Source organism: Mastigoproctus giganteus, chromosome 8 (genome assembly GCF_048544385.1).
Source record: "Mastigoproctus giganteus isolate SK-2022 chromosome 8, ASM4854438v1, whole genome shotgun sequence".
Lineage (NCBI taxonomy): Eukaryota > Metazoa > Arthropoda > Arachnida > Uropygi > Thelyphonidae > Mastigoproctus > Mastigoproctus giganteus.
The window spans coordinates 144,475,622-144,619,800 of record NC_143582.1 but is presented as its reverse complement, the minus strand read 5'-3'; the positions used below and the strand labels follow the sequence as shown (position 1 = coordinate 144,619,800).

The window sequence follows — 144,179 nt, the reverse complement described above, 5'->3', positions numbered from 1 at the left end:
CGGATAAATTTTGGACACAAAGATTAAAAGATAGGATAAAGTCCCCTAAGACCAAGCCTCTAGGGTCAATAATTCTGCTATGCCAAAAACTGGATTTTGCATTCATATCAGCCGCAATAATTAAGTTATTAGATGAAAATTTTGAACATATACTGTGAAGGTGATGAATCGACAGATGGAATTCCTCAGAAGGTGGACAATACAGCGATGCTAGATAGAAGGCAGTTGAACAACATAACAACGCGCACACACTGCACAAATATAACATTACACGCATTTCTGGCCGTTTTACAGTTTTTGTATTATCACAAAGTACCATTCCGGAGTCGCCGTACATACATGTCTATCGTAGTTCGCTAGACGCACATCAACGATCATACCTCGTTTGAAACTGGTGAGATCCGTTTCCTTCCTATCGCCGTTGATAGCGAACAGGACGCTGATAGCAAAGAGAGCTCTATACTGGTACCCTCAAGCATATTTACTCATCTCTGGTATACACTGCTCTACTATTAATATCCGGACGCCCCTTCGTTGGTTGCTGGTCACATTCTACTCAAGCACGACGTGTCAGCCACAACTATAAATATGCTCGCAGGAGTTCGAGAAGACAATAGTGCGATTATGAGTCCAAGATTCCGCGATTGACAGAGCTAACAGACTTCCAGCGTGCAATGATAATAGAGTGTCATATAGAGATCAATTGTTCAGTCTGGACGTGACATTTCAAAGACACCAAAGATCGAAGATTAGCGACAGATCTGCAAATGGAAGCATTGGTTGTTTTGGATAAAATTATTAATGCTCTGGTCTAACTGGACGTCCTGGACAACAATAAGAGTCCTATGGTGTGACAACACTTCGGGAAAGGCCTATATCAGCAGGACAGTGTTCATATCATACTGGTTTTCAGGACATGAGTGTCGAAAAGTTGGACTGGTTAACTCCAGAGCCCTGACCTCAATTGTGTAGAGAACCTCTGAGATGAATTGGATTGTCGGGTCGGTGTGAGGAGACTGCCGGAAAAACAGTTGAACTGGTTGCAGCTTTGAAGGCTCGATGGCAGAAAATACCGGAGGATATTTACAGGTGCTGGTGGAAATTAAAGGCTATCATGAAGCCAAAAGTTTCAGCGAACCTTATTAGTCTTCATATAAATAAAGATTATTTTTAGATATGCCAGTGTCTGGATTTTAATGGTAGGGCAGTTTATGTCACACACTGCATGATTTTGCTCATTTTTCTACATTGCATAAATACACTTTACCACTGAGGTCCTCATATATCATAATAAAATATCCAGGCAGTGTATTATAAAAAAAGGAACGACGCTTCAAAACAAAATGAAATTGATGTGGACATTGCCAAATCCAAATACACGCTGAACTTTCTATTCCCATGGTATTTCCACTTAGTCTTCTAATCAGTGATTCGAGATATCTTTTACGCGCGTTATGTCAATATTGCCGCTTCTGGTATTTCGAATCGGCTGCATTTAGGACATTGACACAAGGAACTGTCCTACGACCGAAAGAAAAAAGAAACGTAGCTGTGTGGCCAGGAAATTGTATTATAATCTTTATCACCATTAGCGAACATAAAGTGGAGGTAGTGAGGTGTTATGGCTGGCTATGGTCTAAATACCAGAACTGGAGAGAGAGAACTGAAAGAGTGAGACAATACACAGGAAGGAGAGACGAATGGCCTGTCGCTTACAAATGTGCCGATGAATGTACTGTGAAGGTGACAGCAGAGATTAATCGACTCAAAGTAAAAGATAAGGAACTTGCATTAACAGAAAGATATATAGGAGAGCCCGCAGGATTCCTCTCGCCTTTTTTTCTTTCTCCCATATACGGGAAAATTTTCAGAATATAGGAGTTAGGCCTTCCTTAGTTACCGTGGAAATTATCTTCGGCTTGAATTAATAGTTGACTCTTTTTGTGTAGGTGGATAATTACGCGGAAGATAATTATGTACAAAAGTTTAGTTGCATTAAAGCTCGTTGCGAAGATGGCGCTGTTTTTTGAACTGAAAAATGACTTTCATCCCGAAAGCGTGCTGCCATCATTGTTCATTGTAACAGACAATCGTGGCGGGCTGGAAGGGAATGTGATAAAGGACATATGGCATCGTCCGCGGGCGATGTGTCATAAGGGCACATTACTTGGCCCAGTTAGCGCGCGTGTGCGCGTACAGATGCCAGCATCTGTACGCGTGGAGTGATTTGGTCGGTCTCGTGAGGATGAAAGAAACACGAAGTCTTTAAAAAGACGTACGATCTTAAGACCTCCTCTGGACAAAGAATGTGAGAAACAGTGGAAACAAAAAAAAAGGGGGGCCTTAATTTCAAAGACCGCACGAGCTGCACAGTGGCACTTACCAACGACAGTTATGCGAAGAGACGAATGGAAGAGATTTACCCCGTCTTCCAAGGTTACAAGCAGGACCGGAATAATAAATATCACCAATAGTTACTTCGATGAAAAGTATTTTTTGGAGGAAAAATATACAAAAAGATGGCGTTTTAGACGTCTCCTCCCAAAAACTTTCTTAATTGCTTTATTTTTCAACTCTCATTTAGACGGAGCTGAAGAAAAAAACTACAGAATGTTATCCCAAATTCCATTGCTTCATTTTTTTCCCTTGAGTTACGAGTTACGAGAAAATATTCGCTAAAGACAGTTCTAATTATTCCTGGTGAGTGCATCTTGAAGATCGGTGTCATAAAAATAAAATAGATTAGGTAATGCACTAAATGTGCTTGAAGGGTTTAATGAATATTAGTCCCATGTGTGTGATATCAACTTTGTAGACTGGGTTTTCTGTCAGGAAGGGCTTTACTTTTTTTGCACACAGCGGGGGAAAAGGAATATCGATCCTCTACATTTAAGAACACTGAAATAATCTCCCCCTTTCAACTGTTTTTTGAGAAGACCAAACTAATAAAGTTTCTGTGGACAGTTAATGAATTACTGCTCTATTTAATTAGTACGAAAAAAATAAAATAAAATAAATGGACGGGCTTTAATGTAATGAGAAGGGTCCATACTGCCTGTAGATACACAACCACAATTGTTATTTGTCTGGAAAGAGAGACGTCATCAGTAAAGTAATATTAGAATATTTATTTTAGTATTCTTATATTATAAAAATAAATATTATAATTTAGAAACTGGTCAGCAAAAATATTAAATTAATTGGAACGAATACAGAATTTCTTGAACTCTTAAAGTGTTTAAGAAAGTGTATTGTCTTTATGTAAGGACAGTGATCTGTGAAAAGACAAAGATCCATGATCGCCTTTTTACACACAGTATTTAATCGGGCGAGGGACGGTTATTTATCTCCAAACTTCCGAAACTTGGATTTTCATCCCGAAGAACCGACTATAGAAATAACTTGAAATAAGAAGAAATCTGGCATGTGCATAGAGAAATTAATAAAGTTTCTGAAGGTGACAGTATAGTCTGTAATTGTCGACTTTTGTGAGCAACTGAATCTTTTACCTCTATTGATGAATCGACCACGAAACACAAGCATCTGTCAGTTCAATATCGCGATCAATCTAATTTCATCCAGAGCTTTCTTGATTTGAACTTCTTTCAAGAATTTGGTAAATCAGAATTGTTCTCTCTATGTGTACGGTAATAGAACTTCGTGTGTTAGTTGGTGATGGCTTCGCTTGCCAAATACAGATATCTCTGTTTGAATCAGGTGGATAACGAAAGCCACATGTTGAGGCGTGTTTCAAGTCCGGCTTAGTTTACTGGTTTTAGGTATTTTGCTAATTCTATAAAACCACTGAAGCTGCTAGACAAATCTGTCTTAAAACACACACGCAAATTACAAAAACAGTACTCTGGAACCTGATTGCTTTCAGTTTCTTTGGATCTTTAAGAACTATCTAATCCTCCCTATAGCGTTAAATACAACATTTTTATGTAATCTTCCAAATTGACAATATCTTGTTTTCTTGAGTCCATAATCGTAAGTATGATTATAGATTTATAATCATACTTACGATTATATTTATGATTCTGGACTCAATGTATTTCAACTGCTGTTGGTCTTTTTAGCCTGAAACTACGTGCTCGAGAAATGAGCTGTGATAGTATTTTACAACGCGCCAATGAACGTGACGTCATTGTTGACGTCATCAGACCACGATCCTATTGGATATCATAATTCTAACGATGCTTTAGAGACAGAATAATTTAACGTGAAAAAGTAATTTTTTCCGAATTTAATAAAACTTCAAGTGCAACGTGCTTAATAATATCATTTAATGAGCTGAATGGTAAACCAATACCAATCGAAATTGGAAAACTTAAATGCAGTTCAGGATATTTAAGTGAAAAAAAAAAACGAGTGCAACCCAACAGAGTATATAACTGAATTTTTCATTTTCAGTTCATCTCCTAAAGAAATTAATGCTTATAAACAGTGCCTTTGGGATTGCTTTTGTTAGCAATTATTTGCAAGGTTTTTTTTAACACAATCTAGTTTCGTAAATAACTGTCCATCGCTTCTGTTTGCCAGTAATGAAGCGACTGGTGTTGTTGCCATGCCGGGTTTTTAATATCCACGCTAAGCGACACTCATTATTCATAAGTTGCTTTAATTATTTAGCAATTACCGTAATTACCGTGATACATTTGGAGTCTTTTAATGGAAGAGAAGAAGCAATCATTGCCTTAATGAAATTCATTAAATTAAAAAGTGCTATCAAATCACAGTTCGAGATATTTCTAGAGGCTTCACTCTTTGTTTTTTGGGCGACACAAGGACCATTCTGATATTTTTGTTCGTCGACGTTGAAAGAATGACAGAATTGAGGGACCGAAGGATGCGTTAACCAAGATTATAATCAAAATCTTCTTTGAATAATGCGTCTCCGTCTTAAAGTCTGAATGCGTATTTTGCATCTACATTCACACATGAGGAGCTATTCAGGGAGGGGAATGCCAGAGGTATATTAAACACTGGCAGTAAGCTAGATAACTGAGAGTAAAGTGGAGGAGAAATTGTTGAAGCTCAACATAAGAAAGGCACCTGGGGTGGATAGGATCTATCCAGTTATATTAAAGAAGGCGGCAAAGGAAGTAAGCAAACCCTTAGCCATAATTATGAGAGCTTCCTTGGACTCAGGGGAGGTACCCATAGACTGGAGATGTGCAAATGTGACCCCAATTCACAAAGGAGGACCAAAAGGTGACACAAGTAACTACAGACCAGTTAGTTTAACTTCTGTTCCAGGAAAATTAATGGAGGCACTGGTTAAAGAAGCACTGCAGGATCATCTAGACAAGACTGCAGTAATAATTCAGACACAGCATGGGTTTCTTAAGGGAAAGTCTTGTCTGACAAATTTGATTGGAGAGTATGATGTGGTTTCAAAGGAACTGGATGCCAAAAATAATTTTGATATCATATATTTGGATTTCAGCAAAGCTTTTGACACTGATGGGCATAGAAGACTACTGTACAAATTGGAACAATGTGGTATTAAGGATAAGATGCTACAATGGATAAAAGGGTGGTTGAGTGGGAGAAGACAGAGTGGTAATCTATGGACGCTGCTCTTCATGGACTAATGTTATTACCGGATTCCCTCAGGGTTCGGTGTTGGGCCCAAAGTTGTTTTGCATATTTATCAATGATATTGATGAAGGTATATCAATCTTAATGTCGAAGTTTGCAGATGATACGAAGTTTGGCAGGGTTGTTAATGACAGTAATGGCAGCGTGCTACTGCAACAGAATCAAGAAAATTTAGGCAGATGGACTGAGAAGTGGCAACTTCTCATTGCAAATGCAAAGTACTGCATATGGGTAGAAGTAACCCCAGAGAAACATACCAGCTATGTGGTAGTACACTTTTGGTGGTAGAAAATGAAAAAGATCTGGGAGTAATTGTGCAGTCAGATATGAAGTTTTCTGAGCAGTGAAGACAGTCTACCAAAGCAGGTCATGGGGTATTGTCATTGACATACAGGAATTTTGCTAGCAGGGAAAAGGAGGTGATTGTCCCTCTGTATAAGGCAATGGTCAGGCCGCGTCTTGAGTACTGCGTACAGGTCTAGAGGCCTCATTTTAGGAATGATGTAGAGTTGCTTGAGCGAGTACAGAAAAGGGCAACAAGATTGGTGAGGGGAACGAATGGGTTCTCTTACCAAGAAAGGCTTAAGTTCTGTAAATTGCAGCGCCTGGAGAGTAGGCGCCTGCGAGGTGATCTGATTGATGTGTTTAAGGCCTTGAATGAGTTGAGTATGCTGAATTCTGATGGGATTCTTCCCCTTGCTCAGATTATGAACCTGAGGGGACATAAATTGAAATTGAGGAAAGATAGTTGTAGAATAGATGTGCGGAAATTTGCCTTTAGTCAGACGGTAGTTAATTGCTGGAACAAACTTTCATCTGTCTTTGTGGAAGTTGATAGCTTAAATAAATTCAAGGAGGAACTGGACAAACTTTTAGAGGGTATGGTTGTATGAAGTTGTTTTTTTTTTTTTTTTTTTTTTTTGGCTGATGCTACATTAGCTCATGCGCTTGCTTTCTTGCATCACATGCCTCTATTACTATTAGTCAAGTTTTGTTGTGCAAGGAATCAGAACGAAGTGCAGACAAGTACACATAACTGCAAAGTTATGCAGATGCAGCTTTTAAAATAATTGTATTAAAAAAGAGTAGTACATATGAACGTTTAATAAATATTCTAATCATTTTAATTATTGTATAACCACAAAAAAAAATAATAACGTCTTCTTTCTCAGAGATCTTCGCGCAGTTTTATTTCAATGATATCTTTGTAGGAGAATAATGTTATCGATGTCTTGGTGAAAAGCCCGAGCTACAAAAATACGTACGGTCCCTAAGAGATGTTCTTTAAAATACACGATGTGTAGACAGTAAATTCGAAGGGATAATTCTACGTGGTATTTCGTTTTTGGAGAATGGAGCTTTGTCTTTTTTTTTTATAGTGGCTTCCTGCATTTTTTGGCAAAGCTCCAAACTGTTTTCTGAAAACATGAAAAGAAATCTTCAATACAGTCGGCGAGGGAATATGGCCTGGAATATTACACGTAACAAATATTTGTATGAAAGACATTTTAATTTCCGAAAAAATGTCTAGAAATGGCCAGGAGATAAATGCGTACTGTATACAGTATGACGGTTGTCCACCACCGGCTTTATGAGAATTCGAAAAATTTGGGAGTTTTATTAACTAGGACAAAACTGTTTGGAGGCAAAAATTTATCGATCTCAGAGCTTATTTAGAAAATAGTGAAAGAAAAATGCAGAAAATGATGTATTAAAAGTTTGGAATTCCATTCCCGAAACTTTTGTCTGTTTAAAAAATCTGGCAACAACGTTATTAACAATTTTCTGATCAACATATTCTTGAGAGTAGTTGTTGTCAGTGATGAACTTTGTTAAGTCCAGTCATAGGAGTAGTCTTAAGGATGAAATTAGTGCTACATGCGTAGCTGTAAAAGTTACAAAGTATAAGCCCGATGTAAAGTATCTGTCGTCAATGGAGCAACAACAGAAGTCTCACTGTTTTATATTTATAATATAAGAGGTTTAACATTTTTATATTGTATTTGTTCTGTAAGCTAAGAGTTATATTTTGGTTATGAAGGATTTTATTTTAATACCTTTGTTAAAGCATCTTTGAAATAACGTCGTTTATTGTCAAGTAAAATGTGTGAGAAAAATAATAATACAGTAGAATGTCGATTATCCGAACTAATTGGGACCAGGGTTGGTTCGGATAAGGACAAGGTCCTCATAGCGTTCACATCGGTGCACAAGATGATCCCATGTCTCCATCTGCCGGAAAATACATAGTGGGCTATCAACCAAGGCAAAGACTGCCAATTTGGAGTTGTATGGGCCATGTCCTGTGATTAGAAAGGTCATATTCACTCCTGGATTAAACCAGGGAGGGGGCCGGGAGTAAACCGTCAATATCTGGTAGGAATTCCCTTCTCCTTTCGTCAAATGCACCTATCTGTTCTGCCATGCTTGCTGCAGGTGTTGGATTAAGTTGGCTTTCTCCATCTTCTGATTGTTTGTGGGATCTACGGTGTATCCAGAAAAGGTGATAGGGGCTCCCTTTGCAAGGTGGTATAGCATGGCTGTCTTGATTACTTCTGAGTCCAGCGGGAGGGCTCCCTCGAGAACTTGCAGAGGGTGTGTACTGACCGAACGGCAAGCTCGGTTGATTATAAGGAGTACACTTCTTTGGATAGTATCCAGGGCTCTTCTGTTTAGAGCAGTTATGGATTTGTGGTGCCATATAGGTGAGGCATACACTGGGTGATCACTGAATTATGACCACCTACCTAATACTTCGTAGGTCCTCCTTTTGCCCTCAAACGTTGGCTTTCTGGCATTGATTCAACATCTTGTTGAATAAATGCCAGTCCATCCGACGTGGCATTGATTCAACAAGATGTTGGAAGCGTTCGGGAGGTATGGCCAACCAAGCTGTGTGTAATGCGGCTAGCAATGCAGGCATGGAGGTGATTGGTGTATCCAGACGGCTGATATGCCTTTCCATAGTGTCCCACAAGTGCTCTATTGGATTGGATTGATATCGGCGGAGTTCAGAGGCCAATCGATACGCTGGAAGTTAGAACTGTGTTCCTCAAACAGTTCCAGCACAACAAGTGCCCGATGGCTCGGCGCATTGTCATCTTGGAAGGCACCGTCGCCATTCGGGAAAAGGTGTAACATAGCGGGATGTACACAGTCAGCAAGCAGTTGACGATAGCGGAGACCACTGATACGTTGTTCCACGTGCACCAGGGGTACAAGTTCCTGGCATTGAAACATGCCCCACACCATACAATCGCCTGCACTTTTGATACCATGCATGATGGATGAAGAGCCTCATGTTGTTGACGCCAAATCCGTACACGACCATCCACGGTGTGGAGTAAATAACGTGACTCATCCGACCAGCACACCTTCTTCCAGTCTTTTTTCCACTCTTTCATCAAGTCCGTGGCCTTGGATGCTTAGTGAGTCTCTTGCACCTTCAAATAATTCTGTTTTTAGAGTGGCTGAGTTAGTCAGTGAGAATTTTTGTGTGTTGAAGTGAATGCCTACACTACCACCAGTCGTCCATTCCCTGGAGACAAAATGCTTGAGACGCAAGCAAGCGGGTTGAGAGAATGTGACGTCTTCTTCATTAGGGGACAGCCATGTCTCTGTGATACATATGACGTCATACATCCTTCACAGGAGAAGAATTTCCATTGTCTGAAGTTTATTTGTCAGGATTCTAGTGATTTGATAGAAAATCGTGCACATTAAAGAAGTTTGGCTTATGTCTTTGTTGGAGCTCTGATGGCCTTCACCAATCGTCAATGATTCGTTCTGAAGGTAGTCCTCACCTCAATCTTCACATGGGTTAGTGTCGGTTATCATGTCGCTAGCAAGCTTCTGTGAGACTGTTTGGACCTTGAAAAGGTCCTATCCAATATAACCTGAATGTTCCTCTCCAAACTTAGACTTGATGGCCGGTCTGAGTCAGTTTTTCTTCTCATTATAACGTTGAACATCCGTTCAGGTTACTGCATCCTGGTAGAGGGACACTTTGAAGTGTCTCACAAGTGCCCCTGCAGGCAAGATGATACGAGGCTGAGTAGTTTGTAGTTAGATTCTGCTGTAATTATTTTGAATGATGTATAGATGGTTGTTTCGTGGTGAGCCTGGTAACTTCTGTGTCTACACATGTGTATACCTATGTCTGTATTCAAATAAGACCACAACCGTTGTCTCTGGAGAAAGCCTGGAGACGAAAATTAATCTTTTATATGAAGAGATTTTCAGCGGAATTGCATGAATTTTCGTTGAGTTGGCGGTTCCCACTGTGGGCCTCATGTTGTGGTTTGACTTTTCTGGTGTGGTTCCTTGTTTTTTTTTTTTTTTTTTATTGTGCATTTCTGCTTCCCTTTGAAAGGCGTCATCTTAGGAAATTTAGATGTCTTGATTTGGTTGTTTCTTCGATGTAGCGGCCAGATGGATAATTTCGGGGTGAACGGCTGTGGTTCGGAAATTTCGGGATGCGATTTGGTTGATAGAGAGCCTCCGGTGCCTCAAATTGTAGGCTTTGCATGTCGGGAATTGGTTGCTCCTCTTCCTTCGGTGCGTGCAGCCCGATCCGTAGGCTAAGCATTCTTCCGAGGTGTCCGGATGGTTGAATGACTAGATTTAAGGACATCTGCAAATGTAGCACGTAGGCTTAATTCTAAGTCTTGGACGGAATAATTTTGTTCTTGAAACGGGAGAGAATGGGTGGTGCTGCCCTCCTGTGATTGATGTGAGGAGGAGGAGGTTAGTAGTTCAGACGATGGTTCTCCAGGGAGGAAAAATCGATCATTGCTTCAAAACTCGTGTTCGCTCCCAACGTTTGTTCCTTGAATGGCTCGATATTGATCCTGAGTGTGCCTGTGGGGGGGGGGGTGCAGTTCATTTTTCCTGATTGGGGGATGACATTCATCAGTTGTCTTTCTCTGTGATCGAGAATGATGTTTTTCCATTGGTAGAACACCATTCGTTTTTGTCTGTTGAAAAGGGCTGTTGGAGACAAGTGGATTGGGCCTGATGTCGATCGAAGCCGAATTGCTTCTTCTGGGATTTGTGGGGGATGGAACGTGACTAGATTACTTTTACACTCAGGACCAATTAATACGATATTGGTCTTTTTATAAATTTTAATAAGGTCCTGCGCGTTGAGAAGGTTGGAAAGCTCTCTAGAATCCTCGGACTTATTCAGTTCGATCTTATTGTAGATGTCTAGAAGAATAAGCTTGATGTCCTTGTTACATCGATGCAGACAGATGACATTATCATGCAGTTCTGCGAAGTTCGCTTTCATCATACTGAAGCCGAATTCCATTTTCCAAATGGCGTTCGATGAGGTCTCCTGGATGTTCCTTAACTCGTTTTCAATGAAGTTGACTCTTGGCATCACAGTTTCGGAGTGGTATTTAAACACGGTTATAACACCGCAAAAGAAATAAATCGATCTACTAATACTTACTTTTATTTTTATTATTCTGTTGTCGATTTGCGATTTTCTGGATAAAAAACCCTAGTTTGGGAGAAATAACATGAATCCTTATCTAGGACTGACTGGTCGCCTACCGTGTAAAAGCTTATAAATGCCCCTCCTGTCTATACGCAACTTGAACCAAGGTGCATTACTTTATGAGCAACCCATTGAAACGGAAATCTGAAAATATAATTTTTAGAACTTTTGCTTGGAAGATTTCTTTTGCATTGGACTGGAACGATTTATTCCAGCTAATTGTAGTATTTACGTGTTATTACTATCTTATTCAAAAGATCGGAAACGTTTTCTTATCTTCTTTTCTAATGTAATACATTTTTTAATGAGGAAAAAAAGTTCTATTTATTAATAATGAGCGTTAATATGATCTGATAAGCCATGTTTTATCTTAAGAGATGTAGTACATTATTAAATAATATTAAAGCGATTTCTTTCTTTTTTTCTATCCATTTCTTATCGAAGAAACCATCATAAGTACCGCCAACATTGTGAAGTCCGTTATAACGAACATCCCATTTTTGCTCCGCATGCAAAATTTCCTTCCGACACAAAGGAAGTTTGGTGCGTTGCTCGGCAACCATCATAATGAGTACCACCCGAATTGTAACATCAGCAACTTGGAAATGGAGTTCATTAATTCTCTCCTCATGCCTTTGGAAATCCTTTCATTTCTGCCTACTTCATTTAAAGCCGATTTCGGTTGTACAATGAAGGCTGAAATGCAGGAAAACATAATGTGGCCATATAAATCGCTTTTGTCTGTGAATGAATGCTGAAGGCATAAGAAAGCCACGTTTATTAGCCAACGTTTTCGAGTAGCTGGAGGCCGTTATTTGGAACATGGGGTTAGAATTCCTGATTATCAGTCGTGATAGTCCGGACAGCGAATCATATCAGCCCTCATCGAGACCTTGAACAGAGCTTAACTTTCGTTCCTCCACATTCATAATACAAAACAACCAAAGAAAATTAATATTTTATGAAAAAGCACAGACATTTCTGATAGAAATTATTGACTTCTGAGCTAAAATGGTGCTTGGTGAGACGAAGTCATGAGTCATTCGAATTAATGTCCTGGTTTGTTTTTTTTCATACCTTGACCAAGTTAATCGGTCTCGGGCGGACATGGTATGGTCTTTCCATGGCGAAAAATCAACCAATTAATCAATCTTCCCTTGCAGTGACCCTGGAGGAAATCAATTAATCCACGATGGTATTACCCTACACCAATATCGATTAAAATAACCCTTTTAGTAGTTTACTTGAAACATTTTCTCATAATCGGAAAAGAGAAACTGAAATGGTACTTTAAAAGAAAAACGTGAGATGTGGATGATCCCTAGTTTTGTCTGGACAATTTTTTGTAATTTAGATCTTCTATCTTTGAAGATTTATCTTTCCTTTTGATTTTGACGCGATGCTTTTGCGAAATAGACAGTTATTTGAGTTATTACGTTACAGCCGCCTGTTTCTGCAAGTTTCATTAATCTAGAGAATGCACAATAGTCTGTCGATATTGAGATCGATGTAAAGGGCGAAAAATGCGGCGAGAAAAACCTTTACTATATTTAGGTACGGTACGTCATGTTCTCCATCTTCAGCCTTAGCCCGTGGAGTGTGAAGGCTATTCCCAGAGCATTAAAGAGTTAGCCGAAATGATCACTAAGAATATAGATGTCCCAGGTCTAAACAACATCATTTGAAGTCCACAGAAGGAACTGTGGAGACAAGTAGACCCGTCCCTGTCCCTGCAAAGTTCATTAACGAATATAGTGTCTGAACAGAATATTGAGATTGTTTCCTGATCAAGACAATCCATATATTTAATACTTTAAATATCCATCCAGAGAAATACTGGTTGAACAAAAGAAAAAAGTCGATGCCTTTTGCCATACCCTTGATATGGAGGGAGGTAAAAGACGACGGCTGTTGACAATAGGGTTTAATGGTGCAAGGGCTGCAGCGCCATATTGTTCATTATCTTAGTGGTAGGAACTGACATAACGAGTTAGTTAAAAGCGATCATATAAGTGAATTCGTTTGAAGTAACTATGGAATTCTGTCAAGTTGACTGTTTCCTAAGAGGTAATGCAACGTTAACGGTTTAGATTATGTCGACAAAGATTTGAAGATTGCAGTCCTGTCAGCTTGGTAATGAGGACAATCTATAATGATGTATTTTACGGTTAACAAGGCGTGGCAGTGAAGTCGCTGTGGTAGTTCTTCCCCCGCTGGCAGGAAGAGATGTGTCCGATGGGTGTGGCCAGTTCGTGTTCTAGCAAGAACGACTTCTTCATATCGATTTTTCCGAAATTTTGAATTCCATAGTTGTTGTTCATGTTTAAGTTGTAACAGTTTATTGTTCGTCTGAGATTGCCGTAGATTCTTCTTGGATAACAGGTTTATAATATCCATACGGGTCCTGTGTTGTTCATAATACTGGCTGACGAGTGTTTAGCGACTTCATCTGTTTTCATTTCCAGGAATTTTAGTATGCTCTTTAGAATCCAACAGAAATTCATTGACTGGGAAGTTGCATCGTGCTGAATCAACCAAGATTAGATTTCGTAACAGAATGGGAAGATGGAGATGTTTTTTTTTTAGTAGCTGTCACTACATTTAGGGAGTCTGTATAAATTATGATCTGTGGAGTATTCTGTTTCCGATCCGTTAGTATACTTCTGTAAAGTGTAGTGTGTTAGTTGTCTGACGGCACCCGAGGTTCTCCCATCTCTGCGTTGTGTACTTTGTGTGACACAGAACTCTGTGGAGGCCAGAGATTTAAAAAAGTGCGTGGGGAGTGGTTTGTTGTGTAGTGTAATGTGCTGTTGTTTCTCTGACCATTTAGCTGTTGGGTCACCGTGGCCCACACTTTTCCACGAGGAGGCAGGTCAGGCATCCAGATTATTTAATTAGTCTGGCAGGCCCCACCACCTAATTACCGAGGATTTCAGTGGCAAGGCGAGAAAGCGTTGTTGAATTCAGGCGTTGATTAAAATTTAGTGGCATGTTAGGGACGTACTCAGTCAGTTTAGTTATATTGGGGGGGGGGGGAGATTGAAGACTGAAGGGAAAGGTAGAAGGATGGGGACGATAGATGAACTCTGTAAATTAAAGGTAACACTTTAATCGCTTTGAATAATCCCAGTAAAGGCACAAGTATCGCTCAGTCACAAATCACTTGGTACCGGGACCCAAGTGGTGTTGTTTGTTTGTTTGTTTGTTTCGGGATTTATTGGGCGCATCGGCAACTATGACCATAGTGCGCCACCCAAGTGGTGATTGTTACTTTTGTAATGAGAAGTAACTGGATTCTCAGTGAAGAATAAGCAAAAGATTGTTAATCCGAGTCTGGATTCAGCGATGAGACAATATCCTCACGATGACAGTATGCTAATTCCGGTACCTCTACAGTATGGACTAAATTCTTTAGAAATCTAAATGGAATATAATAAAGGCGCGATTGTCGGAGACCTGAAAACTTCAATTGATCATGAGTGCATGCCCAACGAAAACTGCTTACCCAAGATGATTTGAATGACCTCATTAGAGATGCAACCCGCACCAAAAGTAAAGCCCAACATCACACCAGGAGACTCAAGCAGAAATACTTCGTTCAAAAGAAGGCCAAAGCGATTCACTAATGAATGATTTCTCTAACAAACGTCTCTGAATTTTGGAGACGTTAGTTCGAGGGAACGGTTCGCTCCACGGTCTTCACAGTGAAGTTTGAAATTTTAAATTTTCTTGCATAATAGGAACATGAAGCCATCCATCCCATTCCCCATTCTGTTCATTTAAAAGAGACATACTATAAACATGACAACACTACTGGAAACAATTCGGTATGTCCCATTGGTATGTCAATGGGCATGCAAGGAGGATTCACAAAATATTGTTCTTTCCTATACTCGTCAGATAGCCATTCTACCGCAGACCATTACGTTAGTCGCGACTGGCTTCAAGGAAGGCACATACGAGCCCGGAAAGAGTAATGTGCAGAAGTTTCATTAGTGGATGCAGTGAAGATTTTGTTTTCACCTCTCCACATTAAACTTGGCCTAACGAAGAGCTCTGTGAAGGCAATGGATGAGATGAAGTAGAGAGGATTTCATTACTAAGGTGAGAAAGCTCCAAAGATCAGCGCTGCGAAAGTGGAACAGAGAATGTTTGTGCCACCTGTAATCAGAGAGATTCTGCAGGATGAAAACTTTGAAAATGCTCCAATGCAATAAACGTAAATGCATGGCAGGCTTTCAAATGACTTTGGGAAAACTTTTTGAGTAATCATAGGTCTCCAAAATACAAAATACAGTTCAGAAACTGCTCGATGCATATAAAGAAATGAGATGTCGTATATTACTGAAATTACTGCTTCCATTCGCATTTAGGCTTTTCTCGGAAACCTTGGCACCACCAGGACAACGAGCATCGGGAACAATTACACGAAGACATTGAGTCCATGGAACATCGCTACCAAGGTTTCTGGAACGAAGGTTTGTTGGCAGACTGCTGCTGGATGTTGCAACATTCAGGAAAAGTGTAATGAAGGAAATCATCTGCGCAACATTTTTAAATTGTGCATGTCTTTCGCAATAGTGTACCGTATTATTTTAACTGTGTATAAAATGCAAACTGAAGAAGTAATAAAAATGCTAGTGTTCAGAAAATGCTGATTAAAAATTACATAAAATTGTAATTGTCGGTTATGTTTTGTAATGAAATCGTTTTAATAACTTGTACTGATATTATCAGAAGTTGTATTACGAAAACTACACGTGCTTTCACAAAACCAAGAATATATTCGAAATCAGAGCACAAAGTTGTTCTAGAAAAGATGTGTTTACATCTTTGATGAAAAAGAAAAGTTCCTTCTACTAAACTAAAACTTCTGTTCTTCAATAAACATGAGATGGTACTAAACTGTTGACCTGAATGAGGCTCTGCCCGACCATATGGAGCAGCAAGAGGACACTACTCTCGCAAAAATGATGATGCTTCGAAATTTATGTAACCAAGGGAACACGAAAATTTCATTATTTTTCTTTTTTTAAAAAAATATTTAAGAATTAAATTTTATGTCAAATTTTCTCACGCTGTAGTACACGTTTATAAATATTAACACAATATTCATATACAAATATATTAATATACAATATTCATAAATTTCCGATAAATGTGCTAAAGCTGTTTAAGATAAGAAAACACATACAGTATCGAAATTGTCTTGTATCCAAATCTCGAGGTTCATTTTCTGCCTACACCAAAGCTCGCAACAATTGTAAATCAGTTATCAATCAGTTCAAACTAGATTTCGAACCGGCCAAGAGTCGAAAATTTGCTTCTTGTCCAAATGGTAGTCGAGCATTCTGGTCTCTTACAAGAGATATTGGCCGCAACTTTTGCCCATCTCTATCCCCACATCTATCAAAACCAAATGGTTCTATTGCCACTTCAGTCAAAGATAAAGGTGGCCTGCTTTTCTTCTAACTTGTGTATTTATGATCTTGGTAAAGTACCTCCCATCATTTCCGGTACACTCCATTCAATGCCTCCTGTGGTCTTACGTCAAAAGGATGCCAGAAGGATTTCGAACAATCTTGATGCTAAGAATGCTCTGGGTCCTGATGACATTCCTCCACTTGTCCTTGAAACCTGTGCTCCTGAACTTACTACTGTTCTGTGTCACCTTTTTTCGCTTTCTTATTCCAAAGGTGTTTTCCCTTCTGTTTGGAAATTTGCTCATATCCAGCCAGTTCCTGAAAAGGTTGACGAATCTCTCCCGTCCAATTATCTCACATTGTACCTACTTCTACTCTTTCTAAAGTAATGGAGAAATCAACTGCCAACTCTTAAACTATCTAGAAACCTTCCATCTGATCAATTATCGCAGTATGGATTCCGTGAATATCGATACGCTGATGTTTTTACTATGTTATCTGATGTTTTTATGTTATCCCTCTACGGACAAATTCAATGGAAAAGTTGATCATGATATTTCAAAGCCTTTTGTTCGTGTTTGGCGTAAAGGTCTTCTAAATAAGCTTCTGTCTTATTTTCCAACTGTGTTTTGTAATTGGGTATCCAGTTTTCTCTCTGGCCGCTCGCTACGGGTGATGGTAAACGGCTCTCTATTTCTATATATAATGCAGTTGCTCCCCAAGGTTCAATTCTTTCTCCCATTAATCGAAAATCCTGTCCAAAGTTTTGTTGATGATAGCACCACCTTGCATATCATCTTCCAGTTTGAGAAACCTTATCCTACACAAACAGCTTCAACTTCCCGAATATCCATTATCAATTCCTTAAATGCTGATCTCTAGGTAATTCTCCAATGGGACAAAGGTGACGTAGTTGATTTCAATCCTTCTAAAACTCAGTCTTGTCTTATATCTCGCAAAAAGGATTCTTCTGCTCCTATGCTTATCTTCAATGACACTCATATTTCTAAACAAGATCACATATCCCTGTTGGGGATTACCATGACTTCTAATCTGTCTGGGAATAAGCGCATCACAAATATTGCTTCTTCTGCATCTAAAAAATTGGTTTTCTCTTTCGTTCTCTGGATTATTTTGCTTGCTACCATGGAATATTGTTCCCACACCTGGGGCAGTGTCTCCAAAACCCCTCTCAGGCTTCTAGAATCCATTCAGAAGAGGGCAGTTAGGTTAATTAATGACTCCTCTCTAACAGAGTCTCTCCACTCGCTGTCTCATAGACGTACTGTTTCTGCTACATGCCTCTTCTACAGATACTTCCATGGGCACTCTTCTTTTGAATTGGCTTCTATAATTCCCGCTCTCTCTTCTGAACCAGTCCGAACACGTGCTGCAACCAGTCAGCGTCCTTTTACCGTCCAACTACAAACTCACAGAACAAACTTTTCTTCCTTCCTCATTTATCACTTCAACTTCAGTATTCTGGAATTGCCTCCCTCCCTTTGTATTTCCAGAAAATTCAAGTCAAACGTCAATACGTATCTTTTCTTTTAAATTTCCTTTCTTCTTTACTGAGATTTACGCGACCTTCTGGGTTCAGTGTGGTCGCTTAAAAGTTTTCGAATGTTTACATCATTATTTCTGAGAACATTCCCTGAGGACATCAAAATAAATTGTTTTGCTTTTGCGTGATTTCTTAAAATAATCAGTGACAGAAACAGTTTTTCTTTGAAACACTTGCAAGCATTCGTGATGAAAAGGAAAAAGAAAAAAAAAAAAATCTCCATTCCAACATTATTTTTTAAAAATATGTCCATTCGAATGAGTACCGATAATTCACGAAGAAATATAACCATTTTGACAAAACGGTGTAACCATTGGGAGCCTCTTACCTTCTGTGAAGAATAAGAGTCTTAAAAAACTATAAATTCCAAAAAATTATTGCAGTTCTGTTTAACTAATTACATGTTGTCAGATTATAACAGTCTTCGCTTTTATTTACTGAGGAAACTATTTGTATTTGAGCAGAGGCACAAACAGCGAAATAAATTTAGAAATGAAATCATTTAAGCCTAATAACGATAATTTTTTATATTTTATATTATAAATGTAGGCATCCATACATTCAAAACAAGAAAAAGAGTAAATAATATAAGGAAAAATAGTGGCAACACAATGGTTCTAGGAAAGAACCATTTCCTGTGATTATTTCCTAGAAACATGAAGGACCATGGAACAGAAATAGATCTTGCAGAGCCTCGTTACAATCTTCATATCAGACGGCCGAGTTCTGGTGTAGCGAATGCCTTGAGAATATCATCCATCACACTGCCCACAGCGAGTTTGGAGTTATGGTGTGAGCCACTTCTCGTGGTTCGGATTCGGGCCGTTGGTTGTATTGCTGAAAGACATTGCTACCGAGTTGTACCCTGACATCTGGAATAATTCCACTGTAGTTCTATGGAAATGGATTCCCCATGTTCCAGAACGATAATGCTCCATCCCGTACAAGGAGAAGGGTACAAAACATGATTCTTCTTCTTTTTCGTCTAGGGAATGAAATAGAATGTCTAATCATGGCATGGACAACCTATTTTTCTTCCACAAACGAAGTGGCAATTGGACACAAACTCCTGTTCAGTATTACAAAGTTAAGTATTTCATAACGGATCAATACATTCTTGCTGTGGCAAAAGGTTGTCTTAAACCTTATCAATTATTTTAATTTCAATTGAAGTATACACTGTATTGCGTACATACTTATGTACATGAATTCAATTTTTTTTTTTTATTGAAGTATGAGAAATATATACACGATGCCTTTCTGGAAGAAATCCATGAGTAAAAGTTAAAAATTAAAGATTTCTGCATCGCTAATAAAATGCGAACTAGGCTTACTGTCTCTGTAAAGAAGCATGAGTTTCAAATATCGAAAGAAAGTTGAACAGGATTTAGTTTAAAGCATCTAATGAGGATTGATGGAAGTAAAAAGACGGGCAAGACAGTGGAATGTGCTCGCTAAGTGAGCAAAATATCAGAAGTGACACAACACCCTAGTAATGGTAGCTTTGAAAGACCCCGCTTGGAGGTTTAAATTCAATGGTGAAATAAATCTTCATTCGTCTGCTAGAGTAATGGCATTACGTACAAACAGCAAGGAAAACACATAACTTTAATCGATTTTGATTACAAGAAGAAGCCACAGTAGGATACCTTACCCAGGAACTAAGAAAAGCTTAGGGAATAAAATCAAAATAAAATAACAGAAGTGAATGTTGTGCTATGGAAAACTGTTTGTTGCCGGTACAGAGAAAATATTTGTCCAGTGCCTAGAACCGTAGCACAACAACAAATTCTTATTGGCAATAACCTATTCTCAATAAAACAGGACATTGTACTACTATTGTACAATGTCCTGTCTTTAGCAGCTAGGCTCCTCACCATCGTTGAAACACTAGTTTTTTTGGCATGAATTCGAAGTTTCCGTTATCTCAATGTACAGAGGGAAAGGCCTTTAAAAAAGAAAAAAAAAAAAAAAGAGTTCCATGAAATGTCTGTAGTGTTATAGGCGCATTGGCGATAAAGGCCATTTTGCGCTGTATATATTTTCTGTTTGCTGGACGAAAACCCAAGTTTCCAGGAAGAAAAACCATGATACCCTCGGCTATGATCGACTAACTCAGACATATTGTGAAAAAGGCCCATAAAAATTCCCCACCTCACTGACAGGATTCAAACTGTGGTCTTTTCCACCCGGTGTGGGGAGGACGGCGTTTCTACCAACTGCGAAACCCACGAGTCCCATCAAACGCATTGCCTGTTAATTTTTTAAGTTGAGATGGGACTCTGTCATCTTGCCCACGCGAATATTAACTGAGACTGTAAGCTACAGCCCAATTTCTGAACATTTCAGAACTTACATATACCTCAAGATAAGCGTATCGAACATGACGTGACATGTTTCGCGTTCTCCCATCTCAAGGGAGATTTATACATTTCCGGAAACTTTCTGAATGTATTCGTTATACGTACGAAAATGTAGTAAATCCTACATGATAATCGGAGTTTTGAAAATGAAACCCCCCAACACTTCTCCTTCCACTTCAACTTCAGAATTAATCCAACAAAGTGTAAGGTATTACACCTGGGAAACAGTAATCCCAAAATAACTTATTCACTTGGTGGAGTTCAACTAAACCCAGTACTGGAGGAAAGGGACTTGGGTGTTACGATACGGTCAGACATGAAATTCTCTGAGCATTGTAAACAGGTTGCAAGGAAGGCTCATTGTGTCCTATCGATGATCTATCGAACTTTTGCAAGTAGAGATAGGGACGTGATAATCCCATTATATAAGGCTTATGTTAGACCACACTTGGAATACTGTGTTCAAGTATGGAGACCGCACCTAAAGAAAGACATCGAGCTTCTTGAAAGGGTGCAAAGAAGGGTAACTCGCCTGGTGAGATCGGCAAAAGGGCGTCCTTATGAAGAAAGACTTCGAATATGTGGGTTGCAGAGTTTGGAAACTAGACACCTTAGAGGAGATTTGATTGAGGTGTTTAAGGCTGTGAGAGGCATCAGTAAAATGAATGAGGACGAAATTTTCAAGATTATAAATGATGCTAGAACTAGGGGACATAAATTCAAGTTACGCGGGGAAATGTTTAGATTGGACTGCAGGAAGTTTTATTTTAGCCAGAGAGTTATAAATTACTGGAATAAGTTGCCTTCATGGGTGGTAGAGGCCGACAGTTTGGGGAAATTCAAAGGTCATCTGGATAGTACTTTTGGGTAAGGGAAGCGCATATGATGATAGGATTAATTTCCTTTTTATTTAATTTTTAATTTCATTTTATTATTTTTATTTATTTATTAATTATTATTATTTATTTATTTATTTAATTTTTGTTTTTATCATTGTTTTGTTCGGATTTTTTTTTTTTTTTTTGGCTGGTGCAGCATAAGCCATAGGCTTTCTTGCACCATACGGCCGTTACTAATACTAATACTAACTTCAGAAAGTAACGACTTTGATGTAACCTCGTTTGAATTCTTTACTTATCTGGACAGGTTGACGTTTAAGTCGACTACTATATCTTCAGTAAGATCATGAAATATTCACGAAGCCGTGCTGACATGGACGCTACCACGAAGGCAGCCTAATTCCCACCAATCATCTAGACCTCTCCTTGGCTTTAATGTACTGGTCTAAATAACACTTCGACATCTTAGCAGATATCGCTTCACCATGATCCTCCAATATTCACGTTTTTTTTATATCAAGGCCTATAGAATCTCTTTTTGAAATGCTAAATAGAAGGTCCGATTAATCTTGAGTTGCCGAAAAAGTGTCAGGCCGTAGTTCATTTGCGTTCGTGTTTGGAGAGTGTATTGTGAAAAGTTTTCTTGCCACATTTATCATTTTCGGACATTGTGACCATCTGGCGCCGAGCTGCTACTGACAATCCTAAACGTATCCTTTGACTGACACCCATCTCATATATATGCTAATAAAGAATCCGTCATAAGTGAAGTTAGCGGGAAACCTTTTCACATCATACTTCTAGTCCAGTTACCAAACAGTTCTCATATTAACGCAGGCTGCACATTAAACAGCTCAATGATTCACTTTATGAACGAAAGACGTCACCTGGAATTAGTTTAATATCTATAGTTAATGAACCTATTTACACTTCTTTTTGTCCTTGAGATTAATAAATCGGCTTCATTTATAAATCTCTTAAGATTCACGCGGCTGCGCAGAGGGATTTTATAAAGTGACATTGTTCAGTATAACTTTAACCTTTTTAAAACTGTGTAAAAAAAATTGCAGACAATTCGCCTATATTTCATTAGAGTCTGATCAATTGTTGAATTTTAATATGCTGAAGCAGCTTGCAAAATTAAAATTTCCCTTTAAATAATTATTTAAATATTATACTTAAGTAGCGTTAGGTGGCGTTATTAGTCATATTAATAAAGATAATGCGATTCAAAAAATCTGAAATCACTTCTTTACAGAATTAAAATGTTATATATCATTCTTTTGGATGTACTCGAGTAAATTTAGCAATCCACTGATGGAAATAAATTCAGCGAGCTTATGATTTCCGCCTCAGTTTCTTTAAGCGAAGAGTGCTTCCTGTTTAAAGGAATGAGGAAGTGTCAGTAAAAGTAGAATGATATTTAAATAAGAAATGTTGGCACAAACTTCAAGAAACTTGTTCTTTTTCTCTATGATAAAGCGTATGGTAATAAGATGCTTGCCGGAAATGTTAATGTAGATATGTGATGAAAGAACGAGGCCGACGCTTCCTTTGGAAGGCCAATGCGACGACCATGACCTTGCTCTGAATATAATTAAATCCTTTGGAGGAAGAGACGCTGTCCCTTATATTATTACATACGTTGACTGTCCTAGAGAAACCTTTCCTAGTTTTTTTATTTTTATATTGGAAATAGCGGACAGATGTCCACATAATCGAAACTTTCTAGAAAGATCTACAATGTCTGGAAGATATTGCATGCCATACTTTGGCATTGTGTAAATGTTGATGGTACAGTCGATGGGTTTCATCAGACCAATACTGAAAACTTTGTTTATTCACAAAACCCGAAAGATGAACATGTACACCATCAGTCGTAGACAGATCGTGGATGAAGTTTTCATTCTCGTCCAGAAGAGTCAAAAGTTGACGTGCAATCCCTGGATTTTGTATGAATCCGAATTTCAATCTTTATGCAAAACTTTAAGGTCAACTTCTGGCGTTCGCGCACTTCTTTTTTCACTCGAAGGATTCCTTCTTAATGCAAACCCTGTTTCTTCAAAGTTCTTAATACATATAATGGACCGTAAAAATCCATTATAGTGGAGGGGGCTGGATTCTTACGGTATGTTGAAATGGAGGAAGAAGCGTTGAGCAGCCACAACACTATAGTGATTTTTATAATACGTTTTAATCATGAATGTTCTTGCGCACAAGTTTACTGCATAAGGACGTTCAATTCAAGGGTTCAGTAACTGCGCGTAGCACAGTGGCTATAATAAACCCCCACCCAAAACACGCGGAAAGTGCCTAAGTTCGAATTCTGTTAATGAATCAAGGAAGATTTATGGTATTTTTTTCACGATGTGGCCAACATACTCGGGAAAGAGTAGCAAGACAGAAAAATAGGCAAACATTCCTAAGAACCCATGCAACTGGCCCAGACTTGATGTGAGCTACCGCTTGGATAACCCTTGTTTGCTCCATATTTACTGAATGCTGAAGTTTTCCTTGAGTGAAAATTTCAAATGCAGACTGCATTGGTTCAAAAGGTGTTGTAGTTTAATTGGAGGATTATAATTGTAAAAGAAATCACAGCTCGAACTAAAAAAAATCCTGTTTGAATGCAGACTGAGTGGTATCCATATTGCTTCAAGATGGCTGATCGAAATGAAAATATTCCTGTCAGATTATGCTTATACTCCCTCCATCACTTGCGTTATAAACTTAGCTTGAATCGTACGGTGAATACAAAAGTTATTATAGGTACACAAAGACAGATGGATAGACATGCACACACAAACAGACCCCACTTTGGCATCTCTAAGACAGTGATCATCGTCTGTTAGAGAAGCACGCATTTAAATAAAAACGACATACCTCTCATTAGGATTGTTTGTTTATTTTTGTTGTAGGGTCTTAGGCACATAAGAAACTTGGGCCACATTGCGTTGTACATTATATATCTGTAAACTGCGTGTTTTCGGTGGTCTGTTTGCTGGAATAATAAGTTGCCTGAGAAAAACCAAGCTACCCTCGCCTGAGACCGATTAACTCAGGCACGTTGTGAAAAAGACCAATAAAAATTCCTTACATCATCTATGGGATTCAAACTGAGATCTTTTCCATCCGCTTGAGGTGGGGCGATTGTACTAACCGTGCTAACATCTCTGTCATTAGGAACGTGCTCGTTATTTGAGTGCAACATTGAAGCAATTCGTGATGATGGGAAAATGGGAGCGTTGGGCGTTGTAGTCGACAGCGCAAGCTGTAGCCATCTTTATGGATAAGTGCCATATAACCTCTTTAGCTTGTTAAAAAATTGCCAATTCTTAACGATAAACTAACGACTTCAAAGAGCACGGGTCCAAGAGAATTTAAAGCACTTCAACAAGCAAAACAGAAATTAAGTCCGATTGGAAAGGCTGATTAGATCTTTGTTTTTCTATTGCATTCATGACTGGATTTAATTAAGTGTAATTAAGCTAAGTACATAACACCAATTAACTGCAAACCGCGCTGAAAGAGGAGTTTAATTGTAATTATCAGTATTAGAGTCTTGCTGCCCAGATTTTCTGCAGATCCAGTTATGTTGGTGCAGGACAATATTAACTCGTATGAAGTAGAAATTTGCTGTTATACGTTATTATTCTTGATGAATTCCGGAGTATTTATCGTTATTTTTATGAAGTTGATTGTGGACCATGGAAAAGAGAGAAAATATATTGTCGTGCACATTTTAAGAAAGCTTTTAAGTCCGAAAAAGACTTTTGCGCATGAGGTACATGATGACATGTATTGTATGTGTTAATCATATTCATGTCAAAGCAACTGAGGCTACGCGGTGTCAACCCTCGTCTGAGACTAACTCAACCAGGTTGTGAAAAAAGGCCATAAAATTTCTTACCATTATTGATTGGTTTTGAATCCAGGCTTTTTCCACCCTGTGTGTGGAGGATGTTGATTATATCTACCTTGTTCCCCTCTTGGGTCACGTGAAATATACGATGATTGGTTTGGTTTTGGTTTTTATGGTTCATGGGCAACTAAGGCCATGATGCACCAAAATATACGATGACCACATCAATACAGCTGTAATAAAGCGTTGCCAAACTGCATCTAGCCAATACACCAACTGTTTTAATCTGAATACGGTCGGATCCTTGGAATAAAGTCGTGCTAGTGATTCGACTGATGATTCGACATCAAACTTACCTAAATGTAATACTTCTGGACAATGTCGCTATGATGCATCATAAATAGTATTGTTCTAGTGTTGTGTATACTACACATTCCTGGCTTAGCAAGAATAAAGATAATTTAATTTTTCATTTAAATATTTCTGCAATTTTCGTTCCTCTTTCCGCCTGACAAGTTTTGAAAGTATTAAGATTCGAAAGCCGTTTTGGAAGGATTCATCGCTGATATTTTCAATAGTAAAGAGTCCATTCTTGAGATTTTTTCCGCCATTGAAAGGAATCGTGACTAATCTAGCAATAAAATCTTTATTAAAATGCCATAAAAGGTTATCAAACAAAGTAAATGGCTTATCCACACAGAAATGTACTGAGTCAACAATATAGTGGCAATGTGACATCTTCAAAGATTATTGTGCTAAAAACAATCCAGTGATTTTGCAAAAGATGGTGCTACTACCACCAAAACAGTGGTAATGCATAAAGTGCACGTTTATCTTGTGCGAGGTATCAAAATCCCTCGCGGTTATCACAGTGGATAGGACCTCAGTTCGAATCCAGTCAGTGACTCCGGGAATTTCATGGGCCTTTCACAACGTGATTGAGTTAATTGATCTCAGGCGAGGGTAGTAGTTTTTCTCCTACAAACTCGGGTTTTTTGTCCAGAAAACAGGCAAATCGACCAAGGACACACGCCATTTTGCAGACATATGTATACGCCTGATGCGCCTAAAATCCAACAGCCATAACTTATAAAAAAAGTAATTTGTTTCCTGTCATGCTTGGGACAACCCTAAGTTAAGTAGTATCGATTCCAATTCGCAGTTAACAGCGAAGGTGAAATAGTCACTTCCAGTGTCTTTCCACATTCCGTACAAACTCTTGTATCCAGAAAATTTAAAACTTATCAGATTTCTCTGAAGTGTGACCAAGTCCAACAACAATAAGAAAACAAGTACTAACGGCATGTCTCAGCGCCTCGTGGAACTGACATTTTCCGGTAGCTGGAAGATTAAATTCGAGAGAAAATGTTTCTGCGGTACACGAGGTTTCAGTATCTCTGTCAATGTCATTGACAGAACTCTACTAAGGAAAAAAATCTAGCACCACACATAAGATTAATGGTTTAAAACAGCGCAGTCCATCCTTCTTGTTGGCACTCTTTTAGCGCGCGGAGACGGATTATAATTTGAAATACCTTTAAGTCTTCTTCAAAGACCTTACACGAAAATGAAAAAGAGTTATTACACGGAAGCCGTTCAGTTGCTTGTTATTCTTCTTTACTTCGCCTTTTGGTTACTTGAAAATTTGATTACTCGCGCAAAATGGGATCGCTTTTAGAGTTTTAATTCATGTTTCGTTTGTTTTATGAACGCTGTCATTATTCCCTTCATAACAGCGCTTGAAAATAAATCCGTACGTCATAAAATGGGTGACAGAAATGCATAAAAGAACATCTGGTTGGAGCGAGCAATGCGGATCTTGTTTTAATAAAATAATCGTCGTATTGAGCAAGTTTTTTTTCTATAATCGAAGCTTAAGAGAACCTGTCAGAAAAAATCACTGAGGCCTTCAGCTGAGTGGTTAACAGATTCAGCAGAGTTGAGCGCTGAAGATCAGAGTGGAAAAACTTATTTTTCGCCAACATTTCGATATCGATTTTATGGCGTCACTAGCCCGAGATGGAAGTGACAAACAGTCTGCTTGGGGATCGAATCTGCCTTCTGCAGCGGAGGATTTATGGTCGTCTGACCTATTGTGCGACCAAAGCTAATGGAAAATGTGTGTTCTTGTAGAAATCCAAATAATTACACGTTGGATTACTACGGCGATTATCGGTCCGATGACGAGAACGGGGTTCATAGTGCAGCTGAGATCTAAGAGAACCGCAGAGAGCTAGTAAAAGCTTAAATCTACTTTACGGTGTATGCATAGCACGAAATAATAAATAGAAGAAAGCCGGTGTGAAGTTTATTTGAAATACAACACACTTATATCGTTCTAGGACAATACAATGTATATCTATGTATGTATGTATATATATTAGGAAGGTATCTAGCAAAATGCTTTAGCTAAAATATCCATGGTTTGTCAAATGTCTTTTCTTGTTGTGCCATTTGCAAGACAAGATTCGCATGTAAGTCCTTCTAAAATTCGCATTACAAAGTGCATAACACAAAGGGTTTACTGTACTATTGATGTAACACAGATAATACGCAAAGTTCCACAGGCCTTGTGGGATGCAGTCGTCATCCAAGCATCTGTAGAGGGTTTTGAATAACACAAGCACATTATACGGAGTCCACGTAATGATGAAAGCCAATAGAATCGCACTGAGTGTCTTTGCGGCTTTCTTCTCCTGCTTCCTTTCTTGCTGCTTTCGTTTCTTTTTGGGAGCTCTGTGTTTGACGATTTGTTTATGCACCAGCTTTGCATTTAGGGGTAGACGAATTGGTTCCAAAGCTGCATCGGCAATGTTCCTTAACGATCCTTTATGAGGGAGATTAAGGTCCGTTGGTCGAGAGGTCGCCAGCGCTCCCATGCTGGACGAACTCCTTATTTGCTGCATGCTTGTTTCGATTTCCGATCCGTCTTCTTCCACGATCATCTTAATAGACGCTTGAGACTCCCCTTCACCATCAGGCGAAACTTGAGTAGGAAGTCTTATCATAATGGTATAAATGGAGTCACTTGACTTGGATTTGACAGCTGGAGCGCAGGACGTTGAAGGGACTTCGTCCGTCTTCATCTGTCCATTTCGGTCTACCACAGCTACACTTAGGTCCGAGCGTCGTTTGATGGTGGCTGTTAGCGTCTGGAGATGTGCCAGCTGTTCGGGTCGAAAGATCATAGACGTTGTCCTGGAGGACTGTATCGGTGTTTCTACCGAAGCTGGAGTTATCGCTCCGGGAGAACCGTGGCTCGTGCTGTCGTCCTCTGGACCGTCCACATCTTTGTCGATCTTGCACCATGCAAAGAGGATGTCTTTTACTTGTTGGGGCCGCGTTTTTTGTTCCCGTGATATGTATTTAGAGGTTTCCACGCACAAAGACGTCGGAACATAGGTGGTTTCCGTGGTCTCATCGTTTACACACGAAATAATACGCGGGAACTTATTTTCATCGAGCTCGGGAACCGGATCATCGCTGGAAGTCGACTTTCGGCTTCCGTTTCTCTTTCCGGCTTGCAGATGCGTGAGATCCTTTTTTCGCTTCTCCGTCTCTCGCCAGATCCGCCAGTACAGGATGCACATTACAGTCACAGGAACGTAGAACGCTGCAATAGCCGTCCCGAAGGTAACGTAGGAGTTGGTCTCCAGAAACTGGATGTAACACTCCTCCTCGGGGACCTCTCGTTTCCCTTCGATGTACGGCCACGAGTAGATCCATGGAGGCCACAGCACCAACGATATGAGCCAGGCACTCGCGATCATAACCGCCGCCCTCCTTGTAGTTCGTCTTGCTCGATAGGTCAAAGGTCGAGTTACGGAAAAGTATCTGTCGAAACTGATGATCAGAAGATTTAGCACGGATGCGTTGCTGTTGAGATAATCGATCGCCAACCAAGTGTCACAGATGAGGGGCCCTAAAGGCCATTCAGCGTACAGCGTGTACATGGTGAAAAGAGGCATCGAGATGAGGCCGATGGAGAAGTCAGCAATGGCTAAGCTCAGCAAGAAATAGTTGCTGATGGTCTGAAGTTGTTTGTCTAACTTGAACGAGATCATCACCATTATGTTTCCCACAACTGTCATGATACTTAATATACCTGCTACTATGGCGATCAGAATCACTTCGGGGGTTGAATACGGCCGTTCCTTCTCCTTCTGCACTCCGACGGTGTCGTTTATTGTGAAGGTTGTTCCGTTTACGATGTGGAAAGAGACAGTCAGTTGAGGAACGAACGATTTTTCTTGATCGACCACCAGTGGAGTGTGTGGCTCCCAAGTTGGCGATACATTTGTCGGCATGAGGGTGGGTCCCCACTGTGGAGTAGGCAAACTCCACCTCGACAACACTGCGATGTGTTCCATAAGTCCAGTGTTAGCGAAACTACATCTTGATGCGGGCTTGTCTCTTTCTTCTGGATGATTTAGAGCGGCGAATCCCTCGAAAGAACATGCGTCATCCTTTTCTCATTTCCTAAAAGAAAGAAAGAAAGAAATCCTATCAGTATTTTGCTTTGCCTATTCTGCAATAACATGTGCCATTGCTGAGAAATTTATGTAGTTCTTTTTTTCATAAAAAAAAAGCATTAGATCTAGAAAATATTGCTAAAACACATTAAATAATAATAAGAATAATATATTAATCAAATACTGTTCTATAATAATACTTAACAGGTTTGTATGGCCGCTCTAAATTAAGTATACAATGGCAATCAGAAATTCGTGGCTTTAAGCAGTCATTTGCTTACTAAAGATTGTGGAAGGTCATTTTTTTTAGCAAACTATTTGGATCCATTCCCTTGAATAGAAGTGTAGAAGGTTTACAATTTATTTACAGGTGATATAATAATATTATTGTTCTTGCCAGCCCTCGTGGGTAGCACAGTTGGTAGAATCGCCGTCCTCCCCAAATTGGGTAGAAAAGACCTGAGTTAGAATAACGTTGATGGGAATTTTTATGGGCCTAATCACATCGTGGCTCAGTTAGTCGGTCTCAGCTGAGGGTAGTATGGTTTTTCCTCCCGGAAACTCGGGTTTCTCGTCTAGTAAACAGAAAATTGGAACAACAACGTTCTTGTTGTTGTTCCAATTATGAAATTTGAAGTATTCTAACACAATGAACAAGTCCTCATATATGCATATATCAGTCTAACAGCCTAATAAAAGAGTGACCACAAAGTCCTATAGCATATATTCTATTCGTCTCTATTCGAACAACTTGGTATGTTGCTTCCAATGTTGTCCTCAAGTTCTCTTTGACATATTCCTCCAAAGGAAAGTTTATATCTTTAAATGAAGTGTAAAGTGTTAAGTATATTGATGTCAAACGGTACCAGGGGTTTCCCCCATCTCCGCGTGGCTTTCATTGTGGGTGTAACAGTTCACTGGAAAGGCCAGAGATTTAAAAGCGTATGGATTTTGTAAAAGTATAGTGTTATGTAGTATCGTTGTTCTTCTGGCCAGTTAGCCGCTGGACCCCTGCTGGGGCCCAACGTTGCCCACACCTGGCCTCGTGGAGGCAGACTAGGTACCCAGTAATTTGAAATTTTTACTCTTGCAGGCCCTGCCACCTAATTTCCTGAGATTTCAGTGGCTAGGGCCTATGGAAAAAAAAAAAAAAATACCGGTTTGAATTTTGATGCTAATTTCCATTGTGTGGGGGGTGCGCTGGTGTACAGAGTGGGGGAAGACTGAACGCTGGGGGGAAAGTCAGAATAATGGGGACGAAAGAGAAGGTCCCCATCTCCTCCCCTCCCTACACCGGGGTAGGGAGAAAAGTGGGCCAGGTCAGGTGCTTAGTCCAGATCGTCAGACGCTGGTTCTGCAGTCACAATCGTGATCAGAGTCCAGTATTTAGTTGTCAAGTGTTTGAGGTCCAGTTCGTAATTGTAAAGTCCGGTGTTTGAGTCTCATAGGGTTCGTCGCAAGTATGGCTGTGTCTCATGGGGTGGTTAGGCCCCTGTCCAGCGTCCGTTTCAGTGTGAGGCAAGTTTTATCTCAGGATGGATTACTGGCATTTCCGGTGTTACTCCCTCGTTGTCTCTTGGGATAAGCCCCATCCAATGAGTATCTCAATTTCACGAGGTCAGAGTCATTGGTTGGTATTCTCTCTTTGGTGGCTGGTTCCATCCAGTAGCCATGTCATTGTGACAGTCATGATTATTTGTTTGTCTTGGGGGTGAGGTCCCACCAAGTTCAATTGGCCTAGCTGGCATTCAGTCTGTTGGCTCCATATATATGGCGTTTAATGTTCTGCGTCGCGTGAATAGTTCTGATGCAAATTTGGTCAGGGCTCCGTACTCTTCGGGCGTGTCAAAAATATGGGCTTTCATGTTTTTAGGGAAGTAGGTAGTCGCTGTTATTATTCTGCAGCGAAGATCTTCATAGTTGGCACACTCATACATGATGTGGTCCCACGATTCGATTTCCTCGCAGACGCAGAGTGGGTTATCCGTGATTCCGAAGTAATTTACTTTTGCGTTGAACGCTCCATGGCCTGTTAGCAAATGAGTTGTGTAGAGACCTGGCTGGAACCAGGTTGGCGGTTTGGGATATTCTTGGTGACGATATCTTTTGTTGATGCGTTCCATCGGGCTTGCCAAGCTTGCTGTAGATGACCTAGAAGTCTGGCTTTCTCTGTCTTCTGGTTCGCAGTGGGGTTTACAGTGAAATCCAAGAAGGTGCGAGGCAGTCCTTTGCTGATGAGGTATTTATGAACATAACAGAAAGACATGGATTACAAGTAAGATATTTTAAAATTATATTAAACAGTTTGATGAGAGAATGGATCTAAGAATAATATAAGTAATGAAATTACCAGGTCAGAATTGTTAAAATCAAATTTATTGGAACAATTTTTGGGATGAGCTAGCTCTTCTTGTTGAGAAGCCAAAACAAACTATTTAAAGAGGTTTCTATAGGTGTGGATTTTCGTTTTTACTCAAACTTGCAAGTCTGGACACTGTTCAAGTTCTTTAATGTCTGCTGGCCTATTTTCAATGGAATGTATTTTCTAAAGAACGCCGGAAGAGTTTCGGAAATGAGGACTTCTATTCAGTCTCCAAGAATCTACTCTTTTAGGGTGAACCTGAAAACAGTTCACTTGCAATTAAAAATTTCATCTGACGTCAAATGAATGATATTCGGCACACTGAAACTCCCACATCTGAAAATCTGGCAAAAAAAACAAGAAATGTTAATATTTCCTGCAACGAGAAAGGACCATTAACATCTCATTCAAGAAACTTTGTTCTGGGCTGTCAAATACCAAGCAATGATTCTCAAGAGTCGGGTGGACTGGAAAAAGTATAAACAGATCTTTTTACGACCCAAAGGACTCCCAGATAGGATTATATCCATCAGCAAAATACCCTTCTCAAATTCTAAAGAGAAAGTCGCGGGTTTCCAGCTGAAAAGGAGTACATAAAGCAATATAAAACTTGTTCTTTAACCTATGATCTCTTACAAATGGTATTAATTAAAAGATAAAAGATGATTTCCGTGCTGATGAAAAACAAATCAAGAATTGAAGTGGATATCGAGAAGTATTAAGTATTTAAAATATTTTGATGACCTTTTTACCAGCTCGCTCTCATTCCAAAAAGACTTTTGCCTTCAGATTCTCAAGATAAATAAAGAAAAACAATATTAACCATTAGAATAATGTACATTAGTAGAATCATTAACTACTTAATAATTCTAATGTACATTGTTCTATCTGTATAACAACTCGATAACGAAATTTTTGAATCAACCGCCATTATTTGAATGCCACTCATTGAAGACAAGATCCCCGGTCCAGTTTTGTATTAAAATTCCAGAAATATCTTCTCAAACACAGTATTAGCTCTAACCGAGACTTAACTCAGAGGGACAAGTCGCAAGTAATTATGTCTCCTCGTACGGTTCGCTGCACTTTATGCACGTTTTCTGAGGGCGCATTTCGGCCGACAGTTCAACTAATCGATAGAAAGGATGAGTGGCACTGAACAGTCACTAATATTAATTTCCAAGTAGTTCCTTTCAAAAACGCGTTCATCCACGTGAACGACAAATGTTCACTGATTTCGCAGATCTTATTCTTGATGGTTACCGACCTGCGAAACTTCAGCTCAATGAAGGAATGAGGAGAGGGAGGGTGGATGAGATTCTATTCTTAACTGCACGCAGTAATTCGAGGGCTGCAGACAAACAGACGGAAAGATGTCCCCTAAAGAATTCCCCGAACAGTAGTGTAGATGATATTAAAGCTTTTATTAAGTTTAGATTATAAATCCTTTTGTCAGTATTCTGGATTTCGAATTTTTTGTAGAGGAGGAGTTACATTTCAATGATTCTTTTATGAATGATGGCTTGGCGTCTCTCGCATATATCGCCAGATCGATAAAGTCCATATTTCATGTGTCACTGATCCCCCTATGCCTGCACTAAGAATGGGTAAGAAAACAAAATTTAATAAAATATTCCAGATTTCTCAAGTGTAATTGAGTTCTGTCATCCTCATGACACTTATAAAATATGAAAGTAATTTTATAAATGGCTGCAGACACGTCAGTTGTGTTCAATGAAGACTTCAAATAACTTCCAGGTGGTAGACACAGATGCTTCTGTACATAAGAATTCTTAAGAAATGGCTACTTAAGAGAAGATAAGAAAGGACAGGAAAAACTCTCCCAAATTCTGATGATTATTCTTCGCTGGTCCCAGTTATCACGCAACCATCTAAGCCACTGATTTTACTACTAAGGCAGAAGATACGAAATTGGATTTTGTACGGTTCCCGTACTTTTATCACACAGAAGGTGATAATAAACTTAAAACAAAACTAATATTCCTCATTGAGCCCATCCTCGTAAAAAAGGCACGTAAATGTCAGCAGATTAAGTAGTAAATATAGCAAATTGTTTCATCCCATTCTCTAGGTAACATGATAAACTGAAGATACTTATTATTGTCATTGGAAGCAAATGGCTTCGTGATCTCATTAAGAGGTAACCCTAGTGATTGCCAACGTTACTGGCAACCATTTGCTGGAAGGGACAAATAAAAATAATGGGCTAGGGTCATTAGTCGCTGTTGTAAACCTGGAGATTTATTTTATAGCGTTAGATAACGATGTATTTTTCGAAACGGACTGAGTGGATAGCGGCTTACTAATTGAGCCCGTCTAAAAATAAGATTTCTCTCCGGGTACTCGGGTTTTTCTTAATTCTCTAAACTTAAAGAATATTTTCCAGGGTGCATTTGTTTAAACTGCAGAAGGTATTAGATGTTTCTTTTAGAGATTTTAGGGCACAAAGGAAGCTAAACACCATTTTATTTCCAAAAGCGAGATGCAAACCGTTATTGTGTGATGAAACGCTATATCAGGACCATAATAAGGAAAAATCAAGTCGATTTGCTGTATTGATTTTTCCCCTACCTCTTTGTTTGTACGAACTGTTCTTTTCTTTTGTCTTAAACAAAAAGGCTCTTCGCTTTTGTACCTCTTATATCCGTGATATCAATAAGGCTTTAGTTTCACTGTCTTTGCTCTTTATTATAACTGTATCCTCGCTATCATCTTGCCCTTGTTTATTTCTATACACTAAATATAGTAGGACCCCGATTATCCGAGTCTCTCTTAACCGAGTCAGCCGGCTAAAATCACCAAAAGAAAAAGGTATCGTGCGAATTGTACCAGTTAATAATGCTGGCTAAGTGGGTCAATGACTCATGTCGCCCTCAATCAGTTCTTGAACAGGAAAATATTTATAACTGGAACGCTTTATTTAGCATCCACAAAAAACAAGGTTTAATATTTTTTTTTGATTCAAGTTTTACGTACCACATGTAAACATTATACAGCATTCCTCATCTAACTTTATGAATATTAGTAGTGGCATTATAATTCAACTAACCATAATTTGTCCATCGCTCTAATAATTTGTCTAATCCTTCCATAAATTTATTCAAACTACCCACTTCCACAACAGCAGATGGAAGTTTGTTCCGACAAACTTCCATCTGCTGGTGCACAGTTGGTATAATTCCCCATACCGGGTGGGAAAGACCTGAGTTCGAATCCTGTTAATGACGCGAGGAATTTTTATATTACTTTTTAACAACGAGGGCGAGTTATTCGGTCTCAGGAGGGCAGCGTGGTTTTATCTCTTGGAAATTGTGTTTTTCATGCAGAAAAATCGACCACATATAAGTCGCTGATGTTGTGCCTAAAACCCAACAACAACCACTTATGTGTGTGTTGTAAATAACATATACGACATAAATGTTGATGGGTCAAGAGATAGTTCCAAGGAAAAATATTTAATATATTTTTCTTAGTAATGCCATTGGCATGCTACTGCAATATTCCCTCCCAGGGAACTTCATAGAGCTCACTAATTCGACGAATACTTCTGAGTTTGACACCCTTAAAACTAATATTTAAAATTTTATTAAATGCGTAGAAAAGAATAAACTTAAAATTTTATTAAATTAATGAATTTGTTTTCGTACCATGTGCGTTCGTACTATGCGATACAAAGAAGTGGGCAGATATATAAGGATGAAAAAAATTGGTATATTAGGGTTTCCCGAGAACAACTCAATCTTCAGTTGTTGGAAGAAAAAAACTTTTCTGTCCTTGCCTGAAAAAAAAAAAAAAAAAACGGCTCATAAAATTTCCTCAACTCATTGATGAGATTCTAATCCTGGTCTTTTCCCCCTTCTCATTCAAAAGACAGTTCAGAAAGCCATTTCCAGATCAACGAGGTTCTTGACCACCAAAACCATACCTTGGTGGTCACAGAAACTCACACTACTAAGACGTAAAATTTATCGAGCTTGAAAAATGTTTCAAAAATCACGAAGAAACAACAATATCTTACCATTAAAATGCTCAAGATTTCACAAAGAATTTAAAAATACTAAGAAACTATACGAAAAATCAATTTTTAAAGAATAAGTTGGAATCCTGGCAAAATTTAGTAAAAACTGCTGGTAATGAGGATTCATGGGGTTTGATTTAAATCCACGAGATATCCTTAATACACGAATAACAAATACCTTAAAGTGGAAGAGTACGGTCAATAAAATATTAGATAGACTCTTCCTGCAGGATTATCCAACTCTTGACTCCCCTGTGCAGGCTGAAATCAGAAATTTAAATGAATCATATTTTGCCCTCACTTGAACGTTGCCTTTCTCATCGGAAGAATTAAAATCTACATTTTGTTCAAGGAAAAAGGACAAATGATCTGGACTAGATATACTTCAATGTACTTTTCGTTTCTATGAACTACAACCAAATCACATGCTCTTCTTCTTTAATAAATGCTTAGAATTTAGTACCTCTCCTGTTATCTGGAAGTTGGCTTTGCTAATAATTTTACCAAGACCAGGAAAATCTCGGCACAACCCAAAACCTTACAGGCCAATTGCCTTGCTTTCAGACTTAGGCAAACTACTTGAAGTTTAATCAGTTTCAGAATTAATTCGCTGCTTGAGGAGGCCAATTTAATTTCATCCCTTCAATACGGCTTTACACAAAGCCGGGACTGTGAAGATGCATTGTTTCACATGAAACTACATGCTCAGAGTTGAAACTACATTTAAATACACTCTAATCTTAGTCCTAAATGATTGGACTCAATGATGAGCTGACAAATATAAATAAGCTTATGGTGATGACTTTACCTGCTAACCTTCATGCTATTTAGCTATTTATAAAGGCCTCTGCTGTTATGTTAGGAAATATTGCTGTCGATCCACTTGTTGATCCAAAGAAAGAAAAAAGAGAAATGATGCAATCTTCGCACCAACTGTTGGATATCCTATCCAGGTGGCCCTTGTCTACAAAGGTATTGTTACTAAGTCGTTTATGCCTGACATTTCATTTACCTGTTCTAATATTGTACAGAAATGGTTCTTCCCCAGTCTCTTCAGATCATACTTAATAACTGGACACGGATCGTTGCAAAGGCCCTACAGTTTAATCTCACCTCCAAAGATTCTTGCTTATGCAGTGGTATAGAGGACTGGCAACACGCAATTTATTCTTGCCCAATTTACCAAGAATTTCGGCAAGAAATCTCAACTACATCTCATCATTTTGCTCCTGGAAATGTACAGGATTTAATTGCAAATAAAGAAACTTTTCAGTCTTTAACAGACGGCGCCAGCTAACCAGCTTCCACACTATCAGAATATCTGCCTTATAACTCAATTGTATTCTCTTTTGATATAGTTTCCTACCTCGAACAAAACTTATTGATTAACGTCGTTACCACCGTTGACTATATATTGTTTTTCCTTTCTTCGTGTGATTTTGGCATCAACCCGATTGAGTCTTCTTTTTGCCATGTGTCGTCCTGGCCAAGTCTACATGAATTTTATTATACAACAACGGCTACCAAGCAGTTAAAGAGAAGAATGAAGCGTATAGTTATGATGTCTTGGTAGGGCGACCATATTCCGGTGTGGCCGAACATTCCGCAAGTTTCTCCATCAAGACAATGCCAGGCTCCACACAGCTAATATTGTGCGGTCAGCAATCACTTCCATAGGTGCTAAGGGTCTGCCATATCCCCCTTAATAAACGGACTTAGCCCCGCGTGATTTTTTCCTGTTTCCACGTCTGAAGAAACCTCTGAAAGGCAAGCGTTTCGCTTCGACACAACGATGCTCGCAGAGCCACAACAGAAGAACTTGGCACTCTTTCGAAAAATGGCTTGCAAGAAGCATTTAATGCGTGGCGAAAGTGTGTACAGTTCATGGGAGAGTATTTCGAGAAGAAGAAATCCACAGAACAGCAAGGAAGCCTCAGGCCAAAAAAAAAAAAAAGAAAAGTAAAATAATAATAAAATAAAAAAACAAAATAGACAACCTACGCGTTTTCCTCCTCCCCTCCAGCTGACTTTTGAATTTCCTCACAGTGTCAGCCTCAACCTGAACCGTGAAAATTTCGTCCTCTTTCATTTTATTTATTCCTCTCAGAGCCTTAAACACCTCAATCAAATCTCCTCTAACGTGCCTAGTTTCCAAGCCCTGCAACCCACCCACGTATTCGTAGTCTTTCCTCATATGGACGCCCTTTTGTCGATTTCTCCTGCCGAATTACCCGTCTTTGGACCCGTTCAAGAAGAACAATGTCTTTCGTTAGGCGCAGTCTCCATACTTGAACACAGTATTCCAAGTACGGTCTAATAATAGCCTTGTATAATGGGATTATGATGTCCTTATCTCTACTAGCAAGTGTTCAATAAACCATCGATAGACTCCATGGGTCTTCGTCCATCAAACAGAAAATCAACCTCAGAGCACGCGAAATTTGAAGACAATATACATGGATCAACATGGCCTTAGTTGCTAATGATCATACAATTTTACTACAACAACTACTTATTCAGAGTAACAGGAAGACTACAGTCAGTTAAATAACAACCGAGTACAGAAGTTGGTTGTAACGAAAGAGGAATTTCAGGACGCACAGCTTATCGTACCTTGTCACGGATGGGGTATTTCAGCTAACGAATTAACCAGTTCCACCCGGGTCAGAAATAAACAAGAAGACATGATTACAGCAGGATGTTCAGGAACACCAATACTGAACAGTGGCCGATTGGAAAAATATTTCCTTTTCTGACGAATTCTTGTTCCTGTTATTTCACGATGACGGCAGGACAGAATATGTTGAAAACAACATGGCTCCAGGGACCAATCTGGTCGGATGTCAGCAATGCAGGCTGGTGATGGCAGCGTACTGTTATAGGGACTGTTTTCGTGGTGCACACTTGTGTCCCTGATGCCAGTGCAGTAATATTTTGATATCATAGGTTATCTGGAAATTGTTTCTAACCAGGTGCGTACCTTTGTCGTCGCAGTGTATCCAATTAGCGAACAGAATAATGAGCCATCACACAACCGTAATTGTGGAGAACTGGTTCCAGGAACGTGAGAGTGAATTCAGCCTACTATTGCGGCCTTTCGAGTCATAGATCTTAACCCAACTGAGCACTTTAAGAATACTAATGAGGTTGAACGAGCTCTTCAGGGTTGAGGTCCACGATCATCCAATTTGCAACAGTTGTGGAAGCAATTGCATAAGTAATAAATGTTATACATTTAGACTGAAAGGCTAAGTTCAGAGAACCCATAACTACAGTGTTCCATGAAGCTAAAATGAATTGATAAGAAGAAATATCTAAATTTACTTTTCACTTCTATTAATCACAGAAAAATAAAAATAATTCAATTCATTTAAATCGATTTAAATTCATTTAACTTAAATTGAATTTTACCTATCAATTAATTCACCTAACTGATAGGTGAAACTTATTTCACCTATCAATTACATTTAAAAAACGTCGTGACTTAACTTTTGGACACCTGTATACTTTAAGAATACTAATTATTTTGTTTTGATAAACACAACACAGCAGCATCTCGTAAACTAAAGATGTTTAATTAGGTGGATGCGATTAAGATTTAACCGACTATTCCAAAAGCTGCAGGGTGGAACTGTCTGAAGCAAGTTCAGTACGCAATGCCCCATTTTTCCACCTTCCACTTGCGCAACTATAAAATTGGGTGTGTAGGCGATGACATTACTCGTATTACACCGCGTAACACGTGTTTGAACTATGGTATCTAACATCGCAGGAGGAGGAGGAGGAGGACACCAAAAAAAAAGATGAATCAGTTACCATGGTGAATCATTTAGGGCAGTTCTTTTCGAATTCCCTCAAGGGCGAAAGGTTACTTCCTTATTCTCTATGGTCTTCGTCAAAGTAGCAGTGTCGTGGGTGGCAGGACAGCTTCCCATCAATCGGGCGGTCTGTTATCGAGTAATATACATGCTCTTAAAGGCATTTGATGCGTCTTAGTCATGCTCTTAAAGGCATTTGATGCGTCTTAGTCATGCGCTAAGTCGTGTCCAGTGGTCGACAGGAATACTCGTTGAAGCGAGTTGAAACAAGAAAGAACTTTGTTTATCCTCCTGTAATGGCTAAACTTTAGTTGTCTCGCGAAAATATGGTACCGAGAAATCTACGGAATAACGAACAACAGGCCATCAACGCGTGACACATGCCCGTCCCTCTCTCTCGTAGATACCTTACCCTATTAAAGTAACGATACAAAGAACCGCAGTAAACAACCTTGAAGTCTTGTTAGCCACGTTGCCAAGGAGACAAGACATAGGACTGTGTTCGAATATATCGAAACACCTGAAAATGTGTTAAAAATTGGTTGGTGAGATGTTAGAAATAATGCAAACAGACCTTGTTGTATTACAGCGCGCAACTCAGTTTGTGCCACGGTGATCTCAATTATTCTCCCAGATAAGCTCGCAACGTGTTATGTGTCGCTATGGGCTGCCAAATGTTCAGCAGATTGCATTGGGAATTTAACCTCAGAGAACAGCAACCCAATACTGCTATCGCATGTAAAAGAGCAACAGTAGAAGCATATCGGACTGTAATAATAGTGTGCGCCCTCGTTATATATCGGCAGTATTGCTGTCACTGAAGCTGGTCGCATCTGCGTACGGTCATTTGTAATAACACCCAGTTAGGAGAGATCCGAAGATAAACCAGCATTCAATCAGAAAGTGAGCAATAAGTAGACACGCTGAAATGCGGAAGTAGAGCACTCACTCACTCATTCATAAATCAATTGTGAAATCTCTCGAGGTGGAATGTATGCACAAGCCAGAAATGGGGAAGGGAATTTGTCTCCGAAATCTGTTTGGCCCAATGCGCTCTCGTATGATCTCTAATATATCAACCTACATTAGATCGAGTACACCGAAATTAATAATAATTGCTGAAATATATACGAACTGTTTTCAGTCTGAGAAATTGCAAGCCCACGTTGTTTGGACAGCCCCTAGCTGCATTGCATCATCGTCAATCTGCATAAATACAAATCAATATTTATTTCCATCGCTTCAGAATAGCCACAGGAGTCTGGATAACGCTTAAAGTTATTGAAACAAACTACTGTATACGTATTTATTGATAATTTATTTTAATAATAGACTATAATGGTACTTTATCATACTTGGGCAACGTGTATGAACTTTGGCAGACTGATCTCGCTAATCTTGCTACCGGTTTGGAAGGGTCTGGATTCGATCCCATACGTTAACGCAGGAACTGGAAACCTCCTCGTGTGAAACTGAGTTAGAGAGAGTGGTGACTCAGGAGTCCAGTAGAACAGCAAAATCCTCAAAAAAATTGTTTTAAACCCCCGCACGTGTGTGGATTATTGAATCTTTGTTATTAATATGAAAGCAGGTATTTCGAAAAATTTAAAGTACCAGAGGGTGTCTTTGTGCTACTAAACAGTAACCCTTAAGGATTATTCCCATTCCTTAAGCTCCGGCGTCTTTGTTGTTCTTTTTCTGTTTCGCATTGATCTCCATAACTTTAGTTCCCATCCTCTATTGACACTTATGTTATTTTGAAGCGGATTATTCCTATCTTAAGAAAACTTCTTTTCAAAAGAACTCGCGAGCTTAGCCCATACTCTGTTTTCTTGTAGGAGCGAGCTCGGCAAAATTAGCTTTTTTGTAGCGACTTGTAGAGAGATCCCCGTGGCTTAATGGGTAATCTCCTTTGCGGTAACTCCCATTTACTTTGGCTATCAACACAGATTTACTTTGTTGAACTTTAGAATTCTGCATTGTAGCTTTAATCCTTTCAAATAAAAAACAACGAATGGCGACTCGATCAAATTCCCTGGAGGGGAGGGAGATTTGGTAACGGGGCAATATGTAAACATGTAAACCTCATTTTTAAGGATAATAAGTCAGAAACTTATGAAATAACAGCCATCTAGTGGGAATAATAGTTTAAAAATCAAGTTTATATTTTATAGAGACAGAGTGAGGGAGCCTACAGCTGACCATGATCTCCCTATCAATACTTTATTGATTTGTCCAGAAGAGATGTTTGCTGATAATGCTCTCCCTACTGGTGACGATCAACCAGCTTGGGTTCGAACCCGAGAAGCTTTGCACAAATAAGACAAATAACAAAAACAAACCCTGGCTGAAACATTTAAATTTAGAACTAAATATGCAGTTTGTGATCGATTAAGGAATCAGATCTAGATAATAATCGATTTTAGTTTTGATTCTTTAATTGGCTATTTTATTAATCAGAATTGGAATCGATTGAATTTGATTTGCTCAAATGACTCGATTTTCCTAATTTTTAACGGTTACAAACACCAAAAATATTCAAGCCTTGTTACACAAAAATCGAAAGTTATTGATCCATTTCTGACATTAGTATTATTTTTAAGAATAATTTTATCTTTCTTTCTTTTTTACCTTTCTGCACATTCACACCCAAACCCGCCGTTATTTTTAAATGTAAACTTCGGGTAGCAGCGATCCAACTGAAACGACCTGAGGCCAAACACACAGGTAGAAATCAATGTCTTGCTGATTCGCATTCTCTTTCGATCTATTCACACGCATCGCGATGACAGAGTAGGAGAAAATTACTCCAAGGAGAGGAGAAGAGAAGAAGAAGAGGAAACTTACAGTGCACAGATGTCTTGGCTATAGTTTTTGTTTGCGATAAATTTATAGAAGCCAGAATCTAATGATTGAACATCAAGAAGGAACTGATAGAGAAGGAATGGATCCGAAGGTTGCAGACGTTGGAAATCTGAACGCAGCTGGGGGAAGAGTTTCGGAAAGTCCTGGCAGATTGATTCACCGATATCAAATATTCCATAAAAAATGGAACCGATATCTGACGGGCAGCCGTCTATACAGTGAAACCTAGTGCTTATTCCATTTATTGCTGGGAGGGGGGAGTGATATTTGCAGATCATTGAAGGAAGAAGCCAAATATCCTGTCTGTTACCTGCTTACTGACGTTTTAAACGATCCTTCGTTTCACACAGCAGTAATCAGTAAAACATTAGCGATAAACCTCATGTCTTCCATCAGCTTTTTACTAAATATTTCATTGATCACGCTATTGTTCAATCCCACTGAAGAGTTGAGACTTTCAGAATCTTAAGACCATACTTTATGGATCGTTTCTCGATGGTCCTCGTCTTTTTCAGCACTCCTGTCTCGTTTTATGTGCCATTCCAAGCGAAAACAGTTTTAATGGAAGGCCCACCACTAACAGACGGAAAAGGAGCATTAAAAGTTTAGTCTTCACACAACCCCTATCCAATTCTCCTTATTTGATTGAGTTTGCTTTGATAGGGTTTTAAAGAGGTCATGTTTCATCTTTCGGGATCTGAGATGCCAGTTTGACAGAGTTTAGTGCATTGAATTCTGTCAAACCGATTGTCACAGTCTGTCAGTTCTGTCAAATCCAGGCCACAGAAGCTTTAAACTATGCAGGGATTACTGTTGATAAGAGAGCACAATTTAATAGGATCATGTAGAATCGAACAAGCAAGTGCGTCTAGTCACTCCAGTTTTTGGTTATGCTTGTCGTGTGAGGAATTTCATCATAAATACATCAAGTTTTAAAAGGTTTTATTTGAGACAGAAATAAAAATTAAATTAGAAGTAAATAAAAAGAAGTAAAAATATATTGTAAAAATAAGCTGTCATTTAAATAATCAGATTTAGAATAAATTGATATTTAAAATTAATAAAACAGTTATTTTATAAATAAATAATACCTAGAAATTTAACCATATCTTATGTAGGTTGAATGCATATATTATTAATACTAGCCACATAGTGCAAGGAAGCCTGAGGCTTATGCTGCACCAGCCAAATAAACTTTCTGCGTTACCCTGTGAGAGAGATAGAGAGAAGTAGAAGGGAATCACTAAGAAAGAGAAGAATGATGACATCCAGCTCAGGACCCTGGGTGTGCCAAGTCCATACTCACCGGATGTGAGCTCCTGGGGGCATAACTGGATGGAGAACCTTTTCCAGCCTGAGTGCAAAAAATTGCACTGAAACAATAATATAACCATTTTTGCGTGCCATGGGCTAAATCGTCGGGGGGTGATGGGAATAAAATTCTCATACTCGACTCAATTTTTACCATTCAGAAATTTTAAAAAGTCCAACTAAATAGAACAAGTTGAACTCTTTTTCAAATAAATAAAATAACGAATCTCTTAAACATTTCTTAATTAATTTCCCAATTACAGGCTATATGTGTTTAAATTCAAATCTCAACGCGAATTCTATCTGTTATCTACAAAATCCTCAATCCTCCATTTTAAACTCTACTCGAGGTGAATGGATTTTCATGAAATTTATATTTGGGACTTTTAGAAATATTTGTCAAGCCATTCCAATTTTCATAAAAATTGGATAAATAGAAATCCGGCAATTAATATTTATTTTTCCATACAAACTATGGGGGGGGAAGCAAATTCATAAATTAAATGTAGTTTTAATGCAGTATAGTTAACCTCGGGCACGCTTCACGTGTGTTGTTATGCAAGACTCGTGAACGTGGTGTCGAACAAGATACATAGGTGTAAAGAGAATACTTAAAACTAGATGGGAAAGAGCAATAAATATTGTACAGTTAATTAAACTAAATGTCTAAGTTTAGAGAACGTAAAACTATAGAGCTTTATTAAGTGTTCTATAATCTTAGTAATTAATTGATAAGAAATAACTACGTTTACTCTTCACTTCAGTTAATCACATAAAAGGAAAAATAATTCTTTAATTTAATCAAAAATCGAACTCGCCTGAAATGTAACGCAGTGTACACATTGCTTAATTTGTTTAACAGAATCCCAGCTATCAGTTTTATTAACCACCACTCACCTCACTGACCCAGTCATTCACTCTACGATTTCCCTTCCATTCTAAATATGGTAGCTTACATGCCAGCTCTATGTTGTTAGAGAGTTCCCAGCTTTCTTTCCAGCCAATACCAAAACTCACAACAGTCACAAACAAGTCTTAAATTACAGTACACAGTTGAGTTAAAAAAGTCCAGTTGTGAAAAACTTACCCCTTATCCAGTTGGCACTTTCTTATCCCTAACTGAAACCACTAGCAATTTTCTATCCTTAACTCCCACCTCTTTTTCGTCCTAGTGTTTCTACTGAAAATTTGCAATATGACAACACCGATTCCATCCCACGTTTTAATAACGAAACACGCCAGAAACTTAAACCACACTATTACTCACTAATCATAAATATACAGGCGAACATATTTCAAATTCAACGTTGGTTTAAGCTATGTTAGGAAGCATTTACACGTGTATTCACACAAGGAAAACCCTGGATGTATGAAATACAAGTTTTCAAAAATAAATAAATAATAAAATGCTGACACAGCAGAAACTGTTTACACATACTGTATTTATTATTCATAGGTAGTAAATCATGCTTATTAGTTGCTGCCAGCGTAGTTTATAACCACTTCGCTGGTAGGATGACTTTTTTTTCGGCATAGAGCAGAGTTTTAATATTATAAACACAATATCTCCTCTGTCTAGAACTTTAGATAGAACGAGATTAAAAGAATTTTGAATAATCTCGGTACCAGCATGTCTTCTGGTCCCCACGACTCTACAGTTGACCTCTTAAAACTGTGCTGTAGACTTAATCTTTCTTTGTATAGTGCTTTTGATACTGTATAATTCAATCGTTCTGCTGATAGTCTTCCTCTTGAAAAAGAATTCGCCTGCATCTAGGTGGCGCGTCTTTTCAATGGAGGAAGACCAATCTTGGTCATGCAATAATCATCCTATAGCGCTTGTTATAATGCTTCCAAAGTGATGGAGAAACTCATTATGAAGCAATTCTTGCATTGCATTCCATTTTACACCTGTTTAATGATTACCAGTATGATTTCCATTAATCTCAAACATCAGTAGGAATCTTTCGGATTGTATTATCCATCTGTGAATATATTTCGTGTAGTAATTTCGAGTAACTCAAGCAGTTTCCTTGAACAATTTATCTAAATTCGCATAAGTCTTCTAAGCAAGGTAGAAGACCTTTCTGGATTCCAACCCAGACCTTTAGTCTGTAATCAAGTCAAGAGAGAGATGGTTAGGCAAGCGAAGGCAGATTACGAGAAATCTTTGGCGAAGGATGCTAAGAGAACAGCAAGAACTTCTTTAGTTATTTAATTTTAGAAGGAAAGGGATGAATCAGATTGGCTCATTTGATATCGATGGTTCTACTGTTGATGATCCTGCTCAGATAGCTAATAATCTGAATGCGTATTTTGCATCTACATTCACACATGAGGAGTTATTAAGGGAGGAGAATGCCATAAGTTTATCAAATTGCATCATCATCATCATCAGCCATTTTCAATCCACTGGAGGATGAAGGCCTCTCCAGCAACTTTCCAGTTCCTTCTGTTTTGAGCACTGGCCAACCATTTACTACCCACAAACTCATGAATTTCATCTATCCATCTCCGCCTTTGTCTTCCAGGTTTTCTTCTAGCTCCTCTTGGATACCATTCTGTCATTTTCTTAGTCCATCTGTCATCATGCCTTCGAGCTATGTGTCCTGCCCAAGAACATTTTAGTTCTTTAGTTTTGATAAGAATGTACTTTACTTGAGTTTGCTGCCTAATTCATGTGTTTCTCTTCTTATCTAACAGTCTGATTCCCAATATAATTTGTTCCATTCTTCGCTGTGTAGTTCTCAGCTTCTCTTCCATTCTTTTGGTGAGTGCCCAAGTTTCACTTCCATAAGTCTTGGTGGAGAGTATACACTGGTTCATTATTTTATGTTTCAGACAAACTGGGATATTGCTCCTCAGTATGACTATTTCCTGAATGCTAGCATCCAAAATTTATTCTTCTCTTGACTTCCAGCCATTTATCATTATTACAGCTAATAACTTGTCCCAGATAAGTATATGACTCCACCTTTTCAATTACTGCTCCTTCAATCATTATTTCCCTTTCTGCGGCATACTTGTTCATCATTACTTTTGTTTTAGCCATATTCATCTTTAGTCCAAAGTCCTTACTAACTCTGCATAACCGATTAAGATTTTCCTCTAATTCTTTGGGATCGCGGCTTATGACCACAATGTCATCTGCAAATCGTAAATGGTTTAGGTACTCTCCGTTCACATTGACTTCTTTCTGCGACCAGTTTAATCTTCTGAAAGCTTCCGCAAGGGCAGCAGTAAACAGCTTCGGAGATATTGTGTCTCCTTGTCGAACTCCTTTCTCAATTTTAAATTTCCTGCTGTCTTTGTCTAGTCTAATAAAGGAGGTAGCACTCTCATATATTTTCTTCAAAATCATAATATATGGGGTATCTATGCCTTGTCTTTGCAGTGCCCGAAACATTGCCTTATGCTGTATGGAGTCAAATGCCTTTTCATAATCCACAAATGCCAGGCATAATGGTGTTTTATATTCATTTGCTTTCTCCATTAGCTGTGATATTACGTGAAGGTGATCCATAGTTGAGAATCCTGTCCTAAAGCCAGCTTGCTCTTTCGGTTGATTCTCATCAAGTATTCTTTCTAATCTGTTAGTAATGACCCTTGTGAACAACTTGTAGATGTGGGATAACAAGCTAATTGGTCTATAATTTCCAATTTCTGATTTATCTTCTTTCTTATGCAGCAAAACTATGATTGCATTATTCCACTGCTTAGGCATTACACCTTTCCTAATGCACTTTGTGAAGAGCCTTGCCAGTTTTTGTGTTATGTCTCTTCCTCCCAATTTTAACAACTCTACAGTAACTTCATCTTCCCCCGGGGCTTTCCGATTCTTCATTTTCTTCAATGCATGTTCTACCTCATCAGGAAGAATATCGGGTATGTCGTATGTGTTGCTACTTTGCAATCCATCTTCCCCACTGCTGGCATCATCCCTCGCTCCTTGTATAATTCTCTATAGTAATCTTCTGCTATTTGAATTATGCCTTCTCTGCTGTTTATAAGTACACCATCGCTATTCTTCAGTTTCAGTATCATTTGTCTTTCTGTATTACTGCTCATGGCTGCTGATTTAAATCCTTTGTTTTCCCTTAATGCTTGTTCTACTTTTCTTGTGTTAAATCTTCTTATGTCCTCTCTTAGTCTTTTTCTAATAGCTTTGAATAACTCGGTATACTCAATTTTCTCCCTGTCAGTGTTTTTCTTGCTCTTCATTTGTCGTCTTCGGTTCATCATGACAAGTGTTTCTTGACTAATTTTTTCTTCTTTGGATTTCTGTTTCCCTATAGGTTTCTTGGGCTTTATCACTTTCAGAAAGTTGTAATATTCCTCGTCGATATCTTGGTCCTGAGCAGTCTGCAGAAGCTCAAACTTGTTCTTAAGTTCCAGCACATACTGCTTTTTCTTCTCTTCTGTTATCTCAAAGACCTTTGTATTATTTACTCGAGTCAGTTTTTTTCCTTTCCTTTCCTACATCTATATCAAGTGTACATCTTACTATTCTGTGATCACTTCCAACATTTACCTTATTCAGGACGGTAACATCATTCACAATATATCTTCTGTTAGTGAGGATTAAGTCGATTTCATTAGTAGTTAATCCATTTGGACTCTTCCATGTCCACTTTCTGTTCACCCTTTTTTTGAAAAAAGTGTTCGTTACTGACAGTCCTTGAGATTCTGCAAATTCCACAAGTCTTTCACCTCTTTCATTTCTTTCACCAATTCCAAAATTTCCTATAGTTCTCCTTTCTGCGCTGTTTTGTCTTTTTCCAACCTTAGCATTGAAGTCCCCCATAATAATAGTGTAGTGGGCTTTCTGCTCATCTAGAAGACTCTCAATTTCGGTGTACATTTCTTCAACCTCTTCATCATCATGGCTCGATGTTGGTGCATAAATCATTACAATATTTACCTTGTACCTCTTAGAAATCTTGAGTATTAGTCTTGACACCCTTGGTGATGTACTTTTGAATTCCAAAATGTTGTTTTTAAAATCTTTATGGACCAGAAACCCAACTCCACCTTCATTCCTTTCACTGTTTCCATTGGTGTACAGCAGATTTCCACTTGATAAACTTATAAGTGATTCATTTCTTCTTCTTGTTTCAGCCAAACCGATGATATTCCAATTCACATTTTCTAATTCCTTTTCCAGCTCTAATATCCTGTCTTCACCGATGCAACAAGGTGCTTAATGATTTTGTAATAACTAAGAGCAAAGTGGAGGACAAATTGCTGAAGTTAAATATAAAAAGGCACCTGGTGTGGACGGGATCTATTCAGTTATTTTAAAGAATGAAGCAAAGGAAGTAAGCAAACCCTTAGCCATATTTATGAGAGCATCCTTGGACTCAGGGGAAGTCCCCACGGACTGGAGATGTGCAAATGAATCCCCAGTTCACAAAGGGGGATCTAAGGGTGACACGAGTAATTACAGACCAGTTATTTTAACTTCTGTACCGGATAAAATAATGGAGTCACCGGTTAAAGATGCATTGCAGAATCATCTAGACAAGACTACAGCAATAATTGAGACACAGCATGTGCTTGTTAAGGGGAAGTCTTGTCTGACAAATTTAATTGGATACTATGATGTTGTTACAAAGGAACTGGATGTTAAAATTAATATTGATATCATATAATTGGATTTCAGAAAAGCTTTTGATACTGTTTCGCATGGAAGACTGCTGTACAAATTGGAGCAGCATGATATTAAGGGCAAGTTGCTACAATGGATAAAAGGGTGGTTGAGTGGGAGAAGACAGAGAATAGCAATAAATGGATGCTGCTCTTCTTGGACTAATATTATTAGTGGAGTCCCCAGGGTTCGGTGTTGGGCCCACTGTTGTTTTGTATATTTATCAATGATATTGATGAAGGTATATCAAATTTAATGTCGAAGTTTGCAGATGATACAAAGATTGGCAGGGTTGTTAATGACAGTAATGGCAGTGTGCTAATGCAACAGGATCGAGAAAATTTGGGCAGATGGGCTTGAGAAGTGGCAACTGAAGTTTGATGCAAATGCAAAGTACTGCATATGGATAGAAGCAACCCCAGAGAAGTGTACCAACTGTGTGGTACTACAGTTAAGGTGATAAAAAATGAAAAAGACCTGGGAGTAATTGTGCAGTCAGACATGAAATTTTCGGAGCAGTGCAAACAGCTGCCAGAGCAGGCCATGAGGTATTATCAATGATATACAGGAATTTTTCTAGTAGGGAAAAGGTGGTGATTATCCCTTTGTATAAGGCAATGGTCAGGCCACACCACGAGTACTGCGTACAGGTCTGAAGGCCTCATTTTAGGAAGGATGTAGAGTTACTTGAGCGAATACAGAGAAGGCAAGATTGGTGAGCGGAACAAAGGGGTCCTCTTACCAAGAAAAGCTTAATTTCTGCAAATTGCAGCGTCTGGGGACTAGGCACCTGCGAGGTGATCTTATTGAGACGTATAAGGCCTTGAATGGGTTGAACATACTTAATTGTTATGGGATTCTTCCTCTTGCTAGGATTAGGAACCTGAGGGGACATAAATTCAAATTGAGGAAAGACAGTTGTAGAATAGATGTGCGGAAATTTCGCTTTAACCAGCCGGTAATTGATTGCTGGAACAAATTTCCTTCTGTTGTTGTGGAAGTTGTTAAATCAATCCAAGAAGGAACTGGACAAACCTTTAGAGGGAATGGATGTGTGAAGTGTTTTTTTTTTTTTTTTCTGGCTGATGCTACATAAGCTTGCTTTCTTGCATCACATGCGAAAAACCCATTATGCCAGTGGGATGGCTAAAACTCTGAATAAAATTAACAACGAGGCTCCCCAAACCACTCCAATTCAATCCCCTCCCCTTTACTTTCTTTCTCTTTGAGCAGTAACCACATTCTTGATATGTGTGATAGCGTTGGATGTTGACATTCGCATTTTCGAGACTGCAAATAAGACATAAATCAATTTTTCTTCTTGCTTACTCGGAGGAAGCCGATTCTCGTGGAAGGAACGTATCCTTCGGAAAGTAGAAATGTTTATTAAATTACCGAAGGGATATTTGAATAATGCACGTATATCCGCAAACATTGATCACCTTAATGAAACTCTTCGAGCATGCGGTGTTTGCTGTGGGATTCGTTCGAGATACCGCAATGCACCCACCGTTGTCGGAAATGTACGGATAATAAAAACCAACGGGAAAGAGACGAACATCCCTTACCAGACAAATGCAACTTACGCTGACGTAGTCACTTCTGAAAGTAAAGAAATCAATCGCGTTTAAGAATACTTCATAAAAGTTGTAAAAATATGCTCAAATGTCAGTTTATTTGGGAAATTTCGCGATTAAGTGGATTTTGTCATTCTTGCGTTACGTACTTCTGGCGTATTATCATTAGTCTGTCACGTGGTCATTACAGATGACGTATGCCTGGTGACGTCATGGTTTCCAAAGTCCCAAGCGGATTTTTATGGTACTACATTATCAATATCGACTAGTAATAAACGAGGCAATAATTATTTCGGATTTATTTAAAATAAAACCGGTCTAATCATATTCGGTAATTCTAGAATAGCGCGTGCTTGTAATTAGGTTAAAAAAAAATCTGATATTTCGTCTTCCGGGTTTTATTGCGACTATCTCTAATTAATGACTCGTTGGTATGTATCACACTCTGCGAAACAACAGTGGAGTCTATCGACACGTGAGCGCGAGAAATGTTTAAATGGATTAGTAAGTGTAGTTTAATTAGTTGCGTTGAAGGAAACGCGACTTCACACTCGTGACAAGCGACATATTTTAATAAGCCGCGTACCAATTTATTTCATAAGGCCAACTTGGCTTTACTGGAAACAGTGACGTCTGCAGATGCAATTAAGGCAATTGTAGCTGCTGCCCGGGTAGGGTGGAATCTGCAAATGCGCACTTCAGTTTAAGAAGAATGTCGGATTTATGTACGAGTGGGTGGTAGTGGTGCGTAAACCGACATGGAGGAGATGGAATGTCGAGTGATTTATGAATTCCCTCACGCATTATCGCCACTCTGAAGTGATTTAAGACTCATATATTTTCTTATCCCTAATTTTAAATCTAAGTGTTAACTTGCTTAAATTCCGTTTTTTAGACATTGAACAAAGTCAACCTTTTGTTTTTAAGTTCGTTACGTCTTATTTGAGACTTTACAATTTAGTTTAACTAAAAATACTTCGATTTATTGAAGTACTCTAGTTTCGAAGTCCAATGAGAACTACAAACTTCCTAGTTGTAATAATGATAAAGATCTTTCTGTATTTGGCATCTTCATTAGCTGCTTCCCATGAAAAGTAATTCTCCTTGAAAAATGTAGCACTGAGAAAAAGCAGATGTCTTTGATCTATAAAAGCCCATTATCTGCGCTCGTGCGCTTTCTCCGTTCAAATTAAAATTGAAACAAAAACTAAGACCGAATTCCAAACATTACTCGCCAGTTCGAGTGAAGTTAAGAGGGACAGAGAGAGAGAGAGAGAGAGCGAGCTTGACACGTGTTGCCTAGATTTGTTACGATATTATCGATCTTTAATGAGAAAAGGTCCTTAAATTGCTTTTTTTTTTTAATCTTGTGAGATTTTAGGAAAATCAGATGATATTGTATTTGAAATTCAAATTTGATATAAATTTTCTGTTTTAATAGTTTAATTTCTATTTTTCCGTTTAACTTTAGAAATATCGCTGTTCTTTGCTGCGCTTGTGTGTCATCTGGTCAAAGCTAATTACATTATATTGTCAAAAGTGTCCGACACACCTGGGATTTGGCAAAAATAGAAAATATCCGCCATCAAATGGCAGAAATAGGTAAAAAAAAAGCAGGCTGTGATAGAAGGCAGCAGATGAACAAAATACAGTCGACTTGTCTAGGCGTTGAGCTTAGCAACTTCCAAAGGGAAGTCATACATATGCGATTTTAGCAATCAATCTGTTGTTCCATTTCATCGAAGCTGCAACTCTCTAGATCAACAGTGGCTGACAAAACCACCAATAGAAGCGTCATGGTGCTACTGAAGTCAAGAAACATTCTGGAAGACCATAGAAATTAGCTGAAAGAGACCGAAGGGCACTCAGAAGAGTGGAGAGTAGAGCTGATCAGTCCTCATCGGGAGTTCAGGTCTGCGCGGTAGCACAGTGCTATAATCACTTCATCCCCAAACAAGGTGAAAAAGGCGTGGGTTTGAATCCCGTTAATTGAAGCGAGGGACTTCTATTATGATTATTTTTTGACTTCGTGACTGAGAGCCGGTCGGGTGGACGAGGTTCCTTCCTCCAGAAATTCTGTTTTTTCGTTCAGCAAAACAGCAAATTGACCAGAAAACACATGAAATTTATGGACATATTACACAATGGGCATATAAGTTAGTTCTTGGGGGTAGCCTTAATATGAGATTTTTTCACAGGAGTTTAAGGAGGTCACAGGAACTTATATTAGTAGATGCACGATACTTGGAGAGCTGCATTGCATCTGATTTTAAGAAAGAGATACAGCACACAAACTAAATATCACAGCGTCGACTTTTCTGGTGCAAAACCTGTCTTAATTAGTCCCTTGACCGTTGGAAGGCTGTTATGGAATGATGAATCGCGGTACACGGCTTTCCAATTTGATGGCCGTATTTGGGTGGGGCTTATGCCCGGAGAACGCTATTAATTTATTTTTGTGGTTTGCTTATTTTCCCCATTGGGCTTTGGACCATTGGTTGTCTTTTCCGAAATGACGAATGACATGATTTTGTCACTAGACCGAAGGAGATATCCTGTAGGGACAATAGCAAGCTTTAATAAGACCTATTCAAATGACAAGCGAGTCAGTTGATTTCGTTTAGAGACTTTCTACCAATAAACTCAGTTTTTTGTCTCAAGCCTCACTGGAAGTCGAGTTGTTACATGCGTACGGATGGACGGACAAGTGAACATAATAGGCGTATTATACAAATAACTTTGACAATGGATTTCTTATCGATATTCTGACGTGGAAGTGAAATTTAAATAAGATAGCAGGTTTCATACATCGCTTTGATTTTAAATCTTAAATTTTAAAATTTACTTTAAGATTAAATTTTACTGTAAGTAGTTTGCGGTAATCTATTTATACTTCTATCGAGAAGTACAATGCAAAATTATGCAACTATAAGAAAACATTTTTTTTAAACCAATGATATTACAGAATTATTCGCCATTAGTAACAACGAACATATCGTCTGTAGTAATTAGTCAAAAATGGTTTTCCTTCTAATTTTAAAAATTAAGGAAGTGAGTCGTACTTTAGTATACGCGCAAAATCTCTGCAAATACCTCTGCACTGTATTTTGTTCTATGCTTCAACAGTTCATTTTAAAACATTCCAAACATAATTCATTTGAAATCTGTATTCCACTATTTCCACGCGCAGCTAATATAAACAACCAACTACACGTGGAATACAATATAAACAACCAACTACTGGAATATAAAATAAGTTGGATTGCGTATTTGAACGTGTTAGAAACACTTCTCTTTCGAAACCTCCCCGAGCTGTTTTTCTCTGCTTGTACAATCGGTATTTTCCTTCTAATACTAAAAACTAAGAAAGAAGAGGCATCGTGCGTAATATATAAGTTTTCATGAAGAAAGGTTGTTGACAGCGGTGACAATAGATCTTGTAAGATTCCAGTCATACGATGGCATCAAAAGTGAATATGAAAGACGCTGCGAGACATGTTATACAACCCGCTGTAAACAAGAGTAATTAATCTTTTTACAGTGCCGTTTTTTCCAAATGGTTTTAAAGACCATTCAAATATTGTACAGTCCTTTTAACTAACTTCCATATAGCGAATTTTTTTGATATTCCCTTTGTCATTACATTGAAAATAGTTTCCGTATAACGAAGAAAATTTCCATATAACGAACTGATTTCGAGAGATCTGGGTACGCATTGTTCGCACCTACAGGCAATAGAGCTAAAATGATTAAGAATTAAGAGCTAAAACATTCCACAATTAGTGGTTCCCGTAAAACCTATACAACCGCCTCTACTGTACAGAGAAGTTGCACTGATCAACTGCTATCTATGTATCTACAGCCATTGGCAAAGATTAAGGCATATTCCCGACATTGGCTCTGGTCGACTTGTTTTCTACTGTAAAGCGCACCCTATTAGAGAATTAGGAGAGAATATTTTCCTTTACGGTGGAAATTCATTTCTTGTTTCACAAAACCAACACAAACAATTCTGAAAAACCATGTTTCGATTCTCAAGCTGTTTGAGGAAAGGGGACCCGATCGGAAGCGTACAAAATTATGCTTGTATGAAGATGTAGACGAAGCCGATTTTAAATGGGTGAAGTTGATTCGAGACCAAAACATGCGACCAAAATTTAAAAAGCACCATGGCTTACTCGAAAAAGTTATTTCTGGTGAAACTGGAGTTGTGATCGAAGAAGACTGTACACATTGGAAAGAAAAGGTTTTGAAAACAATTATAGAGCACTACGAGTCCAAAGATATATTCAGCATTGATGAAACAGGTGTATTTTTTAAAGATTTGCCGAACAAGACACTGACTTTTAAAGATGATAAATGTTTAGGAGGTAAAAATAGTAGGCGAGAATTACAGTTCTGGTTGATGCAAGGTGTGGCGAATGCCAGGGGAACAGTTCCTTCCTGATTGTATCCTCCCAACAATGAAGTTTGGTGGAGGAAGTGTCATGGTATGGGGATCCTTTCATCGTTTGGCTTGGGCCCATTAGTCGTTATCGTCAAAACCATGAATGCTGTGTAATACATGGACAGCCTGGACAATTATTCACTTCCAAAATTATAGCAGTACTTCGGGGAAGGCCCATACATGTATCAGCAAGACAACGTGCCATGCCATACTGCTAGGGTCGTAACAGAGTGGTTTGAGGACATGAGTGTGGAAAAGTTGGCTTGGCCAGCCTAGAGTGCTGATCAGAACCCTATCGAGCATCTCTGGGATGTATTGGATCGTCGGTTACGTGCACATCAAGATTGCTCAAAGGAGAAGGCCGAACTGGTGGCTGCGTTAAAGGCCGAGTGGAGGAACATATCACCTGACATTTATAGAAAGCTTGTTGAGAGGATGCCGCGAAGATGGAAGGCCGTCAGAAGCAAAAGGTTTCAGCACAAAACATTAAATGACACAATAAAAACTCTTTTTTTTTTTGTCTAAAGGTAGGTGTCCGGATTTTAGTGGTAGGGCAGTGTGTATATGAGTGTTTAAACAAATGCGAACATTTTTATGAACAATTTACAGTAAAATTAAGTGTACAACAAAAATAACCAAATATTTTACGAAATAATTCTTAGAAGTGTACTAATACATTGTGCGTCATAAGGGGTCATTTCTTAATATGCGTGTATTAATAAATTAATTGTTTTAAAATGTTAGAAAATTTATTCATTCCCACTTATTTCTGATTTATTTTCTATCTTTTACTCTATTTCTGAATTTACACTGTTAAAAAGGTCATATTTCTTTATAAAGAAATTTCTGTTTAATGAATTTTTTCAAGCGAACGATCGATTTTGTTATATAGAGGACTGACTTTATTTACAACATTTAGTTTCGTATTATGATATATAACATAAAAGTAAGACATTTAACAGAAGGCAATCAAGTAGACAGTGCTACCAATGGTCGTTTCCTTAAGTATCCTCTGAAAGGAAGCTTCTTCAGCAAAGAAGTCCAGGCTGGACCCTTTCGCCTGACATATGAGCCTGTTCATCAGAAATAGCCACCACAGTTCTGAATTTAGCTGACGCGAATGGGAGTTCATTTCTCATTCGACGTGTGGAGGCGTTAAAATTGATTAGCTCTTGCCGATCCGGACAGTCTGTCGCCCTTTTAATGATCCTCAATGCGAAGTTTAAATCTTGATATAATCCATGTTGTACACAGGTGCACAGATTACACGCATACTCCTTCTTTATTATGGCAAGAAATATTGTTTCTTGCTGCAGATGTTTACTGTTCCTGTGTTCCAATTACGTCATTTAAGAATTCGAAATGTTTTCGTGAGAGGTCACAGCAATTTGCTATATAATAATAATAACCATATCATCTATAGATCGATTAAGTTACTGCGCTTGATGAAAGGTGGATAAATATATATTTTTTCGGAGTTATTTATATTTTAAACAAAAAGTGCTACATATATTTATAGAATAGTTGGTACTCCATACACAAAAGTTTATATAAGAATTCATTCGTTTAAAAAAAATCTTCAAAACTCAAGATTTGCAATCATTAATTGAGGTACTCGTCAGTTACATGCAACAGACAGCAAGCTTTTCACTTCAGAATGAAGTAGTTCTTCAAAGAAAGATTTTCTTCACAATAAAAAATATCGGAAACTGTTATAATTGGAAACATTCCAATAGTTACATGTATTTCTGTTTTATACAATTGTAAAGACTGTCCAGTAGTCTAACTGTTCAGGAAACATAATATATAGTCTGATTTAATTTCTTTCCCGGTAGAATCTGAGCTTGTAGAGTTTAGGGCGATAGAAGTTCCTCAAGGCGATTTCCATGTAGAAAGTTCACATGGTATTCCTGAGCTTTAGGCAGGAAAGGAAGTTCCCAGCATGCACTAAAGCACTCGCAGTAGCACTGAGCGTTCTTGCAGAAGGTTTTCTTATACTGTAGCTATAAATTATCAGTCAGAAAGCAGAGATTGCAGTTTTTTGTGTTCAATAGGCTTGATGGCATTTCAGATTATTGCACGATTCATGTTATGGGGAGAAGATCTTATTTTATTTTATTTATTTACTATTTTTTTAAATAAGATTTCATAAGAGAGAAGCGTGTTGGGGTGCACAGAAGTATGGGTATTCTTAACTGTACGGTTAAGCAATTATTTACAATTCTTCAAGGTTAGCTTCCTAATAATTTATGCCCGTTTATACACAAAGCTTCTTGGTGAGCCGTCCAGCATCACTTAGAGGAGAAGGGGGTCTACCTGTCATTTCCTGTTGCGTTGATGGCTATCTTCCCATATATTCTTCCCAAAAGTAAATTAATCTGGATCATTATGACTCCGCAGTAGAGTTTCTAGCCGCAAGTCTTTTCTTGAAAACTGCCGCAGAGAACTGTTGAAATGTAGTGAAGACATCAGAATTTTCGATGATCAAATGTACATTATTTTCTGAGAGATTATTTATTTTACTCAGCAGTACCTATCGTTCATTCGAATAATCATTACATTCAAAGAGAACGTGCTGCCATGTCTCAGATGCACCGCACTGACAGAAAGGGTCAGGCTCAAGGCCCCTTTCAAAAAGTTTAGCCCTGAGCGATCCGTGGCCAGTCATTAAATATGATGTGGTCATGCTAGGCACAAACCATTTTGAGACTGTGGGTAATGATGCGGATTCAACATTTGAAATGTATCTTCGTGGAACCTCATCATGTTCACTTTGAGTCCATCTTTGCTGCCAAACAGCGGTGAGTTCCTTCCAGAGTCTTCGTTTTTCTTCTTTTATTCTGTTCGTAGGGTCTGTTACAATGTTAAAAATATTTACAGAAATTCCTTTTTTGAGATTGTAGATCATACCCCTGTAGGAGATATAATGATCCAGAGGCAGGTTTCCTGCTAGAAGGTGTAGAGCATTATTCCACACCGTCCTAGGAGCTTGAAGAAGAGTGAGCAACACCGAACGCTGTAATGAAAGAAGTTTAGTCCTAACCTTAGTTTTTGAGACCCTCCAAAACCAAACACCGTGGACAGCGAAGAAAGGTGGTGGATGAACGTCGACGTCTGTCTCGCATTGTTTCAACCAACCAGAGAGCAACAGTGGCACAAATCATCGCCGACTTCAACAAGGGAGGTGCCAAAAACGTCTCCACCAAGACCATCAGGCGATCATTTCAAATCATAGGTTATAGGAGCCGCAGATCCACCAGAGTCCCATTGATAACACAACGACACAGGCAAAAGAACATCGGCACTGGACCTTGGATGATTGGAGACGGGTCTCATAGTCCGACGAGTCCTGTTTCCAGTTATTTCGAGCGGACTGGATGGTGCGTACCTGGCGGAAACCGCACGAAGCTATTCGCCCCTCATGTCAATAAGGAACTGTTCAGGCAAGTGGACGGTCGGTAATAGTCTGGGGCGTGTTCACCTGGCATACGTTGGGACCTCTGGTACGTCTAGACGCATCTCTGAACGGGCCAGGATACGTGTACATCCTTGCAGACCATCTGCATCCTTCATGGTCATCGTGCACTCACAAGGCAAGGGCTCTTCCAGTAGGACAATGCAGATTCCCACAGAACCTCTAATTCCTCCAATATTTGTGGATTATTGCTGAGCACTTTTTATTTTAATGTGCTTCACAAAAACCAATCCAGAAGTGACAAGTCAGCGGAACGTGGTTGCCATGGCCCATTTAAAATAATGCACTGACCGAAAATTTCTTCATAGTTTCATACCAGTAACATCTATCTATCATCTTCTTTCAAAACATATCAGATTGTGTAACAATTTCCTCATAATGTTCAGCATTTATTGTTTCTTCGAAAAATATTGTCCCAACAGCATTCTTTCGTGGCATAGAACACAGCGCTAGAAATTTAACTGAGCGCAAGAATTATTCCAAAAATGGTGCAATTATTTTGTAAACAGATACACCCGCGTATTGATTCATTACCGGTAAATCACGCAGCGAGTTGCAGTATCGTTTCTTTGAGCCTTTATCAGGTTCTTTCAGTCCATGAATTCGATATTCCAGCAGGTCTAATTTTTATCCCCTTTAAATAACTAAACAATGGAAACTTAAGAGTTTACTCTGGATGCAACCTTACCTTCTCCATCCCCCAAGTACATAAGGATAAAGCACTTTTATTCAAACTTATAATAAGAATGAAAGAGAGAAATGCCTCAAGGCATTGTTCGAAAAGAACAGCATTCAATATTTTAAGGAGTTTTGAAGAAGGGTGCCTAGCTCATAAGCGTAAAAGTGGGCATTTGTCAACATCAAGAAGTGGTTCAAGGAATTGATGAGATGCAGCAACAACTCTTTCAGATTTGAAGGATGCAATCCGTCGGGAGGTAGCGAACATTCCATTTTATTTGGACTTGGACTTCATATTTATACTCTCAATGTTGCCTAAAATCTTTGAATCCTTAATTTTAAAGTATCTCAGTGTCTACCTTTATCCTTTTATCAACAGACATCAATACGGTTTTCTTCTTAAAAATCAATCTTTTTACATTCACGTCGAGTTTACCACAGTTACCTACTTTGTGCTTCCGGATCTTAATAAAATAAGAAAAAGCCACTGTTCTTCCAACAGTCTCGTGCATTTGATTCTGTTCATCTTGATATTCGGCTCCTGCAACCTTTTATCTACAGTATATGGCCTCCTTTCAAAATCTGATTGAACTTAATAATAGTCATTTATCAGCTGTCGTTGACGATGTCTTTAATTCCTTTTACCGTATCACACGAAGCCCCATAGGGTTCTTCTTCAGGCCCTCTTCTCTTTCTTCTATATTCAAATGATTTGTACGGAATTCAAATCTATATTAACTGTTAGCGGATGATGTAATGCATTACGAAATTATTAATTTAATCTTTTCCAGCGCAGAAGTTTGGTCTTTTATCTGTTCTCTTTGGTTGATAAACAATAATGCTCAATGCTCATATTCCTCCAAGCATCTGGGACTGGAGTTAGAAAAAACAAACAGACTTTTCAAGCAATCTCAGTTTCCAGCCAAAGCTCACTGCTACATCTTGGTCTGAACTACCTCCGTTCTAATCTAAAACAGAAAAGAAAAATTTAGTGAAACTGTCTTTTGACAAAAGTCAATTGAATTAGGAAAATATTTGAACTATCGGAATCCGCAATAAACAATTTGGTGGACTATAGGTAGAGGATTATTACAATCCATGGCCAAAACATTTTACGGAGTCCAATTGAAATAAACGTTCGTGTTTGCTCTGGCAATGTCAGTTGGGAACATAAGTTTAAACCGTGTTGTTCACAATGGAACAAAAGCGAGATTAGTGACAAGACTCTACAAGTTCAGAAAATGAAATATATTACGTCCGCATTCATCGTCCAAGAGCAGACTGTTCGTGATATAAATAACAAGGAAAAGTAATTAAGTTTTCGCTGGCAATAGTGGCTTATCTAAACATAAAACCACAAAGGTGGCAATACAATGAATGGCTTAAAATACGGATGGAAGACAGAACACCTGTGTCTGCTCTCGTCCAGATAATTGCTGACTGTGATCGGCAAAGCGAAACAAAAAAACGTTTTTTAAAAAAATAGTGAGTAATTTTAATAAGGCTGATCACGTTCTGTTATGCGCATGTTTTTAATGTGTTGTATAAAGGGGATGGATAAAAATGGGGACGTGCAAGTTTGAGCGGCACCCTTTCACGAATATGGATTCAGTAATTCCAGCTGATCGCATCCTTATGTAGATGATTGATCAATACGGCTGATTGGACTACAAAGAGTAATCTGTGGCTCACGGGTGTCATTGGCTAACTGCCTTCCTTCTGTTAGAAAAAGAAAAAGAAAACTGTCATATTAGAGTCACTGAAGAATGATCAAATCTGCCAGTGTGTATTATGTCTGTAAATTGTTTTTTTTTTTGGGCAGTTTCGGGGGAGAGCGTACTATCCATTCTTCAGACCGAGTGACTGAACCATGGAGTGAAAATATTTAAAAAAAAAAGACTATAAAAGTCGTCATTGACGGGATTCGAACCTGGGCCTTTTCCACCTAGTGTGTGCAGTAAGGATGGTGATTATAATCACTTTGCCACCCGTGGGGACCATCCCTATTTCTCAGTGGCATCGAATTAAAGGAGTCAAAGCCTGTTGTTGTAGGGTTTTAGGCGCATCAGCGACTTAGACCAATTTGCGCCTTGTAAAAAGAAAAGACCATAAAAATCCGACGCTTGATTTACATTATTTGAAGCCGGCCCTTTTGCTCGAGGTATGGAAAGAACGGTACTTATATGCACTGTGCCACCCACAAGGGCTATCACTGCCTGATCTTGTTGAAATACTAAGTGTATAAAGCGTCATTTGGTTGTAAACAACTCCAAGTATGTATTAAATAAAAATCTGTTTTCTAAAATGTTTTTTTCTTAAAATGCGTGCTTTATTATTCGCGCCTCCCTCTTTCCCTGCGTTATCCTAGATAAGTGAGCACGAACTACACTTGACAGCTGTCGCCAGTAATAAGCTTACAGCATCCTTCTGGTTTCAAAGTTTATAAGGTTACCGAACTTTTAGGAGAAACACGTGAAAATTCGTGGACATTGGAAGATTCTATCGATTAATTGCTACCAATGCCTAGTGTGAATTAAGGTATCTGTAGTTATTTTTAATTTACTTGAAAGCAACGTCCAATCAAGGTATATCCGAAGGTTGGTTAACAGCTTAAGTGCAATATCAACCCGAGGGAATTACAACCAGCTTCTTCTTTAGTGGTAAATAGATCCATCATAACGACTGGCTCTCGCGTATCTGACGTAGAACGAACATCAACTTACTGAAAATTTGAGAATTGTCAAGCTTCGCTAAGCTGGAATTCCCAGTAACACAAGCGGTGCATTATAAAATTATTCGAAGTACATTTTGGAATACTTTAACGTGTGTTTAAGAAAGACCAGATCAATGCGCTAGTATTTGTCAGTTGTTGAAATGATGGAACCTTCATTCCCAAACAGGGAATTGACTCTCAACAGCTGTGGTTATATGTTAATGTAATATGGGGACTGCCTTGCGGGGGAAGAATCTTATCTTATTAAAGCCACGATGTACTCAAGAGCACCTATTGAGTAGTTTCATTTTTGCACTTCACGTGTCCAGTTATGTTTCCATCTGTTTTTTTTGCTTGTAAAGTGGCAAGTTTTCGGTTTACCAAAAATGCCTTGATGTCAGCAGAAGGTGAAATGTGCGTGTCTGAAAGGAATGTAGAGTTCTAATAATGATGCGATGGAGTTGCTTCTCGATGTTATGGTAATTTTCCAATTAGATTCTTGCACGAGCTGCCTCCCCAACACCTGAAGCTCGCAGTCTGCGATATTGATTCGGAGCTCGAGACACATTTCAAGGGGAGTGGGGAGGCAGTGGCGAATGGGCAGAGAAGAAGAAGGAATTAATTATTTTAAGCAGGATTTTACGATGTACAAAACAGTATCGCAGTGGAGGAGAAAAAGATAAGAACTTACGAAGAATACAGCACGTAAACACATTTACTTTAACAAAAAAAAACAACATATAATGAACTCTTCTTGTTCTCTTTCCTGATGGTAGACATTCGGTAATTGTGGAGTTCTCCTTTCTGGCGCCTCGGAGAACCACAGTGAAGCGCCGCTAGTCAAACTGAAGCATCTTAGCGAAGGATACGCTGCATTCTGTTCGTTAAACTCTGGTTATTAATCACTGAAATTAATTATTATGAAATCAGTAATACGTATAGAACATCTTGGAACTCACCGATTTTACAAAAATTAATGTTTTTAAGAATTTAAAATTACAGATACAGGATGTCTGGTTTTAGAATATTGTTATTGTTTTGGAGATTTCATCGACTATTTCAGTATGACGCGACAATTTATATAACTTTTAGTGTGTATTATATCTGCACATTTGTGGAATTAACTGAACGTTGTGTGGAAAGATTCAAAATAAGTAATAGGGCCCCCTTAGACCTTCCGGCTGAGATCGAATCTCATTGAAGAAGCCCCCAGGATTCCTCAGTTTTCAACGGAATTAGAAAGCAGATGAGTAGCGAACCCACTATTACTCTCATGAAAAACATGAGGTTGAATTCTGATGCGGCTCTAACTAACTGTTCTGTTTTTCTTTTATAAAACTAGCACTAATTAGGTTCGCCCTTGCAAGTAGCACAGTGGATATTATCACTATACTCTCACATTGGGTGACAGTGTAAGTTACAATCCGGTCAATGACGCGAAGAGTTTTTATGAGATTTTTTCACAACAAGGCTGAGTTTTATCTCCAGAAAATTCAGATTTTTCATTCAGCAAAACAGACAAACTATCCAAACAACACATAATTCTAATGCTTCAGCTACCATGCCGTTTAACACACACACGCACGTTTTTTGTGGATATGCCACATGATCGTAAAAGGTTAGGCCGAGATCAAAGATAACTCACGGATCAGTGTGATAAAGCGCGTACGCACTGAATGCTCCTAGAATGGCAAGTTGAAAGTAGATGAGACATTGCTTAAGAGAATAGGTCATCACAGCCGAATTTCAAGTTAAGATCGAAGCGAAATAAATGAAATTTATGGAGGGCAACATTCCAGTGTGGTTGGCGCTTTGAGTAGGTCCCAGTTTTTTTTGGGCCTACCCACAAAATCTGGGGAATAATTTCATGTCATATGTACAGTAGATTAATGGAAAGTAGTTGACCAAGTGTTGATGGTCGGAATTGAAGAACGTCTCCGGTGGAAATTCATCATAACTTCAGTTGAGGCTGAAACAAGGTCCAGCTGATTTGAGCCCCGACTAGAGAGGTTGTTGATCACACATAGACCTGCCGCTGCCTTGTCCTGGGTAAGCTGATGTTTTAGAAGTTGACAGGAAGGGCACAGGATGAAATGACCAGAGAGTGCTGGTGGCACGGAATGAATTTAGTTCAGTTACCAGTTTGGTCGCTTTTTAGATAATTAAATGATAGCTGTAGGGAATGGAAAACAGATATCAGAAAAAGATGAGTTGCTGCAGTTATGTAATGTAGATAACACAGATATCAGAAGTGTATAAGTTGCAGCTAACCCATGCAGTTTTAAAGTTCTTTGCTTGGATGCATCTCAAGGAGTATAGGATCCTTCAAAATAAATAAAACTCCTCCACGATGTTCATGAGAGTATAAGCAGATACAGTGATACTGTAGCCAGCTGAATTGTTGCAAATATGAATTCTCTGCAAGGCTGAGTTACCTTTCTGCAATGCTGATAACATAAAATTTCGTTTCCAGAGTATTTCGCATATTTTGCCGAAGAAGACTTAAAGAAAGAGTTTTCGTTAAAGTTTTCTTTAAGAGAAAACTTTAACGCTGTGGTAAGTTACGTTTTTAGATTGGCACAATTAGTGAGCTGAGTAGTGTGGCCATGATGGAAGTTGACAAAAATTAAAGGATATGGTCCAGCTTCTTAGTACTTAAGTATTTGGTTACATCAGTAATGTTGAATCCTTCCATGAGGTGGAGTTTCCGCGCTTGGGCAAAAGGTTTAGGGTGGGAGGAGAGAAGAGGTCAACTTTGTTTATTTTCTTCTTTACCTGTTGACTTATAACTATTCTCTCGATATTCAGAGTAGATGTAGTACTATAAATAGGTTAAATATTTCTCGTAGTGTGTGAAAAGCGAAATGCCGAAAAGCCAGTGATGAAACAGAGGAACCAAAATAGATCTTATATTTATTTTGATTTAAGCTTTTTAAGTCAATATAGCGAAACTTTAATTTTGGATTCAATCCGGGTGAAGAGTTGCATAATGGAAGCTGAGTACGGCCCTAAAATATTGCCCACTGTATTAGATAAAACATGAAAGTACTAACTCTATTATATATACGTCCACGCATGAAACGGAAAATTGTGACAGGTTGGTTGTCAGTTATTTTCCTCATTTGTTCGAGAATGTATTTACATGTTGTGCGCTTGGAAAACTTAAGGAAGTCCACACTTGGAAATCCTACTCCCCTCACTTGAGATCAGCTAACGTTGCCATTCAAAGATTTAATATCTGATGATATTGCGTCATCATAACTTTTATTTATGTCGATTTTATGTGTTTTTTTCATCGCTAAGACCTAATATTACTTTCTAAATTACTAAGCGTAGTTCTTTGAAATAATTCAGTTCCTTGAATAATATTACTGAAGGTAGTTCGCGTGCCCCATTTAAAGTCCAGCTTACAATGGTCATAAAAGTTTTACGAGATAGATTCTACTGGCATTGAGCATCGCTCTGAATCACTAAAGTGAGTCGTCAAAGTGTATTTAAAAATAGCTGCTCTCATTCTTTACTGATTCGAAATTTTATGTTTCTGATATAATAATATCAAATAAACCGGAAAATTGACATTTTACAGTTGCAGAATGTTTATAGTCTGTTCGATGACAATTCTAAAGGAAATTCCAATGAAGAAACTAATAAATAGTTCGAGAGTTTTAATATCTACGTAAAAAACGAAACCGTCCTGCTTTCTGTGCTGTATTTCTAAAAGGAAGTTACAGTATAAACACTTCGTAGACTTTTCTGTTCTTGTTGAGTACCTGAATACAGTTCCCTGTCTTGAAAGTAACTATTTGCCTACGCGTGTCAAACTGCTATCAAACGAAAGAATTTCAACCTTTAAATCAGCCCTAATGGGCAGCACAGTTGATAGAATTGCCGTCCTCCCCACACGAGGGTGGAAAGGACCTGAGTTCGAGTCCTGTCGATAACGCCGGGAATTTTAATGGACCTTTTCCACAACGTGGCTGGTTTAGTCAGTCTCAGGAGGGTTTTTTCTCCCTGAAATTGGGGTTCTTCCTCTAGCAAACAGAAAATCTACCTCAGCACACACACAATTTACAGAAAGTATACACGGAGCAATATGGCCATGGTCGCTGATGCTCCTCAAACACCAACAACCTTCAAATCTTAACGTTATTCGTAATAAAGCCCAAAGCGGCCCAAACTTCTCAATACCATAAATCTTAAAACTCTAAAGTTAGTTTGCCAATCCTGGTTTAGGTGTAATAAAGCCTAGCTGCATATTAATATACGTATTATTGAAATTATTTCGTTAATTATTACTAAAAATTGGTTGTTTTCTACATATCCAGATACGCTTCATATTTCTTTACATAAATGCAGCTATAAAATTTTTATAATTAGCAACAATAAACATGGTAGCGTACTAAATATCTAAATCACAGTCGCGGAGGCCATTATTTTTCAGTAATTAATGTAACCTATTTATGTGTACTGCAGTACAAAGTTCTGCACACAAAAGACATGGATTACTTAAATATCACAGCGAGCGAATTCTTGTTCTGTTATTCAAAATCCTCTGGAACAAACATGACAACGAAATCACAAGAGCAAACATTGCAGTATATCATACTGATTTCTTATTATACTGGTTTCTATTTTTGTCAAACAATTCTTCTGATGAAAATCTACAGAATTCTTTGTCTTTCTCCTCATAATTTATGTGACCTATATTTTATTTGATTCTATGTTTGCAACTTTTAGTTTTAAACTCCGTTCCTTCTGCATGCAGCAACAGATGGGCATCCACGTAGAAATCCAATGGAGAAGTATTCATTCTAAAATGAGGTCAAATGTAGTCCGTGGAGATCATACTAGAGAACAACACCCTCCCTTTCTCTCTTTTCCTTATAACAGGACTGTCATTCGTATTGTGTGTCTATTTGGGGAGGGATGATCTCCCTTCGGGGGAGATCTCTTCGATATTCAGATTTATTAAAATAATGTTTAAACAGACCCACATTCTCAGAGAATTCTCAATTTCCTATTACAAGAACATAGACTTTTTTATTAAAAATTAATAGCTTGTTATGTTAACAGAAATAAACAGTAAGCTGCTATCATTAATCATAATAAGGATTGCTGTTAAAAGAACTCCGCATATAAAACCCAGCTAGCGGTTTTTCATCCCTCAGAAATCTAACATTTAACTGTTCTTGGAATTATTCTTGCCCAAATTTCGTTGTCTTAATTGTCAAAAATGTTAAGAAAAGGAGGATGAGCAAGACAATTTTCGTCATTGCTAAGAAACTTCCTTATTGCTTCCTGGTTGCAAAGCGGCCAGTGAAACATCTCAACCCCACGCTTACTAAATAAACACACAGACTGGCGTTAGAAGTACTATTCCCAGCACAAAGTTACAAGCCCAAAATGGACTTGCGTTAGGAGCCGTCCTACAATAAAGATTTACAGACATAACACACGACAATGTATTGCCAAAAGTATCCGGATACCCTGGAATTTGAGACAAAAAAGAACGATTCCACGTGCCAGGAATAGACAGAAATGAGTTAACGCTGGAAGCAGGCAGATAATTAAATATAGTAGACGGATCAATGAATTCAGCTTAGCGACTTCCAAAGGGGAGTCATCGTAGGATGTCATACTAGCAATTAATCTTGGTGCCATCGCGCACTAATCGGTAGCGCATGGATATAATCACTGTCCAACATCTGCAGGTCGAGAATTCCCTGGTTCGAATTAGTTTCATGACACAAAGAATTTTGATAGACTTTTTTTCAGAATTAGTTGGTCTCAGGCAAGAATAGCAGGATTTTTTCCCTCCCAGAAACTCGAGTTTTTCGCTGAGCAAACAGGAAAATCTACTACAGAATAGACGTAGTTTAGAGACACAATATATTGTCACTTCACTGCCTTAGTTGCTTTGGCACTTAACACACAGTCACTCGCACTAAAGTGCCATTGGAAAATTCAATATGAGCATAATCTGACGCAATCGATGCAGTTTTGTATGCCGTCCGAACTGTGAAGTCTGAAAAGAGGCCCAATCCTACTGAACACCTTTGGGACGAACTAAAACGCTGGCTTTCGGCCGGCCCAACACGCCCCAATTAGTTGCTGAATTTACCGATATGTTGAAGGAGGAATTGATCAAAATAACACCATTCTGTTATCAAAAATTTGTTCGAAATCTACCATGGAGTACACAGTGTATAATTATGACCGAAATTATTATCAAGAATAAATGGAAATTATAAAAGGTCTCAATAAACTTTAAAACATGTGGGTATCCAGTTCCTTTCCACAATGTAGTGTATGTGATATTACTGACGTCTCATGGCCTTCATTGCCTGAGCCCTTATCGGTAAATAACCGAAATCTACGTCAATATTGATTTCTTCAATATGCCACTATTCCTTAAGAAAGGCACAGAGCCATTAGGGCTTATTTTTCTCTGTTTATCTTGACAGCATCATTTCCTACTAATCTCTAAAAGATTTGGGACGCTTCTTTCAGAAAATTTGGGAAGGAGGGGGAGGATTCACGTTCGCTTTTAGAGAGTAGTTTACTGCATTTCTTAAACTGAAATTATCTCAACTAGGTGGAGTAGATTTTCTCCTTATGACCAGCACTTTAACAAAAAAAAAAGAAAAATTTAAGAAGCATCTGGATGTCCAGATGTTTCCTTCTGCTAGAATGCATCTTTAATTATAGACAGTGACTGTCTCTTCATAAGTAAATGTAGTGTAGTTTGTTAATTTATTTTGTAATTTTTTTAGAGAATTTTAGACATTGATTTATGGCGTATTTTTACTAATGTTGAGAGTAAATGATGGCATCTGAACCTCATATTTTCCATTGCTTAATCCGAGCTTCGTTATATATATATATATATATATATATATATATCTGAAAGAAACACACGTGTGAAAGTGCCAAAAAAATAAAAAATAAATAGATAAGTACACGTAAATCGTTCACGCGAAATCAAAAGTTCATGTGTGACCAAACTGCTTGTTATTGTTTAAGTCATTTTATGTTCTTTATGGAGAAATTCGTGGAACTTTAATCATTTATTTATTTATTGTGTTGGAAGTGAAGCAAATTATTTGCACAATGTACACGAGGTCCAAAATGGCGACTTCCGTTTCTTGTTTATTTTTATTTAAATAAGTTTTCGAAATTATTATTACAGCAGCATATTTCTGTGAGCGAATGCACTTAAAAAGGGATTGTAATATTCGTTATTTCCGGTCAGCCCACGTCAGCGTTGTGACACTACGTAACATAAAATAGTTCGCGTAGCTTCTGCATTGGCTGCGGCTCCGTTGTTTGTACGTTTTGTTCATAAAACACCACTTGAAGCCAACTTTTGTATACAAGGTAATTGATACTACATTTAGACTACGGGGACTTTTAAGTTACTAAGTGGCAGGCAAATCCATCTTAAATAGTAGAGAGAAGCTTTGCTAAGGCAATGTGGAATTATTAAAAGCTCAAGATACTATTGGTATTGGTATGGTTATTTTTGGCGCAACGGCTACTTAGACCATATTGAATAGATGGACTGAATACATAGAGGATTTATATACAGAGATGTGTAAGAGAATATAAGGTTGAGACTGAGGATGAATATTGGGGTGAATGAGGATGAACAGGTCCAATAATTGAAACAGAAACCAGAACTGCGTCAAGCAAAGGCAGCTGGAATCGATGGAACATCATTGGAGATTATGGGAAATGCATGAATAAGTGGGAAAAATATGTATATGCCATATATGAGAAGGAAAATGGCCAGAGGATTGCATAACTATTCAGATAGGCGTGCCAAATAAGACCCATTTAAAGTTTTGTGCTTTGCTGAATTTGGCTGACGCTCCTTTGAAAGTTACAGTAACGTCTGATTGTTCTCCAAAATGTCAACTTTAAAAAAACTGTAGGTTAGGTACAAAATTTTTTGTAGTTCACAGCTTTCTTAAAGTAATTAAAATTAAAAGCATGGTGGAGGCTTCCGAATAAGGTCCAGGATGTATTTAGATAAAATTCTACGTTTTCTGTTTTTTCTCATTACTTCCACTTTGCTCGTAATTCCTCTGATCCACTTGGGAATTCGGAACTGCTTTCCTGCAGTTCTTACCGTCTGACCTTAATTTGTGGCTGCCACAGCTTTTCTCGGTTTCTCTGAGTACCATTAACCTTTTTCGGCTGATTCATCTTCTGAGTAAAGAAAAGAAAACTCATTTCATACATATTTGATCAATCACATTCGGAAAATGCCTTAAGTATGCATTTTCTTTTTAAATTGGGTAGGTACCAATAAGTACAGTCAGGCTTTATACGAGCCTCCTCAATTCTCTAAATTGCCCCCTATGTATATTGTCAAGTAATAACACTTTCTTCTTTAAAATCTGTTTACAGTCTATGTCAAGGATCCAAGTTTCATCCATGGTGACTAGCCGTTAAAAAAAAAGCTCCTCTTGCATTTCATGTTTACTTTGTGCCTTTTCCTTCGTCTGGTAAGGGGTCAGAAGTCTTGGAACCCATCTAGCAGACACTTTACTCATATGCAACTGTTGATGGATGATGTACTCCACATACCCTACACTAATTTGGAGCACTGCAGCTAGTTCTTTGACGCTAATATGACAGTCTTTCAAAATTAATGCCTCAATTTTTGCAAAACTCTCTTCTGTTACAGCAATTGCTAGATGTCCTGGGATATTTTTATTATGCACTAAGATTCTTCCACATTTGAATGATTTATGCCAATGTCCAACAACACTGTAACCTGAGCAGTCTTCTCCATAAACAGAAACCATTTCTTCATGTATTGTTTTGAGTGTTTTCAGTTGCAGAAGGGGAACCGAATCACTGATCTGAATTCCACTTTATCCATTGTCCCTTCATTGAACGCTGCAAAGACAGAAAATGAATTGTCAGATCGAAACCAAAATTTGTGTGGTTGCTAAAGATATTTCAAAGTATCAAACAAAAAAATTCATCTCCCTGTCAAATTTCTTCTCGGTTAATACAAATCTTTTTTGAATCCCCATCGTATAGGACATTTACATTACTTTGCTTTTTTCACTAATATTAAAACGCACCAATTAAACTAAAATCCCATTTCCACATAAAACAAACAAAATGGCGATTGAAACATGCTTACTACTAGGTGATCAATCCATTGCTGACACCTGTCGGCTAACCTGCGCACTTTTTACAGAATGGATGATGGGTCTTGTTTGGCTCGACTACCTTATTAAGGTGCCAATAGAGAAACAAAAAAATGCAATCAAATATAAGGATTTCAAAAATAAGTAATTCCACGCTGCATGCGGCAAAAGTGATGTTCTTTCCTTCATTCTCTTATAAACAAGAGAATGAAGGAAAGAATGGAGGATGTGATAGGAGAAGGACAACGTGGGTTCTGAGAAGAGCGCGGAACGAGTGATATGATGGGATTAATGACAATGTTGGCGGAAAGAAACATAGAGATGAATAAGAATGTTGCTTGTGTGAATCTGGACAAAGAATTTTATAAAGCAGATTGGAAAAAGTTGATGGAGATACCCACGAATATTGGAATTGATTGGGGTGAGAGAAGATTGATAGAGGAACTGTATTGAGGCCAAAAGTAATATGAGAATGGAGGCAGGTAATACAGGAAAAAGGAAATAGCTAGAAAGATGAAACAAGAGTATTACTCTCCAATAATAGCAAGATGCCGATGGAAGGAGAGATGGAGAGCAGGGTTTAAGTATGAAGGCAGAATTTACAACAACTGAGATTTTCAAATGATTTGGCGTTCATATCGGGGATGTACGAAAGAGGGGTTGCAAATTTTGTTGGTGAGATTTAAAGAAAGGTGTGAAGAATGCAACGGACAGATTTTATTCCTCCTTTTTATGGGATTTTTTTCACCCCGTCACGGGTACTGATACCAAGAGCATGGGATGGTTGATTGTGTCTGGTTACTATTATTATTATTATTGTTTGTCGAGGAACTCTTTTACTATCGTACAGGTGTTCAGGATCGTTGCTTTCTGTAAGTGTTCTCTGAAAAGCTTTCGTGTAAGTGTTCTCTGAAAAGCCTATTGCCGCTAGGTTCTTATGGAAGCTCTTTGGTACCATTCCTGTGGTCTAGATGATCATTAATTTTTCCATATGCCACGTGTCTTTGACTTCCTGTCGTAGGTCAGAATACTTTCCGATCTTTTGCTCGGGCACCGCTGTGTTGATCAGGTAGTTATTTCCTTCTTGTCGATGAGGGTTATGTGCAGTCTGTTGTGCAGTATCTTGTCTTGTCTCTTATTAAGGCTACTAATCAGTCCTAGTATAGTTTGTGAGTAGGGGTCTCTAATAGGGCCAGGGATTCGTACTTCTAATACGGTCCACTTTCTTTGATCAAATGGTATTTCCTTGGTTCTGGTGTATTATCCTGGCCAGCTGGTCGTCTCCGTGAGTGTACTCCGTCTGGGTGATCATCCTGCATCCTGCAGTGATGTGCTGGATTGTTTCTGGGCCAGTTGACATACGCGTTTATGGCTGTGACCATGTTCTCACAATTCAGCTTTGATTTTAGCAGGCTTCTCAGTCTCTGGTGGTATTTCTCAGTCAAGTAGGCCTTGAATTCCTTGTGTTTTAACTGGTGGGCCAGTATCATCCCCAGATATTTGTATGTCTCTTCTGTCATGGCTTCAATCTCTTAACCATTTTTTCTGCTGGTAGTCTTGTCCGACTTGATGTCCTTGATGTAATCCATTGGTCTTTTATTATTCTATGTCAAATTTCATCGTGATGTCAGTGCTTAACTCTTCAGTGATCTGGAGTTGCGGTATAGAATTTGATGCCATCTGTGTATATCAAGTGAGAGAGAGAGAGAGAGAGAGAGAGAGAGAGAGAGAGAGAGAGAGAGAGAGAGAGAGAGAGAGAGAGAGAGAGAGGGTGTGCAGGTTCTCCCTCCCTTCTTTTAGGGTATATCCGTACTTGCTGTTATTGAGCATGGTGGACAGTGGGTTGAGTGCTAAACAGAACCATAGCGAGCTTAGAGAATCTCCCTGGAAGATTCCTCTTCAGATGGGTATTGTTCTGGTTGTGATGTTCTTGACCTTGATAGTGGTCCTTCATATTTCCCTGGTTGCTTTTAGGAAGTGTGTCAGTGTTAGATCTTCAGTGTCTCTATTAGCCAGCTACGGGGCAGGAGTCGAAGGTTTTGCGGTAGTCGATGGAAGCCGTGTACATGTTGTGGTGCTCCTTGTAGGCTTTCTCCATAACTGCAGCGTCAATGGTCAATTACTTCTTGTATCCCTTGCTCATCTGCTTACACTCCTTCTGCCTCTCAGCCATGATGTTCTGGCTCTCCAAGTGGTCTGATATGTTCTTAGTTATACGGCTGGTCGGGATCTTGTACATTGTTGGGAGACAGGTGATTGGTCTTTACCTTGCTGGGTTTGTGGTGTCTTTGTTGTAAAAAAAAGACTTCTCTCTCCTCTCTAATAATATGTTTATTTCACCCTTAAATATGTTCAAACTACCCACTTCTACAGTACCAGTTAGTAGTTTGTTCCAACAATCATTTACTCTCTCTGAAAGCAAGTTTTCACACATCTGTCCTGCAACCATCTCCTTCCTCAATTTGATTTTATCCCCCTTATGTGTATTGTAGAAAAAAGAGTAAGAATATCATCGTTATTAATTAAGTTTACTCAATCTATTTAAAGCTTTAAATCAGGTCACCTCGCAAGTGCCTAGTTTCCGAGGGCTGCAATTTGCAAGACCGAAGTCTTTTGTAGTAGGAGTACCTCTTTCTATTTTGACTAATCTGGTTGCCATTCTCTGTGCCCATTCCAGCAGCTGTACATCCTTCCTAAAATGCGACTTCTAGCCCCGTGTTCAGTACTCAAGATGTGCCCAGACCATAACCTTATAAGATGGGACAATCATCATCTTCTCCTTGCTGCAAAGTTAACGCATATCATTGACAGAACCGTGAGCTGTACTAGCAGCCTGTCTACACTGTTCAGAGAACTTCATGTCGGACTGTACTATTATCCCCCCCTCCAAGTCTTTTTCATTCTCCACTACCTGAATGTAGTATCACATAGTCGGTACGTTCATCTTGGATTACTACATAAGATTAGTAAATGTGTTGCCTTCTCTTTGTCAGTGTTAGACTGCAGTTACCATTTCTCAACCCATCTGCCTAATTTTCATTTGTTTAATACATCTTTATTATTTTCATTTGATTCATCTTTTTGGCTTTGATTTTTGATTCTTTCTCTTTGATTCATCTTTCTTAAGATGTCCATTGTTAGTCTTAAAATTTTTCTTTGACTTTGTTCACTAAAAAATTGAGCTGTTATTTACATATTAACTACTAATACTATCTTTTAGTCGACATAAACATATGCAAAATATTCATCGAAATCTGCTTTTCAAAAACTGCTTGATCACTGCACACGCAGCACTTCCCAATTTCCAGAATACTGCAATTTAGAGTTTACTGTATTAATAACAATCACATTTATAAAACTGCTGTGTCATACTATTGAAGATGACAAATCGGCCAAATCTCTGTAGAATTAAAGCTTTCTAAGATTGCATCGGATTATTTTTCAGATCGCATCTGTAAATAAGCATTTAACAGAAAAAAAAAAAAAAAAAAAAAGAAAATCGCAAACAAAACAACTTAAATTTCATTTATCCACGTGTATACGAGAATTTATGTTCCTCCATGGTTTTTACTGATGTGTTTACTTCACGAGTAACCGACTTCCAAATAAATAAGTAAACGTAAATCGTACACGCGGAGTCAAAAGCTCGTGCGTGACCTGATTAAACGCTTGTTATTTTTTGTCACGTTCTTTATCAGGAGATTCGTAGCCCTTTAATAATTTATTTTATTCTGTTGTGAGCGAAGGTGTATCAAATTATTCCTACAATACACACGAGATCCAAAAAAGGCACTTTTTCATTGGTTGTGTGTATTTATTTAAATATGTTGTTTTTTTTTTTAAATATCATTGCAGCATATTTCTGTGAGCGAATTGTAGAACAGTGACAATGAGTTATACAAGAGCAGGACATTAGCTGTGACTCTGCGCAACATAAAATAGTTCGCATAGCTTGCATCCGCCGAGGCTCTATTATTTGTCAGAATAAACGACAGCAATTTATTTTTGTACATTTTATCTATTAAAAAACCATGTGAGGCCAAACCTACATAGTTAAATTACTTTTCGTTTACGCACTGACACATCTACGAATTGTGTAAATAGGCTATCGCATCGGATCTAACACATCGTGACTAGGGAAGCCGTAGGGAAGTATAAGTTAATGCGAGTTGAGAGACAAGTGCCCTAGCAGATTATTGTGCTGTCCCCCATTTTCTCTGGGGATAGGGAGGGAATACGGCACTGTAACCAGCCTATTTACGAAGAAACTGCTTTCTTGGAGACTCTGGTTTGTCGCCCAGCAAACAGCAATCTTAGTTGCTTTGGCGCTAAAAACACACACCTAATGCAGAGATGCGACTGAAGTCTGACTGTCATTCATCCAAAATGTTGCAGAGAACATAATGAGATGGTGATAAGTTTTTTGATTGATCAATTTAACTTTCCCAAGTTGTTTTCGTAATCTAGAAAGAATCCATTGAAGTTAATTGTCCATGAGGTAGAAGGGTTGAATGTTTTTTGATGACCTCCTGGTTAAGCGCCGTGGTTACGATCTTCGCCTTTTCCACACCGTGTGATAAAAGGCTTGGGTTCGAACTCCTTCTATGTGGAAGGAACTTTTGTGGATTTTTTTCACAACATAGTCAAGTTAGTTGGTCTCCGGCAATGACTATAAAATTTTCCATCTGTAAACTGCTGTTTTTCATCCAGGAAAACTAACAAATGGATTGTATAATACCGACAACTTATGGATGTAATATATCGATGGCTTTAGTTCTTTGGTTTGAAAACGAGCAAACTTAGAAAATTCTAAAAGACGGTCCTGGATCATAATTAAGTTAGACTATTTCTGTAATATTAATATTGATCGGAATCAGACAATAAAGAGGAATTTTGGGGGGAATATTTTTGAGCTTTTGAGCTGATATTTTACAAGTTTCAAATTCACGTGAATTTTTAAGTTCCATTAAGCTTTTCGTAGTAACAAGTGAGTTTACAATAGAATCATTTATTCCAAATCCCATTTGCTTAAACACCGGAAAAGTAATGGGTCAACAGAGTTGACTGTTAAAGGACATAGAGATTTTTAGCCCAACCGAAAATTACTTCATGGCAAACAAAGGAACTCCGTGCAATTCTGCTGCTTAAAAGTTTTTGTTTTCGATCTAAAACATAATAATTTCCAAAGATGAGCGCTAAATCCTCTTCGAAACCACACTTTAAGTGCTTTACTTTTCGTTTTATTTTGGAAGTGTAAATAACAGCGAAGATTAAGGCACTGTTCTTCAGTGATTCTCTATTTATCCTCCCAAGATTCTTTCGTGTCTTAGATACGTGCCATGAAAGCCAACATAATGTTTTCTCATTAGTGTTCCTCTCCTCATATCTTCCACCTGCCGGTCTCACTATTCCCGGCTATTGCGATATGTGGATAGCCGGGAAGTTGCAACTGATAATTTATCCCTTGCCTAATGGACATTCTTCTCATGCCTCGCCTGCAGTGCCACTCGCTAGGAACGTCCACTTAACAGCGTCTTCTCCGTTGTTCAAGGTGCTCACTTTTCTAATTAACCATTGCCGACAGTCACAACTGACAGTCACATACGGTTCGCGAAAGAGAGAGAAAAAAAGAAAGAAAGAAAGAAGGGGGAAAAAAAGAAAGTCGCTCTGGCATCACCGGTGTCGTATTGAACTCTTACATAAAAGGAACCCTTGCTGGAATTCGGGATTGGCACGTCTTGTACGGGTAACATACGCGCAAGCGACAAACTTTTCTCCAATAGTTTTGGTGAAACACATCTGGACTGTTCACAGAGAAACAAACCGCAGTAAGGTGCGTTTTTTTTCCCTTCTTTTTTGTTTTTTGTTTTGAGGATTTCCGTTCTGCATCTATGGAATCTAAAAGTGCATTCCGTCCAGCTCAGCAGATGTCTGCTATCGGGGATTGCAATAATGGACGATGGTTGGACCGAAAGGGAAAGAAAATTGATGTAAGGAGAAAGATAAATCTATTTTTTCATGTTGAGTTTGCTTTTTCTGGTAGTGCCCTATTCTCCTAGTGAAAAGATCGAAAAATGTCTACATCATCATGATTAATAGTGCAGATGTCAATGTTTAAAAATTATTTAAAAAGATCTTCACAATCGACAGGTATTTCATACACTGCCTTACCAAAAAACACGAAATTTACAAACATAATATATCTTGTGGTAGGTAATTCTAAGGTGGCTCTAACTTTTTTTTTATCAAAATATAAGAAAATTCACAAAAAACAGCTTATAATAAAAACGGATAACTGAAGAGTACACGTTTATAGGCTTACGACATCATGGATACAATAGAACTGAACTTCAATCGCACCATGACGTATGTAAAGTACTCTTCAAATGGATATTTACAAAAAACATTGCCCAAATATTTATTCAGAAGATGTCATTCTCTGTTGTGATGGAAAGTGTTTCAAAGTAGCATCCATTGGCGTGAAAACAAATATTTCTGTTTGTTTTGTTTCCTCTTTCGTTGAAGGTTATATTCGGAATGGAGTTCTGCAAACCAATAAGATATAAGTTATCCGTAAGTGCTTTTTTTTTTGAAAGTTTTATTGGTAAAGTTATTGAAATTTTAGTTCCATACGCTAAACTCTTGGACCATCAATTTTTATTGAATCTCTGAGTACACACAACTGTGCATTGCATCAACTATAATTGCTACTTTTATAACTCTGCGTTTCTTTATGGTGCACGGAGTTATTTAGGTCATAATTTTGCCCTGCTGCACCAATTCATTCCATCATTTAAGATAAGCAGGTTAGATTGAAACTTAATTAACTGTCAGTCATCGCAAATAGACTTCAAATGCGATAATCGCCTCAAATATTACAGAATGGTATGGGTTTTTCATCCAGGAAACAGAAAATCGATCTCTGAACACACGCAATTTTGCAGTCGGAATAAATCGGGTTTTTCATCCGGATTACTTTTAAGCTTATGTTTACATTTATTTATTGCCATTATTTTAGAGAAGAGTTATTTAATAACTTTACAATAAATTAATAGTTTTTGATTGTAATAATTTATTAAATTTTGAGAATTTATTAATTTAAATTAAATTAAAATTGAAAATACAATCGAAAAATTACGCATTTTAAATTCCTTTAATTGTTAAGACATTTTAAATTGTCATATAAAACTTTAATAATTATTTTAAAGCTAGTATTGTTTTACTATACGATAAAGTAATTAATATAATTTATAGTTTATAGTAATTTAAATTGAAATTTATAGTATTTTTAAATAAATAATTCGAATAAATTAAAATTTCGATGAATTTTAGAAATACACTTAAAATGACAGATTTCTTGAGTTAGTTTTTAAATTACAGACCCTGCAGATGTCTTTATAGTTTACACACCAAAAATTTTATACAAAAATATCGAGCATAAGTTTGGAAAAGCACAGAAATAGTCACCGTATTCCATAATTTCTGGATTCTTGGCCGAAGATCGCTGCATCCATAATAATCGTGATAAGTTGGTGTTAAATGTACACTGGGGTTTGTCGGCTTCAGAGGAGTGACAGTTGGATGTTGTTCTTTCAATAAACGCGAAAGATAACGAAATATTTAAAGCCCACGCAGTTGAAAATGGGCAGCCCAGGCAGGAAAACTTTTGTAAAAACGGATTAACTTTCAGTAGTATTCTCTATCGCAATATTGCTTTGCATGGAATTTCGTTTATATTTGCATTCGCTTGTAGGGACCCACACATCATTGGGTTAAAGAAGCAGATAGCGGCGTCAGATATCTGAGTAGGGATACTGGGACAAGAAACCATGACAGCGATCAATACGATTGCTAATCCAGCCAAGCTTAAGTAATTTAAAACCACCCATTTACTACTTGAACAACTTTATAATGGTCAGTGATCAAGACAGTCAGAATACTTACAATAAAACTTCAGGTAAATCCCGTGCGAGTCAATAACTCTCCTCAAAGAGTTGTTCACACAGTCCCACGTTCAGATATCTTCTTTTTTTTATCTACACTTCGCGCAGCCGATCATTGGCTTACGGAGGTCACCTTAATGTCTTATGTCCTGATACGTGCTCAGCTGGACCCGAGCAGAGCACCAAGCTCACTACTTTTCGCCTTGGAGTTCATAAATAGCCTCTCTCTCTCTCTCTCTCTCTCTCTCTCTCTCTCTCTCTCTCTCTCTCTCTCTCTCTCTCTCTCTCTCTCTCTCTCTCCCCTTCCTCCATCGTCGTTCGTCCTTGGTGGTCTGTGGAGGTTCTTTGCGTGTTAGATGAAGAACATCTGTTGGGTTCTCGCAAACTCCTTTCTCTTTCCACGGTACCATGTGCGTAAAACTACACGTATACGCGCGATGCACGCGCATCTATGTGTTCTCCCATTCAGCTTGCGCCAAGGATTTTACAGCGTCCTACATTCGGCCTTTTCTTTCATTTCGCATTCATTGGTTCGCCCTCAGTTCTTCCCTTTTAAATTCTATTTTCATCCACTCTTCTTGTCTCTAATACCTATATCTTTTATGCAGCTATTTTTTCTGTTTACAGTTTATTCCTTTGACTAAATACCACTTCGAAGTAAAGGAATGGAAGGAGAATTACAGCATACACAGAAAACGAAATTTTTTCTCGACAAATACACAGGCGAAGTGACAGCACAGACCCCCTTTGCATTCAAAAGTGGTTAGGTGTTTCTTCGATGTAATTTTCAAACCAGTCCTACAAAATATCTCTCAGGAGTTGCTATTAGCAGATTTATCAAAAAGGTGGAGCTGAAAGCGTTTATCCATATCCGGCCATGTTATAATTATGAATAAGTTTGGGCCTATCTGATGGATAGGTTTGAGAATTGGCATCTTCCACTCAACTAAACAATAAGCGTTCTTTTCTGTCCGCTCTTAACCTTCCTGGGTATTCTGTGACGCGTGCCATTTATAATATTTTTAATAGAATCATAAAACAATCAACTTTCCAATAAATAAGCAATAATAGCAAAGAAATGCTAAATTGCTCTTCGAAGTTCGGTCTTCTAGATTGTTGAAGAAAAGTCTTGGTACTCATCCCAAGTGCATTTGACCTCCGTTGTCATTTCCAAGTTCATATAGCGTTTCAAAAGTCTAAATTAGATTTAAAATTCAGAGTTAAACAGTTAATTTTTCTGCCATGTTCATTTTATCGAAGGATCCCCAGTGACAGAAAAAAAGGTCAGCGGTCTATAAACTGTCTTGTACGAATGCCAAGAAGGAGCAAGGTCTTTGACACAAGAAAATTGATTGGCGCCATCTACTTAGTCGGTGGTAATTCGCGTGGTGTTTTCTTCCAAGGAGAAACCGTTATAGGATCTACTTACTTCTTTGGTCGAAGAGATCAATTGCAAAAACACACGCAAAACACACACTGAGGTTTTTAGTTTAATATAAGATTTAGTTTAATATAATACAATAACATTTTATCCATTTGAGTTTGTCTGGTGGTGTTACTGAGTTACTGCTCAGTTTTACAGCGTGATTTGGATACGAATCCAAATCATGCTGTAGTTCAAAACTTTAAAATCATTCGGAGTCAGCGAATAAATAAATCCCGTCTTACCATTCGTGATAAGACGGGATTTATTTATTTATTTTTACTAGTGCCGTAGTGTCCTGGGATTTTCTGCCACCCATTGGACGCTTAATGGTTGAATAGTTGTGGTTGCCTTCTCATGGCCTGGACGGGTGCTAAGAAGCAGCTTTTATGGTGTTCTTTTCTCCCCGGTAGCAAAGTGGCCAGAAACAACTAAACAGCGCCAACATAGCACTACACTCACTTCTGGCCATTTTACAGAATTATGCATAGTCACAGAGAACCACGACGGAGTTGACGTAACCTTCAAGGGCCGTCCTACCTAAAACACAACTCATGTCAACACATCGCGTAGGAACTGTCGGGAATATTGAGAGCTGTATATAGGATGAGCATTGTCTTGCTGAAGAACGGCTTTTGGAACGATGCGCAGAAAGGGAAGAAACAGAATGCCTCATCGTCAACGTGCCATCAGTAAGCACTGGAGTTTAAGGGCTATTATCTTCTCTTAATGGACACCTGGTTATAGAACAAACAGAAACCTAATTCGTCACTAAAGACAACGTGATAGTAGTTTGGGGATAAGAATGATATTCTTGTCTCCAAGCCTCTCTTCCCGCACTACTGACGCTAGAGGCAGAGAAGGCAACAGACGGCGAGAATTCAGCCCACTTCTCGCTGTTGTCTGCTAATAGTGCACGCCGACGCAGGCACAGAATGGCTTGGCGTTATGACGTTGAAAACCTGTCAGATTGTGACAGTCTATTTCCTGTCGAGTCAGCGGATCCGCCGATCCTCTCTTTCTGACGTTCTTCTGGTGCCATCAGAGCACTGTCTTCGTGTCCCATTGTTGTCAGCAGCTTCCACCATTCGGGCGTCACGACCAAAACGAACAGCGATTTGCCACGTTGACCATCCAGCTTCTCACAACCCAATGATCCGACCCCTGTGAAAGTCTGTCAGCTGTTCATAACTTCACCTTATTTGTATTAAGCGCATTGAACACTCTTAGACACGCATGTTTTGTAGCCTCTTCAGATTCCTACTTTACGTTATCGGCAGACACAGTAAGAGGCATGCTTTTCCATATACGTCACAATTATGCGTACAAGTTTTCAAGTAAAGCTGTCCATTTGATCTGGATGGGGCACTTTCAGCGCACACTACTCCACCGGTTTATTAGAGAATTCTTGAGACTCCTGTCGTAGGCAAATGAAATTTCCCAAGAGGTACTGGGTCACGCAACACGGCAAGTCTGTGAGAAGCATTGCTGTGCCTCGGTGGAATCATTAAGTGTCCTATATGCTCCACCAGCGTTTTCTCCTGGAAATTTGGGTTCGTCCAGCAAACATCAAATTGACCATAGAATGCACACGCAATTTACAGACATATTATACACGACTCAATATGGCCTAAGTTTCTGATGCGCCTAAAACCTTACAACAACCAACCAACCAACCTGCCAGTGCAATTGCAAGTAATTGTATATTTATTTATATTTATACACTCATGAACCGAAACGTTATAACTATCTCTGTATTCACGAGTGGCAGCATCCCACAGTACCTAGGAGTGACATCTCCGACTGGTGCAGCGTATATAATGACGTCAACAGTAGTCCTGCCAGTTCATCAGTAAGAGCCCGTGCAATGGGGAAAGGGAAGAACATGATGCAGTTTGAAGGATTTGCGGAGCTAGGAAGGCGAAGGCCAGCATTTCAGCAACAGCAGCATTATTGGCTCTTCGAAAGAAACTGTAGTGGTGTGGAGGGAATGGTATGAAGACGCACGACCACCCAACGTGTCGACACGAGGAGACTACCACTGATTATCAACCGAGGTGAACTACAGTTGGCACGTGCTGTCCGGAACAACAGACGGCACATAATCTCTCAATTAACGGCAGACTACAGCCAGGTTCCAAAGAGAAATGTTTCCTAGCGGACAGTCTTGCGGATAGGCCTACGGAGTAGATGACCTGTTCATGTGCTCATGTTGACCGACCGTCATGACCACCACTGCTTTCAGTGGACACCGTTCCTGGACATTGGACGACTAGAAAAATCATCTGGTGCGATGGATCAAAATTCCAGCTCCATCATGCCGATGGACTGAGAATATTCGATGGCCAGCAGGCGAACAGCTGCAACCAGACTGCAAGATTGGACGAAAACAGGGCGGCGGCAGTGATATCTTGGTTTAGAGATGCCTTAAAATATATCATTGGGTCCCCTCATCTCCACTCAGCACTAAACTCACTGCCAAATCCTAATTCGGCATTGTTTTGACCAAGTTTTGCCCTACATGTGACCGTGAATCCAGATGGCACTGTACTCTTTCAACAAGACAACGCCACGTGTTACAAGTTCCGCATTGTGCAGGAACGGTTCGAGGATCATGTCCAAGAATTTCGCGTATCCCCCTGGCTGCCAAATTCCTCCCACATCAATCCCACGAACATTTGTAGGATACTATGAAATGCAATATTCTCTAGTCCGCGCTACTGCCCCGCTCCGCTGCCAAACTCCTAGATATCCTTCTGTCCAGCTGGTTCAGGATACTTGAGGACACCTTCCGCAGTCTCATGGAGTCTCTGCCACGCCTGATGCAAGCGGTTATAACAGCGAAATGCAGCCCACACGATAATTACGGAGGTACTCATAATATTTTGGCTCACGATGTATATTTAATGGCAACGAAGGTTGCGCATTAGCAGAAGGGACATTATTTCAACAATCGCAGTTAACCAAGGTTCTACAGTATTTTAATAATCTTGTGTTTATAGTTCAGAGCAGTCACATAGGGTCAGAGGTATTTGTAAGATAGAGGCTACAAGAACATTCTCGTATTTCGAAATCACCCATAGGCTTTTGTTAGTTTTAAATCTATTGGGAATACTCGTCAATCGTAAAATTCTTGTTTGCAACGACATCAAGAGGAAAATGATCGCAGCGAGATCTTAACGCAACATTTCCTTATTAGTAACGCCAATTTGAGCCAACACGTGGACTAACTCTTACGAAACCTAACAGTCTGCATACAGCCCGATTAAATCTTAAAGCGAAAACCCTTTAACGTGGCATACAGCACGAGATCGGACACTACACATTGATGAAAAGGGCCAAAATTAATTGCTGTGACTCGGAAGCAGGAGCACGTGAGAATGATTTATTGCTCCGTACAGGGATGAACAGGGAGAGGCAAGAGATCGATCAGATAACCGAATAATTAACCCTTTACTTCCTTGTTTGTATACCGTACACAAACGCGATACCACCACGGATAAAACGGATAATACGTCAACGTCTGAAACTAACTTGGTTAACCAAAAGAGGCTGAAGGTTAGACGGGGATTCAGGAAATGAGGTGCTTAATCATTTCAAATAGTATAACGGGGCTATACAACGTACATGGCGCTAATAGTTGATTAATGCGTACTTATATGGCCCATTGAGGCATGACTTAACAGCAACAAAAACTACCCTGTTCAGATAACATTTTTAAGTTTGCGCTTGCCAAAATGAAAGTATTTATCACACCACTTATTAAATGTATGCCAGACATAAGTTTCTTTTAAGAATTTTATATAAGGCATAAGCACTATCTTATTTCATTCTGTGGGAAGAGTACCTAAAAGTCAAATGTCAGCGCCATCTTGCTCAAACTTACACAATTTCTGTTTCATTTTAAACGCTCTCTGGAATGAAGCGGTTTGCTATGACAAATGCTCGCAATCCGCCCCTCAATCTGCCCCTCAATCCGCCTCTCAATCCGCACCCCATTTCCGTTAGCCTTCTCGAAACTCAGATTTTTCATCCCGAAAATCAGGATGAAAAAATTGAATGTATTCTACGATGGTTTATCCATCGTACAACTCATAGAGGCGATATACCAACCTCTTCATGGTCTCAATTGCCTTGGGCAGAAATTCTAAGCACCCAAAGAAGTTTCACTCATAATTCTGCGCTACTGCACTGCCCTCTGGCAATTCATAAAATGCGCTTATAATTAGAGTTCGTGCTTTTGGTAGTTTGGTGTATATTGTGTGTTATACAGCAAGCGCAATTGCAGAACCGGATGATGGTGTTCTAAAACACACTATTGTCTTCTGTTGTGCAGCGTCATTAGCAGTTTTTTTTTTATATCTTGATTTAAGAGGGTCTAAATGATGACTCATTCTTTTTATTAAAGCGAATAAGCATATATATCAGTGCCTTGTGGACTTGGGTGTTGCAGATAGCAGATTGCTCAACACTTTTCTGTCTCTCTTTAGTAGTTTCGTATTTTATCGAGTCATGATAAACTTCCTTCTCTACGAACTCGGCTTTTACATTGGGAATAAATTAGAATCGGTGTTCATACGAATGTTTTTGCTTAGTGAGTGTGTGGGTAGTTACATTTAAAATATATTCTTCGCCAGATTCTACGCAAGACTAAATGCTGATGACAGAAGGAAATATTTTGTGGAATTTTCAATCTATTCTGAGTTCACTGAATTCTAGAGAGGGTGGAATGGTTTGTTACTCCCGAAAACTCGGATTTTCATCCAGCAAATCAAGTAAGCTGAACCATGCAATACACGAAACTTACATGGTATAATGACACATAGTAACCGAGGTTGCCTTGAGTTAATGAAAATAGAATGAAAACAAAACACTGTGTATAGAAGTCTATTTCACAATTCTACTTTTAGAATTTCCCTGAACAGCTCACTGCAGTGTAATTACTATTGTTTCTGAACAAAAACGTTCTCAAAGTTATTCCTAGGGTTTCTAGGTGTCTGGTTTTGAGCCGGACAGTCCAGTAAACAAATTGTATAGCTACTGGACCTACACGTTCACTATTTCCTCAATTTGTAAGCCCTATCTGCTTTGAAATAACTGACGTGAAACAGGAGATTGTAGATAAACAAAACCGGAAGCTATTCGGTATTTCTGTGGAGGTCAGCTGGCAACCCTGGTTATTCCATTTACTTAAGTTACTTTGCATTACACCACGTATAAAAGCAAGGATCGAAATGACCAGGCAATATTTTCTTAAAATGAGAACTGCATTGTGCAATGGAAACCTGGATCTCTTGTTTGTTGTTTGGTACCGAGACATGAACACTGAAAACTAAAATTATTTGAAACGTGGACGTACGGAAGAATGCTAAAGATACCATGGACAGCAAGGGTGACCAATGGTAATGTCCTGCAGAGAACTGAAAAAGCCTGTGAATTGTTGAAGGACATGAAGAAAGGAAAAACGGCGTATCTTGGACACCTGATGAGGAACAACAAATACGCAGTTCCATGGCTAATTATTGAGGGGAGAATAGAAAGAAGAAGAAAGCCTCGGAGAAGACATACATCTTGGTCTGATAACATTAAGAATTGGACAGAGACGGGGAGACATTTGCTGTGGTGGTTGCTGACCTCCGTTAGGAGATGGCACACAGAAAAAAGAAGAAGACACCACCTATTAACTTGTGTGTGTTCTTTTAGTTGTTAATTTTCAAAACTCTTTCTTTTACGCATGTGCTCTTTCCTAAAGTTCTCATACTTATATTACACTTAGTTTGCTGAATACTACAAAAGTGTAATAATAATTATTATTCAAGTTATCAACAAACGAGTAGTAAGACAACTTGATAAGCATGATTCCCAAAACGTATTAAGTTTTCCAATCATTATTTCAATCACTGATTCTACACGAGATCTTGCATAAATTATTTCGCGTTCAGATAAAAATGCCTTACCTCGTGGAATACAACTTACATAACACAGAAAAGGGTTGTGTTGAGTACGAATACATTTCGAATTCACACTTTCAGCAAGTCGTAAAGCGTTGGTGGAGCTTTTTCTGAAATGGCGTGTACAAGAAATGTGTTGTCATCTCTTATATTGCGGCAACTGACTAGCGTACGTTGCTGATAAGTCGGTTGTCAGAGAGCCGTCATACATGAACGCACGTGCTAAGCAAGCGAGGACAGGGAAAGATAGACGGTTGAGGTGTGTTTTGTACGAATCTCCTGTTTGGATTGAAAGATGCGCGAGAGAGAAAACCGATTGATTTTTCCGCTACTCTTATCACGATCATATTGAACAAAAACGTGCATGCAGATGTCATTTCTGGACAGATCATTAGTCTGTTTGCTCACCAGCTATCGCTGCACGAAATCCCCCTGCAGGTTGGTGTATCTGTGTTGAGATATTTTTGGCGGTTTCACAGAAGCTTTCAATTTGCTTGTTATTGGTTTTCAAACTTTTGTCGATCGATATCGTGGTTTTTATTTGACAAAGTCATCGAAAAGTTTCTTACGTTTTGCTGTCTTAAACGTGATAAATCCGACACAATCTTGGCGACAGTTTCCATCACTGAACTGCTTTCTGTACTTATCTGGAAACGTTTTGTGAAATTTTCCATTTCGCATCGAGTTAAGTACCTTAATAACTTCAAGTCGTGTTGAATGTTCTAACAAATATGATAAACGCAACACAGAATATTTTGGACGGTTGTCACACTTTTAATTATATTTTAATTATATGATGACACTTCAACAGCTAGTCTTCTTCTAGTTGAGGTTTTCATTAGTGGGAGTTTCCACCCCGTGACTGGTACTAGTACCAAGTGCACAGGGCGGTTGTTATGGCCGGGTATTATTAATGTTGGTCGAGGAACTCTCTGACTGTCCTGGTGATGTTCAGGATTGCGACTTTATGAAGTTTTATTTATTAAATCCGTTTATTTAACAAATAAATATGGTCTGCACCCCTTACACGGTCATTCAACCGGGAAGGCGATCAGTGACACAATTAACTATTTACATTATATATAAACAAACAAGTTTACATTATATATAAAACATATAAATCAATTTTTACAAACAGTAGATTTCATAAAGCCAACTTAAATAAATAACTGCCATAAATAAAGAATTATTTAAAGTTTTTACAAATTTCTGAACAATTTTAGCAGCAGGAGTCAGGGGCGAACCTTGACACATCTCAGTATCTGTTTCTCGGGCGTTTCCACTGTACAGTAAATGTCACAGCTCCATCCATGTGAAGGTTTCTTGTAGTTTCTCGGATCAGTATGCTTTTGAGTCACAGAGCTTGTCTAGATCAATCGCTAGTCTGTTGATCAGTTGGATTGTGTTTCCTGGAAACATATTACTTAAACGACCTAGATTGTCTGACCCTGCTTGAAGAGAAAACTGAAGGTCAGCTTCCTGAGAATCCTGACGATGTCGTTGATTCAAGGGGCATCCATGTGTCCGGTTATAAGTTTAGTAAGTGTTAGAATATTTTGGGCAACAGTCTGCTGTTTCCAAGGCATCACGTCTAGATTCGAGTACAACACGGATCTGGAAATGTTCTGCCTCCCTGTTATTCTGTTGAGCCATTTAAGGATCCAATACTCTAACCCGAGAAATTTGATGAAGTGGGTTTTGAGCGCTGAGGAATGTAATGGAATGGATCAAGAAATGATCCAGCTTACTTATGTAGGAATGTAATGGAATGGGATAAAGACAGCATTGGACATATTGGATAATAAGATGAGGATCGTGTATTCCAGCGAGTTCCTGACGTAGCAGCCACATTGCTGCATAGATCTTCATTTTGGTGACGCTTAAATGCTGCTGAAATGTGAGGCCCGCATCCTTCGCTAAGACCTTTCGTGTAACGACTTTTCCTACATGTTCCCCTTGCGATGTTGTTCTATGTTGTTCCTTTACCTTTTGTTTATAAAGGTCATTTCAGCTTATTTAGCGATTAAGTTCTGAACTGATTGAATCAATATACATTTCTTGATCAGGATTAGATGATGCTATTTATAGTTTAATGTCGTTCGCATAAGACAGAAAGTCCTGTGTGATGCAAGGAAAGGTTCAAGAGCTGCAGAGAATAGTAAGGGGGGAAGGACCCCTCCCTGCAGTACTCCTCTAGTGACCAGGCATCTACAGGGTGTTTCAGTTAAACGTTTCAGAACTTCTAAGAGGGGTAGGGTACATCCTGACAACTCGAAATCATATAGCAATGTGGGGTCGGAAATGCTTTCCTGAAGCGGTGTTGTACACAGAAGCACCATAAAAAGAAAAGAGACCGTAAGTGAGAAATCGTTTTAATAATACATGAAAAGAAGCAAAAGGTACATGGATTAAAGAAAGTGTTCGAAGTTTCTTCAACCTCGTATTGCTTTCGCACAGTGGTACCTTGGAAAATGTGCTACGAATCCCCTTTTTCCTGCTGAAGTGTTGTTTTCCGATGAGGCATCCTTCACAAGGGAAAGAATTTTCAACACGCATAACGACCATATCTGGGCGGTCGAGAACCCGCATGCAATACGACGTCGTCCAGCACAGATTCGATTTTCGGTCAATGTATGGGCCGGTATTATGGGAGATCACCTCATCGGACCTTACCTGTTACCGTGTCGTCTAACCGGACCTATCTACTTGATCTTTCTGCAGCAAGTATTGCCACAACTTTTGAGAGATGAACAGATTTCTGCATCGACGCAACAGACAATGTGGTTCCAACACGATGGAGCCCCTGCCCATTATAGCGGAGATGTTCGTAACTACCTGGATGTCACATTTGGTCAACAGTGGATCGGACGTGGTGGTCCCGTGCGTTGGCCTGCTCGGTCACCCGACCTATCATGTCTTGATTTTTATTTCTGGGGTCATATGAAATCGCTAGTTTATGACACCCCTGTTGACAATGCCGAGGAGCTGGTTGCAAGAATCGCAGTAGCTGCCGAAGAAATTCGAAATTCGCCTGGAGTATTCCAGAATGTTCGGATGTCCATGCGTCGGAGATGTGAGGCGTGCATTGTAGCCCGTGGAAGAAACTTCGAACACTTACTTTAATCCATGTACCTTTTGCTTCTTTTCATGTATTATTAAAACGATTTCTCACTTACGGTCTCTTTTCTTTATGGTGCTTCTGTGTACAACACCGCTTCAGGAAAGCATTTCCGACCCCACATTGCTATATGATTTCGAGTTGTCAGGATGTACCCTACCCCTCTTAGAAGTTCTGAAACGTTTAACTGAAACACCCTGTATATTGCAAGTTTGATGAGTAACTAGAAGCCTTCTAGGTTTTAGAATTGCTTCTAAAATTCGTAGAGCATTACCAGTAACATTGAAATAATTCTCCAAGATATGTATTAATGCATCAATAATACAAAGAACCCGCTGAGGTTCTTTGTATAGTAGGGAGCCCTGTGGTTGAAGCAGTATTCTGTTTGCGCAGGTGAACAGCCTTCTCTAAGAATTTCAGGAATTCACAGCTGATGACGATGGGCCTGTAGTTCTTCGGATGCTTACATTTTGGTACTGCGCACACAAAGTACGTGTTCCAGATTTCAGGCGGATCCGCACTGGTGACGATCTGATTAAAAATATTCACCAGAATGTCAACAATGCAGACGCTGCATAGTTGCAGAATGAAGAGCGTAAACCCTTCCAGACCTACTACTGACTTGACTTTAGCGGTAGATTCTTTATGATCTAGATCAGTTTGTTTCTCGAGATGGTAAAATTAGTGAATATTGGTTTGCTCGTGGCTCCTACCACTGGAAAGACGGACTGATTATGCTGCTCATTGGGCTGCTCGAAGGTCAATTTCGCTCATTCCATGAAGGGTCTTCTTATCCATTTTAGTTTGTTTCCAAGTAAATGCGTGTATTCTTTTTGAGTATAGGATCCTGCTAATAATCAGCTTCCTGCGAGCCATTTTTTTTTTCTTGTCTTAAAGCTCTTTCCCTTTTATACGTGGTGAGATCTTGTTGATTATTAGTCTTTTCGATTGTCGGTAGGAATTCTGCTTACGATGAAAAGCAAGTTTGATGTCAAAATTGAACCGTGGGGAAGTTCTCGAACTTATTTTGATACCCAAGCCAGAGCTTCTTGTCTGAGTTCTTCAGCCAAGCAGGATAAAGCTTTCCTCGGAGGGGGGGATATATAGATTCTGCTGGTTAATAAACTCTGTTAGGCGTTTAAGAATTATTTCAGGTTTCAGATACTTCAAGGAAAATATTGTTTTTGAAGTTATTTGCCGGGAGTGGTACCTTGTAGGTATTCTCTGGGAGGTCTATTGCTGCTAGGCTCCTGTGTAGGATCTTGGATACCACACCGGTGGTTGACAGTGTGATCAAGATGATCGTTACTTGATCCATATGTCACATCTCTTTGCACATCTCGTAGGTTTTCTGGAGGTTTCCAGTGTTGGGCACCATAATGTCGATCAGGTAGGTAGCTTTTTCCCCTTCTTATCGACGAGGGTTATTGTCCGGTCTGTCGTGCGGGATTGTCTTGTCCGTTATTATGGCGCGGTCCCAGTACAGCTTCGGGGTTAAAGTCTCTAATACTGCCTTTTGCGCTAGTTCTCTGCATTAACCGGGCAACCTGGTCGTGTCTGTGAGTATAGTCCATCTGGGCGGCGATCACCCTGCATCATCCAATGATGTGTTGGATCGTTTCTGAGGTCAGGTGGCATCATCGACATGGGTCATCTGTCACTGACTTCCTTGCGATGCATTTTCTGTAATTCCTGGTGTTGATTAGCTGATCTTGGGTGGCGATCATGAGTCCTTCAGTCTCGAGGAAGAGCATCTCACTCGTGAGCCGTGCATTGGAAGCTATTTAACCAATGAGGTCTTGATGGAGGTCATTGTAGTGTTTGCCATGGAGTGTCTTCTTTCCCCATCTTTCTAGCTTCGTTTGTTCCGTGTAGCCGTGAAGGGCCTCCTCGCTTAGGTTGATTGGAAGTATGCCGCTTGTCTATCTTCCTTATGGTCTGATGGAGGAGCGCTGTGTTTTTCTGGAAGCGATCCTTCAGTTTCTCAATCGCTTTCTTCTGTTGGTGTTGACAGCTCTTGGTCATCACTGTTCGTGTCTTTTTCATGATCTACTCCAGATCAGTGTGAGACCTCCGTTCAGCTTTGCTTTGAGCAGACTTCTGAGTTTCTGAAGGTATGGTATTTTTTGGTCAGGCAGGCCTTGATCTCCTATATTATTAGTATTATTGTTATTGGTAAATATGGAATCAAAGATGGAATGTCAAAATGTATTACGTAAGAGTAGCAAAAGGATATTAAGTTGTGGATTAATATTCTTCAAGAGATCAATGGTTTAGTAACCCAGTGTACACTCCACATCTTTAGAAGGTTGGTGCAAATAAAAATATGGCATGTTAGTAATCTTATGGAAAAAGAAAGAGAGAGATGTCAGTATTAGCTGTATATGCAAGAAAACCAGGATTTTTTTGTATTGACCAAAAATAATAATAATAATAAATCAAAATAATAAATAAATAAATATAAAAAATTATATAAAAAATATAAGAAAAAAAAAACAAAAAGCAAATATATAAAAGTAAAAAGAAAACAAAAAAAAAACATCTATTTCTCTCCTCACGTGGATAAATTTCTAGCTGACCTTTGAATTTCCCTAAGGTGCTACCAACCTCAACCACCCACGAAGGAAATATATTCTAGCAATTGACAATTCGCTGGCTGAAAGAAAACTTCCTACAGTACAGTCTAAATCTCTTTCTCTGTAATTTGATTTTATGACCTCTAGTTCTGGAATAATTTCCAATAAAAAGTGTCATATTAGGACCTTCCGAGAATCAACTCTTCTGTTCATAAATTGGGCGTGTTCTCTGGTTGGTTTGCCTGTTTTTCTGAGCGTTTCTGCAGGGGAATGCTTGCTAACTGCACCTGAGACCAATTAACTCAACTACGGAGTTTAAAAAGGTCCACTAAAGTTCCTCGAGTGATGGGTTCAATCCGGGACTGTTTTTTTTTTTTTTTCTCTGCTTGTTGAACGCTTTTAGTCTCATCAAAAAATCAGGCCATATTGCACCGTTATGTAATATGTCTGTAAATTGTGTGTGCTGTGTGGTCGATTTGCTGTTTTCTTGACGAAACATCCAAGTTTTCTGGAGGGGGAAACCATGCTACCCTCTCCTGAAGCTGACTAATTCAGCCACGTTTGTAAAAAAAAAAAACAATTCCTCGCGTCATTGACTGAATTCGAACTCAGGTCTTTTTTCATCCGGTGTGGGGAGGATGGTGAGATTTTAGCAACTGTGCTACCAATGAGGACCGCACTGGGTGCCTTGCCTCATGCTACACACTTACTACTCCGGTCCTTCAGGTTCTTGCGGGTGTTCTTCCGCTCGATCTGGAGGTTATTTGACGGGGCCTCCATTACTGTCTATTAAGGGGCATACCACCAACTATCCTGGACACTGCCACCCTACTGCTCCAAACCTGGTAGGAGAGATGGACTGCTACGGACAAGGGCGCATTCACCAAGAAATTTATACCTTATATGAATGACATTTCTCAAGCCTACAAATTGGTTCTCCCCTGGTCCCATCTACCTCATTGCCGGACACGGATCTCACAAACTAATATCCATGGGAATTATTGACAACTCCTACCGTGCATGTGGTAAAATAGAAGACTGGAACCATCTGGTATATACCTGTCAACATTATGAAGACCTCCGCAACATCCTGTTTACACGTATGCAAGACATCCCTCAAGGAAATGAACACTTATACATCAAAGAAGAAAACTATTACTACAAGTTTACCAAGTTTGCGCAAGCACTCTTCACAAGACGGAACACCCTCTTGCCATCGCAAAATAGGAACACTCCAAACATCTGATCCTAACTGAACTGGCCAACCGAACAAAATTGGATAACACTAAGTGGCCCTCGGGCCACGTGACTTGCCAGTGGTGACTTACACGCATATCTCTTGCTGTGTGTCTTATCTATCCCTCTCCCCGGTCCCCCTTTCGCCTAATGGAGCTTATTGCTTCATTGATAATCTGGAGGATGCATTCGCCTACATCCTCCATATTTCCAGCTATACCCTTCCCTCTTGCGTACATTCTATACTTCCCCCGCTCTACCTTTTTTTTTTTTGTCTCCGTCCAGGAAGTTCATGCAGCCCTGGTGGACACAAGCCAGAGAATAATGGGTATCCTGGCAGCCTCCTAGCGGTGTGTGCGGCAATTTGGGGTCCCACCAGGGACCCTGCGGCCAAATTCCAGAATCCGACATAATACTACACGTTCAACCCACAACGCTTTCCTGGCATTTAAAGTAGTACTGTATTTCTTCACAGCGTGCAGATGGCGCCTGGCCCTAACACTATGCACAAAACGCGTTGCCTCCAGGAAATGAACATCTTCTGATCAATGAGGAAGAGCAGTACCACGCTTTCTCTACCTTCGCCAATGATATGTTCACCAGAAGATCACTGGTACAGCGTCCTGGAACGATTTTCACAGTGATTCGAACCTGTTCCAGCTTATAAAGCAACCGCTCATGTGAGACTGAGTCAAAAGCTTTGCTTAATCTAAATAAACAATGTCGAAAGTATTCCCTAAATCCAGCTCGTGAGTGACCCTTTCAAAATAGCGAACCAGATTTGTTAAACGTGATTTTCCCTTTACAAAACCATGCTGAGTATCCTTGAGAATTTCAATTCTATCCAAATTATTTCTAACAAGGGAGACACCTGAGATCGTCAGGTGCCTTGGAAAGGTCCTACCCTAGGATTAGGGTTTAAAATACTACCCTGGGGTCAACGTGAAACTACCAGGGATTAGCAATTCAAGCGACCTGAGTGTCAAGTCCAGCAGGTGGAAGTGGTCAACCTAGGTGAAGGTGGTCGTTGTCAGATTAAGACAGACGAATCTAATGAAATGTTCAATATCTGAGAAGAGGAACATAGCGCCTGACCCTAACACAATGCACCACGCTTTCTCTACCTTCTGACCCTAACACTATGCACCACGCTTTCTCTACCTTCGCCCATGATATGTTCACCAGAAGAAGATCACTGGTACAGCGTCCTGGAACCAATGTACACTGATCGATATCCTCTTCTCAGATATTGAACATTTCATTAGATTCGTCTGTCTTAATCTGACAACGACCACCTTCACTTAGGTTGACCACTTCCACCTGCTGGACTTGACACTCAGGTCGCTTGAATTGCTAATCCCTGGTAGTTTCACGTTAACCCCAGGGTAGTATTTTAAACCCTAATCCTAGGGTAGGACCTTTCCAAGGCACCTGACGATCTCAGGTGTCTCCCTTGTTAGAAATAATTTGGATCGAATTGAAATTCTCAAGGATACTCAGCATGGTTTTGTAAAGGGAAATCATGTTTAACAAATCTGGTTCGCTATTTTGAAAGGGTCACTCACGAGCTGGATTTAGGGATTAATTTCGACATTGTTTATTTAGATTTCAGCAAAGCTTTTGACTCAGTCCCACATGAGCGGTTGCTTTATAAGCTGGAACAGGTGGAATCACTGTGAAAATCCTTAGAAGGATATCAGGGTGGCTTCAGGGCAAGAGGTAGAGGGTTGTGATAAATGGCTATTCCTCAGATTGGGTTGATGTAAGAAGTGGGGTTCCCCAAGGATCAGTATTAGGACCACTGCTGTTTTTAATTTTCATAAACGACATCGATGAAGGGATAGAGGGCGTGATGTCTAAATTTGCAGATGATGTTAAAATTGGTAGAGTAGTTAATGATCACTGTCAAGCTGAGCTTCTTCGGAGAGACCTAGATAGACTTCAGGAATGGTCAGAAAAATGGCAGCTTTAATCCAACAAAGTGTAAGATATTACACCTGGGAAACAGTAATCCCAAAATAACTTATTCACTTGGTGGAGTTCAACTAAAGCCAGTACTGGAGGAAAGGGACTTGGGTGTTACGATACGGTCAGACATGAAATTCTCTGAGCATTGTAAACAGGTTGCAAGGATGGCCCATGGTGTCCTATCGGTGATCTATCGAACTTTTGCAAGTAGAGATAGGGACGTGATAATCCCATTATATAAGGCTTATGTTAGACCACACTCGAAGTGCTGTGTTCAAGTTTGGGGACCGCAACTAAAGAAAGAAAGACATCGAGCTTCTTGAAAGGGTGCAAAGAAGCGTAACTGGCCTGGTGAGATCTGCAAAAGGGCGTCCTTATGAAGAAAGACTTCGAATATGTGGGTTGCAGTGTTTGAAAACTAGACACCTTAGAGGAGATTTGATTGAGGTGTTTAAGGCTCTGAGAGGCATCAGTAAAATGAATGAGGACAAAATTTTCAAGATTATAAATGATGCTAGAACTAGGGGACATAAATTCAAGTTACGGGGGGAAATGTTTAGATTGGACTGCAGGAAGTTTTATTTTAGCCAGCGAGTTATAAATTACTGGAATAAGTTGCCTTCATGGGTGGTAGAGGCTGACAGTTTGGGGAAATTCAAAGGTCATCTGGATAGTACTTTCGGGTAAGGGAAGCGCATAGGATGATAGATTTAATTTCCTTTTCTTTTATTAATTATTTTTTCTCTCTTTTTTTATTCGGTTTTTTTTTTTTTTTTTTTTTTTTTTTTTTTTGGCTGGTGCAGCATAAGCCATAGGCTTTCTTGCACCATGCGGCCATTACTAATACTAATACTAAATATCACCTAACCTACGGAGGATGCCTTCCCTTACATCTTCCGTCATTTTATCTGTACCCCCTTTCCTTCACTCTCTTTAGTGCATCCTGTACTCTTATCTTTTTTTTTAACTTTGGCTCGTTCCATGACGCTCAGGCGAACCTGGAGGAGACCAGCCAGAGAATTATGGGCAGCTTGGCTATTGGCGTGTGCGGGCAAAGTGGGATACTACCAGGGGGCCCTGCGTTGAAACCTAGAACACTTAACAGAACCCAACACAAATATACCATATACAAACACAACATTTTCTGATTTTCACAGTTATACTGTTTGTCTGCACAGTTTTTATGGTGCAGTTGTGGGAAACCACCGGAGGCGCCTTTTTCCCTAACACACACACACACACACACACACACACACACACACACACACACACACACACACTGTCTCTTTCATTCTGTGTAAGGAAGACAGTAAATGTGATCACTGTGTTACTGCTCGGACAGAATCATTTATAACAGTGAAAATTTGTCCTTCATTCGTTTTTACTGTACCCCTTCAAAGCTTTATATATTTCAATCATGTCTGTTTGATGACATGCCTCGTTGTCAAGCTCTTTGGCCCACGTATTCAAGTATTTGCTCAAATGAGTGCCCTTATTCGGATCTGACCGAGTGGGTTGCCAGTCTTTGGAGCCTTTCAAGAAGCTTGATATTATTTTTAAAGTGCATTCTCCATACTTGAAAACAGAAACTGGTTTTACGATTACCTTTAAACAGCGAGATTATGACCTCCATATCCCTACAGCAAAAGGTCGATAAATCATCGACAGGTCGCCTGCCTACGCTGCTCGCAGAACTTCATCCGACCGTATCGTAACTTCCCAATTCCTTTCTTTCCTCCACTGTTTTTAATTTAACCCCATCAAGTGTATAACGTGAGTTGTTCTGCTGCATGAAACGCTGGGCGCTGAAGTCAGTATTTGAAAATAATTTCAATTATTCCAGTCTCCATTAGACCAAGACTATTAGCATTAAACCACATTGCCATATAGTATAGCATTACAATGGCAATAAAATCATTAAAAGTAGTAAACCAGGGAATACTGGGACCGAACCATCTTGGTATCCTACCTATCGATATCTAGAGAGTAACATTGAAAATGTAACGACGAAAGCCTTGTCCAGAAGCTATGGATGAAGGGAACTATACGAGGATTTTGAAGTTTATGTTGTGAAGGTGTCGGTAGCTTGCAGGAATACACTGATGGACAGAAACCATGGGATACCTACCTACCTACTAACCAGTAAGCCCACCTTTCGCCCGGATAAAGGCAGTCAGACACCGAGGCATTGAATCCACTAGTTCACGCAAGCGTTCCACAGGTATTTCCTTTCATGCTTGCTGCACCGCTGTCCATAATTCCGTCACATTCCTGGATGGAGGATCCAAAGTTCGAACGGACCTTTCTACAGCATCCCAAAGATACCCCACAGGATTCATGTCCGATGATCTGGGAGGCCACTGCATGGTGCTAAAATCTGCGGAATGCTGTTTGAACCATATTCTACTCACCACGGCTCTGTGGGAATCTGTATTGTCCTGCTGGAAGAATCCATTGCCCTGTGGGTGCACGATGACTATGAAGGGATGCAGATGGTCTGCAAAGATGGACACGGAACCTGTACCGTTCAGAGATGCATGTAGACGTACCAGAGGTCCCAATGTGTGCAAATTGAACACGCCCCAGACCATTACTGACCGTTCACCTGCCTGAACAGTTCCTTGTTGACATGACCGTTGCATAGCTTCGTGCGGTTTCCCCCAGATACACACCCTCCGGTCCGCTCTAAATAACTGGAAACGGGACTCGTAGAACAAGGACACCTGTCTCCAATCGTTCAAGGTCCAGTGCCGATGCTCTTTCGCCCAGTTGAGGCATAGAGTCCTGTGTCGTGGTGTTATCAATGGGACTCAGGTGGATCGGCAGCTGCCATAACCTATTGCGGCTAATGATAGCCTGATGGTCTTGGTGGAGACGTTTCTGGCACGTCCCTCGTTGAAGTCGGAAGTGATTTCTGCCACTGTCGCTCTCATGTTGGCTGAAACAATTCGAGGCAGACGTCGACGGCCACGTTCGTCCGTCACCTTTCTCCGCCCACAGCGCTGTCCACGAGCAGATGTTATTCCGGAAATGGCGTATTCCCGACTCTTGGACGGTCAAACGGAGATAGTTCAATTTCTGCACCACCTGCACAGAGTGACCTATGTGTCGGGCACCCACTATCATCCCTCTTTAAAAGTCAATTACCTCACGACGTTTATCCATACTGAAATCGAATTACCGTCTACGCTCATGCTCTCATGCAGTGTACCTATATACTTGCCAAGCGGTGGGTTCATCCACTAGGACAGGAGTGACAGCGTCGGGTTGCCCAGGAACCAGGTATCCCATGAATTCTGTCCTTTCAGTGTATAATGTAATTTCAGCAACAGAGTTGCTTAATATGCCACAACGTCTACTGCAGATCCACTAAGCTACCCGGTCAAAATTCACCGCTACAAATCTAGTCACCACCACTACCAAGATCCTTGAGGCATTTGAGCACTGTTCGAAAATCACCGTTACGTATATCGACCTCCAGGCAGCATTTGATTCCATATCCGTTTACGTGTTGGCAAGGCTACTACGTGAGTACTACCTCATCTCCACCACGTTTCCAGAATGTGCTCGATCGACTTCCTTCCCAGGACCACGTCACGGGACATTAGAACCTGCTCCCGAGAACTTGTCATCACTGCCATCGATTCATCACTTCAGTGTTCAAACCTTTCTGGAGTTATAATGCTGTTTTTGCTTTTCGCTATTTTTATCTTTGTTTATTATGTCGTGGAATTTCTTTTATTCAGTATAAACCCCTGGCTTGTAGCCGTGAAGGGAGTTATATACAGCAATGTGCCTTCTGTATATAATAAAGAGTTCTTCTTCTTCTTCTTCTTCATATTATGGATCAGAATGAACAGCATTTACTGAAAAAAGCAACCAAGTGTCTATTCAGTGGTGTAATGGATTAAAATTCTCTCTGAGTGTCTCAGAGGGAGGCTTACGAATTATTTGTTCAACTTAATTCGCTTTTATTACACGTCAAAATTGGTAAAAATAGTTTCCTGAAGAAAGCGAATGTTACAGTTTAAACGTGGTTTAAACTGAATTTAAAATTTAACGAGAAGTCACCCTCGTGGATAGCACAGTTGGTAAAATCGCTGTCCTCCCCATACCAGAAGGAAAAGACCTCAGTTCGAGACCGTCGATGATGTGAGAAATCGTTATGGGCCTTTTTCACAACGCGGCTGAGTTAGTTGGTCTCGGGCAGGGTGGACTTTTCTCTCGGAAATGGATTTTTCGTCCAACAAACAGAAAATTCACTACAGAACACACGCAATTTACAGACAATATACACTGAGCAATATGGCCTTAGTTGCCGATGCTCCTAAAACCGTATTACAAAAATAAACGAGAAGTCAATGGGTCCTGTATTTTGTCAAATTCATAGAGACATGACGGCTTTGTAGATCGATTCGTTTCTTGAGAGTACATGGCATTCTTCAGTAGTTTGCACAGTATATGATGATTCTTCAAGTTCCCCGATGGTGTTAATCTAAGCAGCCCAACCATGAAGGCTCTGGACAGCCAGCTCTAGACTAATCTCCAGTGGAACAAGTATTAAATTCAAAATCTAGTTGCGTTTATTCACGTTGAATGGAAGGTAACCTGATAATTGACCTCGATCAACCTTTAGCCTATAAATTGAAGACTCCCTGAGTGGTGTGCCTTCCCGTATAGCTTACGTGTTGTCCGTGGTAGACTACTAGTGTTCACTAAAAATTCAATCCACGAAAAGGTCGGCTGGTAGGTCGCATTTGTCATCTTGCAAATCACTCCCATTGTTTTTAATCAAAAATTGCTATTTCCTTGACTTGGTCCATTCGAAATGCACTAGTACTCAAAAGTTAGAAATAAACACAAAAAAATTCGAACACATTTTTAAATACAAATAAAAATAGACAAACAAACGAATATACAGGAACCCAATATACGATTACAATCAGACTGTACACGATTACAGCACCCCCTACCTCATTCGTCTATTAAGAATTTGCAGATAAAGGAACCACTAGGTGGCAGTGATCACAGTGTGCTGAAGTGGGATTTACTCAAAGAGGTAACTACCGTCAGGGGTAAAGGAAAGGGTTTTTGCTTCCGTAAAGGTGAATACAGTGGTCTCACACAGTTTTTAAATTCTGTACAGTGGGATCAACTGACGATGTAACCAACAGCAAATTCTAAGTGGGAAGCATTCAAGGAATTAATCGTGGATGCTACTAAAAGTTTCATACCTATTAAGAAATATTGTTCAAGGTTTAGGCCTAAAGGGTTGTCAAATGAACTAATGAGACTCGTAACAGAGAAGAAAAATGCATGGGATGCATATAAATTATCAAGCGACTCAGAAGCATATGGCAGATATAAGCTAGTCTGTAATCAGGTCACAAAGGAGGTTCGGCAGGCGAAGGCAGATTACGAGAAATCCTTGGCAAAAGATGCTAAGAAAAACAGCAAGGATTTCTTTACTTATATAAACTCTAAAAGGAAGGGGATGAATCTGATTGGTCCACTTGACACTGATGGTTCGACTGTTGATGATCCTGCTCAGATAGCAAACAAACTGAATGAGTATTTTGCATCTAAATTCACACGTGAGGAATTATTAAGGTTTGAAAATGGCAGACGGTTATCAAATTGTAGCAGGGTACTTAATGATTTTGTAATAACTGAAAGCAAAGTGGAGGAGAAATTGTTGAAGTTAAACATAAGAAAAGCACCTGGGGTGGATGGGATCTATCCAGTTATATTAAAGGAGGCGGCAAAGCAACTAAGCAAACCCTTAGCCATAATTATGAGAGCGTCCTTGGACTCAGGGGAGGTTCCCACGGACTGGAGATGTGCAAATGTATCCCCCAATTCACAAAGGGGGATCGAAGGGTGATATGAGTAATTACAGACCAGTTAGTTTAACTTCTGTTCCGGGTAAAATAATGGAGTCGCTGGTTAAAGATGCATTGCAGGATCATCTAGACAAGACTGCAGCAATAATTCAGACACAGCATGGGTTTGTTAAGGGAAAGTTTTGTCTGACAAATTTGATAGGATATTATGATGTGGTTACAAAGGAACTGGATGCCAAAAATAATTTTGATATCATATATTTGGATTTCAGGAAAGCTTTTGACACTGTTGCGCATGGAAGACTATTGTCCAAATTGGAGCAAAATGGTATTAAGGGTAAGTTGCTACAATGGATAAAAGGATGGTTAAGTGGGAGAAGACAGAGGGTGGTAATCAATGGGTGCTGCTCTTCGTGGACTAATGTTATTAGTGGAGTCCCACAGGTTTCGGTGTTGGGTCCACTGTTGTTTTGTATATTTATCAATGATATTGATGAAGGTATATCAGGCTTAGTGACGAAGTTTGCAGATGATACAAAGGTTGGTAGGGTTGTTAATGACAGTAATGGCAGTGTGCTACTGCAACAGGATCTAGATAATTTGGGCAGATGGGCTAAGAAGTGGCAACTGAAGTTTAACCTTGACAAATGCAAAGTACTGCATATGAGTAGAAGTAACCCCAGAGAAACGTACCAACTGTGTGGTACTACGCTTAAGGTGGTAGAAAATTAAAAAGACCTGGGAGTAATTGTGCAGGCAGATATGAAGTTTTCTGAGCAATGCAGACAGGCTGCCAGGGCAGGTCATGGGGTTTTGTCAATGATATATAGGAACTTTGCTAGCAGGGAAAAGGAGGTGATTATCCCTCTGTATAAGGCAATGGTCAGGCCACGCCTTGAGTACTGCTTACAGGTCTGGAGGCCTCATTTTAGGAAGGATGTAGATTTACTTGAGCGTGTACAGAGAAGGGCAACAAGATTGGTGAGGGGAATGAAGGGATCCTCTTACCAAGAGAGGCTTAAGTTCTGCAAATTGCAGTGGCTGGAGACTAGGCACCTGCGCGGTGATCTGATTGAGGTGTATAAGGCCTTGAACGGGTTGAGCACGCTGAGTTCTGATGCGATCCTTCCACGTGTTCAGATTACTAACCTAAGGGGGCATAAATTCAAATTAAGAAAAGACAGATGTAGATTGGATGTGCGGAAATTTGCCTTTAGCCAGCGGGTGGTTAATTGCTGGAACAAACTTCCATCTGTCGTTGCGGAAGTTGATAGGTGGAATAAATTTAAGGAGGAACTGGACAGGCATTTGGAGGGAATGGTGTGTTTTTTTTTTTTTTTTAGCTGATGCTGTATAAGCCCATACACTTGCTTTCTTGCATCACATGCCACTACTACTACTACTACTACTACTTACTGCCAGACAATGGATTAAAAATGAAGTGATAATATTAATGAGATTGGTAAATAAAATTATATAAAATAACTTTCGAATAATATGCCAATAGATATCGTTGCCTCACTGAGCCCTTCCTTACGTTTTAGGATGTGGTTTCAAGCACATCCCAAACTTATGTTAGCACTTCCCTAATATAGACAGTTATGTATTCTGTGACACACCCAATCTCAGATTTCTCCAAGAAATTCAGAGTCCTGAATCAATTTTGACTCCAGGAATCTCATTCCTCGGGGAGTGAAAAAACCCACAGGATTCCTGGGGTCAAGAAGTGATTCAGGGTTCCGAATTTCTGGAAGAAATCTGGGGAAAGAATCCATCGATGATGCAGACTATATATTTTTGGCCGCACTACTCAGGGTATCGAGCTATCAGCACTCGTAAATGGGCTCACTGAGAGGGGCTAGAGTGAGGATACCTTCACTCATCTGGTTCTCAACTATGCTGCTACTGAATGGGTTTGACTTTACTAGTGATCCATGAAAACACTGCTAGTGGGATGAGATAAGTATCTTAATATAAAGAGGCACGGGAATTCCTCGTCAGCGAGGTATCCCCGTGCCTCTTTTAGAACGAAGGCTGTTAGGACAGGTTAAGAAGATTCGTGTTAAAGGCAAGGAATGGCTATGTTTATTGGGCTCACTGAAAAGGACAAAATTCAGAATTGGAGATAACTGAGTTGAGACTCTCAGTGGATTGTAGGAAGAGAACAAACTAGGGCTGAAATAAAGATAGCTACCATTGCGAAATAAGACACAAATACACGTTCTGATCATTCTTTTGAAATGTAGGGCAACAAGGAAAGGAGGAAGAACAGTCGGATGCAGTGGCCTTAATGTGACTCTCAGCCTTGTAAGAAGACTCTCGAAACAGTTAAAAATAAGCAAATTATCTCTCAAAAACCTGCCTCGGAAGTGACTGAACAGTACTTTGCCTTGTCTAAGACTTTCTAGATCTACTTGTGAGAGATCTAGTATTCAGGTATACCATTTATTATGGCTTCATGAGGGTGGGATTCTTAAGCACAATCCAGCTGTCTGTGTTCTTTTATTTCTATATACAAAAAAGAGCCTTTTGAATTTGTGTGCATAACGTGTCCACACAAATTCAAAGGGGCACATTAGCAATAGACGATGGTGCTCTTCTCTGATGACTCGATACGCAGTCTTCAAATTGATTCTCAATACATTTTATTCTGTAGGAAACAGGGAAACAGATTTAATCCGGCTGGCATCGTGAAAACAGACCCATTTATAATTTTAATTATAATTAACATTATAATGTAGAAAGAATAATAAATACAAGTGAGAAAAATCACACCTATCTCATTACATGCAAATAAAATGTATTTAAGCTGTCTGTATATAAAATACACGAAATTTTAACTTTTATATAGTTAAATTTAATTAATTGGAATCTTTCTTCTGCAAAAACTATCTACTACGATTGCTTTTGAAAGCAAACTCAGAAAAAAAACTTTTATAAGAACTCAAATTCCTTAGAGAAAAAATACCTGGTTACTTTCACTGAGATTACCAGACAATCATACGAGTTTGGATTTTGAATCTCTGCAGAGCTGACAATAAAGAATTCCACGTAAACCTGTTTCCGATCGACCACAACCACAACTACAGATGAATCTTTGATCAGTCAAATTAAAAAACACTTATTTGAGACCATATCCTGTTACCAGAAATCTCATTTTAGTCCCATACTGATTCAGGACTTTACCTTAACGATAATTCATCGAACATCTAGTAATAATCTACAAGAATCTCTACTTTTAAGAATTATGTTCAAATTCTGGTATGTGTATTTATTACAATTGCCCTTTCCTCTATCTTAAGGGAAGATGTTCCATAAACCTGCTGTCTTAAAGCAACATGTAATGTCCATCACCACCTCTGCAGATAGATTTTACTTAGTGGCATATAGCAAGTCTCTACTAATCACTAATGGATCCACTAGCAATTTCCAAAGCGTCATTTCATATTGTCGTAGATCCTCTGATAATTCCCAAAGGCTATTCTTTCGGTTGACATTAACTGCCCTTTTATCATAACATTTGTAGATCGAAGATCAGCAGCATAAGATATCATTGGAACAAAAACACAGTCCTAAAGGTGATTTTGAGGTTCATATTTATGCCACGATAAACATTGATCATTCTCTTAAATTATAATGTAAATATTTTATCTTCTGAATTGGAAAAGTGGGACCATTGGACAATAATAGAAGATTGAGTGGCAAGATACAAGTAGAATAATTGTCTATAGTTTAGAGAAACCCGAGTTTCCAGGAGAAAAAACCATGCTACCCTCTCCTAAGAACGACTAACACAGCCATGTCGTGAAAAAGACCCATAAAAATCCCTCGCATCATCGACGGGATTCGAACTCAGGCCTTTTCTACCGGGTATGGGATGGATGGTGATTATGACCAAGGATCTTTCACAATACGACTTTCCTGGTGTTTTGAATCATGGAGGCAATTTTAGAAAGTATTTTTACGGTCACAGGGAGATTACTTTGAAGGCTTCTATAACAATATGTACAGTATGCTACCAAAAGTACTGAAGCACTAAGAGAGAGACAACTTCTTACGATGTTAGAAATGCTGAATCATCATGATGGCCACATTCCATGGCTGTTTGGTTGTTGTAGGGTTTTAAGCGCATCAGAAACTTAGGCCATATTGCGCCATATATAATATGTCTGTAAACTGAACGTGTTCTATGGTCGATTTGCTGCTTGCTGGATGAAAAATCTTAAAGAAAAACCATGAGGCCAACTGAGTTGTGAAAGAAGCTCGTAAGAATTCCTCACGTCATCGACGGGTTCAAACTTGGGTATTTTCCACCCACTGTAGGAGAACGGCCATTCTACCAACTGTGTTACCCGCGAGGGCTTTCTTTTATTAAAATCAATTTAGAATAGACACTTGGAATTGTTATGACCGAATACGCCAATGATTAAGATACTCTAAAACACGATTTAATGCCAGATGGTGAGGACAAAGACTGCTGGACACAATTGGGCACAACATATTTGAAAAACTAATAGTATACACTGAGTTGCCACTCTATTTTGCAAATCTACCTAATAAAGCGAGCATGTGCAACTTGTCGAAGAATTCAGTATATAGAAACATGTTCCTTTCATTGTTATTTTTACGATACAGTATTAAAAAGTATCTTTTTTTTAATAAACGTTAATGTACTGTATTAACAGTTCAAATATAATACGAAGAAATTGCATAACTGACAAATAGCAGATAACACATTATCTGTTGGTATTTCTATACCGGGAATTTGTCTCTCAATACATTTGATGGAGTTTGTGCTTGTCCACTAACCAGGTGTACTTTAGTCAGCAGTCATTCTCCTCTTTTGAATCGATCGGTCTGTGTGACCTCCGCAGAAGGGTTAGCCCCAAGGAGAAACTTTAATTGAATCCGCCTCTCGACGTATGCCGTGTTACACTTCTATTTTTCCAGCGGGCCGGGACTTGCGCGTGGATGTACTGTACATTGGAACTGATGTCTTAAGAGTGAGTTCCGATGCATATTTGCATCAGTAAGCATTCAGCTTTTTTTTGAGAATACGGAAAAATGGATTAGAGAATGAGAAAAACAAGCGGATTGTTTTCTCTTGGGCTTGTAAGGTTGGAGAAAAGAAACATACGTTGTATACTGAAGGACTAGAATAGAATTCGATGAATCATATGCGGAGAGGATTAACTTTAAAAAAAAAAAAAGCCTTCCCTCCACATACTGCGAAATTTAACAAATTTTTCTGATGTATCCCTTCACCCGAATACATTCGAAATTTAGCATATTCCAATTCTGTATAACATATTGTTTCGTCCACGATTTAATGGTACCGTAGATTGTTAAAATCTTCAAGCATTTCATTCGCTGGGACTGATAGCGTCCAAAAACGCAAAACATGTCTGATTTTAGTCTTTTTAATAACATTTATGGTTTGAAAAATAATGTCCTACGTGATAGTATAGTAATTTTGTCACTTGTTACTGGTTTCAGAGGTCCGGGTTCCAATTCCACCGGAAACTTCTTCAAGGCCTCTTCAGTCAAAGCTTTCGTCGGTCTACCTCCCGTTTTATGGGCGAATCACATCAATCTACTGTCTTATCAAAGGGTTTTCACCAATGCTTTTTAAATCCACTCATCGAAATATCATTCATCAATCAGAGTGGTAGAATGAAAAGAAGGTTGTGCCTCGTGGGTAGCACAGTTGGTAGGATCACCGTCCTCCCCACACAGGGTGGGAAAGAATTGAGTTCGAATCCCGTCTATGATGTGAGGAATTTTTATGGGCCTTTTTCACAACGTGGCTTAGTTTGTTGGTCTCAGGCTAGGGTAACATGGTTTTTTCTCCCGAAAACTCGGATTTTTCGTCCAATAAAATAGAAAATCGACCTCTGAACACGCGCAATTTACAGATGTATATAGACGGAGCACCATGGCCTTAGTCGCTGACGCTTCTAAATCCCTACAACAACAACAGTAAATGATAACCACCTAACAAAATGTAATTTCTCTTGTAGAATTAATATAAAAATATTCGACTGTAGAAGACGTCCCCCTTTGTCTGCTAATAAGTATTACGCAGAAGAAAAATGGAATGTTGTCATCTTATCTGGAGTAGTCAACGGGGAGTTGCCGTGCACTAACAACCTTCGGTGGTTAGTTGCTGAAAGTAATTACGGAAAAGAATTCATGAAATGTAACGATAGCTGATGTATCCTTGGTTTCTTTTTACTCCTTTTTTTTATCTCAAGATAGGCTTACGATAGCTTTAATTGAAAATGAAATTATGTCGGGTTTTTGTTTCTCTGTTCTGCAATGTTTTTTTTTTTTCTTCCCAGATGGATCAAGAGGAGTTATGGTGAAATAATAACAAAAGAATATTTTTTATTATTTTTCACAAGAATCAAAAGAAGAGCAGAATTTCAAAACTAAATTATCGTATTTGATAACCTCGGAAAGTTTAAGGTCAGAACTGTGATTGTCTTTCAGGATACTTGATTCGGAAACTTTAAATTTCGAAGACCTTCTAATCAATGACCTTGATGTATTGTTCCAAGATATCCTTTATAGATCATCTAGCTGTGATTCGCGACCAGTGGATACAATCCTCAAAAAGGTCTCGAACATCATTGGAGATCGGAACGTATCAAAATAAATTAAAGAAATATCAAACGAAGACGACTGGCACAAAATTTGTTAAGGCCAATAACTGGATAAGGTAAGGTTTGCGAACCTTCCTTCCTTCAAAAAGGGGTGGCCAAAAGCAAACCGTTGAAAGGCACTCATATAATGTACCCTTGTGGTAGCACAGTGGATATAATCACCATCCTCCACAAACTGGGTGGAAAAAGTCTGGGTTCACATGCCGTCAATAACGCGTTAGATCCTTTATGGGTTCCTCTTCCAAATGTGGCTGAGGTAGCCGGTCTCAGTGGTTTTAATTCCCGGAAACTCGGATTTTTCATCCAGCAAACAGAGTATCATTTTGTTCAAGATTAGTTTATTTTAAATTGCGAATAAGGTGTTCTATATTCTTCTTATTGAATGTATATCCTATATTTCGGATTTACAAACATTCCATTGACCCGAAGCACATTTATTTGTACATGTTTATGTGTAAATCAAAAAGTGAGATCAGAAATGTATGTCATCAACCAACTCCAACATGCAGTTCAATATTGGTCTGGCCACGCGGTGGGAAGTATCGTCCTGCTGTACAAAAAACTTTTTTTCTCGAATTTTAATTCTTCCTTCGATTTTTGCATCAATTTCGGAAGAATCTACAGAGGCTTTCGTATTTTCCACCCGAAACTAACAATTCGGCGAACTGCAATCAATTTTCATGCAACTGAAATGGGTTAATCATTTCTGGGGCGAAAGAATACTTCGACACTTGTATAAAAACACCGCATGTTTGTTCACCGTTGAGGAGTCTGCCTTTTGTCCAATATGTTATCACGTTTTCCTAGGCAGTCATAAATTTAATTTGGAAAGAATTGCTTTATCGGTAATGGATCGAATGAGAAAAACATACCTCTTCACGACCATTCGTTTGTTTTTATACCTTCAGTAAACTAGCTTGGTATGTATATGAATGCTAACAGGGATTGCTCATTTCAATTTTGAAGAAATTACGCATTCGTACCTTGAGTGGCTGTCAGAGAAAAAAAAAGAGGGGGTTTGCATTCTCAATTTCCTTTTAAAAAAAAAGAGAAGTTGAATTAATTCAAGGATTTTATTCGTATTTATCGGGCTAGGGGTGGTATAGAAAGTGTTAACATCATTTTAAGCTCTGATAAAAGTATTTCGCTCTTGAGATCGGGTCTCTTTGTGTTTAATCACGTTTCCACAGCAACTGCTTTTCGTTGTTATCGTTAAGTAAAATAATTCTACCCATCCTATTATCAAGTAAAGAAGTAAATGCATAAATTAAAAAACTTTAGCGACAATCAACGTGATAAAAATATTTGCAAAATTAATGTGCCCATTGAATTGTTAAAATGAGAAATGCTTTTGGAATAAATACACTATATTCCAAGAAGTAACCGGACACCTGTATTTTAAGAATCTTATTCAGCATTGAGACAATATCCAATATGTGTCAGTCCCTATCTTTGGTCCTAATTATACACTGAATTCTCTTTGATAGACTCCGAACCAATTTTTATTAATAAGAGGGCGGTATTTCGATGCATGCTTTCTTCAGTACAACGGTTAGTTCAGCCACTGATTGCGAGAGTGCTCGCTTAGTCCAAAGACGACGAATATATGGGCGTGGGAAATGGCAACGTATTGCATGGGATCCATTGTTCCAGAAACGACGACCAATAGGTGAAGCCCAAACCATGACAAAAATCCCCAGAAGGCCACAGCACTTCAGACAAACTTCAGATGGAACAACACACTCTGATACTTGATTATTTACCAGATCGCGAGATACAAACACTGCCATCAAACGGAAAAACCGTGTATTGTGATTTCTCACTGCATAACACAGTTTTACAGCGTTTCAAGAACCAATCATCATGGATTGTGCACCACGTAATTCAACGCTATGCATTGCAAAATCTGACGTTTGGTTTGTGTGCTGCAGTTCCCTGAGTGTGGGTGTTAAGCGCAAAAGCAATTAAGGCTATGAGGGGTCAGTGTACCATGTCTGCAAATGCGTCCATTCTGGACGAAAACCCGGTAGAATAAGTCATTACGTCCTCGCCTCATAGGCTTAATTGCTATGAGGCGTGGCTGAGCCCGACTAACTCAGCCACGTTGTGAAAAACCCATTAATATTCTTCGCCTCATTAACGAGATTGAACTCACGCATTTTCCACTCGATGTTAAGTATAGATATTAGCCTACTTCTAGGCTAATCTCTATTGTGCGGCCCCTTGTGAGTAGCACAGTTGGTAGGATCACTGTCCTCCCCACGCGGGGTGGAAAAGACCTGAGTTCGGGTCCCGTTGATGGCGAGAGGAATTTTTATGGACCTTTTTGACAAAGTGGCCGAGTTAGTCGGTCTCGGGTGTGGGCAGCATGTTTTTTTCTCCCGGAAACTCGGGTTTATTGTCCAGCGAACAGAAAATCGACCTCAGAACACACGCAATTTACAGTCATTATATACAGAGCAATGGTCTTAGTCGCTGATGCTCTTAAAACCCAAAAGCAACAACAACTTCTAGTGGGAACGCTGTTGCTTTTATGCCTTGTATGTTTCTGACACGTGGATACAGGCTATGGCACATTTTTCTCAAATTCAAAGGGTGTCCGGATACTTTTGGCAATGTAGTGTAAGTAGCTTATGAGGAACTTCTTCAACACACGTAATGGTATCTTTTAATAGCTATAATCAATGCTGTTGAAGAAACGAAAGTTTAATATGAAGAATCCAGAACATTTTTTTAATAAAATTCATCTTAAGAATGTCTGATAAAAACTAACCTGGAATAACATTCTAAAATATTCTGAGCTGGGTTCCTGTCTGTCGTAAGAAGCTAATTGTTTCCCATATCCCCTCCTCCCTCTCCCTCCTCTCAGTCTTTTATGACTTTGTATTTTAAATCATTCATGGTCTGAGTAATTTCACATCACCAAACCACTCCCAGAAACCGCCAAAAGGCTTCTTTGGATAGGAAAACAATTATACCGAATACATTACAGTTCTTTAAGTATATTCGCCATTTTATGCCTCAGAGACTCTTATTGAAGTATGGTTGAGTGATCAAGCAAATAAGCTTCTAGAAAAGCAAAATAAAAAAACATATTTTTTCTTCAAGTGGCTGTTTCAAGAGAGTCCTTGGAGGACTCAGAACAACTTTTCCTTTGTTTTTTAATAAGAAAGCGTTCTGTCTGATTGAAGTGATACTTTCAGAGTACAGAAGACATTAAAACTTAAAAAGGGGTCGTGTTTTGATGCATTTTTACCGGCAGATAAAAACTTTGAATTAAGTATAAAGAGAACAAAGTTTAATTGTTTTCGGAAGAGCAAGACCAGCAAAAGATGGAATTTTACATTAGCATTAAAGCCCAGATATCTTTCACCTCTAGGCATTTCTGTTCGCCCAAGAGACCTATTAACATTTCGGTTAGAAAAAAGTACACGTGCAGTTAAACTTGCTAGAAGTCGTTGTTTTATCCTTCCACTCTACGCTTGGCTCCTGGTTGATGCAAAGAATACGCTGTTTGTAATGGATGTCATTCGACTGTTGGGAAAGACATTGGGATGTTAAAACCCAATAAAATTATTCAGGCATACTTGTATATACCGATGATGTGCTATAATTTTCTCTTTCATCTCTTAAGTGATATTCGCGTTGGTTAAAAGACATGAAATGCATTCAGTTGCTTCAAAAGATCTACTTGATATGTCATAGGGTAAATGCAATTTAATTTTTCTCGCGATTATGTGGACAGGGTTTCTATTGAGTAATTTGTGTGACAGATCGTCGGGTGAGTGTCAGTGAGACGCAGTTAGAAGATGATGAGATCTTTAAGAAGGCAATTTAAAGACAGATGTTTGGAATGGTGTCATCGAATAGGAAGAAATGATCGTTCCGATAATGGGGCTGTAGATAAGAATATCTTTTAAAAAGGGACATTTCGAGGGTTGTTGGAATCAAAGATGTTTCGGGAAATGTCACATTTTGAAGATATGTGCGGGGAATCTTTTTCAGTCTACAACTACAGGAATTTGAGATCGTTCGTTAGCTAGCATTTTGGAATGGTGGGAGTTCACGGGACACCACGGGAAGTCAAGATCGTTCCATAGCATTTTGGCATGGTGGAGATTAAATCAGTGGCCAAGATTTTATTCACGGGACATCGCGGGAAGTCAAAAGTCATCTATTTTTTTTTTGTGTTCGGACCTTTTATCAAAAAATTCACAAATCTCAAATGTTCTAAAAGTTAACTCTGTCGTGTTCCGAAAATCGCCGAGCATAAAAACGTACTTTAAAAGACGTTATCGATCCGCACGCGAAGCTGAAATGCCTTTTATGAAACTTTTCTTTCAAATAAAAGGTAACGGGACTTAGTACATCCCTTAAAGGCACTACACCACAGACGGTTTCCTAATGAGCTACTTTGCTTTTCTTAAAGGTAAGCGTTTCTACTCTTAGGAAGTTAGCCTTTGGGATGCTGGCGGACTATCAGCATTTGAAACGTGACTATGATGCCTTAAAGGAGTCCATTAAATGGGGTTTTCCATTACTGAAACTTTCGTTTAAGATTAAAAGGAATTCTTGTGTTCCCCGCCCCCCCCTAGGCTCGAGAGAAAATCAAGGACTGGAAGTATTTTCAATTCCATCAGTGGCTAATAATGTATTTAAGCTTAGCTCGTCACTTATACGACAGAAGAGATAGTTCCTTACTTAAAAATAAAGTAACAGAATGCTTCTAAGACTCTCCCTAAACTTTCTTCGTATTAATAATGCAAATTTTGGATGTGCAGCTACAACTCAGCTTTTATAACGGTGTTTGTTTTTATCTTTAATGCGGGCAAATTTGTAAGTTTTACGAAGCTGTCGCGGATATTTTATATTTCAATTTCAAATACAATTTTTAAAAACATTCTTCGTTCATTTGATGACTTATGCTGTTTGGGATTCGACATTACTTTAAATATTTATCTGTTTATCTTTTTTTTCTCTCTGATTGCTGGCTTGTGTCGCTAACTTCGTTTCGTTGCTTTTCTCCCTCGTGTATTTCGGATTATTCTTTAGAAAGAATGAGATATTCATCGCGAAAATTGTAATTGCATTTATAGAAAGACGAATTCGTATTTTAAAATTTAAGTAGAAAACTGAAATCAAACTTTTTTTTGTGTAAAATGAAACAGCAGTCAGATTCCGACGAAAATTCGATTAATTTTAAGTCTGAACACCGAGAACGGCTTACCCATTCTGTTTTTTAGCCTCCCTCAGCTTCTCGTCAACCATTAACCCCCCCCCACTGAAGTTCTCCTCCCCATTCTTCAGCAAATGATTCAAAGAGAAATAGCTTGAGAATTTCTACACATTACATCCTGCGTAACCTTGGTGGCTCTTCTTCTTTCGTCTCTGAGCAACAGACCATTACAAATGCTGTCTTCATCTTTCTCCATAACGACTTAGTGCAGACAAAACTGAAAAATTAGCCTGATGTTCTTTTCTTATTTGCTCGGTGCAAATGATCGGTACGTATTCCCAGAAGAAGAATTGTTATGATCACTTCACATTCGACTCTTGGGTACGTTTCAGCAAGCTAAGTGTACTTGGCAGCTGATGCAACTGTTGGATGCTGGCCTTCTTAAATCTCTTTGAAATATTTAAGTATAAAATATTCGCTAATTTTTGTACGTGTGAAGATTCAGAAAGAATGTCATTAATGGTAGTTGATGGCAAGGCATTCACTAGTTGAAATGACCTGGGCCTTAGCGGTGTTCACTCACTATCTTTAGAACGACCACTGTCTAGTCCTAACAGCGAGATATTATAAGACCATAACAGTTGGATGAAAAGCAAGGTTTCTTAGCAAAACACCTGATCATCAGCCTTGTAAAAAGCGTCAGAACTTGTTGTGAGAATTCCATTGCCATCAGGAGTGATTAAATTCTCTATTAATCTTCTGAATTATACACGAGTGGTCTCTTAGAGAAACAGAGGCGTATTTCTTTGACCCTCAACATAATTGAGTCTTATATTAAAAGTCTTTCATATAAAGATTTGATAGAATTTATATAATAATTTGCTTTTGTCTTTTCATCCGGAACACTCTTTGATTTTCAATAACTCAATGACTGAACAAGTTTTCGATCTTCATTTATATTCTTTTTAAGTGGACAGTGCGATTGCCACATTTAAACTACGATAATATTCATTCATTCATACATTAAGCACGTGTAGCTCCAGCACGTTAGAATTTGGATCTAAAAATAACATGGACGGCAGTAACATCTGTAAGGTATCGCCCGTCTAAAATAAACTGGCTAATTCTTCCTGCAGTCCTTGCAAAAGAAAGTTTGACTTAAATCTTTTAAAACGTCTACATGCAAGAAAAGGCTAATACGCCTAAAACAAAATGATCAAAAAAGTTTCTGGTGTTCCCTTTCAGAACATCAAAAATAATGGATGATAATAACGATATTACTTCTTCATGAGACCCCTCGTGGGTAGCACAGTTGGTAGGATCGCCATCCTCTTCAGACCGGGTGGAAAAGACCTGAGTTCGAGTACCGTCGATGATGGGAGAAATTTTTGTGAGCCTTTTTCACAACGTGGCTTATTTAGTCGGTCTCAGGCGAGGATAGCATGGATTTTCAACCGGAAACTCGGGTTTTTCGTCCAGCAAACAGAAAATTGAACTCAGAACACTCAGAAAATCAACCCCAGACAATATACACATGGCCTTAGTCGCCGATAATCCTGAAACCCTAATAGAACGTTCCGTGTTCGAGTTGCTGTTTGCTGGACGAAAAGCCCGAGTATCCGGGAGAAAAAACTACGATACATTCGCCTGAGACTGACTAACTCAGCCACGTTGTGTTAAAATGGCCATAAAAATTCCTCGCATCATTTACGGGATTCGAATTTAGCCTTTTTCCACCCAGTGTGGGGAGACGGCTATTCTACCATCTGTGCTACCTACAAGGGCTCATTAGGGGAGCATATTTAGATCAGTAACGGAGAAAAAATTTCCTCACTTCGTAAATCACCAACATTTAATATAATAAATCAATGTTCTGCTGTTGAAATTATCATATACGTTAAATGTTTGAGTTCGGATTAATTTTTATAACCAGTTTCGTATCATAACAAAAGTATTTAAATAACTTTGAACACCGAAATTCCTTTCCATGGTTTCGAATTGAATATGACCTGAAATCCGCCCAGTATTTATATATGCAAGTGTGCAGTCAATATTTTCATCGGCGTTCTTTACAAACCTGAGATATCTGTTGTGCTATTATTATCCCAACCCAAGTGGGGTGTGCAAAAGCGCTTTGTTATTATATATCTGGGGAACGAATCAGTGATGCAAAAGAACATAGATAAAATGATTGGCAGTGCAACGAAAAGTTTCTTTTACATCTTAATAAATAACTCTGGCTGTTTCCATGGTTGCATCGAAAGAACAGAGACAGCTTGTTCAATAAGCGTTAACGTTCCTCAGTAAAATAAATACAAACAGAACTGCTACAACATCAAAAGAGTTGCTGGCTCAAAAGATTGTAACCAACCACGATACAGAAATTTTTCATTCACTCGTACACGATTTTGAAAACAAATATTTGGTCCAACTGAGTTATCTGTTGCTATCAAAGCTTTCCTGCTTGTTTTTTAAAGTCTAGTTTTCTTGTTAGGAATGCCATATTGCTGTCGGCTATGTCAGGTACCCAGAGATTCTACAGGACTAGTCTTATTGAGTTCGATATTGGAAGTGGAATGTGAAATAGCGATCTGATAAGCAAAATATCTTTACAGAAGTTTACGTTGATTTACTCTGTGAAATGAAAACGACAGTTGAGGTAGTATTAGGTGGAATGGTTGGGAGGATGAACAAGGGAGGAAATTAGCTCGCAGTATGGCTTTTTACCTTATTCTTAGATTTTATTGTAATATCGGTTGAAGTTACAAACACTGGATTTCAAAATTTAGACGACCTCCCACTACAAACAGTTTGGAGATACTATTTATTTATATTATACATTTTCCATAAAACTGTTTGACTAAACCTGTGTGTACAATTTTACCCAAATTATTGGGACACCAAGAGAGTCACATTTTAAAAACGTATAAGACAGCATTTGACCTGTTGACCCCCTCGTAGTCTTTGAGGACAACTTTCTAATGATTTGTGATCCATGTCGACGGATCATAAATTACATAAAAGGTATTTTGATCAAGGTAATCTGTGGAATATTATTTAGTTTTACCTACGGATGAAGCTCTATCTGACAGTTCAATGGACATGAATAGATCGCTGCAAAACTCAACAGGACTAAATGAAAATTCCTATTTCTGATTGTTTGCTGTTTTTTGTGAAGGTGGAATACCAAGATTATCACCGAAGAAGCGGGGGGAAAACATCAGCGAAACGTATGATTTTGGATTCTATTAGTAATGCTTTTACTTCTATTATTTCGATAATAATACATGTATATAAGTTTAAAAAATCAATTTAAAATTAATGGAACTTGGAAGCTCGCGATCCCTTTGCAGAATCCCCAAGGTTCCGCGGAACACAACTTGAAAACTGTTGATCCAGACAGTCTTGGACCTTGGATATTTCTTAATCCGCATTAAAATATTTGTCAAAGCATCTGAAAAACCTTTATTCTAGACCTTTTTTCTATGTATCTGTTGCTCTTTGATTAAAATACAAAAACAAACAATAAAGATCATATAACTTCTCCTCTCTCATTACAAGTCTCACTGCGCCTTAAGTATCTGCAAATCCAGTTTGAAACCTAAGCGTTAAACCATCACCCCCCCCCCCCCAAATATGTGATTTTCTGGTTTTAACAAATACAGTTGGTTTCCCATATCTTCCAGGTGTAAATTTGTCGAAAATCCGGTTGAAGACTGTTTCTTAACAATTCATCAGTGAAGAGTACCATGATGGTTGGCCTACAAAAAGAGCTCCGCGTGAACTCTGGTTTGTGTAGGTCAAAGAAAATGTTAAAGTGAAGATAGCAAACAGTTTGGTGTTTTGCAGAATTCAGTTTACTAGAAAATCGTGCACTGGCCCAGTGACTTTCAATGCTATAAGAGGTTATTAACACACAGTACACTGCCATACCATTAATATCCAGACACCTGCCTTTAGACAAAAAAAAATAGCTTTTATTGTGTCATTTAATATTTTGTGCTGAAACCTTTTGATTTTATGACGGCCTTCAATTTTCGCGGCATACTCTCAACCAGTTTTTTTTTTTATAAATGTCAGGTGATATGTTCCTCTACTCGGCTTTTAACGCAGCCACCAGTTCGGCCTTGGGCGATCTCGACGTGAACGTACCCGACGATCCAATATATCCCAAAAATGTACGATAGGGTTCATATCAGTACTCTGGGCTGGCCAATCCAACTTTTCCCACCCATGTCCTCAAACCACTCTGTTATGGGCCTTCCCCGAAGTATTGCTACATTGTATGTTGGAAGAGCATAATTGTCCAGGCTCTTCTGGTATTGCCCAACATCCATACACTTTAAATCTCTGACATTTCCAGTGAACTGGTACACCCACAATGAAAACTACGCGGAGATGAGGGAAACCGCTGGTGCCGTCTGACACTAAATACACCTTATTGCACAGCATTCGTGGTTTTGTCGATAACGACTAATGGGCCCAAGCCACACCATGAAAGGAACCCCATACCAGGACACTGCCTCCACCAAACTTCATTGTTAGGAGGACACAATCGGGAAGGAACTGTTCTTTTGGCATTCGCCACACCCAGGAACAGCCATCAGACTAGTAGAGTGCGAACCTCGACTCTCGTCGAGGACTGTTTTCCTCTGCTCTACATTCCAGGATTCGCGCTCCTTACACCATTTTAATCGGCGTCTAGCATTTGTTAAGGTGATATAAATTGTTGAGGTAATTCTGTGAACGTGTCATCTTGCATGCCCACTTTTGCAATTGTCCGTTCGAAGCCCAGTGTGCATACAGTATTTATAGCAGGTTCTGTGACGTGTTGCATACGTAGGGCCTGTTTCCCCATCCATGGAGGGGTGTCCGGATATTAATGGTAGGGCAGTGTATATCGTTTGACATCTGGTCAAAGTTGATAATGCCTCCTCCCTTGAAGTCTTCCACTCGTATATATGGTATGCAGGAACACAAGACCACCAGCATGTCCGGCAAACTCTGAAGCAAGTTTAGGGATAGACAGTGATCATCTTGCGCGGAGGTAACACGAAGATCGCTTTGGACAGGTCTCCAGAGATAGTTCGCTTGTGTGTTTTGGATCTAGTTCCACAGTCTGCTTCAGCCGGCTGGTCACTTCTCGACTTTTTCGCGAATCCATTTGCTCTATTGCTATCAACTTCAAGAATTTATCCAAAAGTCTTTGTGACACTTTCATAATGATGGTTATGTTTAAATCGATAAACACCTGATTTGAGCGTATAAAGGATTTTGAGCGACTTTGTTTACTAGGTCACACAAAAACCGATTTTTTAAATAAATAACAAATATATGTTAATAAATAACAAATATATGTTAATAAATAACAAATATATTGTTTTTATTTCTATTTTAAAAATATGTTCCTGTTTTAATTAAAGTGTTTAAATAAAGGTGGTAAATTGTTTGTCGTTTTTTAAAATTCGGTATGCAATAGAAACTTGTACACAGGCCCAGTGGCTTTAGCCGCTAAAAGACATTATGAATACATAGTAAAATGGAAGGGGGGTGAGAAGGTTGGTATGAATATGAAAGGTTTATTTGAGGAATCTGGTAGCATGTTACTTTTCAACGTAGTTTCCTTTGGATTCAATATACATTTGTCACCGATGCTGCAATGAGTTGATTGCAGCTGCGAACTGTTTTCTCTTGGGCCTCTAGGAATGCATCCACCGCAGCAGTGATGTCACTGTCGGTGGAAAAATGGTTGCCAACCAGGTATTTTTTTTTAAAATAGGAAATGGGTGAAAGCCCACTATATCTGGTGAATAATGAGCGGATGGTCCAAGATTTTATGCAGTGCAGCCATGGCAATGACAGACTTGTGGGCAGGGCGTTGTCCTGGTGGAACAAGACTTCTTTGCTGAGTTTTCCTCGGCGTTTTTCTTTGATGTTTATGTTTTCACGAAAGTGCCTCACAAGATCTGCGTAGTTAGCCCCTCTGACTGTCTGGCCTTTCTAAAGGTAATCCGCTAGCAAACACTCCATCAGTATCCCAAAAAAACCTGATGCCATCACCTCGCCAGCAGAAGGAATCGATTTGGCCCTTTTTGCAGGGGGGAGAAGGGCTGTGTTTCTAGTGTTTGGACTGCTCCTTTGTCTCTGACTGCAAGTTATCGACCAGCGTATCATCCATGGTCACAAACCTTGCAAGTAAATTTGTTGCGTCTGCTTGAAGACGATGAAAAAGTTTAGCTCACTTGACAACTCTTGCATGTTTGATCTACTGTCAACAACTTTGGGACGCATCGTGCTGACATCTTTTTCATAGCGAAAACCTCTGTCATTATACGGTACACATTTTGATGAGATGTATAAGACGCTGGCAATGTACCGAACTGTCACTCGTCGATCATTCATCAGCAGATGATGCACACTGTCAACAACTTCTGGAGTGATGAATATTGCAGGTCTTCCACAGCGTGGGTAATCTTCCAGGCTCTTCCGCCCTCGTTTAAATACTACTGCCCACTTCTTAACCATGAAATAGAACGGGTATCCTTCTCCAATGTTATAACCATATCTTTAGGAATTGCGTTTAGCGTTAGTCCTTTTTTCTTCACAAATATTCGATGATTTCACGGTGACTGATTTTGTTCATCTTCCTCATTCACACAACTTTGTGACTTCAGGACCTGTAATAAAAACAGAACTAATTTATTGAAGCTGCATGAAACTCGGTGGGTTACTCTTTGAAGATGTTATATATTAAGTTCGGAATTTTTTTAACACTGTACCACTAACTTTTCGTACTTAAGCCACGAACTTTTCAAACTCCCCTCATCCTCGCATATCATCGATACATGATATCACATAACTAAAAAATAAAAATTGCACGAAGAAAGTCCACTGAAGATTTCTTGATTTAAAATTTCCTTTCGTGTGTTACTTGTATTGGGGAGAAAAAGGTCCCACAAGTAAATGATATGATAAAAGCTCAGCCGTCAGTGTGTACGAAGTAAACAGACCAAAGTTACTGCCCTTTGGCATTTGCCGAATACTCGCGAGTAAGAGGAGCTTTTTGGAAGAGGCCTCGATGTTTAAAGAGGCAATCTTAGCAACGCCTGATTTCTTGTATCACTATTTTAAAAATAAATCAGATATCGTGCCATAATCCCATGGCAGTTATCTGACAGAATAGTATCGTGGTGAGTGAAATGAAAGGCTCATGATGTCATCGTCCCTTGGACCTGGACATGTTATTGTTCCTACAAGTAGATTATTCAACTGATATGGTTCGATGCCATTGAATGTGTTTGTAAAGACATTGTTGATTTCTGCGTTAAAGAAATCTTAAAAGTTATTAATCTGAAAAGATTTAGTTGAGGATGTTTATTTGAAGTTCTATCAGTTTATGACACCTGAAAAGTTCGCAAGATTCATCATCATCACAGATGGATCTCCTCCATCGGGTCTGACGAATGAAATTATCAGATTTTTTTTATCCAATACTGCCTATATAAAAGCTGAACTGAAAAAAATTCTTTGATATCCCTAAAGTCTTCAATGGAACATCGTGAATTACTAAAAAAGGAGTTAACTTGGAAAGCCGCAGTAGGAAATTTGGATAATAAACTACCATCGCGATCTTCAGTTGAGAATCTTTGGAACTCGTAAGTGAAACTCGGACACACGCAAATTTAAGGAGCAAGGCAATAAAAATTTTGTGTATCTCGACGTATTTATGCGAATTTCCATTTATGAGTGGTACATTCATAAAGAAAACGTATTAAAGTGGAATAGCGGACGAGTTATTATTATTATTATTATTAATATCAATTTATTTCCGAAGAACTGTCCTTTTACAGCTATGCAGCTAGAGGACATGAGTTATATACAGAGAAAAAAACATAAAATACAGACATATGCATTGCATACAGAGCCAGATACAATATACGGCCTTAAACAGCCACTGGTGAAGATACAAAAACATAAAGTTATAAGAAATACAAAAACATAAAGTTACAACAAGTACAAAAACATAAAGTTACAACAAATAAAAGTGCATCCGGATACATCGAAGCGTGGATATTGCGGTATCACAGAGAGTCCACCTAGAGCTTGACTAAGGCATACATGTCTGCAAGAATGGAAGATCTGTAGGTTCTGTCCTTGCAAAGTTTCTCAGCGTCTATGGCTAATCTGTTAAATATTTGGAAGGAGTTGTGTGGAAACATGTTGTCCAAGGAGGACATGCTACGCAGCTTCGACCTGTATGGGGAGGTGTTGGACTGGCATCTTCTACTGTCGGACGGTCTGGCGATGATATCCTAAATATCGGGTGACTTCAGTTTTCCGGATAGAAGCTGAGAGAGGGTAAGAAGGTTCCTAGAGATGATGTGATACCTCCAAGGAAGCGTATTAAGATTGGTGACCAGAACAGATTTTGAGATTGTAGGTGTTAGCCCAGCAACCCTATTTAGCCATTTCAAGATCCAGAATTCCAGGGAGAGGAACCTGGCTTGGTATGATGAGGGTGCTGAGGACCATATAGTCGAGGCATATAATGGAATTGGGAAAATACAACGAAGAATGTATTTGATGATAAGGTCCGGGTTATGGAAGTTGGAGATCTCTTGTTTTACTGCCCATAAAGCCGAATATGTTTTCGTTCGAGTGGCATTAAAGTGAGGCAAGAAGGTGAGGTCTTTGTCCCAGATGATACCCAAATCTTTATGTTGGGTGACTTTTTTAACTGGAGAATTCGCAATAATGATGTCCACCTCGTTGGTATTTTTCTTCTTGGTGATAGAGAGTTGTGCAGTTTTCTCTTTATTAATGGAGAGCCCAATCGCATGAAGGTAGTTTTCCAGTTCATGTAGCTGTCGGTTGGAGCTCACAGTAATAGACTGGAGAGACTGGGGGCATTTTGTGATGACGAAGAACTTAATATCATCTGCGTAGGTGGTAAAATTAGTACGGTTTGATAGGAAGGGTTCTAAAGATGCGGCGAAGAGGGCGGCAGAGAGAACGCCCCCTTGGGGGAGCCCTCTGGAGCAGAGAATGTGGTGATTATGGTTTTGATTTCTGATCCATAGGATCCTGGACTGAAGGAGTTTCCTAAGGAGAACTAAGATGTTGCCAGAGATTTTGAAATAGTTGCACAGTATGGTACATAATGCATGGGTGGACAGATTGTCAAAGGCCGCCTTAATGCCGAGAAACACAATATCCAGTTGCTCTTTGTTGCTTAAGGTACTTTCAATTCTGAACAGTGTGTCCAAGAGGTTGGTGATCGTGGAACGTCCAGGTAGTACACTATGGAGGTATGGAGGTTTGTGGCCGAACATGTGATGGATGAGAGCAGGAAGTATGGCTCTTTCCAAGATTTTGAGAAAAGTGCATCCTACAGAAATTGGTCTGTAGTCATTAGGCAATTTTGGGTTAGACTTTTTTGGAACTGGAGAAACATAATATGTGTTCCAGATAGCAGGGTAAACTCCTGTTACGAGGACGGAATTGAATGCATCAAGCAAGAGATCAATGATATATATACACTGCACAGTTTAACCATGAAAATAGGGAATCCATCCGGGCCAGTGGTAGACTTGTTGGGAAGACTGTTGATGACCTCAGTAAGGCGTTCCTTTGTGATGGCTATTTTATCCAGTAATGTCTGGTTAGCTGGTGGATTAACCCGAATAAAGGGGTTTGGGGCAGATAGGGGCTTAGTTGCGAGCGAGTTAGCCCATGCAAGGAAGGTGTCAGTGGACATGGGGGACTGTTGATTCTTGTTGGTGAAGATTCTTTTCCCAAGTTTCATTCTGTGTGCAATCCAGTCATTCTGCGCCTTCCTCCGAATGCGTAGGAAGCGTGCCCGATGTTTTTTATAGAGTTGGTAGTCGGCTAGATCCCGTGTTTTTTGCCATTTCCTGTATAGTTTCTGTTTCATGATGAAGGCGAGTTTTGCGTCGCTGGTAAACCAGTTCTTGGTCCTGGGAGACAGGCGTACAGATTTGGAGGCCCCTTCACAGGCGATGTCTTTTAACAAGTTTGCTAAATTGGTAAGCGTTTGATCAGGATGGCTAGCAGCAATTTTTTTCCAGTCTGTAGCTTTTAGTCTTTGTAGGATGATTTGAGGTTGCATATATTTTAATGAGAAGATCTTGAGTTGGGATTCTTTATGGTCATGCTGTTCAAGTTGTCGGGGAGAACATAGACATTCACTATCAAAGGAAATTGGGAGGTGATCTGATGCAAACTTAAAAATCGGCGTTGTGAGAGTAAGATGGTCAAGGTTATGAAATAAGAGGTCTAGGTTTTGATGTCGTCTTGTAGGTTGCGTATGGGTTAGTCTAAGGCCTAGAGATGAGAAGGAGCGTACGACGTCCTTCAAAGCAGCTTCGTGTCTTGGGGAAGGCATGTTGAAATCTCCTAAAACAAAGGTGAGCATGTGAGGCTTGAGGTGGGTTATAATCCAGGTAGTTAGCTCATCCCTTGTGTCGGGATTATGGTCAGGAGGCAAATATACCGCTACAACTTGAGTTCTCACTTCTTTAACTGTAAAAATTGCAGAAATGGCTTCAAATGCAGGGGAGTCGCTGAGTTGTGCACACACAAGGTGATGGATGTCTTTGTAAATGATGGAGACGCCACCTCCACGTTTGAGGTCCCTGCCGTTGCAAACATTTTTGTAATGGTGAGGAGTGGCCAGGTGGGTGAGTTGTCTTCCATGGTTAAGCCAAGTTTCCTGGATACAGATGAAATCATATTCGTCGAGCAGGAGGAGAGATTGCAGAGGGGCCAATTTGTTAACAATGCTGCGGACATTTTGCGAGAAGACCCTGATTGTGTGGCATGTATGGAGGTTTTTTGGAATAGATGATTGCTATTGTAGAGGACGAGTAAGCAGGGATTGCTGAGGGGATGGCCTTTTTTCGTCCGAGAAAGGTCTGATAAGTATGCCTGGAGGCCAGAAGTCGGGATCCAGAACTTTTTCGTAGGCAGTGGGTGAACATCTTACTAGAAATGAGGCGTAGCCAGTTTGCCTAGTTTTAAGCTGTTTTACTTCGATGCGGACATTGTGTTCCACAAGAAACATTCTCTTTATGGAATCGGGGCTTGTTGAGGGTCCAAACCGGGAGACAAATATCTTGGTTCTGGGCAAAGCGACAGAGATGTCATATTTCTCTGCGAGCGTCTGTTTACTAGGGTGAGTCTTTGATAATCGCTTGTTGACTAATGTTGTTGGAATTCTTTGGTTGCCTTCTAGTGGGGGAGAAAATGGGGCGGGGCTCTTGCTTCTCGAAACACATCTCTGGTCAGCGATTCTCGGTTCAGTAGCTTGGTCATGTCTGTCGTGTGGTACAATATGATCATTTCTTTCGTGAAACAGAGTCAACTTATTAGTGTGGTTCACTACACCGGTGGTTTTGTTTACTTCCTGTGGACGTTTGTCGCTTTTCTTCTTCTGATCCCGATTCTCAAGTGATTTAAGGAACTTGCAGTAATCTGATTTGATTAGAAGAGTTTCAAGGGCACTTTCATTTTCTTTAGCCACCCTAAAGGGATTCTTATTGTGCATCTTTTCTTTTTGTGTAAGCAGTTCGGCAGACTCAAGGGGTGTCGTTTGCGTGGCTGCATCCCGTTTTGTGACTATGCAGCGGTCATTAGTGCAAAGACACCGTTCAGCACTTATTTCCTGAAGGGTGCGAGCGATTGTCCCGAGGACTTCACACAATTTTGTAGATGCTTCCTCGATTGCTATTGTTTTTCTTTTCCAATCATCCTCCTGCACCTTCAAAATCTGTCCCGCGAATTCTTTTTCCTTCTTTGCTACATGAGTTTTTAGCAGTGTTATTTCTTTCCGTATCGTCATTAAGCTGGGTAGTTTGGGTGTGGCTGACGTTCTGCTGTTCGCTGTCGGTGCTGCTTTAATATTTTTGGTTTGACTACTACAATCCAAGTTGTTTTCTTTCAGAAGTTGGGGGGTTATTGCAATCTTGCGTTTTGATTTGGTTTCGCTGCGGACAGATTTGAGTTTGCGACTCATTCTCGTGTGTTTCATACGATTGATTGTGCATTCCGAGACTTCGCTCTTGCGGGGAGATGCCCTTGAAAAATCGTGGCTATCGGAAGATTTGTTTTCTTGGGCGGCCTTACCCTTACTTTCGGGTATGTCGCGGTGGTTGCATTGTGGGATCACTGTGGTGTTTATGCCCGATAGGCGCTTTGCCACTTTTTTCATGTTGCCGAATAGGGCTGTTAGTTAGTGAATGGTTGATAATTCTAGTAAGGAATTCACTCTGTTAGGTCGGGACTCCCAAGGACGAAGAGTGGGGGTTCTTTCAGCTTCAAAACAAACAGCCCACGCAGTGAGGGGAAGCTCGCACGGACGACCTTGAGAGAAGCTAATGATTAAGGGACGGGACACAAAAGGCACGTAGAGCACTGTTGGCTTTTGATATAGCTAATATTAAAATCATAAATATCTTTTTACCTTGTATCTTCTGTCCGGAATCACTTAAAGATCTGGATTGGTGACTTAAATCCGCGTCGGAAGGTATTAAACTTAAGCCATAGGGTTACTGTGGCACTGAAATATTACAGATATTGGAGGAGCACGTTGTAGGACGTCAGCACTGCTCGAACGAATGCGATCACAAAAGTCAATTCTCAGAGACCGTGGAAATGAGTTCTCTAAAGAGACGAATTCCTGATCGCCACGCTCTTTCAATCTGATGGAAGGATCTCGGTGTTGAAAAAGTTAGAAGAATGCCTCCACACGGCAGATTGCATAGTTTCGGCTGTGAAGTAGTAATGGAAGTATGATTTAATGAATTTGCACTGCTGATGTTTGTAGACGGTGCAATGAGTGACAGTTCTACTAAGATATTCTAGACAACACTACAATTCCTGAGCGGAGAAATTTTTCGGTGAGGGACATACATGTTTCAGTAAAATATCTGATAAAGCATAATGATCTGGATTTGATTTTCCAACGTGTAACCTTAATCATATTAAGCATCTCTGAGATGAACTGGGGAGTCGTGTGGAAAATGAGCCATGGAGATTGACTTTATTAGTTGCTTTTAAATATTTCCTGAGTCAGGAACAGGGAAATATTTCCATTAAAACTTGCCAAAAAATTGATCTTGGTCCATCAATGGTCAATTGGTATTTTGGTCCATTCTTCCTTCAACACAGCGATTATTCAGGAACTGGTTGCGGACGTGTCTGTCTGGCATAAATCCAACATTCCACTTCGTCCCAAAAGCGTTCACTGGAGTTAAGGTCATGGCTCCTGACATGCCAATTAAGCTTTTGCACGCCCATATTTTAAAACCAAATCACTACAGGATGTGTTGTAAGACATGGTTCATTGTCTCTTGGTGAAAGAGAAAACGCTCTTCCCTTACTGCTGCCACAGAGTAGGAAGAGCAACGTTCTCCAGATTATCAATACACAGCATGGAATTTATTATTCTAGGAATGACGACCAGCGTTCCAAGCCTAAACCACGAGAAACAGCCCCAGAAGGCTAGAAAACCCGTGTCAAACTTCAGTTGGAACGACAACAATCCCAGAAGGTTAGAGAACCCGTGTCAAACTTCATAGTTGGGAACACACACTAATAAACCATGTTCTCTGAGCATCTGCCAGATCCAAATACGGCCATAATATCGAAAAACCGTATACCACCGTTTTTCATTCCATTGCACAAATTTCCAAAGTTCTGGAAATCATGGGTTGCGCACTAGGTAAGTCGATGCTATGCACAGATTGTCCTGATAATTGGTTTATACTGCACCTATTCCGTAAAATCCAATGCATGGTCTTCAACACCATATGCATAATGTTGCCTGAACGAAATTCTTTTTATACTTATTCCTGGCAAGTGGATGGCGAGTATGCTTCATTTTCCCCCAAATCCCAAGAATGTTGAATACTTTAGCAATGTAGTTCAGTATCGCACTGAAAACTAAATGTGGATCTACACCATAATGAAAAAATTTTATGAATATGATTTGATGTTTTGGTTGGTTGTGGTAGGGTTTTAGGCACATCAGAAACTTTGGCCATATTGCGTCATATATAATGTCTGTAAATTGCATGTGTTCTCTAGCCAACTCTAGTTTACGGGAGGAAAAACCATGCTACCCTCGCCTGAGACCAACTAACTCAGACACGTTGTGAAAAAGATCACAAGATGGAGCGTATAATGTTTATTGCACGTGAAATGTATTGGTGTGACAACATATGCAGCCAACATAGCTAACTTCATAAGTACAATTGTTTTTATTGGCTTTTCCCATTGTGGGTTTTTAATCCCGCAAAACAAATATACGATCCATATACCTACCCTCTTTTCAATGGAATCTAGGAGCCTGAGAGAGGTTTTGGGGATATTGTCCCAGATGTGGGAACAATATTCCACAGTAGGCGGGTTTGCGATTTGTCCAGTGTGAACAGCCGTTTGGAAGGAGAAAGCATTCTGCTGTTTGCAGAGGAAGCATTATTTGTGATGTGCTTATGCTAGGAGACTTTAGAAGCCAGGGTAATTCCCAATAAAGATATGTGATCTTGTCGCGAAATCAGAGTTTCATCGAAGATACAGAAGGATCTTTTTTGCCAGATATAAAACAGGGCTGGCTGAGTTTTAAAAGGATTGAAATCAACTAAGTTATCTTTGTCTCACTTTGGAGAATCACTTGGAGATCAGCATTTAAAGCAGTGGTAGTAGATATTCCAGAAGTTGAAGCTGTTTACGCAGAGTAAGGTTTCTCAAACTGGAAGGCGAAATAGACTGTGCTATCATCAGGAAAACTATAGAAAGGATTTTCAGTCAATGAAAGATGGTCATTAATATACAAAAGGAAAAAATTGAGAGAAAGAACTGAACCTTTTGGAACTCCTGCATTAGTGGAGAAGTTAGAAGACAGTGAGCTATCAGAGAGATGGAAGCTTATTTACATTACCTTTATGCTAAATACAATTAAAAGCCTTTGAAATGCTAAGAGCGGCTTGAGTTTCACCAAATTCTTTCACTGAATATGTCCATAAGCCAGAATTGAGTTGGTGGTTAATTTATTTTTCGTTACTTTAGAAAGAGTAGAAGCAAGTGCAATGGGCGACAATCAGATGAGAAGGATTTGTTATCTTTTTTGTAACTGACTGGATATGAGCAATTTCCAAGCATCAGAGAAAACACCTTTGAAATAGGAAAGTGAAAAAATTCGACACAACAGGAACATGCTCAGGAGCACAGGTTTTGAGAACAAGTGAAAAAACCATCAGTACTTGGAGCTTTCTTAGCATCAAGATTAGTCAAAATCCTTCTGATATCCTTTTGACGGAAGACCATGAGAGGCATTGCATGGAGTGTAGTGGGAACGGTAGGAGGTAGTTTAGCAAGATCATCAATACACGAGTTAAAAGAAAAGGAGGATGCTAGCAGGTTAGCTTTATCTTTGGCTTAAATGGCAATAGAACCATTTGGTTATCACAGAGGTAGGAATAGAAATGGTAAAACGCTGCGGCAAACAGCTTCAGTAAGAGACCAGAATACTCGACCTGTGGAGAAAAAGTAAGTTTTCTACTCTTAGCCTATTCGAAATCTTGTTTGGACTGATTAATAACTGCTTTCAAAATAATGAATGAATGATTAATAACTGCTTTACAATTGTTGCTAGTTTTGGTGTAAGCTGAAAATGAACTTGGAGATTTTGATGCAAGCCAATTGCGATATACAATATTCTTACCTTGAACAGCCTTGGCATATTTATTGGAAAACCAAGGTTTATATAAAGAATGAGATTTTACGGTGGAGTGTGAAATAAAGGATTTCATCTCTACAAGAATAATTTACTGAAACGATCTGAGCCAATATTGACAACAGAAGATTTAAAACAGTAATCCAACCATAGAAAAGAAGAATAGAAATCTCGCAAATCATCTCATTTTCAATCTTGTAATGGCAAACAGCACGAGGTTGAGAGTGGTAACAAGAGAAGGGCTCCATTTCAGAAGGTACCATCACCAAGTTGTGATGATGACTTCTCAAATCTACTTCCAAGTTCGCGGATTACCTCGACCGTGTACTTAGAAGGGTTGTTTGTGATACAAATATCAAGCGTGTGTGGTTAAGATTGTATGGTGTTCCTGTAGGTAAATAAACGATCTGTGCGAGGTCATTAATAATTACAAAAACCTCAGCGTCTATACCAGCCGGATCCGTGTGACTCGAAAACGGAGGCCAGCTGGAGTTGTGAACATTAAATTCACCAAGGAAAATTATCTTACTGTTAGGAAAGTTGGACCGTAGAGAGTAGTTTCAAGGAGAAGTCAAAGAGTTCCAGGTGATTAGTGGAGCTGAGAGAACGACAGGAGCAACTCGAAGATCGAAAAGAGGAAATTCGAAATTATTAAGTCTCTCTGACAGGGAATATCAGAGCGAACATATGCACAATACTACCTTTGAAGCGAAAGGAATCATGCATCGAATAATTTGGACAACAGAGATTTGCAGTGCTTGAATTAACCAATAATTGGAATTCTGTCAGAATTCCAATTATTGGTCTAGCGGCCAGCCTGCGAAAACACCATTTTAGTGCTGTATCTTAGAGTGAACCATACAAGTACCATACAACTTTAAACCATAATGGTCCAGTCCAGTTAATTATGAATAGCTCATACTACAACTTGTAGTCTGATAAATGGCAGCTGTCGCTGATTGGCTGCCCTCTTTCTTATCAGTATTATCAAATTCAGGACAACAAAACCTGAATCCTCGTAAATGCCTACGTGGGCATGTTGTAACATGTCTGCACAGGCATTGATTGCAAATAACAACCATGCAACGCTTGGCGATCATCATCTTTCACTTGAATACGTGTGTACGTATTAACAGTGTTCTCTGTGATAAGTCTGTGATTTTAAGCAAACGATGAAGAGAAAGGGCTGGCCGTGTATGAAATCGTACAATAAGCGAAAGGCAGCCAAGTTTAACTGGATTAGAAGGGTATAAATTGATAAAACACATCATAAAGTTAAAACAGATGATGGCAGCATAATGGCTTTTCATTGATCGATCTTGTTTTCCTCCAGGGAAACAAAGTAAGATCAGACAGAATAGAGAATTGGGGAAGATGCAAGAAAAGAAGTTCACAAATGGAATGGAGAATTCGTAGGAGGTGTGGGGGTGTTCATGATCAAAGAAAGAAATTCACGTATATCTTTCTGGCTTCTACTGGAATCGCATTAATCATGAATGACGCTGCCATTACTGGCCTTGCCATTCGTGCGAATTTTAATTCAAGATCCTTTCTGGTATCTCAATTACACTATTTGCCGCTAACATCCCTCGTGATGTTTGTTTTAATACCATTTACGCTTAAAGATATCTTCTTCTGATCGATAGTAATGAAATTTAGCTTTCAAAGACCCGTACTGTCCTTAGTGCTCTTAAAGATCAGCACCATTACTCCTTATTGGGTTTTGCTGTTCAATTGCTCTCATCGTATGTGTTGGTTTCGAAATATTTGCGCACCTTAATAACGGTCGTTAAATGGCTTGTTTTTATTGTTCTTTATTTGGTCCGGCAGGTATTGAGCAATAAGATACGGCGTACCGAGAATGGCTACAATCTGAGTCGAATTACACGAATTTATAGTGGCTGAACAAAAGACGCAATAAATGAGCTAAAATCTACAGAACAGCACTTTTCCACTGAGGCAGCGTGTGCGATATTGCCTGGTGATGGGATAGAAGTTTTATGGTGGCCGTTACGTATATGGGAATTGTCTGGAGATGTGTGGCTCAGATTCCTTTCTGGCATTTAGTTGAAATGCGTTCTACGTCCCATTCTTCAGCAAAACATCTTATGCTTTTCAGCAGCACTTACTTGTAAGTGTTATTGTCAAAAGAGTGTGGTTTGTTGATAATATCCCGAAGTAATACCTATTTAGGCCTTAACGGTTTTCCATCCATCTAATTCTTTTTTTGTATTTGACTTTTTTACCCTTTTATCAGAGTTGCTTTTCTTGTTTTTGTTACATATATCTTTCAGTCAAGCCATCATGAAATTTCACATTCCCGGTCATTACGAACGAGTTCCTACCTTGACTTTTCCTAGCTTAGCGCTGAATTAGCCATCTCAGATAGCCGTAATGAGCTCCAATAGATGGAAGTTTCATTGACTGGAGCTCATTACGGCTATAAGTACAATAATTGCAATTAGTCCAAGTTGCAATTAGCTGATTAAAACCCAAATGGAAGACTGCTACAGGCATATGATTGGTCATTTTCTTTAAAATGGGTTTCTTCTGATGCTTTCCTGTTCCTTATAAGACTTTTAAAACAGTTCGTAGGCTTTTATTCAGAAGTTTAATTAACCCCTCGATGGACTGGTTGATCTACAAAAGCATTTACAAACAAACACGATTGAAAACATGGAGCTTTTATTGTTTGGTAGATTCCAAAAGTTTTCTCAATTTCTACAAAGAAAATTTATTCTTTTCTTTTTCACACATTACAGCTTGAAAAGTACATTTAAGTGTGTATAGTGTCTATCGAAGCGTGTGTTCAAGGATTGGTCAGCAGAGAGTTGCATGGTTTTGTTACTCCAGAAGCTTGGGTTGTATGTCCAAAAAACAGACAAATATACCACAGAATACACAATTTATAGACATAATATACTTGATTACTTTGGCGCTTAACACGCAAGGATTAACGTATTAATCCTAGCTTAAAGATTGGTATGCAGTCTTGTAGGATGAAAAGCCGACAGCATATCACAGAAAAAACAGTAGTGTTATAATAAATCCCCCACTACAAGGGAGAGAGGTCTACAGGTCACCTCTGTGGAGGCTATTTTAAATAATGGAAACATATTCGTAAATTTAAGACTATCTTCTTATGTTTTTTTGTATCTAAGAAGTTATTCATTTTTAAACGTATGTTGTCAAGCGAAATTCTTTAGCTGTGTTCGCTAATCGAATAATCAAGATTGATCGGATGGAAGTTAATAAAACTTATCGCAAAAATAAATAAACAGCAAGGGATGGAAATAAGTATTCAACGCAGATGCAAGAAAATTCTTAAAGCTTTAAGAAAACAAGAAGACGCATTACAGATTCTTAAAAAAAGAGAGAAAGATCCCTTTTGAGGACTATTTCTCAGATTAATGAATTACTGCAGAAGCAATAGACGAATGGTTTAGTTTTGGCTTTCAGTTGAAGAGCAGTGTGGCAAAAGACAAAACTGACAGAACGTATATAATTTAACACAATTCAAAGTCCTTACTTGTTCACGGCTTCCAGTCCGATGATCCTGAAGTCTTTCTTCCTCCACCGATCTTGACACCAGTTTAGACCTTGATCCGTCGGAGCCTTAGCAAAAGCTTCGCCGCAGAAACTCTGAAGTCCGTTAATCATGTTGGAAACCGCGTGCGAAAGCGACCCGTTTCTTTCCTTAAGATGGCCGTTGACGGAGAAGTAGAGGAACGTGAAAAGACTCGCTTTCGTCTACCCTTTGACTACTGTACGCATACTGCCGAACCACATTTCCGAAACGGTATCGGGGTGTAGTTTACACACTTCACTTTCAAATAGATCGATAAGTCTGCAAAAATCAAGCCTCTAAATATGGAGGTCTCGGTTAAGTTCCCAAGGAGAGTGTCCAGGTCTTATCGGAGAGGGGTGGGGAGGCTTCGGGAGGGAAAACAGTGACGACAATGAGGCGGATGGTGGGATGGCGCCGCTTGATCACCGACTGGAAACAATGATGCTACGGCACGTTCGGACAGCGTCAATAAATTTAAGCGATCTCGCAATCGTGGACACAAACACAAGTCTATGTTTCATCCTTTCTCCTTTGCATGCCTTCAGAAAACTCGCTGACCTGCCCTCCGGCGTCGTATGCAGAAGCAGAACTCCGCTTTGTCCGATCAAAGTCACGAAAATAAAATGCTGTGTAAACTTGTTGGCGGCGAAATGCGAAAAGAACCGCACAACCTGGAAAAAGAAGAAGCGAACAGAAGCGAGGGATGCAGCGTATTCCGCACGTGCACTCGCCAGCCACTTCGGCCTACTGGTGCGAGCGCTCTCTCACTCTCTCTCTTCCACACACTGTCGGCACTCCGTTCTCGGTGCCAAGTGCTGCCTCCTCCTCCTCCTCTGTACTCTCGATCCAGAGGAAGATGCCCAAGTTGGACTGCTGTTGAATCAATATATAAAAGCCTACATACACGCGAATCCTACAAACGCACCGAACACTTCTGCAGTCTAACTCCCCGTCTTTTTCCGTTCGCTCGGAATGGCGCGATGATTCGGAGGAAGAAGGGGAGGAAAGGGTGTTCGCGAAGGTGGATGTTGATGCTGACGCCAGTGCATCTTAAAAGTTTGGTTGTTATTCAGAAAGGCGAACAGTTTCGAAAAAGCGCTCTCTTTCAGCTAAGAGTAATCGCACGGCTCTTGGCGCACGTGCGTTTTTTTTTTTTTTTTTTTTTGTTGTGAAATCACGTGTAGCGGAATTTGTTTTTATAAGGGGGGTGGGAGACAGCGAGGGGTCTAATCAGTAGGTCTACTATCGTTGTATGACTCGTCGAGGGAGCTGCTGATTTATACGTCCGAAGTATTTCTCACGTGTTGGGATAAGCTGCGCGAGATCTATCGATACATCCCATTAAGCATAATCGGGTTAAACTTCAGCCATTAAAATTTGCATTAGTTCTCCTTCGCGCCACCTGGTAACCTGCTTTATAACGAGATTCAGATAAAGTTAAAATAAGTCTGTGACGTCATTCGTATGACGTTATAAATTTTTTTTAATACTGGATGGAGTTGCGAGCATTTTAGCAATTTTTTTACGCATTTTCGAAGTTCTTTTAGGTGCTGCGGATTTTTATTTGTCCACTGCTGTACAGTTAAAGCTCTGATCAACGGCCATATCCCATCGTAACGGAATCTCCAGCGGAAGAAACGAAATGGGCAGAATTAAGATGGATCCGCTAGGGTGTCCGATCAGTCTTTATCAACCAGCACGTACAAGTTGCGCGATGGACAGAACATAGCCCTGAAATCAGACGACAAAGAACATTCGTAGGACTGCAATCGTAATATATCACCTAGCCGTCACCGAGAAAGAATTTCTCTTATCTTACTTCACACAAGATGGAATATATAGGTTCCAGGATCTTCGTTCTGCTTTGGATGGATCTACGCTCCATCGTAAGCAGGATGAAGTTGCTGTTAAAGATGTACAAAGGGAACATTAAAAATATTGAAAGACTGAATATCAGAACATATTTTTCATGATCTCAATGCAACAACAATAGCCTAGTTGAAGAATGCAGAAAGTTTTACTTCCAATGAATCACCACCAAATATACTAAAGGGAATTTATTGTATGCTTTTTATGAAATTGTCACATCAATAAATCCAAAATTAAATATCGAGTTTCTATTTTGTTTGGCCGAATTGTACATAAATTCTATTTGTGGTGCAAATAAGATGCATAGGGGGGACAGTTAATTTCATTTGTAATCATCCCTAATAAGCTTCTTTCAATTACAAATATACTAAAACGTTCTCTCCTTGGGGAGGAGAGGAGACGAGGTGACCCGATCAATAATTCAGCTGCCAAAATGATTCAACAGGAAGCGAAAACTTCAACATTTACAAGAGTGGGCAAATTAAATAGAGCAAAATTGGATATGGGACTCCTCCTTCGATAGCGATCCAAGCGGAGGAATAAATACACCAGCTGTGTCAGAAAAGGACTCAATGGCGTGTGCATTAATCTTAGAAGTGGTTTAGCACTCTCGATGACAATAAGAGAGCTAGTGGAAAGCGGCTCACGAAATAGAAATGTTCTCACGTATGTACTTTAAAATCCTACGAGTTGTTGGCAACGTCCCACTCATTTCTTCAGAAACATCTTTTGTTGGAAGGTAGTCATTATTTAAATTGTATCCATTAATTTACTAAAGGGATATATCAAAGCTTCGTGTTTCCTGAAGATGATTAATTCTAAATGGAAAGGTATTCGAGACTTACTTTTGGAGAAGTTTTATTCTTAGTATTTGTAATCAAATACGAGTACAACTGACATAAGTAGTTGGACATTTAAAGAGATGTTTCTTGAATTTCAAATATGTAATTCCAAATGACCTCTTGTGATTTATGAAGTAAGGTTACGTTACCTTTCTTCGCTGCACTTTCGAAACAGAGTTCTTTGAATGAAATGTAATCTCTTCCATCATGCAGTATGATTAATGTCTTTTGGAGTTATGATGGACGTCATGGCGAGATCCCATCTTCCTTACATTTCGAGGGTACAGCTCCGAAACGGTGTTCGCAGCCCTGCCGCTATATAATCGACCTAACCGAACCTCTATGAGGCATCTGCATCAGCTAATGTATAATCTCCCTGTCTCTACTCTCCAGTATAGTGACTGGAGGGAGTCCGATATAGTCAAACTAATAGAACAAACTTATCTGCGAAAAGATCTAAAAAGTTCTAATCTCAATGACGTCTATTTGCAATTACAGCTTGCCAAGCCTACTTACTGTAACTGACAGAATCCAAATTATCGATTTATTCAACAGCAGTTGAATGAACCGATAATTAGGAACATTATTCGCTATAGGATTCCTTTCGCTTCAAAAGTGGTACTGTGCATATGTCCACTCTGATATTCTCTGTGACTTAGAATCTCCTCTGGTTTAAAATCTCTCTACCCCAGTCTGTCAAATTCATCTGTTGCTTCTATCGATCCACTAATTCCACAAATCACTTGGAACTTTTTGACTTCGACTTCCTTTATTTGAAACCAAACTTTCTCCAGCCCAACTTTCCTAACAGGTAATTTTTATGACCAAGTTTGCAAAATTCATAACTCCAGCTGACTTCAGTTTACTAGTCAAACATACCCAGCTGGTCGGGATGAGGCTTTTCCGATTACCAATGACCTCGCACAGATTATTTATCTACCAGAATACTAGACAATTCTAACCACACAGCCAAAACTTTTGATATTTTTCTCACGAGTAAACCCCTCAAGTACACAGTCGGGGTGAGTAGTACTCTAGGCACCTCAGATCACAACTTGATGATGGTCTCTTCTCCAATGGAGCCTTTCTCTTTTAAATTTAATGCCAAACAACACGCGGCCATTTTAAAGTCTCGTGCTGTTTGGCATTAAACGAATGCAAAATGGACAATCCGATCCGCGAGATTTCTATTCTTCTTTGCCCTGGTTGAATTACTGTTTTAAATCTCCTGATGTCAGTATTAGCTTAGTTAGTATCAATGAAATTATTCCTGTAGGGACGTAACCTTTTATTTCACACTCCACCTTGAAATCTCGTCCTTGGTTTCCCAGTAAACGTGCTAAGGATGTTCAAGATAAGAAAGTTTCAAATCGCAATCGCCTTGCATCCAAATCTAGAGATTTTTTTCTGCCTACAGCGAAGCTTGTAACAATTGTAAAGCAGTTATTAATTAGTCCAAACTAGATTTCGAATAGGCTAAGAGTAGAAAACTTGTTTCATGCCCAACCGGGGTCGAGCATTCTGGTCGCTTGTCAAAGCTACTGTCCGAAGCTTTTACTTATCTTTACTCCCAACATTGTTAAAATTTGATGATTCTATTGCCACCTCAGCTAAAAATAAAGCTGACTTACTACCATCCTACTTTTCTTCTAACTGTTGTATATAACGATCTTGGCAAACCACATCCTACCATTCTCCACTCATTGCCTCCTGTGATCTTCCGTCAAAAGGCTATCAGAAGGATATTGAACAATCTTTATGCTGAGAAAGCTCCTGATATTTCTACACTTGTCCCAAGAAATTTGTTCCTGAGTTTACCCCTGCTCTGCGACACCTTTTCTATTTCTAATGGTGTTTTTCCTTCTGCTTAGAAATTTGCTCATATCAGCCAGTTCCTAAAAACTGGTGAGAAATCTCTCTCATCCAATTATCGCCCCATTGAATTTATTTCTACTCTTTCTAAAATAATGGAGAAATCTATTAACCGCCAACTCCTAAACTATCTGAAACCTTTCATCTGATCAATGATCACCAATATGAATTTGAGGAGTGTCGATCTATTGGTGATCTTCTGGCTTATGTTACCGATCTATGGGCATATTCAATGGAAAAGTTTGGTGAAAATCAAGCAGTTGCTCTTGACAATCTGTCTTTTGATCGTGTTTGGCATAAAGCTCTTCTAAGTAAACTTCCATCTTATAGAAGAAAATCTCCCGCGTAAGGTGGTAGAAGTATTTATCAGTCCATGAAGTATACTTTTTTTTAAAATGTAATTAAATGTCGCTAAAATATATCTGAACTGAAGTTGCATGTGACACGTGCCTTTGATTACTACGTAGAATACCCTCTTCCGTACTAATTTAGAGGCAATGTAATGTGAATGGAGAGAAACAAATTCTCCTTTGGGGAGGATCGATAATGGAGATTTTGAAAAACAGCACAGCATATCAATTTAGCCTTATAATCTATTTAATTTTGATCGAAGTGCTCGTTTAATTACAAAGGTAATTAGGCAAGTTTGGATAATTCGTCGTTTAACTTGGCGGGCCTTGTTAATATAATTAGCGAGTTGTTTTTAGCGTACTGGCTTGAAGGTTGGTTAATGAACTTTGACAGTCAAGCAGCAAAAAAACATCAACTTTACGATGATATCACTCGCTACATAAACTGAGTGCTCTCTTCCATAAATTGATCGGAGCTGCCCTACTAAAGACACAGAGGGGAGGACTCTTAGACAGTGATCTTAGTTACAATTTTGTAAGGAAAAGTATCGACAGAAAAGAGTTAACTACAAATATTATATTATCGGCAATTTTCAATTAATATAATATTAATTGAAAATTGCCGATAGATGGCAGAGTTTACAATCTGGAACAATGTATCTAACGCCATTATCGATGTTTAAAAATAACCGAATTATACTGAAATGTGTCTACAATGGTTTATGAAGTATTTAATGGCAAGTAGACTTTTTATTGCTAAAAAATAGAAATCTGGCCTGCCAAGTTTTCGAATTTAAAATAAATTGAGGTCTAGTAGGGGGGAAAAATCAAATTTTATGTCCGGATTTACAAATATACATTAAACGTAGTTATAAACTGTCTGTCCCAGATCATACTTTATTTTCTAAAAGCACTTTGTATTTCCGGAAGAACATTTTGGAATCGTTATCAGCAACACAGAAAGTGCGCTGCAGAAAACATAACACAAGACTTCGTCCTTAATCCCCCTCCCCCGTTGATTGACAGCTGATAGTGAAGTAAGCCATTTTCGCCTCGTTGTCCAGAGTAGTTAGGAGAGACGAACCAAGTACCTCATAAATCATACCGGAACTGATACGTTGTAGGATCGATGGGATCTTCGGAGTGATATTACTCACACTAAGATAGTTGTAAACTTTTGGTTCGGTAACCTTTGCAAAGATTGCGGTAGATACCGATCGGCTCGTTCTCTTTTATTTCGGGATTATTATGCTGGAGCAAAGCACACTTCAGCATTTCTTTTTATACGTAATTCAGCTTGTAAATAAGTGCACGCTTGGAAATTGGTGAACGTTGCTTATTCGGCATTATACGTTGCATAAATAATGAATCTTCTGATACGACCAGTTTATAACTGGAGTAATTCGCTCTTTCATAATGCCGCGCGAATTCGGAAATGTAGTTCAGATCGAATATAAGAAACGTACCGATATGACAATAAAATCTGAAAGGCGTTGAGTGAAATATGTGGAATTTTATTTACTTTTGATTTCCAAGTAAACTAAAAGCTACATCGCGCCATCGGCAAACTCGTCAAGTGTTTGATATAACGCCAAATAGAGAGTGACATTTCTGTAAACATTACTTGTCGATAACTGCGCTAGCAATACATTGAATAAAACCGGCCATCTTGCAGGTTTCTTGAACATCTCTCTACCCGTTCTAAAATGCGAAGTCTACAAAAGAAGTTGACAGGACTCAACTTTTCTTTACAGTAGTTCTTGTGTTTATTCCTTGCTGAAATCAGCACAAAAAGGTTTCTTACCTATATATAGAAACGGGGTTTGTTAAAAGAAAGGCGAATACCAAGTCACAAGGGAAAAATGGACAAACGTGCGGTTTCTCCGAACTTGCAATTGATCGGCTAATATTTTCTCAAAAATATTAATTACAGCACGTGACTAAAGGCGATTAAGTCAAATCCTTGGTATAAGAGCCTTGTCACGCTCTTTCTTGCTACCTTGTCAGGAAAGACCTATAAAAAAAGCATCTTGTGCTTTTTGAAAATAAAGTGGTTGATTAGCCTCCATTTAAGATGGTTTGGTTAGTTTTCTCGGGGGAAACCCTCCCCACCCCTGTAAAGTTTGACCCGTCTGTTTAACAGACGGATCAAACCTTCGAAAGCCCTCGCCGGTGTCAGTGGACATAGACGGTACTACTGTGTGGAAACGAATTTTGTCGACCGGTGGGCTGGAAGAAACTAGGTCTTCCAGATTGTGGCATAGTCGTTTTCAGAGGACGACTACGTATTTCTAAGATAAACTACGGAATAAAACTTTTTCAAACATTAAATATTCTTCGTAATTTCGGCACAGACCTCCAGCAATCCATAAAAAATCGTTCCGTTTGAAACACTTCAATCTTTTTAACATATGTTGCACGGTTTTAGATACATTGACAGCCTTCAGTATCAAGATCGGTAGATATTAACAAATTTTAAATGAATGGCTGGAACTGTGTGCCGTTAAAGTCGCCCCTCTCCTAAATGCTACTTCACTCAAATCAAACCACTGGCCAATTTATCAATACTTAAGAATGAAACCAGATATCTTGTTCTTAATAGAAGAGTTAAGTTCGTACACGAACGCTCTTCCTTCGCTCGTTTTTAACCAAGTTAAATTTCAAACTCACTCGAAACCATGCTGTTCAATTAAAGATCATCTTCCTCACCGTATGGAAATAAACGACGAGTTGAACCTTCTATATCCACAAATTTCTCCCTTAAGTATACAATTCCTTACGGACTATATGCATAGTCCATTAAACAGTCTTCGTAAAAACTACCTCGCTTGCTTCAACCACACATTTAAAATGTGTAATTTATTATTAAAAGTTTGGAAAGAACTTACGTTTAAGTTGAAATTCGAACAAAGCTTCTTAACTGTTATATTGACATAAGATTTTAAATACGTATGTCTACAGTTCAGTGATCTGATGATATGCACCATAGCACTGCTTTTAACTACATCTTACTATAAATAAGAATGAAATAATACTAAGTTGCGTTTTGGAGCAAAAAAGTTATCCACACTAATACATCCATCAAAGGAAAGAAACTAAACTACTTTCATTATTATACATTCTACCTGCGAAAGACCCGCATTGAGGTTATAAGCCCTTCCATTACCAAACTATACTGGTACTCTTAATCGAATAAGAAGCCTACCTATGTGTGGATCACTGGATTAGCCGAGTGGGAAAAAAACTACTCAGGAATAAATTTTTATTCAAAGAAAGAAATATACTTTACAAAACTGCAAAATTTTGCAGACCAAGGCAATTTAACAGATGGCACTGGGCTTACAATGCCATCTACTCAATTCAATTGGGCCCATATACGGATATCAACAGGTAGCTGTGAACTTGGCTTCAGGAATTCAAGGAGCATTCTTGAGATAAAGACTTGAAGTTCCAACATTAGAAAGACATACTTTTACTCACAGGAGCTGTAGAACATCCGACATCCTCGCTCAGACGAGTGCCACAAAGCGGGCGATAGTTGGGAAAATAAGGACTGCTGTAGAACTCGCTCTGGAGATCGTGCTTTCCAAGGTGAAGCAACACATGGATTGATGACTACAAGTAAAAGTAGATCTCTGTAGATGGATATATTGATGGAGCATTCCACTGTAAAAATTAATCAGATACACGACTTCTGCCACTAAAGCTGACTGGAGATTTAACTACTTAGGAAACAATTCTTATAGGGACATGGGCTTTGGAGATTCTCCCACTATCGACGAATGCAAGGCATCAGACTATTTAAGGTGACCAATAAGGAAGTTGTGGGGATCTTAACTGCACTACAACTTAAGTAGCTTTACAAGACAAGTCGCCTCACTGTGTGAGGGTGTGTGTGTATGTATATATATATATATATACACACACACACACAGTGCGTACATACTTCTTACAACAGTGGATGAAATGAATTCCCTTATAAAAGGAGGAATAACACCACCAAGATCAGCTCGTGGGACTATTGGAAGGACCATGGCGTTATTCAAAACTACTTCACCACAAACCAAGCACTTCACAGCGTTGCAACAAAACTAAATCAACTGTTCCAGCGACCAGTTTTACGTATTCACTACAAATTTTTTTTTCATTCTAATACGATCCGCTTTTATGTTGAAGCAAACCAGAACTGCTCATGCTCTCAAACTACAATATGCAAAATGTCAGTACGCTAGTGGCGCCACTAATTTGAATAATGCATTAACAGTAAAACACACATAGCAAGTAGATTATATAAAAGATTGAATTATTGTCAAGATATTATCGCTAATTAGTCTTCTGATTGAAAATAAAAATTATATTATTATTTCTCGTTATTATCCAGTTTTATGATTTAGACTCAGTCCAGTTTTAGGCTCATCAAGTGCTTTGTTTCCATCAAATAGTTTCTGTGGATTTTTGTACTTGCTTCCTGAAGGAAAAATCTATTAAAAAACCTTTTTGGGTCAATATATAAGTTGGTTGTCTAGCGTGTCTTTTGAAACGAATCTCGAAAGACTGCCAAAATTGTTGAGCCGAAGTGAAAAGAAGATTTTTGGAGCGTCTGATGATGGTCTGTGGTCAAGTAATGCCGGTCTCCTCAGTTGGTGCGTCAAATCTTCCGGCATTTTTAGTGTGGATGAGTTGTTTCCAGGGGGAGGGGGATGTTCAGGTATATGTCCCTTGAAATGGTGAAAGAGTGCTTAGTAATCCGATTCAATCATCCATTATAGAGGAAGGTGGGACTGGCTGAAACATGGGACATTTCCGTAATTACTTTAATTTTTCGCAGATATGTCTACTAGTTTTAATGGTTGTTTCAAACAATAAGGCAGCCATATTTCTTCAGTTGAAAGTGAAATCCGGGTGAAGAAAGAAGCGTGATGAACAAAAATTGCAATTTGTCAACATTGAAAGATTATTTAGGCAATGCAGATGGTTCTATGATATTAATAAGTGCATCAAGCCTTAAGCTATTGTTGGAGCGAATTAATCTGTTTGATGATCAAATTTATTGGCTGATAAATTTAAACTCAAAGAGATGTATCGTCTGAAATACTTGTTTAAATAATAAATCCTAGAATTCTTAAGACGTAAAGGCAAAGAACTATGCTTTGTCTAGGGTTCCTTTGAAACCATTTATTTTATTCATCAGAAATAATTACATTACAAAGTGGGGGAGACTTCATTTTTCGCAATTCTAAACGCTTTCTGAAACAGTCAATAATTATAATACATACACCAATCACTACGCGAGACATCTGAAAGACTGTGCCCAAGAAAAATTTCAAAATACAATCATTTTATAAATGTTTAAAGTATTGATAAAATGCCAGATGTATTTATGTATATACGGGATCTATTAAATTACGAACATGAAGTGGCACCTGAGTTCTCGCCTGTAAGGATTATAGAACGCGAGATGCTAGCTGAGACCTTCTTATCGATCTAATTTTGATCCGCAATAACTCTCCGCGTCTTCTTCCATTTTAAAAATACATTTTCAGTTTTCTCGTGCTAATAGAACCAAATATTCGCTATTCATTAAACAAAAGAATCTCTCTGATCTCGTCAACAACGTCATTTATAAATAGTTTCTACGTGCAAATCAGCTAACCGAGTAAAAACAGTTTGTTTTCTAGATCTGTTTATTTTACCTTTGTCGCCATTGAGAAAATCGCCAAGATAGTCGCCATTGAGAAAATTCCACAAAGTTTGGGTGACTCTTTGAGGTAGAGAGAAATAGGGCAAACTGAGGAGCGAAGAAGTAGTCAAGACAAAGTTACCGGATAATTGAATGTAACGCTTAGCGTTGTAAGTGGATTGTAAAACCAGTTTCAAAACACGCAATGTCGCGAAGACCTCTACACGACCATCCCAGTGTCACCTCCACGAAAGATGACTGTTATCTAACCCTAACTGCAAAGCATCATTGGACTTACATCCCTGAAACTAATTTCATAACTTGTTGGATCTACAGGAGGGCTTCTCTTGGTTGGTCTAGGGTTTTAGGCACATCAACAACTTAGGCCACATTGCGTCGTTTGTAATATGTTTGTAAATTGCGTAAATTCTGTGGTCGATTTGCTGTTTACTGGACGAAAAATCTGAGTTTCTGGAGACAAAACCATGCTACCTTCTCCTGAGACCGAATAACTCGGCCACATTGTGAAAAATACCCGTAACAATTCCTCCCATCGTTGACGGAATTCGAACTGAGGTCTTTTCCATCGGGTGTGAGGAGGATGGTGATTTTACCA

General features: G+C 39.1%; 1 protein-coding gene across 2 annotated transcripts; it reads right to left on the bottom strand.

Annotated features, from left to right (window-relative positions):
• Positions 1 to 27,563: 27,563 nt before the first annotated feature.
• LOC150081884 (muscarinic acetylcholine receptor DM1-like) lies at positions 27,564 to 133,311 on the bottom strand. 2 transcript variants are annotated; one of them, XM_090379795.1, is made up of 2 exons: positions 132,912 to 133,311; positions 27,564 to 29,637 (listed from the first exon to the last, which is right to left on the bottom strand). In XM_090379795.1, exon 2 carries the CDS (start codon positions 29,526 to 29,528, stop codon positions 27,564 to 27,566), a length of 1,965 nt encoding a protein of 654 aa, XP_090235921.1. In that variant the 5' UTR covers positions 29,529 to 29,637; positions 132,912 to 133,311. The 2 variants fall into 2 exon arrangements, with proteins under 2 accessions (XP_090235921.1, XP_090235922.1); XM_090379796.1 differs by lacking the exon at positions 132,912 to 133,311 and adding an exon at positions 79,197 to 79,233.
• Between the last annotated feature and the right edge of the window lie 10,868 nt (positions 133,312 to 144,179).

Coding starts and splice junctions, on each gene's coding strand:
- LOC150081884 (XM_090379795.1), bottom strand. CDS start 29,528: ATGGAACACATCGCAGTGTTGTCGAGGTGGAGTTTGCCTACTCCACAG.